This window comes from Nuphar pumila, chromosome 4 (assembly GCF_984573655.1).
Source record: "Nuphar pumila chromosome 4, dmNupPumi1.hap1.1, whole genome shotgun sequence".
NCBI lineage: Eukaryota > Viridiplantae > Streptophyta > Magnoliopsida > Nymphaeales > Nymphaeaceae > Nuphar > Nuphar pumila.
The window spans coordinates 142,157,662-142,301,840 of NC_143252.1; the positions used below are offsets into that span (position 1 = coordinate 142,157,662).

At 36.8% G+C, this 144,179-nt stretch overlaps 7 protein-coding genes across 9 annotated transcripts; 2 read left to right on the forward strand and 5 right to left on the reverse strand.

Moving 5' to 3' along the window:
* The first annotated feature begins 1,321 nt into the window (after window positions 1-1,321).
* On the forward strand, window positions 1,322-26,679 carry LOC149841395 (protein FLX-like 3). The gene is made up of 4 exons (XM_090004785.1): window positions 1,322-1,531; window positions 25,321-25,869; window positions 25,953-26,098; window positions 26,246-26,679. Exons 2-4 carry the CDS (start codon window positions 25,328-25,330, stop codon window positions 26,389-26,391), a joined length of 834 nt encoding a protein of 277 aa, XP_089860911.1. The 5' UTR covers window positions 1,322-1,531; window positions 25,321-25,327; the 3' UTR covers window positions 26,392-26,679.
* A 2,488-nt stretch (window positions 26,680-29,167) lies between these two features.
* Window positions 29,168-29,993, forward strand: LOC149841396 (cytochrome P450 94B1-like). Its single transcript, XM_090005256.1, has 2 exons — window positions 29,168-29,330; window positions 29,401-29,993. The coding sequence occupies exons 1-2, from the start codon at window positions 29,168-29,170 to the stop codon at window positions 29,991-29,993; spliced, it is 756 nt and encodes a 251-aa protein (XP_089861382.1).
* An 8,490-nt stretch (window positions 29,994-38,483) lies between these two features.
* Window positions 38,484-47,609, reverse strand: LOC149841397 (uncharacterized). The gene is made up of 5 exons (XM_090004786.1): window positions 47,319-47,609; window positions 40,907-41,000; window positions 39,770-39,807; window positions 39,510-39,645; window positions 38,484-39,412 (listed from the first exon to the last, which is right to left on the reverse strand). Exons 1-5 carry the CDS (start codon window positions 47,607-47,609, stop codon window positions 38,991-38,993), a joined length of 981 nt encoding a protein of 326 aa, XP_089860912.1. The 3' UTR covers window positions 38,484-38,990.
* Window positions 47,610-63,391: 15,782 nt separating this feature from the next.
* Window positions 63,392-64,132, reverse strand: LOC149841398 (uncharacterized). The gene has a single exon (XM_090004787.1). It carries the CDS (start codon window positions 64,110-64,112, stop codon window positions 63,489-63,491), a length of 624 nt encoding a protein of 207 aa, XP_089860913.1. The 5' UTR covers window positions 64,113-64,132; the 3' UTR covers window positions 63,392-63,488.
* Window positions 64,133-75,520: 11,388 nt separating this feature from the next.
* LOC149841399 (myosin-11-like) lies at window positions 75,521-108,262 on the reverse strand. 2 transcript variants are annotated; one of them, XM_090003811.1, is made up of 39 exons: window positions 108,248-108,262; window positions 100,605-100,730; window positions 99,644-99,787; window positions 99,348-99,493; window positions 99,093-99,249; window positions 98,856-98,914; window positions 98,359-98,518; window positions 97,672-97,821; window positions 97,425-97,561; window positions 97,172-97,318; window positions 96,932-97,033; window positions 96,785-96,842; window positions 96,610-96,711; window positions 95,728-95,765; window positions 95,404-95,530; window positions 95,150-95,320; window positions 94,909-95,040; window positions 94,687-94,796; window positions 94,393-94,450; window positions 91,743-91,920; window positions 91,347-91,552; window positions 90,886-91,005; window positions 90,538-90,636; window positions 90,145-90,366; window positions 88,606-88,745; window positions 78,940-79,051; window positions 78,812-78,862; window positions 78,615-78,698; window positions 78,336-78,506; window positions 78,108-78,263; window positions 77,785-77,991; window positions 77,559-77,702; window positions 77,303-77,373; window positions 77,104-77,203; window positions 76,972-77,028; window positions 76,597-76,653; window positions 76,406-76,486; window positions 76,199-76,281; window positions 75,521-75,851 (listed from the first exon to the last, which is right to left on the reverse strand). In XM_090003811.1, exons 1-39 carry the CDS (start codon window positions 108,260-108,262, stop codon window positions 75,725-75,727), a joined length of 4,605 nt encoding a protein of 1,534 aa, XP_089859937.1. In that variant the 3' UTR covers window positions 75,521-75,724. The 2 variants fall into 2 exon arrangements, with proteins under 2 accessions (XP_089859937.1, XP_089859938.1); XM_090003812.1 differs by lacking the exons at window positions 78,812-78,862; window positions 99,644-99,787; window positions 100,605-100,730; window positions 108,248-108,262 and having other exon boundaries at window positions 78,919-79,051; window positions 99,348-99,439.
* Window positions 108,263-116,113: 7,851 nt separating this feature from the next.
* Window positions 116,114-120,789, reverse strand: LOC149841400 (14-3-3-like protein). Of its 2 annotated transcripts, none has more exons than XM_090003814.1 (5): window positions 120,711-120,789; window positions 119,533-120,035; window positions 119,290-119,412; window positions 116,522-116,638; window positions 116,114-116,422 (listed from the first exon to the last, which is right to left on the reverse strand). In XM_090003814.1, the coding sequence occupies exons 2-5, from the start codon at window positions 120,016-120,018 to the stop codon at window positions 116,357-116,359; spliced, it is 792 nt and encodes a 263-aa protein (XP_089859940.1). In that variant the 5' UTR covers window positions 120,019-120,035; window positions 120,711-120,789; the 3' UTR covers window positions 116,114-116,356. The 2 variants fall into 2 exon arrangements, with proteins under 2 accessions (XP_089859940.1, XP_089859941.1); XM_090003815.1 differs by lacking the exon at window positions 120,711-120,789 and adding an exon at window positions 120,272-120,345.
* A 12,937-nt stretch (window positions 120,790-133,726) lies between these two features.
* On the reverse strand, window positions 133,727-137,590 carry LOC149841401 (protein CURVATURE THYLAKOID 1A, chloroplastic-like). The gene is made up of 5 exons (XM_090003813.1): window positions 137,349-137,590; window positions 134,363-134,463; window positions 134,168-134,275; window positions 134,015-134,086; window positions 133,727-133,911 (listed from the first exon to the last, which is right to left on the reverse strand). The coding sequence occupies exons 1-5, from the start codon at window positions 137,491-137,493 to the stop codon at window positions 133,846-133,848; spliced, it is 492 nt and encodes a 163-aa protein (XP_089859939.1). The 5' UTR covers window positions 137,494-137,590; the 3' UTR covers window positions 133,727-133,845.
* Between the last annotated feature and the right edge of the window lie 6,589 nt (window positions 137,591-144,179).

Here is a 144,179-nt window from a genome sequence, read left to right on the forward strand (position 1 = left end):
GAAGTAAAATTAGAGTTTTATTTTTCTATAAATATTTGTTCTGCATGGAGGGATGGGCAGAGTTGATGAATGAAAGTATTATTATTTTCTTGAAGTTATGCATTACTTTTTCTTATTTTTCTATTGTTCCTTTTGTAGCGTAAATTCTGTAAGATTAACATAACTTAGAGTTTTCTCACGAATAGAGGTTTCGATTTTCATGAATATGTCAAAAAAGAGTCATGTTGTCTAATGACATATCTTGACCCAATTTTTACTTGAACTACCAAAATAGAGGCATGAAGTTAATTTCATGGTTAAGATCCATATAAAGTATCACTTTTTAACCCTTGGCTTGAGAAGGTGTATTTCACTTATTTTATAGTAAACCCAAAGTGTGTGTCATAACCAGCAAAAAAGACTCATCAAGCTTGGGTAGGATGGAATTCCACTGCCTTTTCAGCCACCTGCCTAGGAACAAGGGTCACTTGAGAGTCCTTAGCTAGAAAACTTTGGGTAGGTTCCTTAGCCCAAAAAGACAGTAATTAGGTCAGCAATAGGGATGCAAACAGACTGGATCCAGTATGGAACTTTTATGAGAATTTTGGTTGTTTTGATCCAATTGGATCTGACTTTCCGATGTATTTAGCTGATCTAGATCCGATCGATTTGCATCCTAGTCACCCAGCAGTTTCATCTAAAAGAAAATGAATCTGAGCAAGATGAAAGTTTCACCCGAGACCCCCCTAATCCACAAGCAAAATCCCTCTTTTCTTTTTCTACCATCATGTGGCAAGGACACACCATTTTGGCTGTGTATCCCTGATTACATGCAGTGGAGGAGCCAGAAATCCAAATTAGGGTAAGCACATGTGTGTGTTTGTGTCATGAACCGGCTGGCAAAAAGAGAGAGAGAGGTAAGTGGGTTTAAGGGGGGCACAACATTCAAGTTAGGGTGGGCACTGCCTACCCTGACCCAAACCCTCTTATTAAGGATTTTCTGATATAGCTCTGCCCCGGTTACACCGTGGACACACTGGTTTGGAAATAACTTCTTACTTCTTACGATCACTATCTTAGTATATTATTCATAATATTTCAATATAAATGTGTTTTTAATTATTAAAATATCAAAAAACAAATTTTATTGATTAAAAAACTAAAAATTCCATGTCCGGTTTAAACAAAGACTTTTCGGACTTGTGGCACACGCAAGAATCAACCTCTTTGAGAAAAAAAATGGTCCAAATATTAAAATCTGATCGGGTCGGGTTCGGGTTGGATACCTCGACCCAGTTTCTCCCGCAATTTCCCTAACTCTACCTTTAGCGAGGCTCTCAATATTGTTGTTTCAGCGCTCTGCTTCGCGCCCCTGCTCTGGTTCTGTGGAAACCCGCTTCGATCCTCTTCTTTAGTTCGAGAGATCTCTCTCTCGCCTCAAGAGCTGCGTCCCTGTCCTCTCTCCTAATTAGGTTTCTTCTTTTCTTTTTGGGGTTTTTCTTTGCTTGCTTTGGATTTTAGTTCGAGATCTCTGTCTCTCTCGCCTCAAGAGGTGCGTCCCTGTCCTCTCTCCTAATTAGGTTTCTTCTTTTCTTGTTGGGGTTTTTCTTTGCTTGCTTTGGATTTTTTTTTTCTGTTTTTTTTATATGAAGTTGGCATCGTTTCTTTTTTTGATTCGGTTCGGCAATTTAGATTTCTCTTCTTCTCGTATTGGCTTTTTATTGGGGTTTTGGTCCTCTGTTGGGTTGTTTCCGAAATGGTGTAGTTGCTGATCCTTGTTTGGGAATCTCGTATCCTTGCTTGTCTGGTTTTTGCTTTTTTCCTTTTTTATGGGTTATTTTTTAGGCAAATTTAATCTTCCGCTCCATGAGTTTGAGGATTTAGCGCCTTTACGGTGAAATATGTTGTTTAAGTGGTGTTTTGATTTGCCCGTTTATTGGAAGAGCTGCAATAAGCTGGGATATTGCATTGTGGAGCACAATGTGTGCTGGTTCTCAGCATAGATGAACGGATTTAAGGAATTAGTTTCTTTTTCTTGTGAAATGTAAGGTTTGAGGGGTATTTAGATCCACCCATTTATCCAGAAAACTGGGATAGGTCTGGATATGCATTGTGGAGCACAATGTGTGCTGTTTCTCAGCATAGATGAACGGATTTAAGGAATTAGTTTCTTTTTCTTGTGAAATGTAAGGTTTGAGGGGTATTTAGATCCACCCATTTATCCAGAAAACTGGGATAGGTCTGGATATTGCATCGTGGAACACAACGTGTCGCCAACATGTGAGGATTTTATGGGTACTTGGACTGCTTAGGTGTTAATTTTTGTTGCTTTTTTTTAAGACAGAAGTTGAAATGGTTGGTTCACACACACATTATATGGTTTTTGTTTTGGTGTAATGATGATGACATCTGTTACTTGATTATCAAAATCGAAAAGGTTGAACGAAAACTGAGGAAATATTTGTGTGTATCAAAATGGTTTCTAGTATGGGCACTCATCCTTCAATATGTATGCTGATTACGCATTCAGACATCTTTTTTCGTAGCATTTGGTCTTCACAAATTCAAAGTAACTGATTGCTGCCTCGTCTCAGGGCCGTACCTGTGTTTTATGGGGCCTGAGGCGGAGGGAAAAAATGGGCCCCCTATTAACAGTAGGAGTTCGCGGGCAGGACCTCAAAATTTTTTGAGCCCCTATTAAAAATTGACTCCCTAAAAATAGGCCCCCTATTAATAGTAGGTGTTCGGGGGCAACGCCTAGGAATTTTTTGAGCCCCCTATTAATAGTAGGAGTTCGAGGGCAGCGCTTCCAATTTTATTTGGGCCCCTATTAAAAATGGAATCCCTATTAAAAATGAGCCCCTAAATTTTTTTTTTGGCCCAGGGGCCCTGAGGCCCAAGTCTCATTGGCCTCTTGACAGGTCCGGCTCTGCCTCGTCTTATATCAACTTAGCTAAAAGTAGGAGTGTTATGCATGGTGTGTCTTTACCAATGAATACGAGGCATGGCTATGGTATATTGGGAATTATTGGTAAATTGGTTTAGCTTCTGAAAATGGATGGCTCTACATTTTTTTACTCCGCATAATGCATATATGTACACATTGATTTAATAGAGGCACTCCTCAGCTGATTTGGTCATGAGTTATGACCCAATGGTTGACTAAGTTTGAAATAGTACATTTTAGGAAAGGGACAGGTATTGTCCTTCTCTCTTTCTGTACAAATGGAGCTGTGCTTCGCTGGGGCATTCTCTTGTCATGATGAACCAATACTTGATTGCTGTTGGATGAAGAAATAAAAAGTATTCTAATACGGAAATAATTGGAAAGTGGCAATCTCAATGCCTTTTCTGTTGCATAGTGGGTGTTCAATATATTGCTATAACTATCTATTGTGAGGGCCATGGAGGGAAAGTGATCACTGGCTGTCCTCCGTTTGTACTATCTTCCTAAATCAGGAGTACCAGATGCACATTAAGAATGTTGTGTTGAAAGAAAAGCTTTGCTTTTATGCTGATGGAATTATTGGAAGAAATAAAGGATGGGAATAAGAGTTTTCAAATGTAAACATGAGTTATTGCATGTTCACGCCACAGCTGGCCTATGTAAGAACACGAGCTCCTTCAAAGATGTTCACTAAATCACCAACAATGGAATTGGACACTCAAAGTGTTTCACTAAAAATACCGAAATGAACACTCAAAAAGAACCACAAAAAGGGTTCATACACAAATATCCATTAAATGAGTTTAAGAACAAGCGGAAAAATTATGAGTTAATTGATTGTAATTCACACTAAAAGCTTACATTGAGTGGGGGGCAATGCCTTATATTTATACACAAAAGAAAGGGGAAATAGAGAGTCATTGGGCTCTATTTAGAGCCGTTGGGAGTCTTAAAAAAGGGTTCATACACAGCTCTATTTATGCTGATGGAATTATTGGAAGAAATAAAGGATGGGAATAAGAGTTTTCAAATGTAAACATGAGTTATTGCATGTTCACGCCACAGCTAGCCTGCGTAAGAACACGAGCTCCTTCAAAGATGTTCACTAAATCACCAACAATGGACACTCAAAAGAGTTTCACTAAAAATACCGAAATGAACACTCAAAAGAACCACAAAAAAGGGTTCATACACAAATATCCATTAAATGGGTTTAAGAACAGGAGGAAAAATAATGAGTTAATTGATTGTAATTCACACTAAAAGCTTACATTGAGTGGGGGGCAATGCCCCATATTTATACACAAAAGAAAGGGAAGATAGAGAGTCGTTGGGCTCTAATTAGAGCCGTTGGGAGTCCAACGACTCTCTTTGTATTGACTAGTCAATACTTTGACTAGTCCAATACAAACTAAACAAAACTGAAAAAGTTAAAAAATAAAAAAACCTAGTTACTATACATGTTTTAGATTTTTATTTTTAACATTCTCCCTCAAACCTACGGTTGGATAACCGAAAGTTTATCCAAGAGAAAGTAAAATCTAGGAGTTGCGAGAGGTTTGGTGAAGAAATCTGCCAATTGATATTCTGAAGTAACATAGGGAAGATCAATAGTGTTGTGTAAGAATTCCTCTCGTACATTGTGACAATCCATCTCAATGTATTTGGTGCATTCGTGGAAGGTTTGGTTGTTGGCAATGTAAATTGATGTTTTGTTGTCACAACATAGTTGTGATGCTCCTTTACTTTGAACATCCATGTCAACCAACAATCTCCTTAGTCAGACCACTTCTATAGTGGTTGTAGCCATGATTCTGTACCATGGTTGCCAGTTGAGGAAGCAGGAGCGGGAAGCGAGGCACTTTCAAAATTTTAGGAAGTGGGAAGTGTGGGATAACTTAGAAGCGAATCACGAACCGTCTCGGAAGCGACCTAGGAAGTGAGGGGAAGCGAAAAAAAGAAGAAAAAAATAAAAAAAGAAAAAAAAGGAAAAAAAGAGGGAAGCAAGGGGGAAGCATGTTTCCCATAAAAGGGAAGCACACTTCCCAAAAAAAAAAGGGACGCTTCCCCATGCATTTCAGAAGCGCGGCATTTTGCGCTTCTGAAACGCGTATCGGGGAAGCATGCTTCCCCTACTACATAGGCGCTTCTGGTAACTCTGTTTTGTACTCTCTTCAGTTGATGAGAGAGACTTTCTGATGCTTCTTGTACCTCCAAGAAATTAACGATTCGCCTAAAAATACACAGAAACCAGTAGTTGAGTGTTGGTTATTTGGATCTCCTCCCCAGTCAGCATTAGTATAAACAATTAAATCTAAGGAGGAAGAAGCAGACAAGAAGTCCCTGAAAAACAGAAGTTTTAATATATCTAATAATGCGCAAAACAACTCCCATATGAACAGTGGTAGGAGCATGCTCGGTATTATCAAAAAACGCGCCTTGAGGCACAAAAGGCGCGCCTTGCCTTGAGGCGCAACCCTCTGTGCCTCAAGGCACATTTTGTTTACAACAAGATTTTTGAGACATAACCAATAAAGTTTTTGTAGGTTAATCTCATATATTTTTCAGCTATTTCAATTATGTAATAAGTTTATTAGTATATTACTATATTTTAACTTTTGTTGGTTAATCTCGTATATTTTTCAGTTATTTCAGTCATGTAATTAGTTTCTTAATATATTTTAACTTTTGTTGGTTAATCTCATATATTTTTCAGTTATGTAATCAGTTTTTTAGTTAATTTTATATGTTAATCTCATATTGTTTATAAGAATCTCTTATATTTTAACTTTTGTAGGTTAATCTCATATATTTTTCAGTTATTTCAGTTATGTAATAAGTTTCTTAGTATATTTTAACTTTTGTTGGTTAATCTCAGATATTTTCCAGTTATGTAATCAGTTTTTAGTTACTTTTATATGTTAATCTCACATTTTTTAGAATAATCTTATATATTTTAACTTTTGTAGGTTAATCTTATATATTTGTCAGTTATTTCAGTTATGTAATCAGTTTCTTAGTATATTTTAACTTTTTTTGATTAATCTCATATATTTTCCAGTTATGTAATCAGTTTTTAGTTACTTTTATATGTTAATCTCATATTTTTTAGAATAATCTCATATATTTTAACTTTTGTTGGTTAATCTCATATATTTTCCAGTTATGTAATCGGTTTCTTAGTATATTTTATCTTTTGTTGTTTAATCTCATATATTTTCCAGTTATGTAATCATTTTTTAGTTACTTTTATATGTTAATCTCATATTTTTTAGAATAATCTCATATATTTTAACTTTTGTAGGTTAATCTCATATATTTTCCAGTTATTTCAGTTATGTAATCAGTTTCTTAGTAAATTTTAACTTTTTTTGGTTAATCTCATATATTTTCCAGTTATATAATCAGTTTTTAGTTACTTTTAATTGTTAATCTCATATTTTTAGTACTTATTTGAGATTTTCTATTTCTTGTTGGTTGTTATTTCATCAATAAAGCATTTCTTTATTTATTTGTATTTTTAGATTTTTTTTTTTTATAATTTTTTTAAAGTTTTCAAAATCTTTTTTTGAGGCTTATGCTTTACGCCTCGCCTTGGTTTTTGGTGGAGCGCCTCGTTACGCCTCAACCCTTTTCACAATACTGAGCATGATGAAATTGCCTTGTTGTGTGAATTGCATGCACAATGTTAGGTCTCGTAATTGAGAGATATGACAGTGTCCCGACAAGTTGTCTGTAAGGTGTTGGATTTTCAAGTGGTTCTCCATCATCAATTTGTATTTTGACATTGACAACTTCGAGAGTGTCGACCTTCTTCTCATCTGAGATACCAGACCTGTCAACAATATCTAGAGCAAACTTAGATTGAGTCAGCAAATAACCTTTAGAAGAATAAGCATTTTCTATATCAAGAAAGAATTTAAAAAAACCCAAATCAATCATTTCAAAATGTGTTTTGAGAAACCTTTTAATATTTTCAACTACCTGTTTATCACTTATAGTGATAATCATATCGTCCATGTAGAAGAGAAAGATAAAAATACCTGCATTGAAAATCTTAATAAACAAAGTCGTGTCAGTCAGACAAGATTGAAAATCAAATTCAAGCATAACTTGACTAAATTTGTCATACCAAGCCTTTGGGTCTTATTTAAGATCATACATGACATTATCTAAACGAAGAGCTTTTCCCTTAAGAATAATTATGCTAGGTGGCGGTTCCATATAGACTTCTTCAACCAAGCTTCCATTGAAAAACACATTTTCGACATCTATTTGTTTCTTATAGAGGCAAGAGCTACTAAGGTCCTAACTGTGGTCATTCTAGTAACTGGATCCAAGGTTTCCTCATAGTCTATTCCATACTCTTGGGAATATCTCTTGGCAACTAATCTGACTTTATACCTTTAAAGAGTTCCGTCCCTCTTGGTTTTAACTTTATGCACCCATTGACAACCTATAGGCTTCTTTCCTGGCGGAATGTCTTGAATAGTCCAAGTATTTGCCTTTTCTAAGGCATTTAATTTTACTCTCATAGCTTTTACCCACTCAGGATGTTCCTTTGCTTCAGCATAGTTAGAAGGTTCTACGTAGGAATGCATTAATGCAATGTAGGCTTGATACTTGGGTGAAAAAGACTCATAAAACACAAATTTTTCAGGGATTTTTGATACTCTAGATGACCTTGTTTGTATTTGTTCCTGTTTTTTATTACTGCTATATTTTTGGAGAGCACATGGATGTTCTAAATTACCACGCCTAGAATATTAAATACAATCTTGATCTTTATGGGATGATTCTTCACTTATCATATCATTTTTAACATCTTGGTCTTCATCAATATCATACTCACCAATCTTTGAAACTAAATCTAACAAAAACAAATACTCATTTATTTCCTTAATTTTCTTAGTTTAAAAAAAACTTTCTTTTTTCAAAAAAGATACATTCCTTGACACATATAACCTTTTAGTTTTAAAGTCAAAACATCTATAACCTTTTTTATTATTCGCATATCCAAGAAAAACACAAGAAATTACACGAGGAGCGAGTTTGTCAGTAAAACAAAACACTTGCATCAAAAAACCCTTAACCTAGAGTAATCTGAAATTTGCTTGGAAAGTTTTTCAATAGGAGATACGTTTTTCAAGAAAGAGAATGACATTCTCTTAATAAGATAAACTTCAGTTAGAGTGACTTCAACTAAAAAAACTTTAGGTACTTGATTTGTAATAAGTAAAGTCCTTGTTTCTATAATATGCTTATGCTTCCTTTCAGCTAAACCATTTTGTTGAGGGGTATAAGGTCATGATTTTTGATGTGTGATATCGTATAAATTTAGGTAATCTTTAAATTCTTTTGATAAGAATTTTCTCCCTGAATTAGTGCGAAAAATGAAAATATCATTCTTAAATTGATTTTTAACTAGATTATGAAATATCTGGAAGTGTGAGAAAACTTCAAACTTATGTTTAAGAAAATAAATCCAAGTGTGTCTCATAAAATCACATAATACATAAAACTATCCTTTGATATAGCAGGTGCAGGTCTCCACACATCCGAATGTATTAACTCAAGTGACCGAGAAGAAATAAATGTTCTTTCTTGAAAAGGTAATCTCTTTATTTTACTAAGAATATAATTTTCACATTTAAAATTTTTAAAATTACAAAAATTTGTCATCTTTGAAAAAAATTGGATCTTGGATATACAAGGAATGCTAAGTCTCTTATGCCATAGATCCAAATCTACTTTCGGGACATTACAACAAAATGTATTATTGGGTATTTCCAAAAAATTCATGCAATATAAGCCTCCTTCTCTATGGCCTTCCCTAATCAGCTTCCCTGACTGACGATCCTGCACTCGACAACCACGAGAGGAGAAGGAAACTTTACATCCATGGTCAAATAATTGAGAAACATATAAAAGATTTAGGTTAAGTTTAGGAATATATCTAATTTGTTGAATATAATATCTTTTTGAGTTTTGAGAGATGTTTTCAAAATTTTATATTCTTTTTATCTCAAGAGATGTTCCATCGACAATGAAAACATTTGACCCACTTGAATTATGACATTTGGATAACATATCACTATTTGACCTCACATGAAAAGAGCACCTGAGTCAAGAAGCCAAAGAGATTTACCGGGATCGGAGATGCTGAAGGAAGAGACTGCAGTTCCAGTGGATGAAGATGCTCCTTTGAGTAGAGGCCGAAGCGCATCAACTAATTGCGTTAAGGACATGTTTTCAATGGATGATTCATTTGATTCCTATGGAGGTCCAACAAAGACAACCTTCTTCTCATAGGGTTTCTTCAATTTAGGATAATATATTTTTACATGTCCCGGTTTACGATAATAGTGGCAAATAACTTTCTTTCATTCATACTCATTGCCTTGCTTCTCATCATTTGACCTTCCATAGTGTGGGGGTTTGGAGGTACGAACATAGTTTTTTGGTCTAGATACGGCTACAACCGAGTCATAATCACAATTTGAGATTCTCTTTTTAAGACTATTTTCCTCAATACTTAATTCTTCTATCGTATCTTTTATTGAAGGGACTTTCACTCGATGAAGAATAGCGGATTTGGTAGATTCACACTCCGATCTCAATTCATTAATAAATTAGAAAAAATGCTCCGTATCTATTTGATTTTGACGGAGTTCTATGTCTTTCAAACAATGCCACTTTGGTTCAAGAAGAACCAACTTTTCCCATAATTTGGATAAATTATTATAGTATTCTTTAATGCTTTTGTTTCATTGAACCATATTCTGTACTTTATCTTGTAAGTTGCACACATGTGCAAAATCTTTAAGAGAGTACATTCTCTTAACATAATCCCATGCATTGCTTGCATGTTCAAATTTTGCAAAACTTGAACATTTCTTGATGTCGATGCCACTAATGAGCCAAGACATAATCTTGGCATGTCTCATTATTCATTCCTTCCACTTTTTCTCATAAATGGTTATTGCCTTATTTTTCTCAACCTCCTTAAGAGTTAGCTCTTTCTCACCTTCTACTTTGGTAAGGATTAGTTTAGGTTCCAGATCGGTCTCATCCACTAATCCCCACAATCCTTTTCCCCATATAAGATGCTTTATAATTGAAGCACATTTTTAATAGTTGGAGTCGTTGAGATTCATGGGTTTTATGGTGACATTATCATTGCTATCCATTTTTACAAAGTTGAGAAAAAAGAATAGAAGAATAGAGAAGAGGAAGAGAAAAGAATTAGAGTATCGGTGGAAGTCACGAGCACTTTACCACTACGCAAATGCCACCAATCACGAACACTTTGAATAGAAAGTATAAAAGAGCTCCAACACTTTCAAATTTGGAGTGACACTCTTTCCAATGTTCTGAACACAATTTCAGCTTGATCACTGAGCTCTAATACCATGTAAGAACACAAGCTCCTTTAAAGATGTTCACTAAATCACCAACAATAGACACTAAAAGAGTTCCACTAAAAATACCGAAATGAACACTCAAAAGAACCACAAAAATGGTTCGTACACAAATACCCATTAAATGGGTTTAAGAACAAGAGAAAAAATAATGAGTTTATTGATTGTAATATGCACTAAAAGCTTACATTGTGTGGGGGGCAATGCCCCATATTAATACACAAAACAAAAGGAAAATAGAGAGACGTTGGGCTCTATTTAGAGCCGTTGGGAGTCCAACTACTCTTTTTGTGTTGACTAGTCAATACTTTGACTAGTCCAATAGAAACAAAACAAAACTGAAAAAGTTAAAAAATAAGAAAACCTAGTTACTATACATGTAGATTTTTATTTTTAACAGCCTATCTAAATGGATGGACCCATTTGACCCATAGTTACTGGAGCTAGAAGCGGTTGCGAGAAGCAATGCATGAAACTTGAAGCAAGTATCTAAAGGATGATTGGATGCATGAAGCATAAAGTGTTTAGAAACATAAGGAGAAACGAGTAAGAATAAAAAATGGAAACAACTAGGAAATGGCATAAAAATATGATTTCTTTTTTTAAATGAATTTAAGGTTTTAATAAATTATTTTGTGAAAAGCGTTGTGGCGTGGCGTAGCGTGTTAAAATGTACCTCCCAAAATCTTTGTTGTAAATATAAATATATATATACTTATATACATAGAGATACATATACATATATATATTATATGTATATGTATCTCTATATATATAAATATATATACAACAACAACAACAACTACGCCTTCATCCCAAAACAATTGGGGTCAGCGATATGAACCAAAAAAGAAATTCATTTATATATTTTATTTTTACTTTATTTTACCCGAAAAGGGCATTCTTGTAATTTCCTTTCTTGCGCATATTCCATTTGGAATATGTTGTAATTTTTCATCTTTATTTTTTGTATTTCCTTTTTTTTATTTTTATTCTTTTTTCTTTTTCATAAAAAGGTGCATTGGGGGGCCCCCAACGGTCACAAATGTGACCGTTGGGGGCTCCCCAACGACTCCTTTGGGAGCCCCTTTGCACCTTTTCCTTCTTGTATAAATAGGGGTGTTCCCCCTTGTTTTTCCTAAGCTTGAGAGTCTCAAGCATTTACTCTTTTTCTATAAAATACATGCCTTAAGTGCATGTTTGCTACTTTTACGCTTTTTGCGTATTTTGTTCAAGTGTTGTGAGAGTGCCTTCGTGCACATCTTTTATAAAGTATTATGCTTGTATGCGTATTGTCTCTTCATAGACATTTTCACATGGTATCGGAGCTCGGTTGGTGATAAGAGGATCGTGGGATTCTTCTCTTTTCGAGTGCCTCGAAAAGCGTGCCTTCAGACCTTTGGAGGTTGAAGTGGTGGATCTTGCTTCTCAAATATTTTAGAAGAATCTTGCGCAAGGAAGGATTTAAAATATTGTGTTGGTACGCCCTTTCTCCCTTTCTCTTTACCTCATAATGGGCGAAAAAGAGTCTCATTTTGCGCTTGGCTTCAAATTAAATGAGTCCAACTATCATATTTGGGCCGGAAACATGGAGGCTCACATAAAAGGGAAGGGGCTATGGGGTTATGTGCAAGGCACAATTCCGGAACCGGAACCCAAAATAACTGAGGTAAATGGAAGTGAAATCAAGATTCTTGAAGGAGAAGAAAGGGTCAAAGCTCTTGAAGAATATTCTAAGAAGCACGATGAATGAGAAATGACGAATTTCAAGATTCTTTCTTGGTTCTTTTCATCCGTTGAAACTAAGATCAATGCCAACATTATTAAGTTCAAAAAGGCATCGGAAGCTTGGCACTATCTTGAGAAGATGTATACATCGAGGGATCTATCTCATAAGTATTATCTTCAGAAGAAGGCTCTCTATCTTACTCAAGGAGAAATGACTATTAGGGAATATTTTGCCGATCTTTCCTCCATTTGGGATGAGCTTGCCATGCTTGAAACAAAATGGGGTGGAGAGGCAATTGAACTTCGTCACAAGCAACTTGAAGAAGATCGGTTCTTCGATTTTTTGAATGGGCTCAGGCCCGAATTTGAGCAAATAAAGTCTTCTCTTCTATCCTCATTTACTCCTCTCTCTCTTGAAGATGTACTCACCAAATTAAGTGGTGAGGAGACTCGTATGAGGTTGTGTAAACAAAGATCAAGTGCTCTTGTGGCTCCTTGTAATCATGAAGAAAACAATGAGGTCAATGCCGTATCAAGACCCGGGAACAATGTAAAAACCTATCGTCCCCCTCATTTTAAACCACAAAATCAAGGTGAAAATGGTGGGCAAAGAGGAAAAAGGGACTATAGCAAAATTATTTGTCATTTTTGTAAAAAACCCGGACATATCAAACCCATATGTCCCAAATGGAAAAAGCTTCTCGCAATGGCTACCACCGGTATACCATAAAAGGAGGATGAATCATCAAGTGGGTCACTCTCTTTAAATCAAATAGTGGAAGCCCTTCAACCTCTCCTCAAGGGAGCTACTTTCGGTGCCGCCGTGTCTACTTCATCGTCTCCAGGTAAAGTCTCTTGGCTTTTGGACTCCGGTGCATCTTTTCATATGTCCCCAAACATGTTTTCACTTTCCGATTACTCAAAAAATATTTCTCCCTCTGCGGATGGAACATCTCTTAAAATTAAAGGAATAGGTAATTTTGAAACTCAAGATTTTTTTATTCCAAAAAATAGATTTATACCTAAACTAAACTTAAACCTTCTCTCTGTTTCTCAACTCTCGGACCATGGTTGCGATATTAAATTCTCTTGTGATAAATGTTTAATACAGGATCGCCGGTCCGGGAAATTGATTGGGGAAAGCTTTAGAAAAGGAGACTTGTACTATATGGAATCTCTTCAAGTTCCAAAATCTTTTTGTAATGTTGCCCAAAACAAAGATATAAATGTGTGGCACAAAAGACTTGGTCATCCTAATATCACCAAGTTGTCTTATTTACATTTTGCAAAAGACCTATGTAAAAGTTCATTTTCTTGTAATGATTGTATTCTCGGAAAAATGCAAAGTTTATCCTTTGAGCAAAGAACCATGTTCTCTCCTAAAACTTTCGAAATTGTTCATTCGGATGTTTGGGGACCCACACCTGTTACTTCAAAAGGAGGCTTTTCTTATTATGTCATTTTTGTGGATGATTTTTCCAGATATTCGTGGATCTATTTTCCAGACTTCAAACATGAAGTCTTTTCGTGTTTTAAAACTTTCCATTCAATGATCAAGAATCAATTCAACTGTAACATAAAGATTTTTAGAAGTGATTCTGGAGGAGAATATCTCTCCAATCAATTTAAAGTATATCTTGAGGATCACAGAATTGTCCACCAAAGGTCTTATCCTAAAACACCTCAACAGAATGGGTTGGCCGAAAGAAAACATAGGCACATCATAGAGACCACTAGGACCCTTGTTATTTCCCAAAACATTCCTAAAAACTTTTGGGCAGAAGCAGCTCTTGCTTCTGTTTATTTGATAAATCACTTACCATCTAGGATATTAGGGAAAATATCCCCCTTTGAGATATTATATAAGCTTGAACCTGATTATAATAGGTTACGACTTTTTGGGTGTAAGTGTTTTATACTTACGGATAAGAACGACAAACTCTCTCCTAAGGCTATCCCTTGCGCCTTTCTTGGATATTCCGAAACTCAAAAAGGGTTTCGTTGTTATGATCTTCGAGATGATAAGTTATATGTCTCTAGAAATGTAACTTTTTTAGAAAAATTGAAAGTGGCTTTGAAAAAAATGTTTCTCAACAAGAAAATTTTGATTATTCCTTCCTATTTGACTTATTGTCTAGTAATGATGATATATCTAGTGATGATGATGTATCATCAAACCATGATGAAGAAAATGATGATGATGTTGGTGAACATGACTCACTCAATGAACAAGATAGTAGATTTTCAAGCGACCCAATAACCTACTCTCGTATAAACCAAGACACCTTTAGAAGTGCTATTGACCAATATAGTGAGCTTGGTCCTACCCTCGATCACCGAAGATCTGAGAGGAATAGGAGACCTCCAACTCGTTTTGTTTCTTTTGATTCTTTCTCACCCCGATATAGGGCTTGTCTTAGTGCCATTCACTCTTATTTTGAACCAAGGAATTTTGAAGAAGCTGAAAAATGTATAGAATGACAAGAAACTATGCAAAATGAACTTAATGCCCTTAAAAAGGCTGGAACTTGGGATTTCCAAACTCTACCCATAGGAAAAAAATCTATAGGATGTCGATGGGTTTTTAAGGTTAAAACTAAGAGCGACGGATCTCTGAAAAGGTATAAAGCTCGCTTAGTTGCTAAAGGATATGGGCAAGAGTATGAAATTGATTATGAAGAAACCTTTGCTCCTGTAGCCCGAATGGTGACAGTTAGATGTCTTATTACTATTGCATCTATTAAAAATTGGAACATTTTTCAAATGGATGTGAAAAATGCTTTTTTAAATGGTGATCTTAACGAAGAAGTGTATATGGATGCTCCACCAGGCATAAAGATTCCTAAAGATAAAGTTCTTCGTCTTTGAAAGACCCTTTATGGTTTGAAACAGGCCCCCAAAGCATGGTATGACAGGTTTACCAATGTAATGTTGGAAAATGGTTTTTCCTCATGTTATACTGACACTGCTCTATTTACTAGAAAATCAAATACAGGGATTATGATATTACTACTATATGTTGATGACATGTTAATTACAGGTGATGATGTTCAAGGAGTCAAGGGTATTAAGTCCGTCTTGACTTCAAAATTTGAGATGTCAGACTTGGGTTTTCTGACATATTTTCTTGGAATTGAGGTTGCCTATTCGCAACGTGGTTATTTCCTATCTCAGTCTAAACTTGCTTGTGAGATTATTGACAAATCAAGAATTTCTGATGACAAAGTATGCGAAACTCCTGAAGTCGTGGGATAAAAAATGAAGATTGACGACGGTGTTCCTCTAACCGATCCTACTCCTTACCGGCAGTTGGTAGGTTCTTTAATGTACCTCAGCATTACTCGACCCGATTTGTCACATGCTATACGCATTGCCAGTCAGTTCCAGCACGCTCCTACAACCGTTCATATGAGTGTTGTCCTTCGCATCATCAGATATTTAAAGGGGACAATAAATAAGGGAGTATTTCTATCTTCTTCTTCAGAATTAAAATTACTTGCTTATACTGACTCAGATTGGGGAGGTGACCCTAGTAACCGTCATTCTACCATTGGTTTCTGTATTTTCTTAGGTGAGTCCTTAATCTCATGGCGATGTAAAAAGCAACAGAAGGTCTCTCTGTCATCCACTGAAGCCGAATATAGAGCCATGGCATCTACCACCATGAAAATTGTATGGATTTGACGCCTTTTGGAAGATATGTGAGTGTTTATCAGAGAACCAACAAAGCTGTGTTGTGACAATAAAAGTGCAATTTATATTGCCAAGAATCACACCTTTCACGAGCGAACAAAGCATATAGAGATGGACTGCCATTATGTCAGAGAAGAATACTTGAAGAAGGTCATTGATCTATCATACGTGACGTCTGAGTATCAACTTGCAGACTTCTTCACAAAAGCTCTATGTTCGCCCAGATTTCATTTCCTTCTTGGCAAACTTGTGGTTATCGCACCGTAAGTTTGAGGGGGGTGTTAAAGTGTACCTCTCAAAATCTTTGTTGTAAATATAAATATATATACTTATATACATAGAGATACATATACATATATATATATATTATATGTATATGTATCTCTATATATATAAATATATATTTATATATTTTATTTTTACTTTATTTTACCCGAAAAGCGCATTCTTGTAATTTCCTTTCTTGCATATATTCCATTTGGAATATGTTGTAATTTTTCATCTTTATTTTTTGTATTTCCTTTTTTTTTTCTTTTTTTTTCTTTTTCATAAAAAGGTGCATTGGGGGTCCCCCAATAGAGTCGTTGGGGGGCCCCCAACGGTCACAAATGTGACCGTTGGGGGCTCCCCAACGACTCCTTTGGGAGCCCCTTTGCACCTCTTCCTTCTTGTATAAATAGGGGTGTTCCCCCTTGTTTTTCCTAAGCTTGAGAGTCTCAAGCATTTACTATTTTTCTATAAAATACATGCCTTAAGTGCATGTTTGCTACTTTTACGCTTTTTGCGTATTTTGTTCAAGTGTTGTGAGAGTGCCTTCGTGCACATCTTTTATAAAGTATTATGCTTGTATGCGTATTGTCTCTTCATGGACATTTTCACATAGCGCTCCACCAAAAACTGAAGCGAGGCGTAAGCCTTAGAATTTTTTTCTTTAACATTAAAAAAACCTTTAAAAATATTTACAAATACAAATAAATAATAGAAATGCTTTATTGATAAAGTAACAATCAATAAGAAACAGAAAATTGTAAATAAATACAAAATTAACTTTTTTTCTTCTTCTTCTAAAAAAAATTGCAAATATAAATAGTTTTCTTTCTCTCTCTCTCTCTCTCCCACTCTCTTTCTTTTTTCTTTCTTCGGTTCTTCCCTTCCTTTTTCTCTTTTTCTTTCTTTTTTCCTTTCTTCCTTCCTTTTCTTTCTTTCTTTCTTTCCTTCCTTCCATTTCTTTCTTCCTTTCTTTCTTTTCCTTTTTTTCTTTATTTTTTTTCTTTGTTGTGCTATTTACCTGCGCCTCAAGGCAAGGCACATTTTTGATAACTATGGATTTTATCAAATTTTTTTATCCATATAGATTTCATAATAAAGACATAAATTAAAAAAATCTTTTAACATGAAAAAGCCATTTCAAGCATACAAGTTCATTTTCATGTTGGGATAAGCAAGCTTTCCATTTTCTGGAAGCGAGAAAATGGTAGGAAAATGCAAATAGGAAAGAAGGATGGCAACTTTTCCATCCGTCCCAAACGAGAGAAAAATTTTGAAAGGAAAGTTTTTCTAAAAACTCAGATTTTTTATAGGAAAAATTCCTCCACCCCACTAGGTGGAGGAATTTTTTATATCAAAAGTTTTCTTTTTGCATTAGAGCAACCCCTCACCTACAAAGCATTTCATTCTATCAATTTCCACTCTGTTGCTTTCCAACATTGTCTTCATCCGATGCATCTCTCTCTCTGTGTGTGTGTGTGTGTGTGTGTGTGTGTGATCCATCCCCTTCTCCCAGTCTTCTTCCAATAAAGATAAGCGAGTTTTCAACCCTAATTTTCTTATTACACACAAACAATTGAAAAATTTTCAGTTGAAAAATTTCTCATACCAAAACTTCTCATAGGCAAAATTTTATTTTCTTATAAGATTTTTTCTTGCCTCCAAACTTCACTGTAAAGCTTTGGAAACATGAAAGAAATTTATAGTTTCATGATTATGAAGTGAGCTTTCTAGGAAGTGAACTTCTGTGGTTTTAAAAAGCTTTGAGTAACTATGTTTTGACCCGGCTACAGCCCCTTGCCACCCCCTAAAATACACCTTTTTGAAGCTCCCTCAAATTGTGTGCATCTAATAGGAGATGGTAAACTGAGACCTTGGAAGGGCAGAGAAATGGAAAAAGGGATGACATTGATATTGAATTTATCCTATAACTTAGTGCAATCTCTTCAATTGTTTGTGAGGTTTCAATATTGGAATATCTGCTTGGCAAACTTTCTAGTACAGCCACTATGTAACTTGAAATTGATTTGATCAGGATTCTTGATCTCATCCATCACTGGACCTTTTAAATTGTTTGATAGCATGATCAATAATAGGGTGTGAAAACTTTGTAGTGAGAGGATCAGTTCCTGCTCATTTTAGATTAATGGTACTCAAACCAGAGTTACCGGAAGCGCCTAGGCGCATGGGGAAGCGTGCTTCCCCGAAGCACGTTTTGGAAGCGCGAAATGTCGCGCTTCCGAAACGTGCAGGGAAGCACATTTTTTGGACCCCACGCTTCTCCCTTGCTTCCCCATTTTTTTCATTTTTTTTAATTTTTTTTTCTTTTCCCCCTCGCTTCCGGTTCGCTTCCTAGGTTGCTTCCGAGACGGTTCGTAATTTTCTTCTAAGTCATCCCACGCTTTCCGCTTCCTAAATTTTTGAAAGTGCCACGCTTCCCGCTCCTGCTTCTCGCTCCTGCTTCTCGCTCCTGCTTCCCGCTCCTGCTTCCCGCTCCCGCTTCCCCAACTGGTAACTCTGACTCAAACCATCCTAACAAATATACTGTAGCTAATCTAAATTTAGTCAAATGTAAAGTACTGAGAAAACATAAATCAGAGCAAAACTATAGATATGAGTATTAGAATTGCTCATCAATCTTTTTCCAGTGTCTTGAACTATTCCTTTTGATCATATTTATTGAGAAAAAGCCTAATTTCTTAAGATTGGGATATGGACCCAAAACTTTTCAAATCCACTACAAAACTTCCTCAAGTTTTGCTCTCAGTTGAATGCCGGAAGGAACTTTAGCTAAATTGCATGCGCCTATGGGATATGCTTAACATTAAACTGTTCACCAGGTATGGAACTATGGACGGCCTAAATTTCAGCCACTTTCCATTGATAATTGGAGAGAGTTTTAGTTGAATTCTCTTAACGGCATTCTCGCCTTAATGGTATCAAGAGTCATAACTTGGTCAAGTGTTGTTAACAACTATTTATTGTATATTTGACACTAATAAAAATGGTGGAGATGTTTTCAGAAAACTTTTAATACATTGCCCGTGGCAGTATCCTACTGTCATGATTGTTAAAAGTTGTAATCTCATAGACAATCTCATATGTAAATACTCCATCATATGTAATCTTCTATTTTTTAGTTTAGTTACAATAGGATAGCTAGTTACAATAGGTTAGTTTTATCCTTTTTCTTTTAGGACTGTTTTAAGCTTATGCTTTTTGACCAAGTCAAAAAGCAAAAGCATCTTAAGACATTTCTAGACTTATGTTTTTTGACCAAGTCAAAAAGCATAGTAAAAAGAAAGAGTCGTTGGACACTCCAACGACCCTCTCTAAGCTTCTCTCTAACTTGTATAAATATGGGGCAATACCCCATGGTATGCTTTTTTGGTGGATTTTCCCCACTTGAATGAGATATTTTTCTTTTGGTGTATATACTCTTTTGAGTATTTTTTGTGAGTATATTGAGTGAACTATTTTGTTCATTAGGAATTCTTTTTGTGAGCTTGCTTTTGGAGTTCCGTTTGAAGCTCTGTTTTCTTACATGGTATCAAAGCAAGGTTGAAGCAAGTTCTGTCAGTGCATTGGGAAACGTGCCACACGGTTTTCTTGCAAGAAAGTGATTTCCCTTGAAGTGGTGATTGTGTGGAGGCGTAAAAAGCTTGAAAAAATATTTATACTCACCGTTTGTGGTAGAGTATCCTTTTTTTTTCTCTTCTCTTTCTTCCCTTGCGTCTTTTTTCAAAGCTTGTAAAATAGATGACAACGATAATGTCACTATTAAGCCCATCAAACTAAATGTTTCCAACTATGTCACATGAGCTTTTATTATGAAGCATCTTATATGGGGGAAGGGTTTGTGGGGATTAGTAGATGGAACCGATGAAGAACCTACTCTAATTCTTACAAAGGATGAGGAAGAAAGAGAAATACCTCTCACGGAAGTAGAAAGAGTTAATGCCATATCCACTTACGAGAAAAAGTGAAAAGAATAGCGTATGAGACATGCCAAGATCATGTCTTGGCTTATCTCAAGTGTTGATATAAAGAAATGCTTAAGTTTAGCAAAATTTGAGCATGCAAATGAAGCATGAGACTATCTTGAGAGAATGTATTCCCTTAAGGATATTGCACATGTGTGCAATCTTCAAATTAAAGTAAGAAACATGGTTCAAGGAGACAAGAGCATTAGGTAGTATTATAATGGCTTGTCGGAGTTGTGGGAAGAATTAGCTCTTCTTGAACCAAAGTGACATTGTCTGCAAGATATTGAACTCTGCCAAAACCAAATCAATACAGAGCATTTTTTTCATTTTATTAGTGGATTAAGATCGGAATTTAAATCCACTAAGTCTATTCTTCTCCATCATGAAAAAGTACCTTCAATTGAAGATACAATAGAGGAATTAAGTATGGAAGAGATTAGACTAAAAAGTAGAATTGCTAAAGGCGATGACGGCTTAGTTTTAGCCATCTCGAAACCTGAAAACTTTGTCAGGACTTACAAACCTCCCAACTATGGAAGAGGAAACGATGATTTTGATAAAAAGAAAATCATTTGCTACTATTGTCACGAACCTCGACATGTGAAAACTCACTGTCCAAAACTAAAGAGGCCTTATGAGAAAAAAGTTGCCTCCGTCGGACTACCACAAGAATCTAGTGAAACCTCCATTGGAAGTATGTCTCTCGCTCAATTGGTGGAAGCACTTGGACCTCTACTCAAGGGAGCATCTTCATCTACAGGAGCCACAGTCTCTTCCGTGAGCACCTCCGATCCAGGTAAAACTCTATGGCTTATTGACTCAGGCGCTTTTTTTCACATGACTCCAAATGTTGAAATATTATCTGAATGTCATAACTCAAAAGGATCCAATGTTTTTAGTGCTGATGGAACATCACTAGAAATCGAAGCAATAGGAAATTTTGAAAAAGTTTCTCAAAACTTAAAAGGATTTCATATTCCACAAATTAGATATATTCCCAAATTAAATCTCAATCTTTTGTCTGTTTCTCAACTATTTGACCATGGATATAACGTTTCTTTCTCCTCTCGTGGTTGTCGAGTGCAGGATCACCAGTCAGGGAAGCTGGTTGGGGAAGGCCATAGAGAAAGAGGCTTATACTACATGGATTTTTTGGAAATTTCCAAGAATACATTTTGTTGTAATGTTCAAAAAATGAACTTGAATATATAGCATAGGAGACTTAGTCATCCTAGCATATCCAAGCTTCATTTGTTTCCAAATATGATTTTTTTTTGTAAATCTGAAACATTTAAGTGTGAAGAATGTATTTTGAGAAAAATGAAGAGATTACCTTTTCAAGGAAAAAATTTTGTTTTATCTCGGCCTTTTGAGTTAGTGCATTCAGATGTACGGGGTCCTGCACCAGTTATGTCTGAAGGGTTTTTTTTCGTATTATGTCATTTTTGGAGATGATTTTACAAGGCATACCTGGATTTACTTTTTCAAAAGTAAATCCAAAGTATTTTTTCACTTTCAAATATTTCATAAGTTTGTTAAAAATCAATTCAAGAATGATATCTCTATCTTTCACACTGATTCAGGGGGAGAGTTTTTGTGAAAAGAATTTAGTGATTATTTAAATCTACATGGTATTTTACATCAAAAGTCATGTCCATGTACTCCACATCAAAATGGTTTAGCAAAACGAAAACATACACATTATAGAAACAACAAGAACTCTGCTCATTACTCATCAAGTTTCTAAATTTTTTTGGGCCGAAACTACGCTAACCGCAATATATCTCATTAATAGAATGCCATCATCTTTGTTGAAAAATGTATCACCTGTTGAAAAACTTTTCAATCAAATCCCAGATTATTCACGATTAAGAGTATTTGGTTGTAAATGTTTTGTTTTCTCCAACAAAAATGACAAGCTTTCCCCACGGGCCATTCCTTGTTCATTCCTTGGTTATGCAAGCAATCAAAAAGGCTATAGATGCCTTGATCTCAGAACTATGAAGTTATATGTGTCACGAAATGTATCATTTTTAGAAAATGAAAGTTTCTTTCAAACTAAAAACCCTAGAGAGGCTGATGAATACTCCTTGTTGTACTTAGTTCCAGAAATTCATGAAGAAGTTGATCAAGAAGATCAAAATAGTATAATCAATGATGAAACATCTCATCCAAGTTACATTCAATACTTTAGGCGATGAAATCTAGAGCAACCTTGTGCTCTAGAAAAATATATTAAAGCACAGGATCAAATAGAAACCAGAAAATCATCTAGGGTGTCAAGAGTGCCCAAAAAATTTGTATCCTACAAATCTTTTTCACCAAAACATCAAGCATATATTGCCCTATTGCACTCCTATATAGAACCTTCAAACTATAATACAACAAAAGAACATTCAGAATGGGTCAAAGCTATGACAGTTGAGTTAAATGCCTTGAAAAAGTCCAACACTTGGACTATTCAAGATATTTCACCTGGGAAAAAACCCATAAAATGTCGATGGGTATACAAAGTTAAAACTAAGAGTGATGACACTCTTGAACACTTTAAAGTTCGACTAGTCATCAAAGGCTATTCTCAAGAATATGAAATAGACTACGAAGAAATTTTTGCACCAGTTGCTAGAATGACCACCGTAAGAACTCTAATAGCCTTTGCCTCCATAAAGAAATGACATATCTTTCAAATGGATATCAAGAATGCATTTCTCAATGGAAGGCTAACCGAAGAAGTTTATATGGAACCACCTCCTAATATAGAAGTTTCCCAAGGAAAAGCTCTTCGATTACATAAAGCCTTATATGGTCTTAAGCAAGCCCCTAAGGCTTGGTATGATAAATTCAGTAAGGTTATGCTTGATTTTGGCTTTCAATTTTGTCTTACTGACACAACTTTGTTTACTAAGAAATCTAATGCAGGGATCATCATTCTTCTTCTCTATGTGAACGACATGATCATCACAGGAAATGATAAATAGGGAGTTGACAATATTAAAAAATTTCTCAAAATCAACTTTGAAATGAGTGATTTAGGTTTTTTAAAAAAATTTTTGGTATTGAAGTAGCTTATTCTCCTAGAGGTTACTTACTAACTCAATCTAAATTTGCTCTTAATATTATTGACAGGTCAGGAATCACAGATGACAAACATGTTGATACTCCTGAAGTTGTGAACATCAAAATGAAAATTGACGATGAGGAACCCTTTGAGAACCCAATACCTTATAGACAACTTGTTGAGGCATTGTCTTACCTCTCTACATTGCACATGTTCTTCACACAACAAGCCAATTTCAGCATGCTCTCACTTCTGTTCATATGGGAGCTGTGTTACATATTATTAAATATATTAAAACTTTCATTTTTAGAGGACTGTTTTTGTTTGCTTCTTCCTCATTAGAACTAACTGCTTATACTGATGCAAATTGGGGAGGTGATCCAAATGATCGACACTCAACTACCGGGCTTTTGTGTTTTTAGGAGAATCATTGATTTCCTGGAGATGTAAAAAGCGACAAAAAGTCTCTCTTTCGTCAACTGAAGCCGAGTACAGAGTCATGGATACAACCACCATGAAAGTAGTCTAGTTGAGGCGACTGCTTTAAGAAATGGGTGTTGGGAGCACCAAAGCATCACGACTATGCTGTGATAATAAAAGTTCCATTTACATTGCCATCAATTAGACATTTCATGAACGAACCAAGCATATCGAAATGGACTGCCATTACGTACGTGAAGAATTTCTACAAGGCACCATTGAGCTTCCATATGTCTCCTCAGTATATCAACTGGCAGACTTCTTTACCAAACCTCTTGCTGTTCATCGGTTCCGTTTTCTGTTAGACAAACTTTCGGTTGTTCAACCGTGAGTGTTAAAAATTATAACCTCATAGACAATCTCATATATAAATACTCCATCACATGTAATCTTCTATTTTTTAGTTTAGTTACTATTGGATAGCTAGTTACAATAGGTTAGTTTTATCCCTTTTCTTTTAGGACTATTTTAAGCTTATGCTTTTGACCAAGTCAAAAAGCAAAAGCTTAAGACATTTCTAGACTTATGCTTTTTGACCAAGTCAAAAAGCATAGTCAAAAGAAAGAGTCATTGGCCACTCCAACGGCTCTATTAGAGCCGTTGGAGAGTCCAAAGACTCTCTCTAAGCTTCTCTCTAACTTGTATAAATATAGGACAATACCCCATGTATTAGTACCCTTTTTTGGTGTGGATTTTCCCCACTTGAATGAGATATTTTTCTTTTGGTGTATATACTCTTTTGAGTATTTTTTGTGAGTATATTGAGTGAACTATTGTGTTCATTAAGAAATCTTTTTGTGAGCTTGCTTTTGGAGTTCCGTTTGAAGCTCTATTTTCTTACAATGATCTGGTTTTTAAAACCAATATCTGTGTTGAGAAAACATTACTGTATATGCATATGTGCACGTATGTATGATTACACACATAAACAGATGCTCACGACTGGCATCTGGCTCTATTTGGCTCTCTTAAATAAGCTTGTGACTCAAGGGAGATGACGAGCTTAAACATTTTTATCAAATGAGGTGAAGTTGGTGTTTCTCACTAGGTGAGCCCTGAGGAATAGTGAACTGTAAATTTGTTGGATGTGTGAAGGAATGAGCAGCACGTGTAAAAAACACTCTTTAAGCTTTGGTAAAGGCAAAATAGATTTGTTATTATCCTTTGAACATTTTGCATCTAGAAATGGGGATTAATCCATGATGATAGTCTCAGCCTGTTAGTTGATACAACATGCTGTGTAGATCTTTTTCAAGTGTTGGATTTGTTTTATCCAGCAGTAGATAAACATGTTCTAAGTAGGATTCTATGAAAAACTGCGTGGATTGTTTTGATTGATTATTTTGATTTCTTATGTAGAGCAACAATAGGTGCTGTGCAACCCCATGGAAGTGAGAGTATCGTTTCTTTCTGCCTTTCAATTATATTCCTAGGTCACTACAAATTTGGAATAATTTTCCTTGTGGTTGTTGACTCTCTAGGAGATTAAAATGGACAAACAGTTAATGTTTCAGGCAATGCTTAGATGTACTGTAAACTACTGGTCCTGGTTCTATTGTGAGTTGTTGCTGTGCTTGTTTGGGCAGTGGAGTACTTGGGATGATGTCCAGTTTTTTTAATTAATTTGGATGTATTAACTCCTTGGTCTGGTTCTGCTGAAATCTGGCTTCTTACAGGCTTTTATTTGATGCCAATCGGCAGATGATCATCTTCTGCTCTTTTTCATGGTTTTACCTAGATTGTTTTATTTTCCTTCTGCAGGATCCAAATGGCAGGGAGACGAGTCCCTCGTCACCTTATGAACAATGGTCCTCGAGGTTTCCCCCCAGGCATGCGAGAAGGACCTCCGGTTCCATTGGGTCCAGTGCGAGGACCACTCCCTCCGCATCCTGCTGTACTTGAGGAGGAGCTTGAAATTCAGCATGAAGACATTTGTATGCTGCTAGCAGATAACAGGCGTCTTGCTGAAGATCGCATGGCATTACAACATGAACTTGTTGCTACAAAGGATGAATTGCACAACCTTGGTCAGATGATACCTAAACTCACTGCAGAAAAAGAGGCCCAAACAAGGGATCTGATTGAGAAGGGGCTGAAGCTTGAAGCTGACTTACGTGCAGCTGAACCTCTGAAAGCTGAAGTGCTGCAATTAAGGGCTGAAGCTCAGAAACTGGATGCAATCAGGCAGGACTTGGGTGCACAAATCCAGGTTCTCAACCAGGATTTGTCTAGGATGCAATCAGAGAACCAGCAGATACCTGCTCATAGAGCAGACATAGATGGTCTTCATCATGAGCTAATTAGGGCCAGGTTTGAGGTTTCGTGAAAACCTTTTAAACTGTAAAATTTTTGTGCTTGGAAACTTATATGCTCTCTCCTATCCCCACTTGCAGAACAGCTTTTGAGTATGAGAAGAAGGCCAATGCAGAGCATATGGAGCAGAAGCAAGCCATGGAGAAAAATCTTGTTTCCATGGCACGTGAATTAGAGAAACTCCGTGTTGAATATGCTGCCTTAGAGAAGAGACCCTGGGGGGCTGGTATGTTTTTCCTCTCACAGTTCCAATGAATGTTTCATCCAGTGTTTATATTTTTGTTGGAAAAAAGAAACGAAAATAAAGGAAAACAGCACCATTGCATCTGCTGCTGTTGCCATATCAAACTCCTGTGTTATCTACATCTTGTAGGAGCTGGTGGCTACGGGATGATGAAAGGAAGCCCAGAAGTAGGGTATTCTGGAGGTTATGGTGATGGACTTGGGAGTGAAAGGGATCATTTGTATGGGTCCAGTTCGTGGGGTGCTTACGAAAAACGTGGCCTTCCTCGCCGTTGAGGTCTCATGTCTTTGCCTTGCAGCAGCATCATTCCTCTCCAACTTACTTGAGGTATGGGGGAAAGTTTAGCTTGCAGAATTCAGTCAGGACTATCATCTCTTATGGAGGTACGACTAGGAACTATGGTGAACTTGTGTTGGACATGGTGCGATGTCTTCTGGTCCTCTTTTTAAATGTTTCTGTGCAAATGCCTCACTTCTTGAATTGTGTTTTTGGGAGGCTGTACCTGTCTTATTGTGAGAGTTATTTCACCCAACTTGTTCATAATTTTCTAAGTTCAGAACCAAGTTTGTGGACCTGTCCCCAGTATCTATGATGCCTTGTTTCTGTATTTATATTTAGGGCCGGATCTGCTTGGTGAGCCCTGATAACATGTCCTTTCCCCTGATTTTTCGGTGGATCACAGTGGGTGCAATCTGGAATATGATTACTTGGTTGTTAGCACCATGGTTCTTGCTATGCCTACGATTGTGGATACAAGGCACCCAAAACAGAAAAAGGGCAAAACAGAGGGCTGGTTGTTGGCTTTTGGTGACCTTCAAACCTGAGACCCTAGGTTTAAGATGATTAATCCAGTTCAGGCTAGATCTTGGTCTTCTGAATGCTTAATTTTAGTTGAATGGTGTTGCAATCATGAAGCATTCTACTCTTATGCTTTTGAGTTGATCAAACTATTAGTAGCATTTTCTGCTAAGATTTTTCTTCCCAATTTCACTGCCATGGAAAAATGAATTGTCTTGCATGCCAGAAGAAGATTATGCAACAATTTGTGAGGTTTATTATTTTGACTCGTGTTACGATGGCTAGCCACTGAGGTGGAGTTGTTTTTTTTTCCATGAAGGACGGGGATTGGGGAAACCACCCTCCGGATCAAAGATCTAGTCACGCTGGCTAAGCCTGTTGTGCTTAAGGTGGCTGTCACAGCGGTGTAAACCCGTGGCACACTCTTAATTAGGGGTGGCAATCGGGTCGGGTTGGCGGGTCGGGTTGGTGGGTCAGCATACCTCAACCCGAACCTGACCCGTTTATTAAACGGGTCGGCTGTGGCAAACACGAACCCGATCCGTTTAATAAACGGGTAACCCGACACGACCCGCCAACCCATTTAATAGATGGGTTGGGTCGGGTAAACAGGTTTTCAGGTTCGCGGGTCAGGTTGGCGGGTTGACGGGTCGGGTTGGCGGGTTGGGAGCCGGGTTGGCGGGTTGGCGGGTCGACCCACCCGCCTAACCCGTTTATTAAACGGGTTGGTGGGTTGGTGGGTTGGCATACCCCCAACCCGAACCCGACCTGTTTAATAAACTGGTTACACGGGTCGACCCGTTTATTAAACGGGTTGGCTTAAGCCCAACCCGAACCCGCCTAAGAGGCGGGTTGGCGGGTCGGGTTGGCGGGTCGTGTCAGAAATTGCCACCCCTACTCTTAATGCCTGGGGAGTCACTAAGCTGCTGCTGAGCAACGGCTTATCATTTGTTCTCATTAATGCAAGGGACTGATGCTCATGGGAAAGGAACCCTGATCACCCTGCCTTTTTTCTCCGTAAAAAAAAAAAACAGAGATACGATCAGGTCAGAGGTGCCTTGGATGCCGTTCATCCGTTTGATGAACAGAAGCCCAAACACCATGGTTGAATAGTTTCTCTCTCAAATGAGTCCCACAAAATTTTTGAGAGCCATTCATCTTGTAAATGAACGGCATATAAAGAACAAACAAATGAACGGCTGAAAAGACACAGACACGTCATTTTTGTGCAATTTTCTGTTAAAAATAGTATATGAAGGGAGATGACATGAGAACAAGTTGAAGAATCCATGTGACATAGCTTATGGATGAACGGCATCTCTTACGATAACTGATAAGGTCTCGAAAAAAAATGCCAGCCTTTTCTCCAATATTGTCAATATCGTATCAGACCTTGAATAATTTTTGAAACGATTTAGGTGATTTGGCTGATTTTGATTCTGAGCTGAATCGAAGAAAATGACTAGTTACAAATGATTAAAATAATACTAAAATATTTTTAGATTAAAAGAAAACAAGCCGAATCAGCCTTGTATTGTATCAATCTCTGGTCGAGACCATACGAATCGACCGATTCGCACCGATGCTATACCTATACATTGGTCTCTATCCATGTTAAATCTCCGAGGGTAGTAACATCTATGCATATTACAAAAATAATATGTTAGTAAATGTAAAAAATACTGAAAACTAATGACATTTTTAAGATATAGTGATTTATGATTTACGCAAATAGATAATAATCTTATCATAAGTCACTAGAATATGAGAACTACTGTGTAAACCGCAATTTTTATAGATTTTTTATTTTTTTCTCTTAAATCTAACCGTCTTTATAAGGACCAGCTGTTGAATCATCCGATTACGATGAATAAACAAGAATTTTAAAGGCATTAAAATCAACTGCTCATAATCTTTATAAATGTTCAAGCATCAAAAATCATATTTTTCATCGAAAATACACCAAGTTTATGCCCATCGCATCTACATGGTTGGTTTTGCAAAAAAAAAAACAAGTGTTGTAAATGCCTAGTTCACACTTTAGTTCTATTCTAGAGATTCCTTATTGTGATCAACTTTTTATACTTTTAAAAATTTTAAATACATTTATTTATTCTCCTCAAAAACTCATTTTTTTTTAAAAAGAACCCTTTACATCATGGGACCAGGAATTGACAAAAGCCACACACAAGCTCCCATTTTGCAGATTCAACAACGTTGCCCATAATCTTCAGAGCAGCAATTGACCTAACGATGGTCAACGCCAGCATGCTCTGCATCTTCTTCGTCCCTAAAACCCTCCTCCTCTTCTTCACCCTCCTCTTTTTCCACCGGCGCAGATCCATAGCCATAACCAGCACCCCCTACCCATCTTCATACCCCATCATCAGCAATCTCATCGCCTTCTTGAGGAACTGTGACCGTTTTCTCGAATAGGCAACCAAATTGATCTCTGAAACTCACTCAAACACCATCAAAGTGCACAGTGTTCACCGCAAATTACGGCATCTGCACCGCGAATCCGATAAACGTCGAGCACCTCCTCAAGACCAACTTCCACAATTATGTCAAAGGCCAGAGGTTTCATGATGTACTCACAGATTTGCATGGCAATGACATCTTCAATGCAGATGGGGAGCTCTGGGCCAGACAGAGGAAGATTGCAAGCTATGAGTTCAACACCAAGTTTGAAGATAGTACAGTGGGAGATCACAAACCGGCTCATGAAGGCTCTCTCGGATGCCAGCGAGAAGAATGCGACGATTCGATCTTGAAGGAAGTCGTGCAGAAGTTCGGGTTCAATAACATCTGCAATCTTGCATTCGAGTACGATCCCGCCTGCTTGGTGTCTGGAAAAGCGATGCCCACATATGAGCGGGCATTCGATCAGGCCACCAAGATTTGCACCGACCTGTTCTTCGCACCGATTCCACTTGTCTGGAAAATCAAAAGGTTTCTGGGTGTTGGGTCTGAAAGAAAGCTCAGGGAAGCAATTCAGACGGTTGATGAGTATGGCATGAAGATAATAATGTCCAGGAGGGAGGAACTTGGGATGAACAATGGAATCCTCTTCAAGTAAGACTTGCTATCTAGATTCATGGCAGCTTCCGAAACCCTTGAATTCGATGAGCAAGAGCTTCAAGATGATCAACTACATAATTCAATTTCGGATGATGGACAGGAACAGCAGCTAAGAAATGACAAATTCCTGAGGGACATCATCATAAGCTTCATCTTAGCCGGTAAAGATTCAACGTCCTCGGCACTAACTTGGTTCTTTTGGCTGCTCCCAGTCAATCCCCAAGCTGAATCTAAGATCCACAATGAGGTGAACCAGATGTTGGTGAATCCTGTAAAACAAACACTGACATGAAGTGTACCTGAATTCGCCATAGTGCGTGTAGGAAATTCGGCGTTCTCCTCAGCCGTCGATGCCCACAATGAGCCCAGGCCTTAGGTCGACGGTGAGCAAGACCCTGTTCCGCTGTATCCGAATGCGGAACTAAATTTAGCAGGGTAAATGCTATGAATGTCTCGTCATCCTCATAGCCCCTAACCCTTTATGTAATTGAAGATTAGGCAGTTACGTGAATGTGGTTTTTCCACATTCATGTAACTCCCACCCACTATCCCCATTACGTGGCCACTAACGTGACCCACTAATGGGTGTCAAACAAGGTCACACTTATGGGTTGGACCCATAACCGATTATATCCAACATTCTCCCACTTGACCCATTGACACCAAAAGTGTACTAAATCGAGTTGTATACCATTATCTCGATTTAATTCTTTATGTGGGTTCACATGCCACCCTTTATCACAAGGATGAATCGTATGAGTCATGGATATGAACACCCTTTTATGAAATGTCATATTTTCATGTACTACGCTACAATTCACCTTCAGTGCTTAGGCATGTAAAAAATTACCTTTATGAATAGGTTGGTCTTTCACATATTCTATTGGTCCTTTAATATTGTTATTCTGCTATTCTCTCTAACCCATATGAGAGATTTTTTATGCAAAATCAACAATAACACAAAACTTTAGAGAATCAAAATATAAACACAAATGTGATCACATAATGTATTGTCATACATCAAAAGGAATAAAAAAGACCCATCCCCTTTACATGTTGGGAATACAATCCCGGTGCTAGCCCTTTAGTAAGGGGATCCACAATCATTTCCTTTGTTCCAATTGTATCAATACACACCAGATGATTCTCAGTCCTTTATTTAACAAGAAAATATTTTAACTCCATGTGTCGACACGATGTTGAGCTCTTGTTGTCATTTGAAAAGGACACAGCTACTTCATTATCACAAAAGATCCTTAGTGGTCTCTCAATAGAGTCCACTATACCAAGACCTATAATGAAGTTTCTTATCCAAATGGCCTGTGACAATGTCTCGTATAGAGCAATAAATTCCGCCTCCATGGTATGAGCAGCAGTAGTAGACTGCTTTCTACTTCTCCATGAGACAACACCACCCGCTAGAAGAAAAATGTATTTAGTAGTGAATTTTCTACTGTCAATACACCCTCCTAAGTCCGCATCAGAGCATCCAACGACCTCTAGGTGGTCAGCTTTCCTATAGGTCAACATATAGTCTTTCGTTCCTTGTAAATAGCGCATGACCTTCTTCGCTGGTTTCCAGTGCGCAATGCCTGGATTTGACTGATATCTACCAAGCATTCTCACAACAAATGTTATATCAGGTCGAGTGCAGGTCTGCGCGTACTGTAAACTCTCAACTGCTGAAGCATATGGGACATCATCCATCTGAGCCTTCGCAATATCATCCCGAGGACAGTCCTTTAAGCTTAATTTATCCCCTTTCACTATAGGTGCCAAACAAGGAAAATAATTCTCCATCCCATATCTTTTAAGAACCTTAAAGATATAGGATTTCTGAAAGAGGCCAAGGACACCCTTAGTTCTGTTACGATGGATCTCGATTCCAAGGACATAAGTGGTCTCACCCATGTCTTTCATATCAAAATGAGAGAAAAGAAAATCTTTTGTTTCATGTATTAGACTCAAATCATTAGTTGCAAGAAGAATATCGTCAACATATAAAACCAAAATTCTGAACTTACTCTCACTAGTCTTAATGTAAATACACTGATCAACAACGTTTTCAGTGAATCCAAAGTTCATTATTACCTGATTGAACTTCTTGTACCACTGGCGGGAGGCCTGTTTAAGTCCATAAATTGACTTATTCAATTTACAAACTAAGTTATTCGAGTCATCTATACTGAACCCAGAAGGTTGTTGCATGTATACCTCCTCATCGAGATCCTTATTCAGAAAGAAAGTTTTCACATCTATCTGATGTAGCTCTAAATCAAAATGAGCTATGAGGGCCATGATTATCCTCAATGATTCCTTAGTTGAGACAGGAGAAAAAGTCTCATTATAATCAATGCCCTCTATCTGTGTGAAATCTTTTGCAACAAGCTTAGCCTTGTACCTCTCCACATGACCTTTAGAGTCTGTTTTGGTTTTATAAACCCATTTATAACCAACCGGTCTAACTCTATCAGGTTGAGGTACAAGATCCCACACTTGGTTCTTTGCTATAGAGTCAAGCTCTTCTTTCATGGCATTAATCCAATGTGTTGATCTTTTACTTTCAATAGCTTCTGCAAATGTGAAGGGATCTTCATCAATATCTATGAAATCATTTGACTCTTGTAAATACACCACATAGTCTCGATGGATAGCAGATTTTCTGATTCTGGTGGACCTCCATACAAGTGCTACAGGTGGTTCAAAATGAGCCTCTATATCCCGTTGTTGTTGTATATCCTCATCAACAACCAGATTTAGTTGAGATTGATATTCATTGACTGAACTTTCTCTTACATTACTCGAAGGAACAATGATAGAGAAAATCAAGTCATTATCTTTAGCAGGTGTGAAACCTGAATCCTGTATTTCCTCAAAATCAATATTTTGAGATGCATCTATCCCAACAGAACCATTTTCAAGAAATCTTGCTTTATCTGTTTCCACTATCTGTGGTGTATGAGATGGACAATAAAACCTAAAGCCTTTTGATCTTTCTGGATAACCAATGAAGAAACCACTAGTTGTCCTAGGATCAAAAGCTTTTATATGTGAGTTATACAATTTAGCTTCTGCTGGACATCCCCATATGTGCATATATGATAAAGAAGGTTTTCTACCTGTCTATAACTCGTAAGGAGTCTTTTGAATAACCTTCGTAGGAACCTTATTCAGAATATGCACCGCTGTCCTAAGAGCTTCACCCCACAAGGTCAAATGGAGGTTTGAGTGATTCAACATCGCTCGAACCATTTCTTTAAGCGTACGATTTCTCCTTTCAACTACACCATTCTGGTAAGCACTACCAAGCATGGTATACTGAGGTACAATGCCTTTCTCTTTTAGAAACTACGCTAATGAACCTTTCTTTTGTCCCATATCAGTGAAACGACCATAATATTCGCCACCTCTATCAAACCTGACAACCTTAATAACTTCACTCGTTCGTTTCTCTACTTCTTTCTTGAAGTCATTAAAAACCTGAAAGACCTCTTATTTTTCAGATAATAAGTAGAGATACATATACCGTGAGTAAATCGTCTATAAAGGTGACAAAATATTTTTCACCCGTATAATACGGTGGAAAAGGGTCGCAGACATCCGTATGCACTATTTCTAACTTTCCATTGCTGCATTTGACATCTTTCTTATATGTGTTAGACTGCTTAGCCTTTATGCAGTCAACACATGACTCTATATTCGTAAAATCAAGGGATCCAAGGATTCCCTCTTTCACGAGTCTTTGGACTCTCTCTTTCGAGATATGTCCTAACCTTCGATGCCAAAGCAAATAGGATTGATCATCCTTTAGGCCACGTTTATTGCCAATTATTGTGTTCTCAATGGAGTGAGATTCTCGAATTTGAAATTTGGTTCTTAATCGATATAAACCATCACACATATATGCAAAACCTATATTCATTGAATTTTTCATAATAATAAGTTCAGATTTTTCAAATTTAAATACAAAATCAAACTTATCAAGTTTTGAAATTGAAATTAGGTTCCGACTATAAGATGACACGAAAAATGTATCGACCAAATCCAATATGAATCTTGACTTCAACACAATTCTGCAGGACCCAACGCTCTTGACATGCGAGCACATCTTATTTTCTGAGAAGACGCTTCTTTCATGCTCTGTTGGTTCCCTTTTGTTCAGAAATGCCTGCAAAGAGTTGGCAATGTGCACCATGGCACCAGAATCAATCCACCAACTATACAATGGAACATGAATTAGATTGCACTCATGAGAAACAAATGACTTATTACCTTTATTTTCGAGCCACTTCTTGTACTTCAAACAATCCACCTTCTTATGCCCCTTCTTTTTACAGAAGAAACACTTCATAGAAGGGCGTCCCAACTGGGATTTAGCTTTCGCTTGAGAGTTTGAGCTCTCCCCAGTGGCTCTCTTATGATTCTTCCTTTTGAATGAGCTTTTCTTTGACCTCGACCTCTGTTTATCCTTATGAGAGGCCATATGTGCACTTGACACCCTCTCACCCTTCAATCTCTCCTCTTCCTCAACACACTTAGCCAATAGGTCATTAAAAGACCATTCATCATTATGTGTATTGTAGGAGATTTTTAAAGGGTCCATACTCAGTAGGTAACGAAGTTAAGATCAGATGGACTAAGAAGGAATCAGAGATGATGAACTTTATGTCATTCAGTTGAGTCGCAATATTCCTCATTTGTAAAATATGCTGTCGGATGTGACTGTCACCAACATATTTCATAGACACTAATTTGGACATGAGCGTACTGACCCTTGCCTTATTAGAAGTGACGAACTGAGCCTCAATGGCTCTCATAAATTCCTTCACTGTCTTACAGTGAGGAATGACACCTCGAATATGCTTAGCCACCCGAGATTGGGAAAGCAACAGACTAAGTCTATTCGAGCGCTCCCACTTCTCAGAGGCAACCTTCTGATCGGCTGTACTCTGCTCTGTAAGAGCGGGAGGTTCGTCAATTCTAAGGGCCAGATCTAAATCCATATAGCCCAAAGTGAATAATACAATTTCTTTCCAATCAGAAAAATTCGATTTGTCTAAAATGAGAATATTACTAGAACTGTCGATAAGGAAGGAACCTAATAAAACAAGGAATGAAAACAGAAATACATTACTATTATTGCTCAGACGAGACTCGTGTTGAAAAGGTAAAAATGAGACCCTTTATTTTTACCTTGCCTGAGACAAACATAGTTGATCCATTATCGTTCCACTTTGGTGAAAATGTTAATACTCATAGTTGCTCCGTCTTTTCAATTCTCAAGGAATTGACTTCAGTTGGTGAAACTAGTAGATCATATATCTAGAGGCAATTCAGCACTGTACCTTTGGGTACAAACATGCTTCATGGGCTGGAATACACATCTACTATCACACCCTGTGTAAATTTGAAACACAATGACATACCTTTGGGTATAATCGATGTTTCATAAATTCACACACAATCATAATAACGAATCTTAATGCGGTCCAAAGAATCCTTAATTAACATGACTCAGATCACTTTAGTGATTACAAGAATCAGTCAATCAAGATCTTTTACCGAATATCCTATTCGTATTATGGAGCACGCCCATGCACACATTTTAATGCATGTATATTCATGACATGATATAAGTTCATGCTTCAACTAATATACATAAACTAATTGTCATGAATTTAGTTACAATTCATGCTTAAAATCATCATGCACAACTTAACCAACGCAAAATACATGAATTAACATGCATAAGTCATGCATTATTTAAAATAAATACTTTATAAAGCATGAAAAATAACAAAAGCATGCTCATATGGATAAAACCCAAGGTTCTCAAGTAGGAACCAGTCTAAAAACACTCTGAACCGGTCATCTAAGGGTCCAAACCGGTTCTAAACCTTATAAACTGATACTTAATATGAAAAAAAGTTTATAAAACCCTATAACCGTATGCCAAAATCCCTGTATCTCTTTATATTTATGAAAATAGGGTCTCAACATCTCGGAACCGGTGAAAAACTGGAAAGAACCGGTCAAAAATGGCTCCGAACCGGTTCCGGAAGGGGCCAGATCAGGTTCCTGATCCGATTCAGTCTAAATAGTGTCTGAATCCTGCTTAACATGGATCCGACCCGGTTCAAATGGGATCTGGGTCTGACCCGACCAATACTTGATACGGGTCGGACCAGGCCCGAACAGAATCCGGGTTGGACCCGGTCCAAAACAGACTCGGGTTAGACCCAGTCCAAAACAGACCCGGATCAAACTCGACTTATAATGGATCCGGGTCAGACCCAGTCCTAAATGGATCCGGTTCTAACCCAATCTGACAGAGAGACCCGAATCTTTCTAGATCAGACCCAGACTCGGTACCATTATGGGTCCGGGTCAGATCCAAGAATAAACCACAATCCCGATCCACCCAAAATGGGTTTGGATCGGGTCTGTCATCGGGTCACCACGCTGGACCCAATCCGCTCCCCTTAAAAAAAAATGAAACAGAAATACACGATTTCGATTTGCATTTCTAGGGAAACCAAAAGGGTTTCTGCCCTTTTCGGTTCCATGGTGACCCACGTCGCCAAATGGCGACCGACGCCGGTTGCCGCCTGCCTGCGACCGACATCAACCCACCGACGAATGACGTCGCCACACAACGACGATGCAAGGCTTTGTCGTCTGGTGGTTGAAGAGGCAGAGGAAGAAAAGGCACGGCTTGTGCAGCAGCGCCGACAAGGTTGCCAGCGACCGACGGTCGATCCAGACGGCACATCGCCCCACGACGATTGTCCAATCCGGCGACAGCCCCGACACCAGCTGATCTTGATGCTGTTTACGGATGCCCAAATTTCCTCCGGCGACCCACGTCGCCCTCCCATCGGCGAACGACGTCGCCCCCCCATCGGCGAACGACGTCGCCCCCCCATCGGTGAACGACGTCGCCCCACGGCGGCGTGCGATTGCCAGCACCGGCTACCGGTTGAAATCGCCCGTAGACGCCCTGACGACGACGACTCCACTGGAAGCTTGATGGAACGCTGGGCAGAGAAAAGGGGGTTTTCAAACCCCAGACGTCGACCATCTGGCGTTCTCAACCCCGGCAACACCTTCAGTGACCTCGGCATAGGCCGACCACCCTGCAACCCGACGGTGCAGGGGATCTCAGGCGACGGCTCCAGCGACGATCTCGGCAACGACAGATCCTCCCTGCAGCCCGACGGCCACAGGTATACATCAATCCAATTTTTTTTAATGAGGGTCGCCTGAGCCGACCGCTGCTGGGAAATTGTTGTCGCCCCCATGGCGACAGTTGCCGATGAAGGCTGTCGCCCCACGACGACAGTCTGCCGAAAAAAAAAAGATTTTCATCCTCTGTCGCAAACAGTGATGTTTGCGACAGTCTGCTAGGATGTCACCCCACGGTGACATGCTGTCGCAGAAACCAGAATTTAGACAACACCGAGGTGAAATGCCGAAAGGGCCTATACGGCCACGCGCAGTGAAAATGCGTGGCAGTGCGCCCATAACCCAATGTTGGCGAATCCTGTAAAACAAACACTAACAAAAAGCGTACCTGAATTCGCCATAGTGCGTGTAGGAAATTCGACGTTCTCCTTAGCCGGTCGACGCCTACAATGAGCCCGGGCCTTAGGTCGATGGTGAGCAGGACCCTGTTCCGCTGTATCCGAATGCAGAACTGAATTTGGCAGGGTAAATGCTATGAATGTCTCATCATCCTCATAGCCCCTAACCCTTTATGTAATGGGAGATTAGGCAGTTACGTGAATGTGGTTTCTCCACATTCACGTAACTCCCACCCACTATCCCCATTATGTGGCCACTAACGTGACCCACTAATGGGTGTCAAACAGGGTCACACTTTTGGGTTAGACCCATAACCGATTATGTCCAACACCAGATTGCAAAATCACCAGAGTTTAAGAAAGACTCTTCAGGATCCGAAGCCCTTCGACTGTTCCCGCCCGTCCCCATCAATTCCAGATTGTCTCTGAAGAATGATGTTTTGCCGGATGGAATATATGTTGGTGCTGGCTGGTTCGCTGATTACTCTGCCTATTCAATGGGTAGATCAAAGGAGTTGTGGGGAGCAAATTGCCATGAATTCGTGCCGGAAAGATGGTTAGAGGACGGCATATTTGTGCCTGCAAATCAGATTAAGTTTCCTGTTTGTCATGCTGGCCCACGAACTTGTTTAGGTTAAGATATGGCTTATACTCAAATGAAATCAGTTGTTGCTTCCATCCTCTATAGCTTTGAGATTCATGTGGTGAATGGTGGCATACATCCGCCTCCCTACGCTTTCACCCTTACCATGAAGATGAAAGAAGGATTAGTAGTCAGAGTGAAGAGGTGAAGCTAAATCTTTTTAAGGATTAGGAGGCATGTGTTTCGCTATAGCTGCAATGTAAGAAGGTTATCACGAATATGTACATGTGCCTATAGAAAATAAAAGACGCTATTTAGATGTGGACAAATCAATTTGCATATATCATAACTTTACATGTTTGTTTGAGCTCAATAGGTAGGCAACCAAGCCAAAGTAAGGAATAAATCTGAGAAATTTCACTATTTTAATCCTGTTTTCAACAACATTTTGAATGTTGCCACCAATTAACCATGGCTGAAATATCGTATAAAGACAGATGTCCCATATGAAAGCATAGGCTGGCCGATCAGATTCCAAATACCCAACAAAGAAGCTCCAGCGATCAGCCAAAGTTCCGAACCCTTCATCCCCTCGGCCAAAAAGAGCCCAGAGGATGGAGGTGACACCCACAAATGCGCCAACCAGTCCTACTACAGGTACACCTCCTGTCATTGCTTGGGCCAACCAAGAAGGCTTCTCCTCGGCCTTCATTTCAGTGCTTTGCTCGACATCACCCAGTCGAATTGCCATGTAAGGTATTAACATAGCTGCTAGAAACACGAACTAGAACAGTGAGTTAAACAGGCAGAAATCAATTTGCATATATCATCACTTTACATGTTTGTTTGAGCTCAATAGGTAGGCAACCAAGCCAAAGTAAGGAATAAATCTGAGAAATTTCACTATTTTAATCCTGTTTTCAACAACATTTTGAATGTTGTCACCAATTAACCATGGCTGAAATATCGTATAAAGACAGATGTCCCATATGAAAGCATAGGCTGGCCGATCAGATTCCAAATACCCAACAAAGAAGCTCCAGCGATCAGCCAAAGTTCCGAACCCTTCATCCCCTCGGCCAAAAAGAGCCCAGAGGATGGAGGTGACACCCACAAATGCACCAACCAGTCCTACTGCAGGTACACCTCCTGTCATTGCTTGGGCCAACCAAGAAGGCTTCTCCTCGGCCTTCATTTCAGTGCTTTGCTCGACATCACCCAGTCGAATTGCCATGTAAGGTATTAACAGAGCTGTTAGAAACACGAACTAGAACAGTGAGTTAAACAGGCAGATTTGCCTCTACAGGGAGAAGAAAACTACATACATTCTGAGAGATGATTCACTTACTGTTGGTAAGGAACATCTGAAGCACCCATAGAATCTCCAGTGATCCACTGAAGTTCTCTTTTCTACGGTCCTTGAAAAGCAGTGGAGCAAACATGAGTGTCCAGCCAATGGCAAAATTGAACAGGGCTTCACTGGTCTGAGGAAAAAAAAAGAAGGAATTAAGTGGGGGGACTTGCATCATCAAGTGATTTTAGCAGATGAACAGATCAATATTTAAAAGATAAAGAGACATTCATTATAACTTCTTAAATAATTCATACAGGATGAACTATTGGCGCCTCCATTATATGAACACCAACTGCTCTGCCATGAAACATGGAATACATGTCACATAAGTATATTCAAAAGTGAAAGCAAAGCTGGTAATTCTGTCAAATCTGTCAGCATGGATATCTGATGGATGCAAAAAAAAAAAAAATCAAGCTAGGGGTGCGCAAAAAGCTCAGATTTTTGCAAGAATCCCAGGATCCGCTCTCAGTTTCACTCAGCCTTGTTCGTATAATAAATGAGCCCAGCTGGAGCTCACTTTTAGGAATGTTTAGTTAAATGGAGTGAGTTCAAACCCAAGCTTCAGATTCATCTCATATATTATAAAACTTTTAGACAAAACGGAACTCGTACAAAACAAAAGGGTTGCTAAGTGTTTCTCTCAAATATGAGGTCGACACATTCAAATCCTGTTGCCTCTGCCTTCAACAAAGTTTACATATAAGATTTTTCCCATCAAATATAGCTAAGATCAAGCTTGACAGAGCTGATCTGGAAAAGAATTGTCAAAACTTGTCTGGGCTTAATCCTGGCCCACTATGTACTGAGCCAAGCTCGAAAAGCCCAGTCTTAGACTTAGCTTGGCAAGTGTACAATCCTAGGCAATTCAAACTGCTGCACTAATGATAGCAACACAGTTGAACAGTTTAGACAGCAGACTTCGAATGAAACTTTATTTTAAGATAGAAGCTTGGTTATAAAATCTTAGCTTGAAAATCATCCCATAAAGCAATCCTTAAAAAAATGACATGAGAAAATTTCCTACATAATAGAACTACTTGATTTTTCCCACATCTATGCATTATATGTGCATTTAGTTAAAAACATTTCAAGGAATTAGTGTGGCAGCTAATGGAGTATGCAGAGATCAGTGATAAAAACTAACACAGACAAGGGTACTCTTCGAAGAAAGGATTGAATTCAGGAACACCATAAGTTTGCTTTTCTAAAGTATCCATAGAATGTACTGCAAACTTCAATATCCGAGCAGCATGTTTTCCAGCTAATCAGTGCATGCGATACGCTAGCAAAAAAAACAAGCCCTAGTTTTCTCTGTATCTTTTACCAATCTACAGAGAAGGCAATCAAACTTTTTTACAGGGGTTAATTTAGGGATAAACATGAAATACCTGAATTAGTTAGGGGAAGAATAAAGAAGAAGTTGAGGGATAGATCCAGGAGAAGCTTGATTGTTTCAGGCTTGATTGCCCATGCAGGGTCACCCTGTAAATAAGATCATATTATAATCAAGCCAAGTATGTCGAATGTAAGACAGCCATGCCATAATACTTTCTCACATCCATGCATGGTCAAACAGAAATGAGATAAGGATACTGTTGAATATACGCTTTCACGGTTGCTATGCAAATCAACTGTGAATAGATTACAGAAAAATCCAGATAACACTGCTGCATTCTAAAGTAAGAAATGTCATATAGTACATTTACTGGAAAGAACTTTTGATCATATTTATCACCACAAAAGATGATATCTGAGCTCACTCACTCCTTAATTTGACATATTTGACAATATGCCATAGTGTCCTACACAACCTCTATTAAGAGAACTTACAAAATTCTGGAATAATGATCTAGAGAACAATGCAGAAGAATTTTCAATCTCCAACAGTTTATAAATAAATTGCACGTTAAATTGCCTAAGCCATGAACGCTGCAACTAAAGGCGATGAATTAATTAACACAATCAAAAGTTGATGAGCATATCTAATATGAGTAAGAATCAACCTGCCATATTATACCAAGAAAACTGCCAAAGGAACAGATTTTTTTGTTTGAAAAGGCCAAATCACCAACACGATTTCATTCTTTCTAAAGACACAAGGCAATGGAATTATTGGGATGTAACAAGTAATATCTAATGAAAACCATGATGCAGATGATATGAAGTACTTTGGTTCATGAACTGTTGGGACACTAACTAGAGTTATTATCATGGTATTTTATGGATTATTGAACTTTCTAACATGTCCATTTCTTAATTGCTACTCCATTGCATTCTTCCATTGTGGTTTTCAAAACCATCCATATGGTGAACAATACCATCACACTTTTTTAGGCTGCTGAACAGAACCTCAGTGACCTAAAGGAACTAAAGCGTCAGGAAAAGAAGGAAATTTTGAAAGAATATTATGTAATGTTTAGATCAGTATTAATAGCAGAAAATGTTCCAAATGAGGTTAAGGTTGTAGTCTTCAACATGCTATCTCTTTCCCATGGAATTTGCCACCATATATCAAGCTTATCCTAAATATCCCAACATCATACAATTGGTCAACTCGTGTCACTCACCTTCTACAGGATATCATGGAAGTTACTCATTAGCTTGCTTATGAAGGTCTCTAATTCGTTGACATTATGTCAGGCAGACACTTCACTTAGCTCGCACTTCCTAAAGTCAACATCACATGACACTAATATGGATGTTTGATGCACAATGAGTCCATGACACATCATGGGCACAATCAAACCAATGTCAGGTATGGTCAACGGTTAACACTGTGTCCTTTCATCAATATTTTTCAATGACCTAAATCCTTTAATGGTAATATCGTCCATAAGCCCCAGTTTCAGAAAAGCTTCATCCTATCAACCATGTCCATGTCATAACCCCCACCTGTATTCATGTTTATATGTCACATAACTTGCACATCTCATTTCTATGAGTGAGATTCCTATCAATACTAGATATTTTCTGTCCATATCTCATGTGGACCTATGCATCAGCAATTCTGGCGCAATGTAATTATTAGAACAAGCCACTACTATCACACAAAAGAGAAAAACAACCAGCATAATGATTGTAATTTATTAACCCAGATTGTATCTGTATATAGACGTGGTGAACTCTTTGGCATTTTTACCAGTTAGCAAGATAGGGAAACTTGAGTAGTGCCTTTTAAAATATATTATATATACATCTAAATATGTATATATATATAATATATTCTTAATATTTGGCTATATGTAAATCAAAATACCCTTCAAGGGTATTTTGGTCATTTCATTATGATGCATAGTTAATACCCAATAAGGGCATGCTTACAATTGTCATTTTGGTCTTTTTTACTTTTTATTATTGTTGTAATATGTACACTTGTCATAGGCTTTATTGGAAAGACAAATATAGCTGTTGGGACCTCCCCAACAGCTATATTTCTAGCTGTTGAGGAGGCCCAACAACTATATTGGCCTCTCCACTTCATTATAAATAGGGCATTCTAGCTCGTGTAAATCATCCTTGTTGAAAGGATTCTTAATAAAAGCCTATATTTTTTACATGTTGCTCTTTGTAGCTCTTGTATTAGCACTTCAAGTGCATTTTGTATATTGTTTCTTTGTCCCTTTGTAGACTTAAAGGTTGTATTTACTTTATTGCTCTTGTAACCTATTGTTTGTAATACCTATCACCTTCACCACAGGTTAATGACATGGTATCAAAGCAATAAAATAAATGCAACTTTTAAGTCCACAAAAGGGACAAAGAAACAATATACAAAATGCACTTCAAGTGCTAATACAAGAGCCACAAAGAGCAACAAATAAAAAATATAGGCTTTTATTAAGAAGAATCCTTTCAACAAGGATGATTTAAAGTTGGTCTAGAATGCCCTATTTATAATGAAGTGGGGAGGCTAATATAGCTGTTGGGCCTCCCCAACAGTTAGAAATATAACAACTATATTTGTCTTCCTAACAAAGCCTCAACAACTATATTGTCTTCTCAATAAAGCTCATGACAGGTATACATATTACAACAATAATAAAAAAATAAAAAAAGACCAAAATGACAATTACAAGTATGCCCTTATTGAGCACAAACTATGCATCAGAATGAAATAACCAAAATACCCTTGAAGGATATTTTGATTTACATAGAGACAAACATCAAGAATATATATATACACATATTTAGATGTATATATAATATATTTTAACATCCTGGTATCAGAGCGAGGTTAGATTGAAGGCATACGGTGACTCGTGAGAGCTTTGGTTTGTGCATTGAGAAACGTGTCATCACTCATCTTCAAATTCTTCCTTCTCTTGTCTTCTTGACAACTTGATCATGCATTTGGGTTACTTAAAAGGTATAAGGTTAGATTAGTTGCTAAGGGTTACTCTTAGGAATATGGAATAGATTATGAGCAAACATTTGCTTCAGTAGCTCGTATGACAACTGTTAGAACCCTTATTGCCCTAGCATCAATTAGAAAATGGCTAATATAACAGCTTGATGTCAAAAATGATTTTCTAAATGAAAATTTAAATGAAGTGTATATGGAGCCTCCTCCTGATATTGATATTGAATTATGTTAAAATATTATATATATATATAATATATATATTCTTGATATTGAACAAGAAAAAGTTCTTCGATTAAAGAAAGTTGTCTATGAGCTTAAACAAGCTCCAAAAGCATGGTATGACAGGTTTAGTAATGTTATGATAAATCTTTGTTACAAATCTTGTTATTCTGACACAACTCTTTTTGTTAAAGTTATAGGTACTTACATTGTTGTACTCTTATTATATGTTGATGATATAATTATTATAGAAAGCGACACAAAGAGAATTGGTGAAATAAAAATTATTCTTAAAGAACATTTTGATATGTTTGACCTTGGTTTTTTGAGATACTTTTTAGGTATTGAAGTTGTTTTTTCTCCAAGGGTTTATATATTGTCTTAGATGAAGCTGGCTGCGAAAATCATTGTGAGGTCTGGAATATCTGATGAAAAGAAAATTGATAAACCAGAAGTTATAAACGCAAAGCTACGATTAGAAGATGGTGTTCCTCTTCAATATCATACTGCATATCGCCAACTTATCGGACCTCTAACATACTTATTCATTATCAAACCAAACATTGCACATTGAGTCAATTCAGCAAGTCAATTCCAACATGCCCCTACAATAGTACATATGAGTGTTGTTTTGCGTATTGTCAGATATATTAAAAATACAATATCCAAAGGGCTATTTCTATCATCCTCTTCCTCTTTAAATTTAATTGCTTATACTGATACTAATTGGGGAGGTAATCCAATTGATAGTGTTAAATACTGGATTTTGTGTATTTTTAGGAGATTCATTTATATCGTTGAATGGATTTTGTGTATTTTTAGGAGATTCACTTATATCGTGGAGATGCAAAAAACAACAGAAGATCTCTCTATCATCTACAAAAGTGAAATATAAAGCAATGGTGACAACCACTATGAAGATCATTTGGTTGCAGAGTCTTATAAAAGACATGGGACTAACCATCTCTAGTCCTACGAATATGTGTTGCGGCAATAAAAGCTCAATCTACATTGCAAGCAACCACACCTTCCACGAGCGAACCAAGCACATAGAAATGGACGGTCACTATGTCAGAGAAGAGTACCTTCGAGGAGTTATTGAGATGCCCTATATTACCTCCGAGTGTCAACTAGCGGACTTCTTTACGAAGGCGCTTTCAACTCCGCATTTTATGTCACTTCTCAACAAACTTTCGGTGATCTCACTACAAGTTTGAGGGGGGGTGTTAAAATATATATATATATATATATATATATATATATATATATATATATATATATATATATATATATATATATATATATTCTTGATGTTTGGCTCTATGTAAATCAAAATAACCTTCAAGGGTATTTTGGTCATTTCATTCTAATAAGAACATATTTATAATTGTTATTTTGGTCTTTTTTATTATTTTTATTATTGTTGTAATATGTACACTTGTCATGGGCTTTATTGGGAAGGCAATATAGCTCTTGGGGCTTTATTGGGAAGACAAATATAGTTGTTGGGACCTCCCCAACAACTATATTTCTAGTTGTTGGGAAGGCCCAACAACTATATTGGCCTCCCCACTTCATTATAAATAGGGCATTCTAACCCAAGTGTAAATCATCCTTGTTGAAAGGATTCTTCTTAATAAAATCCTATATTTTTTATGTGTTGTTGCCCTTTGTGGCTCTTGTATTAGCACTTTAAGTGCATTTTGTATATTGTTTCTTTGTCCATTTGTGGGCTTGAAGGTTGTATTTACTTTATTGCTCTTGTAACCCATTGTTTGCAATACCTATCACCTTCTCCACTGGTTCGTGACAGCGCCTTCTTAAGCTTGTGTAATCGTTGTTATTCTTCCCTCCTTTTTGGTTGATATTTCCAGTATTTGCAGTTTTTCCAGCACATCATCAACGGTCAGCTTAAAAGACCTTAAGAATTAAGATATTGTACCAATTTTGGTATTTTTTTTCTTTTCTTTTGATGACGAGGATCCTGGCTAGGAATGGGGGTCACTTAATGCCCCCACCCCCTCCTAGATAGTAAACCCCAGGTGAGTGCCCCAGCTCGAAAAGGACTCTCACTGGGCAAACCACCAGTATGATCCAGGGGGATAATCGATCCTGGGAAAGGGCAGGCTAATTTTGGTCTGTTATTCTGAAAGCACTACAGCAAATACATGCTTTTCCAAATCAAGTTGTACTAAGTACCCATTTTAGGAATAAACACTAAGTGATGATTCAGAAAATATTGTTTTTTGTTGCATGGGAAATGCATTTTACCTTATCATTCAAGAACATAAAGTGTCCTTCACATTAGTCAACAAACAAGATAGCATGTTCAACTACATTTTTGCTTGACAAAAGTACTATTTAATTTTAGCCTCTTGAGGATGACCTTGTGGCATCTACCTTACTGCTAACAGTTATGCCAATGCCCAGCATACAGGGATCACTACACTCTATAGCTCATATATTCCTATCCCACTTGACCCATTGGACTAAGCATTTCGACGGTGGATTCCCTTTGGTTCCTTTGTCATGTCTGTGGGCATGGTGTTCAGAAAATCCCTCATTTACCAGTCTCAACAAGGAACGATTACAGTTTCACATGTTATTTCAGTTTGCAATCAAATGTTGAACCCAAAAGCAGATCAATACTGTTTCACAATGGATACCAAACCCATGAGCTTCTATATGAATCGAATTGTGCAGACACTAAAAATTGGTTCTGTCTAAGCACCAAGTCTCCAAAGGAATCCATTTCAGTGCGGTGAGCCTCCATCAGTAACATTCATACCAAAGACCAGATATGTATGAAATATTTTTCTGTCACATTCCTTTTGCCAGTTTCTTGCATAAAACAGACATACCCAACAAGTACTCAAATTATATGACAATGGCCTATTTTTTGTCGACATTTTAGAAATCTCAACCGAAAAATGTTCTCATTTTCACTTAATTGTGCAAAGGCAAAGATCGTGAACTCTACACCAGAAAGCCAATTACTCCAAGAATTCAAACTCAGTTAATCCCTTATACATTTTACTCAGAAGGGAGATCTCAAACAATAAATGAATAAACAAACGAACCAAATAAATGCACAAAAAAATGAAGTAACAAAAAATCAAGAAAAAACTTGGAAACACCAAAGAAAAAACAACCCCCAAAACTCAATCATCCATAACACTAGATGGGAGCAAGTAATAAGTTGGAATGAAGTCACATACAGGAGCATAAGGTAAAAGAAAGAGCCAACCGATGTATACTCCTTCCATAACCCACAAGGCCACCTGCTGTATCCTTCTCTTTGGTCCATCACCATCCAAAACGAGCGGCCTTTGGGGAGTGCTTCTACCCTTCTGGGCACCACAGAGACGAAGGGTACCTCTCGCGTGCAACCTCCCCCACCGCACCCAATTGGATCCTTTCGGATCTGCTGCATTGAAGAGGGAGGATGCTATCGGGCTACTCTTTGCAGGTTTGAGAGACCAACATGCGGAAACGGCCGAAGCAATCATCTCTCTCTCTCTCTCTCTCTCTCACTTCCGGTTTTTGGTGTGTTGGTCACTCGGTTCGCACCTAAGCAACGTGGCTCTCGTTTAACCTTTTCCAGAATTCACATCACAAGTTTGAAACCCACGGGTGGCGTCCTTTGCAACAAAGTTGAAGCTGGCTGTATTCTCCTACCAACCGGAAGCCAGCCAATGTGCGGGGCGAGTTTGGTGAGGGATTTTTCTCTTGGACTATCTAAAAGAAAGTGAAATCTGGTGGATCTAGACAAACCTTTAACTCTAATCCGAATCATATGACGCATTTGATCGTTTGGACTTTCTATCATAGACAAGTTCGGGTGCCTAAACTACAGGATATGCCTTTGCAAAATGAGAGTTACTTTCTAATTTGCTTGAAAGCATATTAGAAAGTGATCCTGAATCATGCTTGAAATCTCACGGGTTGCCGTAAGGCTGCCTGAAATCTCATGTTCGGTTTCCTTGAAAAAGCTATTCTGTGGGAACGAACCGAACGTCCCCTCAGATTTGAGATACGTTGTAATTCTGGCTTTTTGGTGCTAATCCGAATCATAAGATGCATTTGACCTTGTCCGACTTTCGAACGTAAACTCAGATTTGAGATACGATGATTAGATGCGTGCTTGGTTTGTTGGAACTCGTAAAATATGCTCGGCAAGCCAAACATGAATAACGGGGGTGTTTAGTTTGGTTCTGCAACCATCGCTATGCATATCATAACCATTGTAACACCCATCCACGTCACACTTCTCATCCATCCACGATACCCACCACATTTCCTGTTTTAATCCCGTAATTTTTTGAAACCCGTAATTTTCATATTTTAATATAATCATATGAGTTTTTACATGTAATTCATGTTTAATATTAAAAAATATTAAATTATTTGGAGGGGTGGTCCTTGAAATCGTCAAAATCAGGTTTCGATCAAACCCTATTTGATCCAAAGATAAAACCATAATTTTGGGCAAGGGATGTGCCCAAAAATTCTAGAATAGGTGAAGGGTGACTTTGTCAAGGAAAGGTTAGGAATTTGTTTAAAAAACTCTTTGTTTTATGGGGAATGACAGCTTGATAAATAGATTTGTAACTAAGGGTAGTTTTGATATAAAAAAAGGTTATGTTGAGAAATTAAAGCAGCCTACAGGGGGCAGCTGTCGTTAAAATAAACCCCCACTGATTTACTTAGCTTTGACATGTGTTAAAAGGTAATAATTTGGGTTAATTGGTTTTTACTTAAAAACTAATCTCTCTCCTTTGTTATGCATTCTGTCTCATCTTCTCTTTCTCCTCACTCTCTCATTCCCTCACTCTTTCTCTCATCTCCCTCACTGGCCTACACATTCTCTCTTATCCCCATTTCTTCTCCTTCTTGGCGTTGGACCCCTCCCCTTTCACAAGCCTAAGTGAAAGGTGCAGGGTGTGGAGCTGATTTTTGGTCGAGGGTGTTTCTACAAATAAAGGAATAATATGAACATGATATTGACTGAACTTTGAAGATTTGCGGTCTGATTTGGGGCTGAATCCAATTTGTTGGGTGGATTCTTTGGTTTTCTTACGTTAATCCAAGTGTGATCCCATTACTCCGTGAACCTCTAGGGGCATGTTAGTATATAAATGAATTTGTGTTGAAAATCATGCTAGTTTCCTTGATTTTTGGCATATTGATAGGTGATTTATGTGCAGTTCATGGATATTTTTATGTTGAGAAAAAACTGTGGTATACTAACTGATTTAAGAAGTACTTGTAAGTAACAAACTATGTTGAGATTTAAACTTTGTGAAAATCTAGCATGCTCATGACCGTTAAATGTTTAGAAAATGGTGTTCTTAAAGCATACATGTGAGTGTAAGTGGGTAAGAGTTTTGAATGCAATTTTGAACATGTTTCTCTTATAAATTAATTCTAGAATTGTTCATCTCATGTTTTATGATGAAAATTCATTAAATTCTTGTCAAAAATGTTGTTTTGAAGCTTGAATTTTTTGTTCAGTCTTGTCTGTGGTAGACTCCTGTAGATCAGGAGTCGACTCCCTCATGTTTTTTATTTCTGCACTATCCTCGAGGGTCTACTTTTGCAGATCAGGAATCAAGTCCCTCATGTTTCTAGTTTCTATCATATGTTTTTCGGAGATAGAGGGTCGACCCTTGTATCAGGAGAGTCGATTGTTGAACTCAGAAGGGTCAACTACTGAGAGATTTATGAGGTTTATATTGTGGATTTTTGTGTAAGGGTTGTTCAACATGGGATTAACAGGAGCCAGCCCGAAGCAATTATGTAGGGCTCGATGGGACCAGTGTTTGTTGATTTTTTTATGAATCTTTGTGCAATGAGGCACTAACTTGATTTTAGTTGTCAAAGAGTGACCCATTTTGTGCATTGATGCATTTTTCATATTGTATGAGGTGGGATTGCATGTGGATGTGGAATCCCACTAATTTCAATAATGAGTATTACGATGATGATAATACTAATCAGTAGAAAGAGGCATGTATACGTACAACTAATTTTTTTTAGGATGATGACCCTATATGTATCTTATTACAAGAGCATGTTTTGAGTGTTGACCCATAATACCAAGAGGCTATGTTGAGAGATTATTTAATGCATAAGAAACATTAATTAAAAACAAGATGCACTAAATATTGTCATGAAGGGTGACATGAGTGGCTTGAGTTAGCTTGTCAGACGTTACTGAGCATCAGTGAGACTAACAAGCTCCCTACACTCCATCCATCCATCACCCATCCCCCCTACTCGTGTGAGAACAAGTATGCACCAACCCCATGAAAGTTGCTAAAAAATTGATTGAGTTCCTGTCTTTTGGATCATAGAGATCTTTTTCCCACCATGATGGCTTAGGAAACACTGGACTCTAATACTTGAGGCAGAGGTGAAGCTACTACAGTAAGCTTTAGGAGTGGATTATGATGACACAAGGAGAGAAACAAAGAGTGTCCTGAACTCTGTTGTCCTAGGGAGAGGGATGCCTTGATGAAGGGTTCTGGACTCTGGTTCAAGCGTCACGATAACCACCTAAGGATTTAAAGATGAAAATGAAAATGAAAATGAAATGAATGAATGAAAACCACTTGAATGGCCCAATGATGCCCATAGTGTCAAGGAGTAATGCCCTCATGGTTGTAAACACAAGCATAACAAAATTTGTGCATGAGCATAACATGTAATGTAAAAGCAACTAAATAAAGGGATGAATCAAACATCCATGTATATAGGTAAGCACAATGATCTATGACTGGAGTCAATTTCTAAGTAGGAGAGGGTCGACTTATAGTGAAATTCAATTTATCTGAGAGTCAACACCTGAATTAGGTGGGTCGACGCCTTGTGAATCAGTTTTGATTAAGTTTGTATGAAGGTCAATGCTTAGAAGTGTAGGGTTGACTCCTCTTTGTTATCAAGTTGTTAGTGTATAGTTGAATGTCAACCCATGAATTGGGTAATTAAGTCGACTTCTCTTTGATCTAGTTTGGTTTTGAGGGTCAACCCCTGAGTTGTGTGGGTCCACTCTTCTTTGATTCAGTTGGGTCTAGGGTCGACTCCTAAGTTGGTGTAACGCTTCAAAATCTTAACCCAAAAATTTACTAAAAAATTATTTGTTTTTTAACTTTAAACAACAAAAACAAGATTCTTTCTTTTGGGGTTAAACAACTTTGGGCGGATTATAGGTGTAGATCAACAACGTAAGATCAAAGAATTTATTTACGAAAACCAAGCCATGATATTACTTACAGAATTCATTCACGAAATATATTAAATAGGAAGAGTGAAATTTGATGTTAAACAAGTACTTAGAATCAAAACAAACATTTTAAACAAAATCCTAAGTCTAGCTCTGAATCCTTAGAAGTTCTAGTTCTTGACGTCGCCACTGCATCTCGCCATTCATTTTTCATCATATCATTCATCTAAAATCCTTTTAAAGGGCCAGACTCATGAAAGCCTGACAAGTACTTATATATCAGTTTCAAGTAATAACATAACATTAAAACATTAATCATACCGACCACAATCTTGCATACAACTTACTTAAAGCTCGTAAATGCTAAGCAACATTATCTAGAGACATGCTCATAATTATATTTTATTCATTAGGATTAACAAACTTATTTTCATTTTAAGATGTGTGAATTAGAAAGTATTTGCTTTTCTTAGTTATTGTTTATGTCAAGTACATGGGGAACAACATCGTAACAAAAAAACCACAACGGGTGTTTATTATGCAATGTCTTCTTATTGCCCTAGGTGTCTATCTGCTCAGGGTCCAAAACGGGCGACTGTTAACCGAGAGATAATTCTTGTAAAGGCGTTGTGCAATAGGATGCATCCATGAACTAGTTGCAATAGTTGGAGATTTATCACCTAAGATACATGGATATCCTCGATCTCCTAAACCTTCGAGTGATTAGAGACTATTTGGAACGCCTTGCTCTCATAAAAAATCAAGAACATAGATGAACCTATTATTTGTCACTCGAGGTTGTATCACCAACCCTCTTCAAGGTAGCGTAGAGTCATGATGGGTTACAAGCGTTTTTAGATTTTATAACTCACCAGATTACTCTAGTGCTTTGAACCATTCAAACACATTGCTCGTGAAAGTAGATCAAACATTCATTAGGTGTGCATATTATCATCTAATAGGGTGCATCTTTTGCACCCACATGGGTTCTCAACGACTCGAGCTTGTTCCGGAGCTTACACATGTGCATGTATGACTTGCATGCCTTATAGTACAATTACACATATGTTACACCTCATAAATATATGTTTGGATCCTTGAACCACCAGCTCCATCAGGAGCCATTATCATTTTATGCATGCATATCAATATATAATCACTTGTTTATCATAACTCCATCATGAGCTTAAAACATTCATCGCAATTCATCATGCATTACATACAAGTATTTAGGATTTCCAAAAGAACACATTAATATTTGAAAATCAACAAAGGTATTTTGAAAATTTAATATAAGCATACACCATAAACAATGTTCGAACTTCAAGTTAGCATAATCCAGATTTTCTATATGCATATCAAAGAGCTAGATATACATGCGAGTGTAGTTTACATAATCGCAATTTCATGATTTCACAGTCAAAACATTTCAATCGTGAAATTCAAAATCATATATGCATAAAAATCCATTTTTAAACAACTTTAGAGTTTGAAACATGCATAGTTAATGTTTTGTAACAATTGAATAAGCATTGTTCAACATTTAGAATTCAATTATATGTACATTGAATTCGAAGCATGTGTAACATAATCTAAGTTCATGCATGCATAGTAAGTATTCATAATTCAAAACCTTAAGCATATTTCATAATAAGAAACATTTCAAACTCATGCATGTGTATTTCGTGCAGGCAGTATATGTATTTAGCAAGTATATGAAATTCAAATCATGCAACTTGCGATTTTAATATATATATATATATATATATTATTTACGTACATATTATATATAAAATATATATTTTTTAAATATTATATAATTTTCATATAAGTTTGTGTAAATCCCTTTAAGGATTTTTTCTTTCGAGATGTGCAATGTGAATTACACTCATCATCGGTCCGAATGCAGGCGAGGCTTAGCGAGTATCAAGTGTTCCATATCAAAAGTATGTAAATGCATGCGATCTCACACTTCTAAGCGAGTTCACAAAACCAGATGGCGGTAATGGCCACAAAACTTCAACAAAAATGATAGTGGAGCAAGCAGTTGCAATGGTCACAAGCAGAGGATGAGGCTCCTTCGGCGCTCTGCTTGGCTGAGTGTGGCTCCGTTTGGCTGGGCTGAGCCTTGCACAGTTTAGCTGGGAGGAAGGTGGTGCTACACTGAGCAGGAAACCAACAAGAAGAGGAAAGAATCTAGGAGGATGTCATAGGTGAGGTGGCACCTGGCTGAGCAGTGAGGCGCCGAGAGGTGGCACGACAGGGAAGGGGCTGGTGGTCCTCCCCTGTGGCTGGTGTAGTCACTGGAAAGAACAAAAAATAGGAGGCTGGTGGCTCTGATATTTTGGCAAAAACCAGGAATGAGTGGTGTTGCAGTGGATGGCACAACTGGGAGGGTCCAACTACTCGACTGAAAACCGAGAAAAAGATGGCGGCTGTCGATCAATTCGACAGGAAGAAGAACAAGACGAGGAAGATGGTGCATGTACAGGCGAATGGTCGTCCGGTAGGAAGGAGGTGGTGCGGCTGAGGTTGCTCAGGGAGGAAGAGGATGTTGTGGGGTGATGTGGCACCCGACTGAGCAGGGTGGAGCTGGGCGACCTCAGGCGGGTGCTGGCGCAAGGGTGGTGGTTCGGCTGCTAGGGGCGGTAGTGAGGAGATGGGGTTTTTCTGCAAGGAGATGGTGGCGTGGCTCACTGGAAGAGTGGAGGAGGGTGGGTCAACCCTCTCCTCAAGTCAAGGGAAGAGCAAGACGACAGTGAAAGAGTGAAACGGGAGAGAAGAAGGGTGGGTGAGGAGAGAGAAACGTGTGAGTGTGCGAGAGAGTGAATAAAACATAAATGAGAGCGCATGGAGAGGGATATTTATAGGAAAATTTAGCAGGGAAAATTTAAAAACTAAAAAAGGGGGAAATTAGTTTTGAAATTTTGAGAGGGGAGATTGAGTTTGAAATTTGAGTAGGAAATGCATTTATTTGCATTTTAAATTTAGGAGGAAATTGCAGTAGAGTTTTAAATTTGATTTTGATGGGGATGATGTGATGTTTTGGGAGGATAGGTTTGGATGGGATTTGATGAAGCCTATTTGGCTTTCATTGGATCCAAATCCAATGTACTTTATAATGAGGTCCAATTGGGTCTTCAAATGGATCTAAAATCAAGTTTACTTTATATTATATATTTATTAAGATCCAATTAGCTCTCTATGTATCTAGATTCAATTTCATATTCGATTTGAATCTCAATATGGATCTAAACCCAATTTAGTTCTAGTTTGGATTGGGTCAACCAAATAGATCCAATCCCAATTGATGAGGTTGGATCCTTACCTAAATCCAAACCTAATTTAGTTTTAGTTTGGATTGGATTCATCAAATGGATTCAATCTCAGTCATGTGGGTTAATCAATTTGGATCTCTTCCTAGATCAAAACTCAAATAGTTTAAAGATCCAATGGATCCTATGTATTTAAATAAGATATTTCTAACTTACATTCATATGAGTTGTCCCTTTTGGATCCCTTATTGAGATCCAAACCCAAATATAATTTTAAACCTCATAAATCCCAATTTTAATTTATCAATTAATAATTAATTATTATAAATAACAATAACTTGCTAAATATTTAAATTCGCCTGTGTAGACCAAATATCGAACAAGTAAATTCCTTAATATTTTATTAAAATATTCACTAATTTTTTTGGATATTATAGTTTGGATGGTTGACACCTCTTGTGTTATATTCTATTCTGAAGATCGATACTTAAGAATAAAGGGTCGCTTCCTCCTTATTCATTTAGAGAGACTTAACCCTATTTGAGGGTCGACCCCTGGTTCAATAGAGTCGACTCTTTTTGAGTTTCTTTCTCAATGTAAGTTTTACTTGGAGGTTAACACTTGATGAGTTGATGATCGACTCTTCTTGTTTGAGAAATGATATTTTTGGCCAAGTAGTTTTTCAACTGATTTAATCTCGTACTACTACCTTGTGATGCTCGTGTTGTGTAATTGGATCACATTGAGGTGTTTGTTGTCTCACCTCTTCGATTGATATTGTTTTCAGGCACCCAATGGTACACAGATGTGGTAGCGGACACATGAACATTCATGGATGTTGACTTTTGTACATTAATGTATATGTTGATAAACATTTTGTACAAGATACATTTTGTAAAATGAATGATCTTTATGTTTTGCATAAGTGTGTAATTGTTTTGTGATTTTGAGTATTGGTTTGGAATTCTGCATTCAAAAATGAGTTTTTAAAGAAAGAATAGTCTTGTGTTATGTTTTCAAAAAGCGAATTTAAGGAAAAATAAAGAACAATCTTATATTATTTTACCTTAATAAACAATAGGATTTTACCTCAATAAATCTTAAATTTTTATGTTACATGTACATTATATATATATATATATATATATATATATATATATATATATATATATATATGCATACATATTATATATATATATACATACATACACATCGAGCTAATGCCTAATTTATAGGCCCTAGTCCAACCCAAATACCATGGTACAGGTTCTCAAACATGGTAAGAAATCAATAGTTACCAGCCTGAATCCTTGAAGGAGTTATTTATGCTTCAAAAACAAAAGAGGGAGTCCACAACTCCTCTCAAATCCATTTCCCTTGAATTTTGATAGTTCTACTCTCCCCAACTCCTTGCAACTCCCTCCTACACTGGTTCCCAAATAGAGGGTTAGGCTTCCAAACACAGATTCACACACACCAGAGGCTTCTTGACTCCAAAGTCAGCTACTGTGTTGTTTTTATTATATATTTATTTGCAGCATAAAGACACTTTGGTTGCATAAGGTTCAGGGCAACAGAGTTGGCACCAACCACCATTCAAGGTCTTGTAAGTGAACTAGTGGGGTTTCTAAATTCATGAATATTTTGTTTGCTGAATCAGATTCATCCATCCACACACGTCTAGGAGGCCAATGAAAGATATTATTATGTTAGGCTACAAAGGCCAGTACTTTTGCAGATGTGGAGCCCTTGACTATGTCTCATGGAATCAACACGTTCTAGATTAAGTTTGTTTACAAATGAAACAAGAAATTTCTTTAAGGCTATGTTTGGGATCTTTGAATTGGAGGTTGTGTTGTGGTTTTTGCCATGCTCTCATAGTCACTTGCTGTTTGGAAGCAGTGGCTATGCTGAAACAATGGTGTTGGCAGGTCCAACATCACATTTCAACACCTTCCATGAGAAGATGTTTTTGGCAACTCTATCTCTTAACATCACACATTGATAGAACAATATTTTGACAACACTGAAACCGTGTTTTCATCCCATTCTGATGCTCCTGTTTGCCAGCAAGTTGGGGAAGCTTTAGCTTGTTAGGAATTTGACAGTATGAAGTCTCTTCACTTGCAAGTGGGGACGTCATTCCTTTCTTGATAAAGAAAAGGGATAAGATAACTTTAACTTTTGTTGTTGGTCCACTCAAGACTTGATTGAGACTGCTCAATGATGTTGAGACCCCTGGATGTAAGAAGAGAAGAATATATAATTCAAAGAAGAAAGCAATTTGGAGATCACTTCCTTTATGAAGTACTTTTTGAACTTTGATGATGTGGAATAGTTCCATATTAAAGAATCACAAAATGGTGGTGGGGTTTATACCTCACTTGGTGATTCAATCACTTGTTCCAAAGAACCAGGGGATGGGATGGTTACCACATACACGTGCGCGTGCGCACCCGCCGTGTCATGCCGAGTCGGGCCGAGTTAGGGTTCGGGTTTGGGTAATTGGCCCTTTAGGGCCATATCAATTATCTAAGTCCAATGGTCTTAGTAACAGGTAACAGATCTCTTCCATGTTTTTAGTATCCGTTCAGGGATTATAAAACGTTGTTAGAGGGCTACGGTTATGCAGACGCTAGTGATTCTCGAGATCTTTTGGTTTTTCTCTCTCCCTGTTCTCTCTTGCTTCCCTATAAGTGTTTCCCAGAAAGGGGAGTTCTGCAGCAGTCGTTCACATAGATTATTTTCGAAGGGTGATCTACCATCGGAGTGCACCAATCCAGATCGCCGAGGCTATTGTATCCTGGAGGAATGACACCTGACCATTTTTGCACCATATGTGGAGGTGAATTTTCTCTAAGGAGAGTATTTTTATAAGCCTTAGCCTATTATAGAATATTAACATATTTTTATTGTTGTTCTTATTCTGTTCTATGCATCTATTTGATTTATTGCCTTCGTCTAGATTTTGGTTTAAAATGAAACATGTCATGCGTGAACCCTGTTACAGTTTGAATCAATTATTTTATATGCATATCATGTTGTATTGTAATCTGATTTGCATTATGATAATGTATTTGATTGTAGCAGACTTAGAGAAGATTCTAAGCATGTCAATCTCATCTAGTTTTATACCGAAAGTAGACATGTCCGATATGCCTGAAAAGTTTGTCGATCAAAATTTTAAGCACTGGCAACAACACATGAAAATCTGGTTCACGACTATAGGCTTGATTTATGTTTTGGAGTTCGAATGCCCTATAATTTTTTATATTAATCCTGATCCCGTCACTGTTATTGCGGTTGTAGAGTGAAAAGAGAAAGATGATATATGTTGTGGTTGCATTCTGTTGGCTCTGTCCAACACTTTATTCGACGTATACAGTTCCTCATCTACCACTGTTAAAGCCCTATGGGATCAACTTAACAAAAAGTACAATACCGAAGACCAAGGTTTTGAGAAATACTTTGTTGCCAAGTTTCTGAAGTATCAAATGGTTGAGGGCAAGTCGATCACTGAACAAGCACATGAGTTTCTGCTATTGTTTCATAGTTTGGTTGAGGCTGATATGAAACTTTATGAAATCAAGTCATGACTATCGTAAAAAAAATTTATAAGTCTTGGGTAGACTTTGACATATCTCTCAAGCACTGTAGAGAAAAGATTTTCCTGGATGATCTTATGGTAGCCATAGCCATTAAGGAAGAGCATAGGAGTCAGAAACAAGTTGTGATGCCAACTGAACAACCTAAAGTGAATATGATGACCGGACCATTTAAAGGCAAGAGACAAAAGGTTAAACCTACAATGAAAAATCAATTCAAACCCAAGGACAAAATTCAGAAAAAGACAAAGAACAAACCTTGCTGAAATTGTGGACAGGTTGGGCATTGAGCCAAAGAATGTCCTTCTAAGAAGGCCAAGGCTCATGGGACCACAGATGGTACTCCTCAAGTCAATATGGTGACTGAGGTCATTGGGACCAATGATGGGTATGTTTCTGTTAACCCTCAAATCTATCATGTTTATGAGCCAATTGAGTGGTTGGTTGACACAGAGGCTAATGTGAATATTTGTGTTGATAAGTCTATCTTTGTCTCTTATCAGGCTTTTGCAGGCAGATCCATGACTATGGGCAACTCCACGACTGTAAAGGTGTTGGAGATTGGATGCGTAGACCTGAAGTTTCCTTCAGGACGGGTTCTATTTCTACACGGAGTGCACCATGTGCCTGTAGTTAGAAGAAATATTTTAAGTGGTTCATGTCTAGTTAGAGAGGGTTATGAATTTAACTTTAAATATAATAAAGTTATTACATTACATTTTGAAACATTTATTGGCAATGGGTATTTAGATGATGGTTTGTTTAAACATCGTGTTGAACATGTTTGCAATAATAAATTAGAGAACGATATTTTTTTTGATTCATTGTCTAATGTTGCTTACAATATAAAATCATCTTATTTGTGGCATAATAAATTGGGTCATGCGAATTTTAATTATGTAAAACGCATGATGAACTTGAAGATGATTCCTAAACATTCCATAGATAAAACTAAAAATGTGAAATTTATGTGTAAGCAAAACAATGTAGGAAACCATTTCATGCGATTGTTAGAGATTCTGAAATATTTGATTTGGTGCACAAAGATATATGTGAGTTTAATGGAGTGTTAACTAGAAATTATAAAAAGTACTTTATCACTTTTATAGATGATGACACTAAATACTGTTATGTGTATCTGCTAAAATAAAAAGATGAAGCTTTTGATAAATTTTTATTTTTAAGAATGAAGCAAAAACACAAACGGGTAGAAAACTTAAAAAATTGAGGTCTAATAAATGAGGAGAATATACGTCTAACAAACTTGATGAACATTGTCAATCCGTTGGCATAGTTCACGAGTTTACCACTCCATATTCTCCTCAATCTAATGAGATTGCAGAAAGAAAAAATAGAACCCTAACTGACATGATAAATGCTCTATTTAGGAGATCTGGATTATCTACCTATATATGAGAGGATGCTCTGAATACGGCTTGCTATATTCTGAATAGAGTTCTCCAGAAGCATAAGGATACTAGCCCATTTGAACTCTGGAGAAATAAGAAATCTAACTTAAAATACTTCAAAGTGTGGGGGTGCCTTGTGAAGGTACTTGTCCTAGAGCACAATAGGAAGAAGCTGAGTCTTAAAACCATAGATGTTGTCTTTTTAAGTTATATAGAGAACAACTATGCCTATAAGTTCTTAGTAATTAAGTCAAAAATATCTGATATATATGTAAACTCTATTATTGAGCTTCGAGAAGCTACATTTTTTGAGGAAGTATTTCCCATGAAAGTTGGTATACCTTATAATCTTTCTTCTTTAGATGTACCTTCAACTTCTGGTTTTATTCTCGAACATGTAGAAATGATGACAGATGTGAGGGTTGTGTCATCTTGTTCCCACACTTGACCAAATGAGTTCGAGGAAGTGGTTGAACCAAAAAGGAGCAAGAGACTACAAATTACCAAAGATTTGGGAAGTGATTATATCACTTACCTTATCAAGAATGATCCTCCTATTTTCCAAGATGCAATGGCCTCACCTGAAGCAAGACATTAAAAAGAAGCCATAAAGAGTGAAATGGACTCCATTGTCTCTAATGACACTTGAGAACTTGTTGACCTCCCTCGTGGTAGCTCTACTATTGGGTGAAAATGGATCTTTAAGAAGAAGTTAAAATCAGATGGATTCATTAATAAGTACAAGGCTAGACTGGTTGTCAATGAGTTCAAATAAAAAGAAGAAATATATTATTTTGACACATATTCTTCAGTTACTCGAATGACCACAATTAGGGTGCTTATTGCATTGACTTCTATTTATGATCTCTCGGTCCATCAAATGAACATGAAGATCGCTTTTTTACATGATGATCTTAAAGAAGAGATCTATATGGATCAACCTGAGGGTTTTGTGGCTCCTGGTAATGAGAATAAAGTTTGTAGACTTGTTAAGTCATTATATGGACTAAAACAAGTTCATAAACAATGGCATGAGAAATTTGATAAAGTTATTTTATCATTTAACTTTGTCGTCAATGAATCTGATAAATGTGTTTATTGCAAAGTTAAAAGTGATGCATGTATCATTTTATGCATGTATATAGATGACATCCTATTGTTTAGTTTCAATATGGGAATTGTGAATGAGACAAAGTCATTTCTTAGTAATAAATTTGATATGAAGGATATGGGTATTGCAAATGTGATCTTAGGCTTAAAACTGTTTCGTTCAATTAATGAAATAACTATTTCTCAATCTCATTATGTTGAGAACGTACTTGAGAAATTTGGCTATGACAAAGGAAGATCTGTAACCACTTCATATGACTCATCTACTCCTCTTTATAAGAATACGATTGATATTCTTGTGTCTCAATTAAGGTATTCCTAGATTATTGGAAGTTTGATGTATCTTGCAAATTGCACGAGACCGAATATTTCGTTCTATATGACAAAATTAAGTAGATACATAAGTTGTCCAAATCGCACTAATTGAAAGGCATTGGACATGGTACTTAGGTACCTGAAAGACACTATTTTCTTGAGTTTGCATTACAAGAGATTCTCTATCGTACTTGAGAGATATAGTGATGCGAGATGAATAGTCATGAACTCTGGGAGTCATGGCGTAATAGGGTATGTATTTACCTTGGGTGGCGGCGCAGTCGCTTGGAGGTCAGTAAAACAAACCATCTTCTCACGGTCTACTTTTGAAGCTGAGCTCTGTGCTTTAGATATCACATGAATGAAAGATGAATGGTTAAAAGGACTTATAGAGAAACTTCTTTTAATGTGCAAACTAATTCCTCTGATATTTGTGCATTGTGACAATATGACCACAATTGCAAAGATCAAAAGTACTAAATATAATAAAAAACAGAGAAGACACATCCAAGTCAGAATAAAATCGGTAAGGGAACTAGTGTCTCAGTTAGTGGTTGTTGTGGACTATGTTGGGTCAAAGAGAACACAACTGATCCATTAACAAATGGACTAGATAATTCATTAGTCCTGAAATCCAGAGAGGGAATGAGACTGAAACCCATCAGTAGTTCATTTACAGTGACAACCCAACCTATCTGAGTAGAAATCCCACAAAGTAGGTTCATTATGGTAATAACAAGCTATAGGGTGAACTGGATAGCACCTTCTTAATGTGATATTATGTATCTGTGTCTTTTCTCTTGATTAATCTGGAAATGTGCTATAGTTGTAAGTAAAGGAAGAGTGAAAACTCTGAATGGGTTCAAAGCCTTCTAGGCAAGATGTTAGCACTGCATCTCTTGAGAAGCCCACCTATGTGAGTGTGAGTGTGATTGTGTGGCCGTAGTTTAAGAAATTGGGTTATTCTTGAAGTCACTCATGAAACAGGATTCGGGCGCATGACCATTAATGCACTGCTCTAAATATTACAACCAGATCCTTTATCATGTTGTTACTAATGGATACTTCTACACCAAAGGTTCAAGTTCAAGACTTTAGTTCACTTCGTTTCTGTGCGAGTAAAGTTAACCAACTAAGGTAGTTGTTCAAACTAGAAGGTTCCATTACTGAAAGCATGATAGGTCCTACTTCAGATTACTCCATCTTGAATTTTTATTTTCTCCTGCTTTCATTCTTTGAATTTGTGGGAGAATGTTGGATGTAAGAAAAGAAGAGTATATAATTCAAAGAAGAAAGCAATTTGGGGATCACTTCCTTTATAGAGTACTTTTTGTACTTTGATGATATGAAATAGTACCATATTGGAGAATCACAAAATGGTGGTGGGGTTTATATCTCACTTGGTGATTCAATCACTTGTTCCAAAGAACAAAAGGATGAAATGTTTACCACACACACGCGTGCGCGCCCGTCGCGTTGTGTCGAGCGGGTCGGGCTTGAGTTCGGGTAATTGGCCCTTTAAGACCATATCTATTATCTAAGTCCAATGTTCTTTTTGTCCTGCATTAATTATTTTTATTTGGATTAAATAAAGGAAAAAAAATGAATAATGGATCATTTTGTTGACGGGTCACGTTACTTCGTAACAGGTAACATATCTCTTTCACGTTTTTAGTATCTATTCAGGGATTATAAAACATGGTTAGAAGGTTACGGTTACGCAGACGTTGGTGACTCTCGAGATCTTTTGGTTTTTCTCTCTCCATGCTCTCTCTTGGTTCTCTGTGGGTGTTTTTCAGAAAACAGTGTTTTTCAGAAAACAGCTTGAACCCTGTTACCGTTTGAATCAATTGTTTTACATTCATATCATGTAGTATTGTAATCTGCATTATGATAATGTATTTGATTCTAACCTAGACAAACCAAGTGTTTGATAGCACAGGGTCTAGTGTGGTCAATGGGCCAGCAAGGTTTTGTGTCAAGCCGAAGGTGTAGGAACGAATCCCGATAGCACACGGGGGCTATCTACAGCTTCTATCGCTATCTTGGTTGGGGCACATAAGACTGGGTGGTTATGTCCGGAGTTTTACCTTACAGTAACGTAGGAGAGCAGATCAGGTGATCCGTCAAATCACTTTAATTTGACATCTTCACCCTCCATTGATTCATCCCACGAGAACCCACGGCCTTTATGCAATTTGTGGAAGGTGAGGATGCCAAATCACTCTCCTTAAAGTGATTCGGCAGATCACCTGATCAGATCGGAAAGCAGGCCTGCTAAGTGACCCGCTTCTCAGTGAATGTTCCTTCGTCATTTCATTTACTTCTATTTACCAAATATCGTACGAGCTTTTCATATAATTAAAGACAAATTTCTTAAACATTTAATACTTCTATTTACGGTTCCTGAAACAAGTTCGTGATTTTTGCATAAAAAAAAACCCACAGATCATGTACCGCGAAAGAGACGAAAGATCCCGATATCCTCGCTCTGCCAAACGGGGTGCAGGTGCTCCGAGCCGACCTTGAGCCACCGGAACCCGGCGCGCCGGAGGCCGCCGAAGCACGCAGTCGTCCCGGCGCGCAGCTCATAGGAGAGCAGGATCAGCGTGCGGTCGTCGCTAAGCTCCTTGAGGCTCCGGCATAGGTCCGGCACGGCGGAGGCGTCGTAGAGGAGGTCGGACATGAGCACGACGTCGAAGGGCGGCGGAGCGAGGGCGGAGCAGTCGCCGCCCCACCGGAGCGGCCTCACCTCGACCGCGCCGCCAGAGAGGCCGTTCGCCTCCGCGTTCCGGTGTAGGCCCGGCAGGAGCTCTGGGAGGTCCGTGAGAACGACGCGCGACGCTCCTAGCTTCGCCGCCACCAGGCCCGGCAGGCCCGTCCCGGCGCCGAGTTCGACGACGCGCTTGCTGGCGATGGGGAGGGAAGGGAGGTAGTGCGCGAGGACGATGGCGCAGTCCCAGAGGCAGGCTCCCACCGGATCTCGGCCGGAAGCGTCTCCGGCGACGGCGTCGTGGTCGTAGATGACGAGTTGGTTCCCTCCCACCTCCAACTCTCTCCGATTCCCCTCCATTCCTTCCTTGGTCCCTGGGGTTCCTGAGAGAGAGAAAAGAAGAAGATGGTGAGGAGAATCAGAATAAAGAAAATCAATGGTTACCCAAAAGTCAAGGCCATGTGAGAGGATCTTGCCAGTTGTACAGGATTCGTTGGGTACTATTGGAGTTAATAAAGAATATCTGTAATTTTTTTTTTAAAGGCAAGCTGAGGTTAGGCGGACCCCTAACAACGGCTGCCTCATGTAACAGAGGGATTCGATCCTGAGTCTTCAGCTTGACACAGGACCCCGCTTACCACATGGGATACCATCTCTGTGGTACAAGAAGACTATAATTAGCAAGTTGACAACTTCCAAACTGGCAGCAGATAGCCGTTGAGGCTTCTTATACGAACTTTTTTATATTATTCGTTTAGAAAAATTTCAAATATACACCTAAAGCTATAAAAAACACATTGTTAAAAACATACCTAAACTTTTTTATGGTAAATTAAAGAAACGAAGGTTGGTTTATTTCCGTCAAAGTTGTCGTTAGATATATGCTACAGTTACCATAACTTAGGTGTGTGTTCACATTATCACTAGAACTTCAAAGTGTGCTTTTGAAAAAAAAATGTTTTTCTAAAGGTAAATCACTAATTTTATAGAAATGACACAAATATGATCCATTTTCTAACTGCTCCGAAATTTCTGTTATTCTTTCAATGTTCAAAACCGCAAATACCCAACTTCATTTTGACTTTTTTAACCCTCGCTTGAGCCAAACTGGCAAAGTTCGCATGATATGTCGCTCTGCTCGTAGGATAACACAAACTCCCACTTAAAAGGAGTTTCACATGTTTTTTTTTTTAACATTACGAAGGTCGCATAAAATTGTGCGAACTTCGTGTTAATTTCAAACTTTGGAACATCGCACATATGTCATGAAGTTCGTATAAAATTATGTATGAACCTTGTGTTACTTTCAAACTTCGAAACATCGCACATACCTGATGAAGTTCGCACATATGTCACAAAGTTTGCATAAAATTATGTGAAAAATAATTTGGTATAAAAACTGAAACACCACACCACAGGGCTCTTTTTGTATAATTTTTTAGGGTTCTTTGTGGTCTCAAACATGCTTTTCGACGATGACTTTTCTTGCGAAACTTCATCCTTAAGTATTCTGGAATCATCGACAGTGATTTTTTTTCAATAAGCATATATTTAATGGCTAAACCAGTCCTTTTTTTCTAACACTGTTTTTTTCTATTTATTTCTGTGATTCGTATGCTGCTATTCTATCTTCCAGTTTTGTTGTTTATATATTGCGAATCTTGTATAATAAACATAGTATATTAGGCACATAGTATGATTTGATGCTTTTTTTTTAAATATGATCATATATATATATATATATATATATATATATATATATATATATATTTGTGTTTGTTCGTTGTTGTGGATGTTTTTTTTTGTTTCTTATGTAACACCCCAAAATTTAATAAAAGAAATTTAAGTATTTTTTTTTACATATCTAATTGCAAAGCCAACAAAATAGTTGATTTGAAAGCAAATTAAACTTTGAGTGAGTTACAATAAACCCAAACACACACACACAACTGGATTTAAAGAACTTAATTCGTAAGATTAATTCAAACCAGTACCCAATAAATTCAGAGTCTATAAATATTAAGTAAAAATCCAGCTTAATAAAAATAATATCCAAAACAAGCTAGATCTCTCGAGAAAGAGAACGATAATAATCCGTCTGACGCCACCAAGCAACTAGCCATCATGTCAGTGCATACATTATCTGAAAAACTTTAAAGTAGGCGGCAATAAACCACAACCCCCATAGGGTACACCAAACAACATAAACATAGATAAAATCCAAACACAAGAGATAAGCATAGGTTTAGGTATAGATAAACAATTGAATCATGCAACACAATATATTGATATGACATATTTCATAAATTCATAACCACGTCATGCTTACAGGCAATGTACATGATAAGTATCCTACTTTGTCAATTTTCATAGGTAAATAAACAACCCATAAACAACCCTGCATCATGTACAGATTGTATTAATGCTAGTAAGTCTATATGCTAGTGTTTTATTTTTCTTTCCTCGTTCTGAAGGGTACATACTCAAGGATTCTAACTTCGGTTCAACCAAGACAATGGGGTATATGTTATATCATGTGATTTATTATCCTCATTGATTAGAAGAACCTGTAAACTCTCCTTGGAGTTTTTCACTGAGGTGATCTATGACCGAGAAATACTCTCAGTGGTCCGTGCAAAATTGATTTATACTTTGTAGAGGTTTAGGATATACCACATAGTCCACATTGTAGTTTGACCTCCTATGATCGACGACTGTGAACCAATGGAGACGCCTAGATCTCCAAAACAACAAACGGTTGATCGGTCGAGTGTACCTCCACTCTTTCCAGGGTGGTCATTGGGTTTGAATGAGTTACTATGTGTTATTTAAAATTAGGCTCATAACTTAAATTCAAGTGCTCTCAATACATGGGCTCTCTAGCCCAAGCTCATTTCCAGAATGCTTTCATAACACAAAATTGTTTACTAACTCATTCAAAAGTTCACGGTACAAACCCCACCTCTAGGTAACTTTGAGCTATGTTTCCTGGAGGCTAAAGTGATTATATGCATGCTTTACTATATTTTTTTCTTTCTTAGTGCCCAACAAGCACTTGCAGGTTTTGTTGAACCCAGGCTCACTCACGAGCCATGCACATGCCCCATATCACATATTTGATGCATAATGTTATAAAATCACAACTTGAGACATTAATGCATAAAAATACATCTCATGTACAAATTTTTTCTCATTAGGTTCACTGCACATGCTATACCATTCAGGTCATACATACCCCTTAACATTGTCATCATGCCTACATTAATTTACATATTCACATGCTTTCAAACACATATAGGCAACATGCATAGTTTCATTAACTATTATGCCTATTCATCAAATCCATATATGTCTGAATTATATCTTAAGGTCATGCTTAATTATATCTAATGCACATTCTCATGTAACATGATACATGACTTCTTAGCGTACATGATTAGGCATGATACACATTTATTTAACATGCATAAAAAAACATAGCATAGGTCATGACTATCACTCAATAAGAACAACAATATCAAGCATTTAGGGAAAATTCAGCTCCCTGTTGTTTCACAAAAACTTTTATGATTTTGAAAAATCTACCAACAATTGCAAATAATAGATTTGGCCATCATAATTTTACTGCAGTTTCCCTAACATGTCAGGAATCAAACTCTAAAAACACAACCCCAAAATCATTCATAATAAAATTATAAAAATTCTTCATTTGACCCCTATTATGAAAATTTACAAGCCAGATTCTGTAAACTGCAAACAATTTTCCAACTTGAGGAATTTCCTGAGATTTACTATAAACTCTTTTAACAAAATACTTTTTACAGAGACTTCTACTATGTATTGACTTCCACTCATATTTTTCACAATTTAATTTGAGTTATTTTATATTTTATAAAATGATAGGTCGAAATAATTTTGCAAGTAGGATAAAAAAATTGTGCTTTGTTGCAATGGACATTTCACCCTTAATTTTGATTCAAATGGAGTGAAACAAGATTCTAAAATCAAACTCTATATGTGTAGAACACCTGTGTTTTTTGTTTTTATTTATTGGATTCATATTCTAGGAGAAACAATTTTTTTTTGAAACTGATGAGGCTAAAAATGTAAATAGCATAACAAAACATTTCAAGATTTATGTGCATTCAAGAAATACATTCAAATTGGCTATTAACTCATAAGAAACCATAATTTCAAATACTTAAGAACATTTGGTAACACACCATAAGCATTTATTTGGCCTTTAACATGCTAAATCTGTCTTTTCCTTTCTTGGATTTTTTTCAAAATCCAAAATTTGTCCAAACACATTAATAAAACAAACAAGGCATTAACACATACATTTTATAGATATATTTTCATTATAATTGACACAACTAACATGAAATTAACTAACTAATATGTTATTACCAATTTGTTCTAACATGAACCATAAACCCCCACATCAATTTTCGCCTTAAAACATTTCTTTACGTGGTTTAAACATGAATTTATTCATAACAAAATTTTCAAAACTCATAACTCATGATTGTATTATAAAAATCCAACATTCACACATTAAATATGCTAAAAATAATTAAGATCTGCCACTTAGTCACATACCTAATCCTCTTTAAAACTGATTTTTGCTTTAAGGCTTCAAATATCATTTTTTTGTCAAACCGGTTTTCAAAAAATCCAATATGGTGACATGGATTCACCAAAAACGATTTTGAAATCCAAAAACAAATCTCTTTTTGTTGTTCTAAGGTCTAAACTACTCTTGGTTCAGATCTTGAAATAACCCCTATGCATAATCTATGCGTTTAGACTGACCCACGCCTATGCATTTGATGCACCTACTTCATAATGGTTTTCAATTCTTTTGCAAGCTTCTTTCTCCTATAGTAGCACGACTAAGAAGCTCTAATGGCTGTTGGGAGGTCTGAACCAAATGTGGAAGAAGAGAGAGAGAGAAGAAGAAGAAGAAATTTTGAGAAAGAAAGAGAGGAAGAGGGTGGGACGCCCCTCTTGGGCAGCCCAATTAGCAAATGACCCTTTCTCCTTTTAAAAAAATCCAATCAAACTAATTTTCCAACTTGCTTCTTTTTTTATAAAAAGTTTTCTTTTTTTTTCTTTATTTTGTTTTCTTTTTTCCCTAAATTTCCAAGAAGGTAGGGATGTCCCATGTGGGTCCCTCTCCTTGCCTTAGTTACCAATTGAACTCCTAATTTGACTTAAGGCTTTTCGAAAGCCTTAAATCAAATTTGGTAAGTTTTGACTTTTCTTATCTTATTTTTTCTACTTATTATTTCTAATGGATTTAAGTTTTTGAAAACAAAATTCCATCCAAGAGGTGTGGGCCCACTTAAGGGGCGGTCCCACCCTCTTGGATTGTATTTTATTAATTTAATTAATTCTAAAATTTCTAATTTGGATCTTAGAGCCATTTTAGGTTTTGGATTTCATACCTAATCTAAATTCAACTAGTTTTGAACCCTAATTTGGATCCAAACCCATATACCAAATCCAAATTTAATTGAAATTAAATCTAAATTCAAATTCATGTTAAATTCTAATTTGTATGAAATTAACCTTGAGTTAAATTCAAATTTCATTTTAACTTTAGTTAAAATTTCAATTCACTTGGGATTAAAGTTTGAATTAATATACACAATCAATTCTAACTCAAATGCATATTTAAATAAATAAAAATTTATATTTAAGACATAAAATTTATCTTTAATTATTTAAATAATTGTCAAAAATTTTATGGGTATTACCCCTGTGTTTTATTTAATAATTATCACCGAATTTACCATTTAGGGTTTACCATGTTTATGGTTTTTTTCACATATATATATATATATAATATATTGATGTCCTTTTCTCACGTGATAGTTTTTAAAGATAAGTGATAAATGTTGTGTGATTGGTATAGACACCTAACTATAATCTCTTAAAGGTTTAAAATATACTACTGTAAGATTGATCACTGTACTTGGAGATTTATATCAGTTTAAAAAAATATTAGCTGCAAGGAATTTGTAGTTTTGATGACTCTTAAAACTGGATATGCAGAAGAGCCAATTATCCTCTAGCATAGGGGAGATCCCAAATTATATGGACAACATATGTGGATAGAGGTCTTGGATGATGATGACGTAGAATGCATGTTATTTAGTGGCAACATTTACTTAGTAACTCGTAAAATTCAAGAAAATGTTGTTGCCCTGAAAGTTAAACAAGAAGCAGTTGATGAATGAAATGATGATGATCCTTTAGAGAACATGCATCTATCTCAAGTACCATCTATTGAGCTTAGTTCTTTGTTGATCATCTAACTGTTTCAAACTGTGAATGATCAAAGTATCATTGTAGAGAATGAGGAACCACATTAGCAAACCAATGATAAAGCTAGTTACAAGTTTTAATTTGTGCTTAAGATATATATACAATTATTGTATTTTTGCATATATGGTTAATCTTAAATATTGGAAATACATGAATTATGAATGCATGGATGGATTGAAGGTGATAGATACGATGAATATTGACTTCATTTGTGCAACTGAACAATCAATTAGTGGTAGCAGTGGAGAATCAGATGATATCGATGATGATGGTTATACCATGTCGATAAAAAATAACAAAGATAGTGATAACATTGGACAAATAATGATGGGTGAAAGTGATGCACGAATGGAATTTAAGAAGTTAAAGCCTTGGTATGTTGTAGAAGTTATATGAACATTTGTTGATCCTAAGAATTGTTTTATGTTTTTACACTAATGAGACATTGAATAGGTTCTTGTTCAATGGATTTTCATACAATGAAGAATAATTGAAAAGCATTGAAGCAAAGACATCTCATTTGTATGACCAATTACATAACAAACCACTTAATGATTATAAACAATTTCAGTGGCTAACAACAAGCTCAAACGATTGAGAAATTGATATCGATAAAAGGTTTAATGATCTCCAATATTGTTGCAAATTTTTGAAATATCATGTGATCAAGAATAACTATAAAACAAAATTCCTAAAAAGCTATAATTGAAAATTACATAATCATTTACAAACATACAATGAATCTTAGTTACACTTTTAAAATTTGACAGACTTAGAATTACAGAACATTGAACAAATTTACGTTTTGCAGTCATTGTTGTTTATATAAACATACATTGAACAAACATGCAACAAATTATAGAACATTGAACAAATTTACAAAACATTTAACAAATTTACATTTTACGACCCTAAAAACATACAATAAATCTCAATGTTGTTTGTATAAAAATATATAATTTACCCAAAAAAATATAAAACAATCGAAGGTTCTGCAATCACTATTGTTGTAGATGCCTTATATGCGCTCATAGCTCCTCATTGACCTTATTTGTATTTTCAAGAAGGTCAGTTGGAGTTTGTAACATCTCCTTTAGCATATGGATTTTGTCTAGTGCAAGAGTTAACTGAGTATTCACTGCTTTCTTTGTTGCTCGTCATTAATGTCGTGTACCATAGATGACAAGTTGATGTCTTCATCATCATTGCACCACTCTTCAACTTTAAAAAGGAATAAAGTGGGGTAATATTTCGTCTGATCCTTTGTTTGCAGTGAGAAAGATTTATATACAATGCAAGGAAGACAGGGTTGTTGAACAAACCCAAATTGTTGAACCTATAAGGATTAACAAGGATTAATATACGGTATAATATATCAATAATGTTAAATAATGTTTGAGTATAAATCATAACTTGTATTGTAGAATGAAGAAATAAATACCTCCAACAACACCAACATCCTGGTCATGTTTTTTTTTCTTTCACTCCTTGTGTTCCTTAAACTTGCATACAAGTGTGCAAGTGAGATTGTTCCCCATGCATATTGATCGACGCGATCTAGGTCTTGCAAAAATTGAATATACGATGCATGAATCAATTTTCCACTAGTGTCGATAAATAAGAATGTCCCAAAGAAGTAGAGCAATAATTCCCTCACTTTTTTCTACACCCTACTATCGGCCTTCCCTCCAACACACGGTAGCTTCTCCTTCTTGGTCTATCCGCTTTTGGGGTCCAAAAAGTCCCTCAAACATGATAGCTTAATGCTTTCTCCGTTGAACACATCCTCCTTTGCTTTGAAATAAAAATCACACAACTGCTTGGTAATGTACCTTCATCTGATTTAACCACAGGACCTTGGGATACATCCACTTCCTTGAGGATGATCCACATTAACCTCAACCTTAGGTTTCTCATCCTCTCCTTGGTGAGGTACTTTCATCCTTATCTCATCACTATCACTACAGTTGCTCATATTTTTAGCCTTATTTATTTGGGTATTCAAGTCCGCAACAACATCAGTTTGAGTAAATGGGCCACTCTTCTTTACCACTGAGTCACTCTCTCCTTATTTAGATACTTTCGAGATGTGAGACAACATTCAAACCATAAACCCTTCAACTTTTTCTACACATTCTTTCTTAGATATGGGCCATTGTGAAACGACTAGTTGTTGTTTGACCAACTTTCTTTGTATTTTTTGCTGAGTGATTGAGTCCAATTTTTTGAGTTTACGAAGGGTGCCTTCTCCATGAAAAATATCAGACACCTAGACTTTTGGCATTGGATGTGGCTCTCTCTCTCTCTATCCACGTGTCAAAAAAGCTCCTTGTTTTATAGTACAAAGGATGACCCAGTTCTTAAGTTTTCTTCTTTGATTTTTTTTGTTGTGCACTAACAGTAGAAAATGATCCGAATGTGGACCCCTTCGACATATACTTCTCAGTTTGCATATTATATTAAACAAATTAAAAATTTCTTACAATACTAGGACAAGGAATATAGGTAAACAGACGAGCAATAGAGACACAAGACAAAAAGCAAAATCGTTAAGGAAAAAAATCAAACATTATGCCCAATATACAATATTTATTATACAAGATCTGCAATATATAAACAACAAAACTGGAGAATAGAATAGAAGCATATGAATCGTCAAAACAAATGAAAAAAAAATTGCTTCAAAAAAAAAAAATTGGTTCAACTATTAAATATGTGCTTACCGAAAAAAAATCATTGTTGATGATTCCATAATACTCTAAAATAAAGTCTCGTAGGAATAGTTTTCAAAATAATTGCCAAAAATACTGCCAGAAAAGTCACTTTCGGGAAGCCGATTAATGACCACTGGTTGGGGAACACAAAGAACCCTAAAAAATTATGTGAAAAGAGCCATGGGTATGGTGTTTTGGTTTTTATACTAAATTGTTTTGCATATAATTTTATGCGAACTTCATGAAATATGTGTGAACTTTGACAGATATGTGCGATGTTCTGAAGTTTGAAAGTAACACGTGGTTCGTGCATAATTTTATGTAAACTTCGTCAGGTATGTGCGATGTTCTAAAGTTTGAGATTAACACAATGTTCACACAATTTTATGCGACCTTTGTGATGTTTGCAAAAAAAAATGTGAAACTTCTTTTAAGTGAGAGTTTGCATTACCTGAGGAGCAAAGCGATATATCATGCAAACTTCATCAGTTCCACACAAGTGAGGGTTAAAAAGGTCATAACGAAGTTGGGTATTTACGATTTTAAACATGAAAAAAATAGCAAAAATTTTGGGACATTTCGGAAAACGCATCATATTTGTCATACAGTATAATCTTTTTCTATAATTTTATCATATCAACACAACTTTGGATAATCCCAAATTATATTGATGAAAATGTGTTTTTCCTTAACACCTAATAGAGCATAACTTTAGAGAATAAGGTGTAGCTCTAGATCATTTATCTCCCAAACTCATTCCAAACCCTTCTAGGAAACATACTTGCAAGTATTTTTTGATTAACCTAAACTCATAGAAGTGATCTCTATGCTTTATTTAGTAGAAAATATGTATTAGTTTAGTTTAAACAATTTTTATATTTAGATGTGTTTTTAACTCAAAAAAAAAATTTAGCGGTTCATATTGCACCAAAAACTTGATTAATTAAAAATCAAGATTTCTTGTTAAATTGATTCAAGACAAAGCATGGTTTTTCATGAATAAACCAAGGTTGCCAAACTAGGGAGCGGAAGTGGAAAACGATACGAGAAGCGGAAGAGAGAAGCGATGCATTTTAAAATACATAGGAAGCGGGAAGCAAGGAATAAAAAAAAAGAAATATAAGAATTGAATGAGAATCAAAATAAAACACAAATAAAAACTAAAATAAAAGTGGCAAATATTAAATTATTTGATTTTTTAGTGTAAGAATTAAATTTTTAACAAAATCTAAAAATGTTGACTACCAATTTACCGAAAGCACATAAAAGTGAGTGAGAAGAGTCGGAGAAAACACATAAAAAGCATGAAAAATTGAGTAAGAGAACATATAATAAGAATAAATGAAGCGTGTGGAAAGCATAGGAGAAGCGTGGGGGAATCGAGGTTCTCATCAAGTTTCAGAAGTGAGGAGTATCACACTTTCGAAGCGAATTTCCGAAAAGCGAGCTTCCAACCTATCTAAGAAGCTTCCAATAACTTTGGAATAAACAATGATAACACATCTACAGGTCTGGATTTAGCAAAAAACACGTACACATGTTTTTTAAAAGGGTTTGGGAAATAAATGGTTTAGAAGCAATACATTTCTCTAACTTTAGGCATTTTTTTAACAATATAAAAAACTTAGGTGTGTTTTTTATTATCAGCCAAAGTTTACCGGTGCTTTTGAAAATTTCCCTATTCTTTTTCATTTGTTAAGATGTGAACAAAAGAAGTGAGAAAAGAGGGCGGTTAACTAGATGGAATCAGCCACATTTCCAGAAAAATGGGATAAATTGGGAATTTTCATCACGCAGTATGCTGCAATATCCCAGTTTATTTTGGGAAAGTTGGGATAAATTGAGTAAAAGTTTGGAGACTTATTTTTCAACTTTTTTCCACAATTCGACCCATTCTTCTGCTTGGTACCTATGTCACATGGGTGCGGGTGCGGGTGCGACACGGGTGCGGCGCAATTTCAAAAATTTTGGACACGGGGATTCGGCTATATATATTAAAATAAAAAATAAAAAAAAGTATATATATATATATATATATATATATATATATATAAATAAGACTCGGTCAAAGTTGTGCCCATTAGGGGACAGGTGATGAGTTGTGAAGGCATTTTGTACACTTTCTTCATACAGGAATAATTCACTTTTGGGCACTTTCTTCATACACTGTAATAATTCACTTTCTTCATACAGGAAAAAACCACAAAAACTTGAGTTGTGCCCATTCTGTACTTAAAACTTGAAAGTGTACAGGTTTTTTAGTTGTGATGGGTTTTTTTCCTTACAGTTGTAGCCCAGAAAATTTTTTAAAAAAAAATTCAAAAAAAAAAATTCCAAAAAATGGACCAAAATGACCTTGGGTGCGTTGACCACACCCAGGGTCGGGTTGACCGAGTCCGAGCCGCACCCGTGTCGGTGCGTGTCGACGCGGGTGCGGCGACCTTGGAGCCGAGTCCGTGTGACATAGCTTGGTACTTTTTTTTATTGGGATACAGTTTAGCTACTTCTCCAGAAAGGTGGGATAACACCTTCAACAAGGATTAAATATTACTCAAATTTCTTAAAACAACTTGGTTAAAACGTGTTCCTGTATTCACTAATATGTTGCTATAAAAAGTCAAAACAGAAAATTTATTACAACAGGAGGAAGAAAACTGAAGCGTATCTGCTGCAATGCATGATATACTAGGGGAGCAGGCCAAGCCCCCCCCCCCCCCCCCTTGGAGAATTCCAGCTCCTTTGGGAATTCCAGTTCCTGCTGTACAGCCCCCAGGAGAGCTAAAAAGAATAGCCTTACTCTTTCCAAGGCAACAGAATAAATGATTAAAAGAATGACGCTTGAAGAAATGTTGTGCATATATCAACTAAGAGAGCTCTTGGTGCATGTAGACTGAATGATCCACAGGTGAGGCTGAGAGAAGAAGACTACTCTGTACGTGGTGGTAACAAGAAGGTGAAACCCGAGTTCTCACGAAGCATCTGTGGTGGCTCGATATCTGAAATATCTATCTGTGCCATCGACTTTGAAATGTCGTCCACTGAGAAGGGAATGCTGCAACCATAAACAAGAGATTGCAATCTCTGGGAGTCAGGAGTTATGGCCCATGGCATAGCATAAACAATTTGCTTAAGATTTCAAGATGCCTTGAGACACCTAGGAATGACTATGAGGGATCTGCCAGCAAGAATGGCAAGGGTTGATTCTAGTTTCTTATAGACCCAGTTTGCTTCATCTAATTTTTAATGCAGCCAATGACAAAGTAGAATCATGTGCCTGGGACACAGGGCTTTCAGGCCCTTATTAGCACCCATACTTGCTGTTCAGGCTTATTAAGCATGTGAAGACTACCTAGATATTCTAGGAAAATGATTGTAACTGTTCACAATTATATCACTGACCTGGAATCGTCATCCAACAAGAAAGAATTGCTCACAGCATTGTTTGAATCCTCAGTCATCAGGACCCTCATGTTCGAAATAACCTGAGATAAGGAAACCACCAAAGCAGAAAGTCGTCCACACATAATTAGGACCATGATCACCACAAACATTACAACAATGTTGATCCTAACCTAGTTTTGAGTAATGGCATCCAATATAACTTACATCCGAGGACAAACTGTGCGTGCCATACTTGTCATCCCAGTACATTGTACTGATCCTGTATAGCTGTTGTATACTGAGCACCTGAAAGCAATGGCAAACAAACACAGACAAAGGTAACAGTTAGTGAAGTTTCTCAGAATCACTTGTGCATGCACTTTAGAGAGGAAAACCATTAGAGATGAACCACTCACGGGACAAAGATCATGACTTATTTCATCAAGTGTTTTCTTTGGCTTCTGATGTATAACCTGAATGAGGTAAACCATGTCACGAATAAGTCCCTGGGCTTGTCAGAGCACAACATGATTAATATTTTCTCTACAATTGATTATTTTTATTTACTAACGTCCACTCAGGTCAGAAAGATGGGAATATCCCAAGAGAATATGATAGTATGTGGATGCCCCACCATGCTTATCCCAGCTTAAAATGCCACAGATCAATTTGATCTCTTTACAATGTACTGGGATTAAACTTAGATCATTCCTCCCCCACCCCAATATGCATGCACATACATCTGCACACATACACACACACACACACACACACAAAAGACAAATAATTACCAGAAAACCAATTGCCTGTCTGATATGCTTCAACTCATCCCATGCTGAACCTGCATACTGCAATGAAAATCAATTCAGGCAATTGAAAAATCAAGAACTATGGAATATGATACTAAGCAGAGGTGGAGATACTTCATCAGTAGCTGTGTCGCACCAATTCTCTAGTTCAGCCAATCCTGCTTTAACATATTCTCCATTACTAAATGAGCAGCACTCACGCCTTAATAGAAGGCTGCATGAAAAACGAAAGTTAGTGGAGGAAACAACTTTGTGTAGAAACTAGGATTGATCCCTTGATCTTTCAAGCGGGACAAAGTGATCAGATTCTTGCCTGTTGAACAGCTGTACATTGATAAAGGAGAATATCTGTGTGAAAACCTTCCGCACTAAAAATGGAGGTACCTGAGTTAAACAGACAGAAGGATCCATAACGTCAAATAGATATTACCAGACAGCATTTCCAGTTTTCTACTCATAATTTCAACTAGTTGACTTGAGATCATGCTAGCTTCAGCTTCATACACATCAGAAATAATGTTAGACAAGGAATCTGGGCAAATAAAAGAAAAAAGGGTGCCCTTGCTTACATGATTGGCTTTCAATGTGTTCAAACAATTGCCAAGGGCTTTCACTATCCCTTGCCAATGAGCAATTAAAGCTTGTTGAGCAGCAGAATTTGCATGAGAACGAGAAGATCCTTTCACTAGACTTGCACGAGATGTCCTAGGTGCCTGAATGGGCCATTTTATACATAAACTCACAATTAAGGAACACAAGAAACAAGAAAGCATGTAAACCAAAATATTAGCTTACCTGAATACACAAACCAAGCAAAGGGGATATTTCTTTCTTCAGATTATCCCGTATCATGCCATATATCTTTTCTACATATGCAGTAAGTTGCTGCTTGAATAATAAAGCAGGGTATTTGGCTTCAACTTGCCGCAAGGAATCTCCTCCACTGATCACAGTCCCATTTATAAATGAAAGATTAGTTCCCTGTGGTAATCCCCGGAAACTCTGAATAATGCCATCAAAACAAGAAAATCAATAAATCCCTGACCTTTAAGAAGAGTACAGAAGCAAACTGCAGTATGGATATGTAGAATTAATAAGGCAAACAACTTGTGTCTTACTTGAGTCATCCTACCAAACAAAGTAGCTGATGATGATCGACGTCGTTGTGGAGCCATGCCAGCTGCCCCACTTGCTTTTAGTGTACGTTGAAGTAGTAACAACAAAGTGGATGCATTGGACAGCCAATAGGCTAACACATCATTGTTGTCCTGGGGCTTCAATAATTGGTAACAAATTTAGGAACAAATGCACACATCAAGATCTTTGACAGAATATACAGGACATACCTCAATTGCTTGACCAATTTTTGTAATAATACGGTCGAACACACTGGTTCGTTCAACTTCAAATGACCTCCACTGCAGAAGGGATTTGTATATAATGCAAGCAGCAACTGGCCTGCTTCCAGTGAAGCCCAAGTCTTCAGAGATACACTTAATTAACAATTCCTGATTCTCCTGAAGATGGTATGTGCAGTAAATTGCTTCAGAACAACTGATGACCAAATTCAGCCAATAGAAACATACCTGTGAAATAACTTGAATAATGGAAAATAAATTTATTACCTGTTGTCTCTCATTAAGTGATTTCTGTGGCTTGTCCTCTACTTCAGAAGCATCCAGTTGGCCTGATGCAGCACTATGTGAATCCTGAGATCATTGACATCATGAAACTAAGACACATTATGAAGAATGACTCAGAAAAGAAAGAGTTGAGGCAAGTGAACGGAAGTTATCTCCTTGGAGAAGAGAGATCAACTTACAATAGATGCCTTTGGATCACTACTCAAAATGTGACCGTTCTCAGGACTCCTCTGCAAGTGTAAATAAGGGCTTTTCAGTACAGCAAGTTGGTTGAAATTTTATCAACAAAAGCCAGTGTTTTCCTTACCTGAATAATTGATCTAGATCGCCCTGAGAGAAGCTTATTTGGTGCAATAGTCAAAGCCTGCTGACGGAAGACCTGATTTTCTGACTCCAAGTTGGATATTTTTTCCTCAAGCCTGATTTACAAAATCATAGCAAATCATCAGCGAAGAGAGCAACTCTCAAAGTAAAACATAATAAAGAGCAAGAATGCACTTTCATTTTAAACATTATAAAGTTGTAAAGTAGAATAGTAGAGATTTATATGTGGACAAAGTTTCAGAGGATAAAATCATGGCACGCCCATATTAGTGAATGAAATGTGATCAACACAAACAAGTGGCTCTTATGGGCAAGAACAACATACACAAATGGAGACCACTTATGGGTCAAGATACAATCACAAACACAAACACGATGTCACTTATGGGCATGAGAAACAACATAAAAAATATAAAGATTTTATTGAGACAATGCTTGAGATAAAGCTTAACATACAAGAGGGGTTACACCCCCTATTTAGACACAAAAAGAAGTAAAGAAGAGCCATTGGGAAGTGATCCCTATGGAGACGTGATCTATTGGATCTGGATCCAGATCTAAAGTCTGTCTGATGTCCCAAGCATATTGTAATATATTATGTTCAGCTTGGCCATATTACCCCTCTTAGTTGTATTGTTTCTTGTATATTAATTAGAGGTACTTTTTTCATATAAAATACATAATGTTTTAAAGTAACCCACAACCCTAATGAAAGGTGTGGAGAATCATTTTGTTGCAGCTTCTTTCTTCCTCCTCTCTCTCTTCTTCTCTAAAAACTGATTTCTGGTGCAGATCTTATTGTGAAGAATCCTTGCAAACAATCAAGTTTTCAAATAAGCTTTACACCAAAGAAAGTGCAATAAATGCACAGTGTTTATAAGCTTAAGGAGACAACTCCTTACTCTAATACATACATACAATGTGCTCACATAGCCCTTATTTATAAGCAAACTTAAGAGACGTTGGGCTATTCCCAACAGCTCTTATTAGAGACGTTGAGAATCAGCCCAACGTCTATATTTTTAAAACTGTGTACACAATCAATGCAGCCACTGACTGTGTACAAAAACATTATATAAAAAAACAAAAATAAGAAATGAAAAAAATTACAAAAATAAAAAAATAAAAAGGAGGAATTACAATCATATTCAAAAACATGAATATGCGTAAAATGTAGAAATGACTAAATTACCCCTACAGCCAATACAATAAAAAAAAATATATTTTATATATACAAGTAGATGAATACATATCATATATGAAATATATATATGTATATGTATCTTCTTTTATATATATATAAAATATATATAAAAAATACATTGTCTTATAAATTACAATTTAACACCCCCCCTCAAACTTAGGGCAAGATGACCGAAAGTTTGCAAAGGAGAAAATTGAACCGTGGAGCACACAAAGCTTTGGTGAAGAAATCTGCCAACTGATATTCTGAAGTTACATATGGAAGATCTATAACTCCTTTCAGATACGCTTCCCGAACATAGTGACAGTTCATCTCAAAGCTTATAAACACTGTGCATTTATTGCACTTCTTTTGTGGTGTAAAGCTTATAAACACTGTGCATTTATTTTGTGTATTGAGTATTTGAAGTATCAAGTTATTTGAAAACTTGATTGTTTGCAAGGATTCTTCACACTTATATGGTATCAGAGCAGGGTTTTGATTCCTCCATCCAGGTGAGTTAAGAAAGTATTGACTTCTCCTATTCTTTGATTCCCTCTATTCTCTTCCCTCCTTTTCTCTTTCTTCCTCTTCCTGATGTTCTTCTTGCTTCTTCCATTCCTTTCGAGAAAATAAGAAATATATATATAGATTAAATATACCGATCTAAGTATGCTCTTATTTTCATCTTGTTGCTGATTGATTGTTTTGTTTGAAACTGGACAAAAACAAAAAATCTATGTTCCTTTTAATAAAAAAAAAATAGATCGATTTTGGATTTTTTTTCCTTTTTCTTATTTGGAACATTGGGATTCCTTTTCTTGACTGTTTTCTCAAACCAGATTTCATCTAGCAAAATTTTCAATTAGATATGTATTGAATCTTATATCCTTTGAAATGTCTCTATATATTTATTGTGATAATTAATTTTTTAATATCACATATCTTAAAATAATCATTTATTTATAATTATTGACCACTCATGTCTTATTGCTGCATTCATCTGATATTTATGTGAGTTATCCTCTATGTCACAGGGATTCGGCTAGCAGGGTGCCGCACCCGCGTCGACGCGACTCGACGCGGGTGCGGGTGTGGGTGCGGCACCGGGTGCGGTCAACCCGATCCTGGGTGCGTTGACCGCACCCAGGATCATTTAGGTCCTTTTTTTTGGATTTTTTTTTTTAAAAATTTGCCCTCTAAAATGGGCTGCGAATTTTTTTAAAAAAAAAATCAGCTGACAGCTGTTGATGGGCTGCGAATTTAAAAAAAAAAAAATCTGCTGACAGCTCCTGTCAGCAGAGAAAATCGGATTTGAAAAGGCAGCTCCTGACAGCTCCTGCGATTTTTTTTAAAAAAAAAAAATCGGCTGACAGCTCCTGTCAGCTGCTGACAGGAGCTGTCAGCAGAGAAAATCGGATTTGAAAAGGCAGCTCCTGGCAGCTCCTGTCAGTCCTGGCAGGAGTTGTCAGCAGCTGACAGCTCCTGTCAGCTGCTGCCAGTCCTGGCAGGAGCTGTCAGCAGCTGACAGCTCCTGGCAGGAGCTTTTCAAATCCTTTTTTGCGTAAAGGATTTTCTCTCTCCCCTTTATATATATATATATATATATATATATATATATATATATATATATATATATATATATATATATATATATATATATATATATATATATTACATTTTTGCCCCTGCCGCACCCCCGCACCCGGGTTTTTTGGAAGTGCCGAATCCCCGCACCCGCACCCGCACCCGCACCCGCGCCCGCACCCGCACCCGCACCCGCACCCATGTGACATAGGTTATCCTTGATCTGCAAAAAAATGCAAACAAATTATGTTATTGTAGTGTTTCTTTTTTGTTTCTTTTTATTCCTTCTTTACCTACCATGGATTCTTCTTCTTCCTCTTCAGTTCTTTCAGCAAGCTTTCTCAATCAACTAGTTTCGAAAAAATTAAATACCTCAAATTATTTCTTTTATTTAGAGCCAAGACCTTTCTGGTTACTTGGATGAATCGATTCAGACCCCACCAGAATTCATATTAAAGGAAGAAAAGGATGAAAAAGGGGTTGTTCTTAAATCTTTACAGGTTCAGAATCCATAATATATTTCCTGGATGAAACATGATCAAGCGTTGGTGGCATATATCACATCTCAATACTCCCAACACCTAGAAATATAGTTGTTGGGAGCACTCCCAACAACTCTATTTCAAGAGCATTATAAGGACTATAATACCATTGATAAAAAAATAAATTATAAAAATAATAAAAACCTAAAGTGCCCCTAATGAACACAACTAATTACACAAGGAGAAATGACTAAAATACCCCTAATGGGTTTTACTTATTGCATCAAGAAATATATTAATGTATATATATGTACATATGCAAAACAATATGTATATATATGTTAGCATATATATACTTTAACACTCCCTCTAAAACTTAACTGACATTCCGATGCTACATAAGGCAAGATAATGGTCTTCTTCAGGTACTCTTCACGAACATAGTGGCAATCAATTTCAATATGTTTGGTGCACTCATGAAACATGTGATTGTCGACTATGTAGATGGCGCTTTTATTGTCACAGCATAACCGTGCAAGTGATTGCATATGCACCCCCATGTCTAATCTTCTCAACCACACAATTTGAGATATTGTGGTGGCCACGACATGATACTCAACTTCGGTATACGACAACACTTTTTGTTGCTTCTTACATTTTCAAGACACTAATGTTTCACCTGCAAACACATAAAAACCGGTAGTTGAGCGTCTATCATTAGGATCTCCTCCTCAATCAGAGTTAGTATAAAAATTAATTCGAGTGGGAAAGAGGAAGAAAAAGCAATCCCTTTAGAAACAAAATTTTGTAAATATCTAATGATACACATAACAATACTCATGTGCACAATGGTATGGGAATGCTGGAATTGACTGCATATGAGATATCAGGTCTGATAATGGTCAAAGTACGTGAGGGCCCCAATCATTTGGCGATAAGGAGTATGATCATCCAGAGGTGTGCCATCATCTATCTTCATTTTTGCATTTATCAATTCAGGAGTGTCCACCCTTTTTCATTTGTAATTTCAGACTTGTCTAGCAAACTTAGATTGAGTTACAAAATAACCATAAGCGAAATATACAACCTTAATCCCTAAAAAATATCTAAGAAAGCCTAAATCAGTCATTTCAAAACTTTGTTTTAAAACATTCTTAATAAAACTAACTCCTTGTCTTTTCTCCTCCAGTGATGATCATGTCGTCAACATAGAGAAGAATAACAATACTACATCAGATTTCTTAATAAACATAGCAGTGTCAGTATAGCAGGAAGTAAAACCCAATTTTACCATAACAAAACTAAAATGATCATACCAGGCATTAGGTGCCCGTTTTAAACCATAAAAGGCTTTTCTTAAATGAAGCACCTTTCCAACAGGAGCCTCATATCTAGGTGGTGGGTCCATATAAATTTCTTTCTTTAATTCACCATTGAGAAAGGCATTCTTGACATCCATTTGATAAATAGGCAAACATCTGATGGCAACTACAACTATAAGAGTTTGAACGGAAGTCATCCTAGCAACTAGGGCAAAAGTTTCATCATAAACTATATCATGCTCCTGAAAATAACCCTTGACCACCAATCTAACCTTATATCTCTCTAAAGTTTCATCACTCTTGATTTTAATTTATTTACAACCTATTATCTTCTTTCCATGAGAAAGACTTCTTATATCTCAGGTTTTTTATTTTTTTAAGGCTTGTATTACATCATTCATAACACTCATTCATTCAGGACAATTTTTTGCTTGATTATATGAGGAAGATTCAAAATAAGAAAAAATCTTGGCTAGACATGCTCTATATTGAGGAACAAAATTTTCATAGGATACAAATCTATCTGGAGGCCTATGTATTCTAGTGGATTTTCTAAGAGAGCTTGGTTCTATGCTAGAATATTGTTCTAAGGCATTTGGATGTCTATCACCAAATCTTCCATATTGGATAACTGGAGGTTCATCATTAATGTCATTAGACTCACCATACTGGATGTCAGATCGAGGTTCATCATTATCATTGTTGTTTAATATATCATCATTACATGTAGGAAGTAACTCAAGAAAAGAGTAATCATTTTTTCTTTAATAAGCACATTTAAATCAAAGAATCTTTCTTGCTCTATAAAGATAACATTATTTGATATATAGAGTTTATCATGTTTTAAGTTATGACATCTAAATCCTTTTGGGGTTTCTTCGTAACCAAGAAAAACACAAGGAATAGCTTTAGGTGAAAGTTTATCATTTTTATTTGTAAGGACAAAACATTTACATCCAAAAGTCCTTAGTCTGAAATAGTAAAGGGTAGTTTTATAAAGTTTCTCATAGAGAAAAATATTTTGAAGTTGATTAAAGGAAGTTTGTTTATGAGGTAAACCGAAGCAAGCGCAACTTTAGGCCAAAAGTGTTTTAGAACATGTTAGACATAAGTAGGGTTCTAGTGGTTTCCACTATATGCCTGTGTTTCCTTTCGGCTAAACCATTTTGTTGAGGCGTTTTTGCACAAGATTTTTTATGTAAAATGCCGTGATTCAAAAAATAATTTTTAAAGTCTTTTGACATATACTCTTTGTGAAAAGTTTTGAAAGTTTCAAAAAGTTTATATTTGTGCCTAAGAAAGAAAATCCAAGTGAAACGACATTCATCATCCATAAATATCACATAATAAGTAAATCCTCCTTTAGAGGCAACAAGAGCAAGACCCCAAACATCTGAGTGTATTAATTCAAGTGGTTTAGAGGCAACAAAGGTTATCTCTTAATAAGAAATGACTTTCATTTTCCCAAGAATACGGTCGGTATATTGGATTTTTCATTATAAAATTTTCTCAAATGAGATACATTGGATAATTTAGAAATACTAGGATGACCTAGTCTTTGATGCCAAAGAAAAATATCTAATTTTTATACATTGAAGCAAAAAAAATCTTTGGGAATGAGCAACTGGTCCATGTAGTAGAGATCTCTTTCTCTATGTCATTTCCCCAATCTTGCTTGCCAGACTGGAGATCCTGTATTAAACAATGGTCAGATGTGAAGGAGACCTTACAACCATAGTCGATTATTTGGGAAACTAAAAGAAGATTTAAGTTAAGTTTTGAAACAATTCTGATTTTTGGAATAGAAAATTTTAAAGAGTTTGAAAAAATTCCAATTCTTTTAATTCCAAGAGGATCCATCCTCGATAAAAACATTAAATCTACTTGAATTAACAACACAATAAAAGAGGATAGTACTGTTATGGGTCATATGAAATGAGACACTGGAATCTAAGAGCCAAGAAATCTTACCGAGAGGTGAGGAAGAGAAGACCGTGACACCCGTTAAGGAGGATGAGCCTTTGAGAAGAGGTTGTAGAGCTTCTGCAAGTTGAGACAAGGGCATGACTTGAAAACCAGAATTGGAGGCTTTCTTGTTTTCTTGAGGAGCTTCTAGGGTAGCTACTCTTTTCTCATCCTTTTTTAATTTTGGGCAAAAATGTTTGATGTGCCCCGGTTCTCCACAGTTACAACAAGTAATTCTTTTTTTTGTATCATTTCTCCCATCATACCTCCTCTATTTCTCGTTGACTTCCAAGAATTATTATTATTCTTGTAGAAGTGAGGAGACTTGTAAGAATAAGTATTGACACCGGTTCTAGAAACCACCAATACATTGTCCTTAGACTCTTTAGATTCGGTCATGGATTTTAGCCTTTTTTCTTCCATGCAAACTTGGGCTAGAATCTCATGCAAAAGAAGAAGCTCCTCTTGATTTTTTTTTCTGGTGGATGATAGAAATACAAACATGTTCAAATTCGGGCCTAAGCCCTCTCATAAATTGAAAAATTTGTTCACCAAGGATTTAATTTTTCCTACAATGAGCATCATCAAGGGTATCCCAAATAGGCTCCATTTTAGCCATTTAGTCCCAAAGTCTTTTGAGAGTACCATAGTACTCTCTAACACTTCTTTCTCCTTGTTTACAATTATGAATCTCATCTTGTAAGTCCCATTTATGGGCACCATCATGTTGGGTATGGTTTTCTTTGATATAAACTCATGCTTCGTTGGCCCTCTCAAACTCCAACATATTTTTGCATGACATACTCCCCATAAATAGGGATAAAACCTTGGCATGCCCAATATCTCATGCTTTAATAGCCTTTTTGTAGTCTAAAAGAGCCTTTTCTCTCTCTTTATCTTTAAGAGGTTCCTCTTTGGTAATACCATTTTCCCCATAAATAGATTTTGTGAGAATAGGTTGAGGTTCCGATATGGAGTCATTAACATAGTCCCATAAATCTTTGCCATCCAAAATTCTTTTCATAGCGGTGACCCACATATTATAATTTTTCCCATCAAATTTGACGGGAACAACTGTAACCACTTCTTTTTCATCCATTGTACCAAGAAAAGAAAGAGTAGGAGAAGAGAAAAAATAGAGAAAAGAAAAGAAGATTTCAAGAAATGTGTTGAAGTTTGATGGTGCTCTTTCTGAGGCAACAAACCAACGAACCAATGCTCCACCAATCTCACGATCCACCTCTTGATCTTCACATACAAGTTACAACCCAAGAGCAACAATGCTCTGATACCATGTAATGAAATGTGGTCAACACAAACAAGTGTCTCTTATGGGCAAGAACAACATACACAAATGGAGACCACTTATGGGTCAAAATACAATTCACAAACACAATGCCACTTATGGGCATGAGAAACAACATAAAAACATTTAAGGATTTTATTGAGACAATGCTTGAGAACAAGCTTAACATACAAAACGGGTTACACCCCTTATTTATATACAAAAGGAAGCAAAGAAGAGCCATCGGGATAGTTGTTGGGAGCACTCCCAACAGCTAGAAATACAGATGTTGGGAGCACTCCCAACAACTCTATTTCAAGAGCATTATAAGGACCATAATACCCTTGAAAAAAAATAAATTACAAAAATAATAAAAACCTAAAGTGCCCTTAATGAACACAACTAATTACATAAGGAGAAATAACTAAAATACCCATAATGGGTTTTACTTATTACATAAAGAAATATATATACATATTAATGTATATATATATACTTTAACAGGATTGTTTAACTGAATAACATTATCCCTTAAAATTTCTGCTTTCCAAAATAGAGAAAGTTATTTCCTTTGACAAATTAAAACTATTTGGGTGTTTGGAGAGAGAGAGAGAGAGAGAGAGAGAGAGAGAGAGAGAGAGAGAGAGAGAGAGAGAGAGAGAGAGAGAGTCTCCTTACTGGTGTATCACAAGCACATCATTTTACTATACAAATATATTTGAGACCGGAAAACTTGCTCATGTTTGGTAATTCAATTTATACTAAATATTTCAGGTAGAGATGCATTTGAAGAATGATGAGTTAATCTGCAACAACTCCACACTTGTTCATGTGAGTTTCACTGAAACTTTAACTGTGAAGCAGGATTTAGCAATAAATGAATCGGCTGAAACAAAAAGAATTGGTTTGTTTTTTCTTATAACTGGTGCCAAAATAAAACCAATAAGAGGAAATGAAGTGGGAAGAATAGAAAAAACAAACAAACACTACCAACAGGACATTAACATAGAAAAAAAAAATCAATGAAGTCTGAGAGGAAAGAAACAGAATAAGAGATCTTGAAAAAGGAAGATAGGATTAAGGATCTGAGAGCAAAGGGAAAGAATTTCCCTAGTGAGTGCTAGCTGCTCTTATACCATGAGATGTGAATAAGCAAAAGCGGGCATCCTAAATACAGCACATTTCTAGTCACGATTCATTATAGTAAGCAAGAGTTTGAGGGTGAAAAGTACAAAACACATGTGCAAGTCTTTTTACCAGAATACATTTGGAATGTAAATGGCCTACAAAACCTAAATTAAAACTGTGCTGCCACTCATATTTATACAACAAAATACTCAATTACATTATGGAACATGAGAGATGAAACCACAAACTAAATCATGATGGTTCATTGCCTGACTCAATATGCATATTAGATATTGTCATCATATGGACTTTTTTCACTCTACCATATAGAAACCATCAAACATTCCCTGATGAAAGCTTGACCTGTTTTCAGAAAAAAATAAATTTAACTTCTTTTATATTTTGGATGCTTTCTAGTGTTGGTTTGCATGAAGAACTTAGGTATTGATGGAAAACTAAAAATCCAACAAGCCCAGAATATGCATAGAAACCCGTGATGCCAGAGCGGGTTTAGAGTTTCTCCATTATTTTAAGTTTGCCACTATGCAAGCAAGCTAGATGCAAAGACAGAGGGATAAAGTCAATAAAAGAATGGAGATTGCGTAAAAATTGCCAGAGAAATGAATTTAGAAGGCAAGTATAGAAAGAAGCTTCAAATGCTATTAGCATGACTAACTTCTCAAGAAATTACAAGAACCTGTGCAAAGATTCCTGAAGCTGATGAATTTTTACTTCACTTTCTTCTAATTTCTTTTGTCTTTTTTCACTAATTTCTTGTGCTTCAGCATATCTCTTCTCAGCATCATCAGCCCTTTCTTTCTCAGATTGCAGTGATGCCTGTCAAAGTCATAATAATGCTTGTGTACTTTAGGACCTTTTCAAATACAAGTAATCTTTCAATGAACATGTTCAGCAAGCAGAAAAGTTTCAAATGGCCATCATTTATGCAAGAATGCACCATTTACATGCAAACATATATATGTTTCCCAATGGCTAATTTGGGCTCATTCATGCCCAAAATATGAACATGACCTGACTTAAAACAGAAAAGCAGAAGCAGCTTCAAATTTTCAAACCTATAAAACACAAAATATATAAGACGCCCTATGTCACAGGGATTCGGCTAGCAGGGTGCCGCACCCGCGTCAACGCGATGCGACGCGGGTGCGGTCAACGCATTTAGGGTCATTTTAGTCCAATTTTTGGACTTCAAAAAAAAAATTTGCCAAGAAATTTTTTTTGCCCTATATGTCACAGGGATTCTCCAACTAGGTGCCACACCCGCACCCGCACCTGCACCCGATGCGGTCAACCTGACCCTGGGTGCAGTCAACGCACCCAGGGTCATTTATGTCCAACTTTTGGACTTTATATATATATATATATATATATATATATATATATATATATATATATATATATATATAATTTTTATATTTTTGCCGCACCCCCGCACCCGCACCCATGTGACATAGAAGACGCCCTACCAATGCATGGATGTAAATGCATGACACAAAAAAGAAAAGGTGAAAAAGATCTATCCTATGCATTGCAAAAGGTTTCATGCACTAAAACTTATTTCTTAGAATACATAAGCTAGGTGCATAGATTGTGACAAAATTTAGAACCTAGGGATGTAAATGGTTCATCTCGGGTCGGACGTAGGCATTACCGAGTCTGACCTAATTGAATTTGGAGTCGGATGGATAAGATAAAATGGAATCCGGATCCGCTAGCTTAAAACATGATATTTACACTTAATCTGGTTCGGGTTTTAGTCGGGTTCAGGGATATGGTTTCAACTAGCTTAAAACCCGATATTTACACTTAATGGAGTTCGGGTTTTAGTCAGATTCTGATTCGGGTTCAAATGCAAAACTCAATACAGAACATAATCCAATTATTAATCAGATCCGAATTTGGCTACAGAATCCGTCTAATCGGATTCTGATTGGGGTCATTCCTATTTGCACCTTTGGCATTCATCAGATGTAAAACTGCATCTTATTGTGCAGATCCAAATAATTAGATAGGCAACTGAAAATACACGAAAAGTCTTCTGAGACAATATGAATGACACATCTTAACTAGTTGAAATATAAATTTGTTCTGCTATTCAGATTTCCATGAATCGGGGATATAGGATGCATTCTCATCATCCTGGAAAAAGATAATCTTAATAAACCAAACAGCAATATACTAAGAAATAATGATCCAACTTGGAGTCAGCATGTACCTTCAGGTCATCCACTTCAGCTGTCAGGGATTCAATCTTTTTAGTGTCCTCAACAAGAACTTGTGTTTCTTTAATTACTGGGGGTGCCTCTTCAATAGCCTTGTGTGCAGCTTCCCGTTCTTTCACAAGCATAGCATTGGCCTCATCTATTTTAGTTTGCATGGCCTGCAAAGAGGCCTGAAGTTTGGATATATCCTGTGCCTTTGATTCCTCCAAATCAGCCTGAAAGCAAGAATTTTCTAATCCATGAAATGAATATGTTGTACATTTCAGCTAATAAAATTCTATACAATCAACTTCCAAAAAAAACTGAATAGAAGACAGAAAAAGAAACATGATGGACCAGTGATACAACATTGGAGTTTCTATGATACAGAGATTCAATCGTGTTACCCTCAAGCGTTTTTCCAATTGCAAACGCCATGTAAGCTCTTCCACTTGTTTTTCAAGCTTGTCCTTGGCTTCTCTAAGTGCACCAGTTTCTCTCGAGGCCTGGATAAAATTCAGAAACATGGCATTTGAAATTACTATATGGGATAAATTTAGATAAGAAACTGCTGAAGCTGGTCTTCAATAATTAGAAAGTCTAAATTTTTAAGCAACAGTTTCATTACATGAGAATATTCCTAAATTATCATCAGAATATAGGCATGACCTTAATGCTAGTAAAATAGACATTCCTGCCCTATTTTGATATGATCAAAATTATATTAACATAGATGGAATATCACTGGCACTGACCATTCTGAGCTTTCGAAGTTCTCTTCTTGCAACTCTTCCTCTCCAACCACATTGGGAAACGATCACTGCCCTCTTAAGCCTTCTATAATATGAGTAATCCCTATGACAACGCCATTGTGCCTGGAACCATATCGTGTAAGTAAAGCACTTTCCAGTGTATAAAGGCCATTATTGATGGTGGTATCAGCCTGAATCACTCGATACAATATCATATCGGGAGAAAATCAATACGAAACTGACTTGAACCGGCTAGTTTAAAAAAAAATCTGAAAATGGTAAAAAATAGCTTTTAAAATTTTTAATATTTTTTGACACTAGTATTTCTGTGGTTGAAAGTTGGGTGATTCAAAATGATTCATCCCTGAATCGGAATCGCCTGATTCCCTGAATAGTTTTGAAAATTGATTTAGGGTTCAAGATGATTCTTACAACATTGGTGGAAACAATGATCAGGTTAGAACCTGTATAATTCTCGTAGCTTTGGTTCTCTTCCTGAGTCGATATTCATCACGAGCAGCCATTGCCCTCAAACCAGTTTGCAGAACAACTGCAGAAAATTGCTGTCGCATGTAAGCTGACCTAGCTAAGTGCCTCCTTATGTTCTTCTGAATTTTCATAGCAGCAGCTTCCTTGCGCATGTGTTCATACAATTTGCAAGCCAATTTTGCTGTAGTACATTTCAGTATGTAAAAATAAAATTCAGTACATGAAACAATGAACATGCACTGACAACCAACAAATGCTATGTGAAGATTTAGTACAGTAACCACAGAGAATCCAAAAATATATTAAATCACTGGATATAGAAATGGTGAAAACAAGTATAATGCATGTTTCATGCAGTCAACAGAACTAACCTCTCCAAATGGACTGAATAGTGATGGTGGCTTTCCGCAGTGCAATAAACTGCTTCCGAGCAATATGTGTCCGTATTTGGCGTTGAATAATTTTTGCTGCATTATTAAGGACCTCAGCCCTACGTGCATCTAACTCAGCCATTTGGCCAGCCCTCAAGAATACCTTTGTTTTACCTATCTACAAAAGGCATTAACAGAAGCCAAATGGTAAATAAAAGATCTTCAGAGTGACCATTTTAAACAAATGACTCACAACACAATGCAGTAATGGATCTTCCAAAAAAAACTGGTTACAGAAAAGTATGTAAAGATAAGCCAAAAATAGAAGTGGATTGCAACAAGGTTGTAAACAGCATATCCTAACCCGTATAGGCCAAACCCAAAATAAGATACGTATCATATTGTAAAAAGTCACATTTTTTGATAAAAAATTCATAACACAATAAACAATGATGAATTGTACAGGATAAAACCATAATATCAAACAATTATGAGTTGCATAAGACATCAAACACCCAATAATCATCATTTTATGCTATGAATGACATGCATATCTCACAAGAAAAATGTAAACTATGAAATAATATGCATATTAAACAACTAAACAAAGCTAATCACAAGATTCATAATAGTGTGTGTTTACATAAACAAAAAAAAATCACAAAGTGTTTTTCAATACTTAAAAATTTTACATAAATAAGTTTTTTAAAATTCAAATAAAAACGAACTAGATAATGTCAATCATGATTATCATCATCATTTTATTCTTTTTCTTGCAAAAAATCACACGCATTCTCATATCACTCTCAAGGTCTTTAGGAATACGTATGAATTGGCCCTAAGGGCTTTATATTTTTTCGATTTATGACCCAAAGAAACTGCACCCCGTGTGAAGACCTGGTTGTGCTGGCTCAGCCTGCTATACCTAGATCATTGTGCCAGCAGAATAAAACTTTGAGGCCAGGACCCCCACCCTTGGGGCCTATGTTTGGGCATCGGCTTGCGCAGAGAAGAGACGCCCATGGAAATCGAACCTTGACCACCCGTCTAGTGGCTAAGGCCCCACCCCACTACGCCAAACCCCCTTAGAGCTAAGGGGCCTTATATGTTAAAAAAAGAAAAAAGAAAAATTGGAATCAGTGCAACTTAAATTACACTGACTGCATATCATAAGATATGCCCTGTATCAAGGCATATAGTAAGATACAGGGGTGTATCGTAAGATACACACCATATATCGTACACTGATTTGAAAACAAGCTAATTTAACACCAAGAACTAAATACAGAAATGACACTATTGAACTATGCTACAGCAGTCAACTGGTCAGATCCAAATAAGACACCCAGTCTTCATGGATAAATCTGACCCCTATCATTCACTCTGGATATCAATTTAATAAAGACAACCAATTAGAAACTGTGACTGACTTGGATATGCCTACACAAAATTGAGTTAGTGTTTCTCCATGAATCATGTCGAACTCCTGATCCAAGCAAATTGGACTGAGAATCGCTTCCTAAATGATTCCCATAACACTTCCTACTTTCTTCTCCCGTTTCCACTTCTCGCTTCCCAAATGCTCTAAAAATTTGAATGACCGCTTCCTTCCGATTTCTGTACTGCTTCACAATTCTCATTCCTGATCTAGCAACTAGGATTATCATACAGTTTCAGATCATTTTCTAGCCAGAAAGGCATCAATATAATACACCCACTAATGCAACTTAATTTCTCAACAACTTCATAATATTTATCATTATGGTTACTTTTGATCCCTCGAGAATTTAATGTTCAAAGTGGTAGTTTTCTAGGTACATATTGTCAGCAACATGTCATATAGATACTTGTTTCCTGCCCAGGCTTACATCTTCATGCATCAAGAACCCAGAAAATAAAAGAGGGAAAAGGAAGAAAATAAGAGAGGAGAATCAAAGGATAGGAAATGAAGAGAATGAAGAGAAAGAAGAGGGATTAGGGGTTATGATCTGGCCCCTTCCTTTTCTATTACTTTTAAGCTATGTCACATAGGTGCAGGTGCGGATGCGGGTGAGGATGCCGCGATGCGGCACTTTAAAAAACTTGGGTGCGGGGGTGTAGGGAGTATATATAATTTTTTTAACAGTTTTAAGTTAACACTAAGTGTATTTGTGTGCATTTATGTATTTATATATATAATATAGATAAAAATGGACTTGATTAGGGTTAACTGAATCTACTTTTGGATAGAAATGGACCTCAGTGTGGTTGACTTCACCTAACACAAAGGAAGTTGTGTTCAAGTGTCGCACCCACACGGGTGCGACGCGGGTGTGGTGCCCTGTTAGAAGAGTCCGTGTGATATAGCTTTTAAGAATGGGTACAAAGACAAAAGTAGCCTCTATACAATGAACATATGCAGCTTGTGTAGATTAGCAGTCAAAACATGAGAGAAACCAAAGAAAGGACAAAAATAAACCCTTATTTTCTAGCAACATTTAATTTGAAATTAGGTAATTTGGCTATTATTGACATTCCATACTGCAGGCTTATGTCCATGTTCACGAATACAATACAGATATTCTCCCATAGTTATAGTTTCATGAATGTCATGAAAAAATGTGCAATTGTTTGCAAGCACAGACTTGAAAATGAACAGCTAAAAGAATACCTGAAACCCTTTTAACCCCTTCTGCAGAAGCTTCTGACAAGCAATTTTTTCATCATAGCTGTATGAAACTGCAGACATTAGAACAGAGTATGTATGTATGTATGTATGTATGTATGTATGCATGTATGTATGTATGTATGTATGTATGTATGTATGTATGTATGTATGTATGTATGTATGTATGTATGTATGTATGTATGTATGCATGTATGCATGTATGCATGCATGCATGCATGTATGCATGTATGCATGGTGAGAGAGACTGTCAAATGCAACCTGATATGGAATACTTACTTTCCTTCCAAAACTTCTGGAGCAAGAAGTCCAAACCGGTGAAGAAATTCATAGAATGTTCGGCGAGTAGGATATCCAGCACAACTGATTCTAATTGCTTCTAGAACACCCTGCACAGACACTCAGATGAGTATTGATGTACTAGTTCCCATAATGAAGGAAAACATGATGTTGTTACACTTAAATCATGAATAAGGTAAAATTAGTTCCAAAAGTACTCACCCCACAACGTAATTGTTGGATGACGTTAGAATTTTCAAAGATAGTAGGTTTCAGAAGATTGTTTGGCTTTACACAGCGGATGTAATGTGGTTCTGTTGAGTTTAGAGTCTCCATCAGAGACTGCAATTGCAACTGCACAAAAAATACAACAGCTATATGCTTTCAAATGTTCACAAATGAAAAGATGAAGGACAGAGTTTTTCAAATCCTCCAAAATGTAGCATATAAGGAAATGTGGAACCTTGAATCTTGAACCAATAGATGAAAATTTTGAAGTTTTGCTTGATTCCTGACGGACTGGAGGAAAAAGTGCTGCAACAAAAGGACATTTGGAAGCACTCAATAGGTCTTGATGCTCAGCTACCACATAATCTTTGTTTTTGTCAAGAAACTGGTCAGCTTGATATGTAACCTGAAAAAACATAAAAACAGTTGCATCCCTTGACATGCAGTCACAGCTTTGATTATGAGGGTCTAAAGACAACAGAATCTCACCTCACCAGCATAGTGAGAAATTGTAAAATCAGTTTGTGATAGCTTTGGTTTGGCAAAGCGTTTGTTGGTTTTAAATGTCTGATAGAGCTTTTGAGCAAATGTCTCATGTGTAGACTTTGGAAACATGCTGAAACATGAAAAACAAAGTGTAAGGGAATCATGAAAATTTTAATGTACGACCAACCATAAAACCAACTAACTTGGGACCAGATAACAGGCTACAGTTTTGTACCAAAAGAATTGTACAGGAAAAGTTTAATACTAATTCTACTATAAATGACAGGGAAAATGAGGTGGAACTTTGTGGAGAAAGAGTAAAAATACCATGCTTCATCCAGAAGGGCTACAACACCGCCAGGTTTCTGCAAAAGATAAATTGAAGTCAAAAGTATATCTAGGGAAGAGGGAAATGCCTAGTTTAAGAGATACATATACAAACTTGATCCTATAAATTGCAGTATAAAACAAGTCTACAGGGTTATTCATTCATCAACCAGCTTTGCAACAAGAGGTCAAAAACAGGATCAAGAAATTGAAGAAGCTCCCTCATTAGTTTTTAAGAAACATAACAGCGGACATCAGAAGATTATACATAAGGTCCAAGATTCAGTTTGTTTGTGTTCATATACTATGCCTATTTAGACCTACTCCATATCCAACTTCCAGTTCAAAAATAATAATATAGAAAAGGTAAATAAAATTGATTGTGCAGTTGTCATAAATCCATCATCCAGTGGCATAAATTTGGCCTCCTTTATTTTCTTTTGAATTGTTCAGGTAAGCAGTCTCTTCTGATGTGTTGTTTCTTTTTCTTCTAAAGCATGTTTACAATATTAAGATTGGAATTTCAGCATTTTAATCTACATCAGCTATTTGAGATAAGAATGACGAGATAATTAAAATGAAATGTAAAGAGCAAATTATAAGAGACCTGGAATGGCAAAGGTTACGCCTTTGGTGCTTTTGTTCTGTCTATGATGCATCATATGAGTGTGTTAAGACTATTAAACTTTGAAATAATTAAAACCATTAAGATACATTTATTCCAAAAGCTTTTAACATCCAAATATATGAACATATATCACATGGAAGACATTTAGAGAAATGAAAAGTAAATGTAATTGCAAATTACATCCTCCTGCAGTAAATCCCACATTAAAACAGTCAATAATTCTATATGGAAGGAAAATTGAAACAAAAAAAAACCTTCTCAATTAGGTCAAGGACATCTTGATTATCAACAAACTCTATGTAACTCCAATTAATTTCTTCCTTTTTGTATTCCTCCTGCTCCATCTTGAATACATGCTGAATAGTTCATAGTCAAGTCAGTTCAAGTGTAAAGCCAATTTAATAGCATACAAAGAAAAACCCTGTTCACCTGGTTGAAATGTTGCTGCAGCTTCTCATTTGTAAAATTAATACAGAACTGCTCAAAACTGTGGAACATGGAATAACAAGGTTTCAATATATTAACAAAAAGCAATTTTTCAACACATAAAATAGCATATCTGATGACTTAAGTTACCTGTTGAATTTAAAGCTTTCAAAACCATAGATATCAAGGACTCCGATCAGGTGCTTGGAATTTGGATCTTGCCCGATTGAAAAATTAATCTTGTCCACCAGCCTGAAGTTTCATCTATTACACAATTATCCTAATGCCTAAATTACTACAACTTGCATGATTGCAAGTGATTTTTAGCATCTTAAAAATAAGAGCAGATAACAATCAGTTAAAAAGTTTTGAAGTCATGGTAGAACATACCAGTCAAACAAGCGAGAATATATTGTCTTGGCTAAACCATCTCTGCTAGTAGCTGCTCCAAGAGGGTCAAGAGTCCTCGTGATAACTTCTTCTGGAGTTACCATCACACGTTTACACAATGCATTTTCCAGGGCCTGGGGATCACACCTGAAAGTGAAATAAACAAAAATGAAGCAAATGGTTGTGTTATAGACAGACAACACAAACCAAGAGACAATCAAAACAAACAAGGTTTGATAAATAAGAGGCATACATCAGTAGTTCAGCTGTCATATTGAGATGAAACCTAGCATTGTCATCTTTCAGGACTGAAGAGTCAATTTCCTTTCCTTTAGCAAAAACAATATTACCAAGATGGAGGATGGCCGCAATTACTCTGAAAATTGCATCCTGGAGAAAACTTGCATCAGAAGATTTTCAGAAAGCTGTTTTTCTAAGTTTATCTCCGTGCAAACTTTCACATAAAACAACAGATTGTTCTTCATTGGAAGCACCAATACCTGGTCTTTCTCACTGATCCCAACAATATCCATAGCTCTCCTTGTGGCGAGGTAATCAAGTGCATCACTTACACCAGCAAGTTCATAGCAGTTAGATTGGTTAAGATAATGAAAAGATTTAGGATTCCCCAACTTATACTTCTCAATGACCTGTAATGTTTACAAAAGTATTTTTAAATCAATTACCAAAGATATTAATCACTTATAAAGTTATAATCATAGAGTTCAATCTTACATCAGTATATCTGAAATTCTAGAGATACCATCAGTTACAATTCATAGAGTGCAATCTTACATAAGTATATCTGAAATTTAAAGGGCAAAAGTTCATGTGTGAAATTTAAATGTTTGTAATTGGATTTTTCAATGTAAATATTCATTTATGGAAATTTAAGAAAATCAACTTTCCAAAAAATATCAGGAAAACTTTACGTTAATGCAACATGATGGAGAAAAAAACCAAGAACTTATTAAAATTTTGGTTTGAGCACAGCTCACATGTTTGCATGCACCAGTCACACAACCACACACACACACACATACCACAAAAGCTGGATAGATTCAAAATATCTCCATTTAAAGATGATGCAGAAAACTTATGTCATGAAAACCAATAATCCTAGCACCTTATGAGGCAACAATGCAAAGTCTTATAACTGATCATTACCATAGATGATATATTCTAACCTCTGAGGGTGCAGCACAAAGTCGGTAAAAGCAATGATAGTTCCGTTCAGGGTCTGAAATTTGGCAAACACGAGACCTTTCAAGAAGGTAAGTTCTGATAGCAGCTCCAGAAATCCTTCCACTCTTGTCAAATTGTATCTCAACAAATTTACCAAATCGACTGCAACAAAAAATAAAATGTTGTATGTTGATAAATACACTGGATTCCCCATGCATGACTTGTGTAACTAAACATGAACTTTGAGACCAAGATTTGCTTCACTGATATATTAAACCATTGGTTTGAAGTCCTTATGGACCATTCATTTGTTCATATTGATTGTCCAAATGAATGGCATTGCCATGTTCAGTCAACAATACGTTCCAAATGGATGGTCCAAAAGGACTTCTAATGAATGAACTTCTAATCACTGTGGCAAGGACCTCTTAATCCACAGGAAGCTGCAAGTCAGCATTCAATAAACAGACTTCAAACTAAAGGCCAGATAGCACCTAACCTGGAATTGTTATTTCTAACAGTTTTGGCATTGCCAAATGCTTCAAGCACTGGATTTGACTGCAACCATATTAGTTAGAATGAAATCACAGATAAGCTCAAGAAATAGCTGCTTTAAGCTTCAATTAAATTTTTATGGAAAGAACAGTGAAGGAAAGAATCTATTTTCTTTTCTATTTGTGGTTAAAACAAGCATTCATTTTCCAAATATCAACAGATTCATTTTTGCTCATCTTACCTCTAGAACTTGTTGTTCTACTGTGCTTCCTTCTGTGGCAGCTCGTCCGCCCAAAAATGCAAGATAACGCATGAGCATTTTTGTGGTTTCAGTTTTACCAGCGCCACTTTCTCCACTAACCAAAATAGAATTGTTTTTCCCTTCATTCATCATTGCCCTAAACTTAAAATACATCTATCATCAGAGATATTGAATCTAACATGAAAAGAAACAAAAAACGTACACCAATGCATCAATGAAAGAAACTGAGATCACCTGTATGCAGCATCTGCAACAGCAAAAACATGAGGACTCAAGTCTCCAAGAGGTGCCCCTCTATACTGTTCCATCATGTGGGTGTCATACAAATGAGGTAGCCTTTGAAATGGATTAATTGCAATCAGAATACTTCCAGTATAAGTCTGCCATGGCAGCATAATGTCAGAAACTCTTTGGGTGATTCAGTCAAGCATGTAATTAACTGAACTTTGAGCTATAACTTGTAAGTGTTCATGACAATTAAAAAAAAAGAAGCATAACCAATATATAAATCTAAACTGGTGATAGCTCACATAGATTTCATTAAGTTCATATCTAGCAGCTAAATTTTGCAAAACTCCAGGCTCATGCAAATAAGAGAGCTTTGTCATGTCATCAACTCCACCAGGTGGAGCTTCCATGTCCTTTGGGAATGCCTTCGACAAATGTGTAACCACCTGTACAATTTAGACATGAAATCAACACGTAATAAAAATGTCAAATAGATATCATAGTGTAATCTGCAGTAATTACTCTAACTTGAAACTCAAGGCAACTTAAATGCATTACTAGTCACAATGTTTGCCAACATTATATAGTTTGAATACGAGAATGAAACTCAGAGTTGAAAAAGCTAATGCATGCAAAATAAAAGGATCCCATGAATGTAATTAGCAACCAATGTGTATACCGTGCAGGGATTTTTTGTCATTTATGTCCCTTGACAACTTTCATTACTCTTTTTGTTATAGGGCTATATTTGGAACCACAACCGTCATTCAGTTTTTTTGTTTTTAAACAACCAAACTGGAAATTGTTGAGTCAAAATTGAAATCTACTACAAAAGTTTGGCGTGTTCCGATTCTTTGCTATTGCAACCATCCGCTCCCTATTTTCTCTCGAACTGCATTTATGACAAACTAACAGAGTACAATCATTGGCAGGAAAGATGTCAATATGAAGATGAGTTATATACTTGCTTATCTTTGCTTTTCATTTCCACCAGTTTTTTTCTTTATCATTTGCTTGTCATCCACCAAATCATCCTTCAAACTTAATCCCCTTAATTTGTGAAAAATGAAAAAAATTGAATTTCTTCAACATTTTTTTAATTATCAGAACTAGTTCTATCTTATTTCGTGAGTGTGTGTATGTCTATATATATATATATATATATATATATATATATATATATATATATATATATATATATATATAGAGAGAGAGAGAGAGAGAGAGAGAGAGAGAGAGAGAGAGAGAGAGTAAATTACGTACCGTTGCCCCATTAGAGGCCTGAACAGTTATATTGTCACCGTTTATTTGAACAACTTGACCATTAATCCAAGCTTCCTTTGGGTCTTCAATCCACACTTGAGAACCAACAATGATATTCACTGGAGTCTCCTGAAGTATAAAAGGTTTCAAAGAAACCAATAAGAAAACTTATCCTTGTAAATCTCAAACGACCTTCAGGGAAAAAAAGAAAAACAACTTGTGTGTTTCTGTATGTATGCTATAAGACAAAGGGACAAACATTATATATATATATATATATATATATATATATATATATATATATTGTTTTCTCTTATTTTGCAAGGATTTCCTATTTAGCTAGTCTATGCCTCAAAATTTCTAAAGTTTCAGCAATAATAGGGTGGGCACGAAGCTACTGCAGCCAATCCTGATCCAGAAGCTCTAGAGTACGTAAACCCGTCCTAATTGCCAGCTGCATTTGATACTCAAGCCCAAACCAGAAGGTTTCTCCATTAAAATCAGGGAAAGGGAAATCCCTTAAAATTATGACCACTATAAAAAAAACTACGCAAATTAGTAGCCATGTATGAATCCAAACACAGCTGCATCCGGAAAAAAAAGAAAAGAAAAACTGGCATTCTATTTCTCGACATGATCTACACATCGGTAATCCTCACGTAATAAGTTAGAAAAACTAAATGTAATTAAAACTGCTCCTTATAGTTTCATCATCAATGCAAAAATATAAAATGTGATTACAACTATCAAAGAAAGCCAAAAAAAAAAAACCGAACAGTACATTAAATAAAATAACCAAGCTTACAGTGGTACGTGCCTTGTCCATGTTGCCCCTTCACCCTGTACCCAAAGGAACCATAACAAATTGAAACTATGTCAATGCAAACGCTGAATTAAGGAGAAAAAAAAACGATTAATGGGGTGTTTGGATGCATCCATTTATCTTGAAATTCTGGATAAGTTGGAAATTTGAATTGTAATCGGCATTGCCAATTTCCCAGCTTATCTCACTTTTCTGAATAAGTAGGGACATCCAAACACCTCCTAAGAGAGAGAGAGAGAGAGAGAGAGAGAGAGAGAGAGAGAGAGAGATGACCTTGGTATGTATCTGTATCTGTCTACGTTGAGGGCACCTCAATCCTAATCAAACATCAAAGAAACTAACAAATGAATTCTAAAAAAAAAAAGGAAGGGCTAAAAAATATAAATGGGAACCGCCCCATCTTGTGAATTGGAATCTGAAAGAAGCGGAATCAACGTCGCGATTCCGCGCGTCGGTTTCTCCGGCGGAATTGCGTAAATTCCGGCAACCCTGTGGGGATTCCCGTTGTGGGTATTGCGGCATTACCCCGTTTGGTCTCCGTACGATGCAGGCACAGCTGTTACGTCCCATACGCGACGCGCATTTGTCCTCCAGTGACAATAAACCGTACAAAATAAGAGAGAGAGAGAGATGGTTGCCTTTGTGTCTGGGTGGAGTTGAAACACAATGGGAATGGAGGGAGGAGAGAGGGAGATAGACACAGAGGAGAGAGAAGAGAGCATTCTGGTGGTGGGGAGAGAGAGTCGGCGGGTTTTTTTCTCCTTCTTTCCTTCTTTCTTTCGCAAGAATATTTAGGAAGGCCGATGATGCTCAGAGAGAGAGAGAGACCAACGTTAACGGTTGTTGGTTTTCGCGGCAAACGAACGGGCGGGCGGGCGGGCCGCTCGCTTCTTGGCTACGCCGTTTGCATCACGCCACGTGCAATGAAAAAAAATATTAAATTTTTGTTAACTTTTCATTTAATCCTTTTGTTTCATGTATTCATTTGTGTTTCGCAAATGTTGTTGAAATTGATCCAGAAATTGAATCGGTCTCTCATGCACTCTGACGAATCGGGCTCCTGTTTCATTACGAGTCATTTTTGCAATAGAAATTTGAAAAAATAAATGATGTGCTTAATGGAGTAACTAGGATATGTCTTCTATAAATAATACGTGATTTGAAGTATAAATAATACGTTATTTTCAGATATGAGAGAAGGGCATGAATTGATATGGTACAAATACAACAACAACAACTAGGCCTTCATCCCAAAACAATTTATATGGTACAAATAAGCAGCTTAAACCATGATTATTGTGCTTGTTGAGTGTCGGTGCGAGTCTATTAGGACTCGAAGTTTTATGATTGATAAAATCATGTTTTTTTTACTTCGCTCCAATCAAAACTGCATTTTTTTTTTACCAACCGGAGCTCCGCTTGTCTGGCAGGAGCGGTTAGTATGGTAGAAGCAGCTAGTGCACATCACCTTGTGTTGAAACTTTGCAGGTTCAAAATTCAATGGTATAGTTGTATAACTGGTAGGTAGGTGTATGTCTAACCCCAGCTTGCCTTTCAAAGAAAAGTGCATTTCTTAGTAAATGCATCATGTTGAACACATTTGTGAGGGTGAAAATGAAATGATCAAATAAAAGCATATACACTTGATACGTGCAAGCTTCCTATTTGTTTGAGTGGAAATCAAAAGCATGCTTTCAATCGTAGTCACAGATCTTGGCGTTTTTTTTTCTCGTGAAAAAAACAGGAATTTTATTATTCTCTAAACTTTCACGTTTAAAACCCGAGTTAAAACAAAACACCTGCACTCAAAATCTCTCATTTTTTGTATAATTATCAATAAATGTGCAATAAAAAGCACCTGACACGTGCATGCTTCCCATTTGCTTGTGGGGAAACCAAAATCATGCTTTCAATCAGAGTCGCAGATCTCGAGTTTTTTTTTCTCTTGAAAAAAACAAGAATTTTATTATTCTCGAACCTTTCACATTGAAGGGGCGTTTGCATGTCACGGAAAATCTGAGTTTTTCACGGAAACGCATCGATGGGCATGCGTTTCCACGGAGCCCACAATGTCAAAACAAACATGGCATCGTGGAAACACCTTGACGGATGTGCCATTTTACACGTTGGACCCCACCTTTTCAGAAGAAACGTTTTTCGTGGGGTCCGATTCAGTTTCTGGGGCAAAGGAATCCACAGAAGGGATGCCACGACAACCTATTCCGTGATAAGTAAACGCTCCCTTAAAACCTGAGATTTTAAAAAAATATATACCTATACTTAAAATCTCACATTTTTTTCGTGCAATTATCAATAAATGTGCAATAAAAATGCCTTTCTAAATGCCTATCTACCGAAAGGCAGAGTAATAGGAGTCTCTATTGACAATGAAAGGAGAAGGGTCACCGTCTGGTAGCCCCCTCCTACCACCCTCCATCTGTGAAAAAGAAAAAAAAATGAAGAGATTAAAAGAAAAGAATAAACTAAAAAAGAAAGATATGCAAAAATTGGTTCTTTAGAGTTAATCCTTTTTTTTCTGTTTAGTGTTTTAGTATATTGACAAATTAATTGATATTACACTTTGCAGTGTTTTTTATTTTTCATATATTTATAATTTTTTTAGAAAAATAGTTGAGATCTTCCAGACATTTTTGCCAAAAAAAATGATATTTTTCAAAATCTCCTTGTTGATGGGAAAATTCACCAACCAAGATTTAAATAGATTTAAAAAAAAAAGATTTTGTAAGACTCGCCTATGTTTTCAAATGGTGATGGGATTTGCTTGATCAGAGAGATTGAGTATTTCATTTTTCAAGTGGCAAGGGATGACTCAAAGGTTGATATCTTTGCTTGGGAAAATTCTTTATTGAGCTTTCTTGAACCTTAGAAAGTGCACTTGTGAAATAAGCCTGGATGATGAACCCACCAAAGCAAAACCCAATCCAAAAAATGTGTGTTCTCAATTAAAACATATATAAACAATCTAAATTTCTTAAGAAAATTAAAGAAAGTAGGAAAATAAAGTATAAGAGAGGGGAAGAAAAGCTTACTCACGTATCTTGAAAACCCTAGCCCCTTCCTCATGACGATACAACATGGTAGCAACGTCTCTAGAGCGTTTGTGTGGTGGCCTAGTGGGAAAATAGGTTTTTCCGAGTATAGATTAAAAAATAAAATAAAAAGATGTTTCTTGGAAAAATAAATTGAAATCCTGTGAAAAAGATTCCCAAGAATGCAAGAAATTATTAATGAAAATTGAAAAGGAAATATAAAATTACCTCGGGATCCCCTCCTCGTAAGTCGAAGGTTGTGTAGGTTGGGCAGCACTTCGAGTAGAGAGAGAGAGAAATTTGGGAACAAAGGGAGTTTCCCCACCCAAGATCCAGAAATCCACTGATTTTTAAAGAAACACATTTTTTGAGGGGACAATTTCTAAAAGGGGCAACCAAAGGGACTTAGAGGAGGAGATGCGATTTTTTGAAGAATGAAAGCAAATGGGGGTGAGGGGGCTATTTATAAAGGATTTGCAATCCCCCACCTTACCACTCAGCCATGCCGCAACAAAATAAATAGGCATAAATACTCATTTTTGAGAGGGTTATTGAATCCTGAATAATTGTTTTTTATTGGATTTGCATCTTCCAATCTCATTTTCCTTATCCATCTTTTTACCCAACTTACTCTTCATTTAATTGAGATAATTTTCTTAGATTGATTCTATAGTATCTCAACATAATAAGACATAAACTTTTATTTGTATTTATTTAATTAAAAGAAAAATAATAAATAAAATTTTTTCAGTACCCCCCCATGCATTCCCGCTCTTAAAAGAATGTTGGATGACACATTGTGTTGACAAGTATCACACCTCTCGACACAAACCTGTGTCGATAGGTAATGACAAGTATCATACTTGTCGATGCACTGTGTCAGCTTGCTCACACAAGGTCGTTACCTAGTGTATTGTGGCATTTTTCCTATAATATTCAAACTGTGAATTAGATAGACAAACAGTCTAAAGTGTTAGAAAGTTGATCTTTGTTGAGTTTCTAGACTGATTTTAATGATTACAAAACTCTCCAAGAACTAATTATTGAACCTTATGTGTGCAAGGATTTAATCTTACTCACATTATTTTAAGAATCAAATTTCAATTGTATAAATTTTCTCAAAAGTGCTAAAAGATCACTCAATTGCAATGAAAATTTATTGAGATGTACACATGCTTATAATGAAGAAGAGTCGATCATTGAATAGCTTCAGAATTAATTTTCAAAGTATCATATAAAAGCATAAAAGAGTTGACACTTAAACCAAAGAGTCGACTCCTGAAGGAGTGTAAATATCAAGTCTCAATCAACCCTCCATCAAGGAAGAGTCGACCCTCAGATAACTGAATGCACACTCTCTTACTGTGCATCAAAGTGTTGACCCTTATAAAAGAAGAGTCGACCCTTAGACAACGAATGCATATATCTTGATTGGGCACTAAGAGAGTCAACCCTCAAGAAGGAAGAGTCGACTTAAAGAGTCGACCCTCGGGGAGAAAGAGTCGACCTCTGGAAGGTTCATAGTCGATTCCAAGGTGTAACATGCAGATTTTAACAATCATATAACCATTGTAAAAGGTGGTTTTTGTCCCCAATGTCTCTCCAACAGATCTATCTCATCCTCAGCTATAAAATGATAATGGAAGACAACATTAGAAAGGTTGAAATCATATCTATAACCTTAAACTCATCCAGCTTCATCTCTCAAGCATTCCAAAGCTTTCTAACAATGATCTTTTCAATTTCTCACTATTGTTTTGGAATCTTTTAGGGCTTTGTATATTGGGTTTCAATCACCCTTGACCTACATTGTGTTTAAACTTTGTATTGTGTAAAGAGTGATTTATTTCAATCATTTCTTGTAGTAGCTCTAGGGTTGAGCTACGGTGAGCCGAGAAAGCTCATGATTGATGTTTCACAAGTAGTGTGAAACAATTATAGGGGTAACTAGCATTGTTAAGCTAGTGATTTAGTGGATTGAGCTCACTGCTAAGAGGACGTAGGTCGGGGTTAGCCGAACCTTTATAAACTATGTATCGTGCTTTTAGTGTTTATTTAATTTTTCATTATTTATCTTTGTCAAAAGTAAAAAGATTTTATATCCAATTCCCTCCCCCCTCTTGGGTGTTTTGCCATATCGGGATTTAACAATTGATATTGGAGTCTCACTTTTTCATTATAAACTTCATTGTTCGAAGAAAAAGTTTTCTATGGCAAACATCATAAGAACCCTTCTTGGTGAAGGAGCCTTGTCAATACGATAGAAGGTGCCTTTCTGGTCTACTTCGAATAGTCAGGAGCCTAAACACCTTGATGATTATATTGTTTTACAAATAAACATTACCACATATGATAGAAGGTGCCTTTCTCATCAGATTGGTTCTAAACCATAAAGGAGACCATATAATAGAATGGACAGGTATATTGTTGATGATAATTTCAAGAAAACACATTTGGCTATATTTGAAATTTTAAATATTTCCTTTCCAGTGAGCAAGACAATGTCACATAATACGATGTGTAGCATGGAAGTTTCTTTAGTTGTTTTCTAATCCAAGCACTTCTTACTCTCTGAACACACTAGTATTACATTTTAGATATTCCAAATATGATTGGACTGAGGAAGAGTTGAGAATTGCATCAGGAAATTCAAAGTGTGTAGTCATAGAAAATCCGTTGAAGCTTTACAATTGTTACACCAATTTGCAGGTTATTTTACGAGACATTATTTTTTAGCCAACTTATGTAGCTTCTGTAATGAAATAAAGAAAAATGCAAAAACAATGCCACTAAGAGCTTACAAGATCATAATCACAAAAGTGCACAAGCACAAACCAATGCCACTAAGGGCTTACAATACAATAGCCAATAAAGGGCAACAACAAAAGCACTAAGTGCATATAAAACATTAAATAACTAAATAGAGAAACACAAAATATAAAAATATTTATCTTTATTGAGCATAAATGTATACGAGAAGCATTATCTATACAAGAGAGGTTCAACCCCTATTTATACAGCAAAAAACCACTAAGAGAGGCTATTGGAAGCCCCCAACGGTCATAAAAATGGCCATTGAAGATCCCCAATGACTCTTTGGGAGAATGCCCAAAGAGCACTTGGTCTTTTGAGAAATGAACCAAGAATAAAATAAATTAAAAATAAAAAATTATCCCTAGAAAAATAGTTTCTATTACAAGGATAAAAGACCAAAATACCTCAGACAATAACAAAAAATAAAAAAGAGTAAAAAATATACTATATATATTAACAACCTCTATTTCAAGTTCTGATATAAAGTGACATTAAGGGCCTGAGGACAAGGGATGCACATGGCGAACCTTTAGCCACCAGCTATCATTCAAATTTTCTTGGAACTGTTGACTATCTATGGTTGGAAACTTTCTTTTCAGGATCATATCACATTTTGTATTTTTTCCTCTTTATCTCACTCAAAACATATACAGGTATTCAAATGGTCTTGTCCCCACAAGGGTTCTTGACACTTTGCCCATTGATGTTTTGCAAGAAACTGGGGGCCTACCAAGTAAGGTATACAAGTTGTCTATTGATAAAAATCTTTGCTTGCTTCTTCCTGTGGGCTAGTTATCTCCTTATGCATTATCAGTTAAACATGTTCATTCACCCTGTTATATTGTTCTCTTTATTTTCTCCTTTTTATGCACCCAGTTGGTTGCTTATATTGCAATCCTTATTGTACCGGTAGGGCTTAAATCCTTCCTTGAGAAGAAAATGAATATGTTCTTCACACCTGAGTTTTTCATTTTTTCAAAAGCTATGATGTTATTTGAGGGCTTTGTTCAAATCCAGTCACTCTAGAGATTATTGTCATGTTTGTACTTGACAAATTGCAATCCCTTGCTCTTCAGTTGTTGTGATGGTTGGGTTATGGGCATTGTCTAGAAAATGAAAGGTCACTGATAACTATCTACTTTGCTCTTTAGAGGATGAAAGACTTCCCTGATTGCTATCCTCAATTTTCTATATTTATCTGGAACTTTTTGCTTCATGGTTGTCCTAAAGTTCAGGGCCCTACTCAGTCTACAGTGGAGACCTGTAACTCTTCTATTTAATTGGTGTCATCTTGTTTCATTAGCCTCATGTATCATCTTTATCTCATGCTTAAACTATATGAGTAAAACAATAAATTCTTTTATTTTCGAACATCCTACTTCCTTTGGTTCCAGAACTTTCATCAATGAAAGTTTTTTGGTCTACCATCATAGTATCATATCCATCTGTCATCTCATGAATGACCTTATTGCCTTTATTCAATTTGCTATATGCAGTAAACTGTTACTTTAACCGGTTCTAGATTTGTTGTTGCAGAGCTTATCCATGGTATCATTTATCTTCACAGAAAATAGGGTGTTATATAAGAAATAGGAGGATGTCTTCCTGTCCATACCACCCCCGGCCCCATCAGTCGACATACCTTTTCTCCCTTTTTTTATATGATGTATAAGTGTGGTTACAGTTGTACCAGGGTTACCGAAAATACTATAAGAGGGTGGGAAATGCATTTCCAGGGAAACCATTTCCGAAACGAGAAACATAGGGTTTCAGAAATGTTTGAGAAACACCAAAAAACCCATGGGAAATGTGTTTCCCACATTATGAGAAACACATTTCCCATACTAGGGGAAGCACGTTTCCCCCACAGGTTCCCATGTGTTACCCAAATGTTTCCCTTTTGTGGGATACTTGTTTTTCATTTTTTTTTATTAATTTGTTATATTACTTTTTCTTAAACATTTCCCATTCGTTTCTTGGTTCATTTCTCGATTCGTTGGCCATTTCCCATTTCACATGCGCTTGAAAGACCATGTTTCCTGTTTTCGTTTCCGAAGATGTTTCCTGTTTCCATTTCCCTTTCTAGCAACCTTGATCTGTATTATTACCTCGACATGGATACAGATGTTGGGTCAGGCACTAATATGGTGTGTTAGATATGTCTAGGCCTAAAAAACTAGGTGTCAAGTGTGTGTTTCTGTAGGATGTCTTTGTTGCAGATGTGTTTTTGTCTTTGATGAATCAAATAAAACCATAAAGATATGGCTTTTGAATATGAAGTGATCAAGGTGCTCATAGTTTTAGATAAAATTAATAAAACAATGAAATTCTAAAGCTAAGTTCACAAAGAAGACATGGTATCAATGTCAATGAGTGTTGAACACGAACATGACTGGCTGGTAGAGGTGTTCAGGTGTCATATCATATTTATATCTCCTACATAGTATATGTTATAATCTTGGATGAACAATGACATACTTTTGTGATATATGGATATGCTTATGTGCAATTTGGTTGGAAATTAGAATAAATATCATGCATCTTTTTTGGAGACTGGAAGAGGAGCATTCTAATCTCCGTAATGGTACCCTTTAGCAATTTTGTTGCAACAAAATTTCATCCAAGTGCTTGGGGAAATGTAAATAGGAAGTGCACAAGAAGTAGCATAATTATTCAATTACCGAACTCTGTGAGATGATTGCAGGGGTTTTATAGGTGACACCTCAGAATTACGTGTAGGATATGACTCCTCTAAAGATAAGATGCAACTTTACCATACATCCACAAAATCTTACCTTTAAGATTGGTGAGCAATGATATGCCATTCCTGATAATATAAATTTCTGTTTTAAAAGCTGCCAAAAATTGGTTTACCAAGCTATTATTCTTTCATTGTTTTCACCTCTGGGCTGGCGTATGATCACTGATGTACATGCACAGAATCACAAGTTCATCTCTTTCCTTGGATATGAACTATGAACAAGAAGGTATCCATATGATAGTCTTCATTTCACATATGTATTCACAAGTCTTTGTGGCTTATGAAGTGGAAGTCTATTCTATATCTGTAATATCATAAACAAGGTGACTTCAATGAATGTTGTGTTACATCCGGTGCAAGTTGTTTAAGTAGTGCAATTTCCACTTAATGGCATCACAGTGATGCCAGTGCACTCGAATGCTCCTGCACATCTATATGGTCAGATTGAGTCGATAAAACTTGAATCTATGATTTTCAGCTCAATAGTTATGTGCCTTCAATAGCACCATATGTATATATATTACAAAATTCTCTACATATGGAATTGCAGATTATGAATATGAATTAAAGGTCCAAAACATGTTAAGGATATATAATTAACTGACAATTAATAATGGAAAAGTATATAGTTAATCTTGTTGCCACACCCTACTGGTACAGTTAGGTTTTCTTTTGCTTCCTCATGCTAGAAGGGATTTTTTGTCTTAGCAACTTGTTTCATCTTGTATTTTTGCCTTTGAATAAGAAATGCATTTGCTTTCATAAACTTGGGAGCGATCATCTTGCCTTGGTGTCAGAGTTTGCATTTATAGAAAGATGAAAACAAAGAACAGACAAAATTGTGAGCTTGATGATTATATTAACAAAAACAACAGAATCAATAAGAGTAACATGGACAATGTCATCATCAACCGATGGCTCTAGATAGAACAAAGATGGTAGGTCACCGGCCATACAGTTTTTTTTTAAACTTCAAGCAGTGGTTGTCGGTGTTGCAATCATCTTCTGAGGGTCATGAACCACCACATCATATTCTGCACTGGAAACTTTATACCCTGTAAAGTGAGAATCAAGAGTGAAAAAAGAACAATATTTTCTAATGATCTTTACATTCTGATGTACACGACTATATATACACAACTGATAGTATAACTGATACAAGATAAATATAAGAATACAAAAGTAAATTATAACAACTTTCCAAAATGTTGCTTGATATCCCATATCTCTTGGATTCTCGGATTGACCTTATCCTTTGCTTATCGTGGTTTTCTCCTGTAGAATATTGTGCTTTTTTTTTCGTAGAATATTTGATACCTATACTTTTACATTCTTCCTCAAGTTGGTGCCTCTATGCTTAGCAGACCCAACTTGTTAACAAGATATCTGAAACTTTCTTTACTTGAATGCCTTGGTAAGTATATCTGCCCTTTGATTTTTACTTGGAACATACTCAGTAGAAATGACACCCGCCTCTATTTTTTCTCAAACGAAATAACAATCCAACTCTATATGTTTTGTTCATTCGTGGAACACCGGATTAGTCGCTATATGTATCGCAATTTGATTGTCACAATATAAAATTGCTGGACTTTCTTGTTTACAACCAAGATCTTCAAGGAGATATGTCAACCATACAACTTCATTGGTACCTGCCGCCATGCTTCTAAATTCGGCTTCTGTCGAAGATCTAGAAACAATTGTTTGTTTCTTTGTTTTTCAAGATATGATATTATCACCTAGAAATGTGCAATATCCCAATGTAGACCTTTTTGATATCGGACATCTCACCCAGTCAGAGTCCGCATAACAACTTAATTTGAGATTGTTATCTGCTTTCAACGTAATGCCTTGTCCAGGTGTTCCCTTTAGATATCTCAATAACTTGGTAGTAACTTTCCAATGTTGTTCTCATGGCTCATGCATGAATTGGCTGAGTATATGCACGATGTATGTGATATCAAGCCTTGTAATGGTCAGATAAATGAGTCAACCAATTAATATCTTAAAATTGACTGCATTTATGACTAGATTATGACTAGATTTTCGCAATGATCAAATTTTTTTGTGGTTTCATGGGTATTTCTGATGGTTTTGCTCCCAAAAAATATGTTTCTTTTAACAAATCAAGAACATATTTCCTTTGATTGAGGAATATCCCTAGTCTTGACTGTGTCACCTCTATGCTAAGGAAATATCTCAACTTTCCCAAATTTTTGATGTGAAAAGTTTTATCAAAAAATTATTTCAACTTTTCAATGGCCACATCATCACTTTCTGTTATAACAATATCATCCACATAAACCAAAATAAATATTTCATGTCCAGCATGTTTCTTGAAAAACAGTGATTAATCTGTCATAGATTGTATGAAACCAACTTGATAAGAGTTTTGAGAACTTTGCAAACCATTGTCTGGATGCTTGTTTCAACCCATATAAGGATTTATTTAGTCGACATACTCGAATTTTCCCCTGTCGATGATATTCGGATGGCAACTTTATGTAGATTCTTCATTGAGATCTCCATGCAAAAATGCATTGTTAACGTCTAATCGATGAAGAGACCAATGGTGTTTGGAGACAATGAATAACAAGCATCTCATAGTAACTAATTGGGCAACAGGAGCAAATGTGTCATGATAATCCAAACCTTCTTGTTGTGTATAGCCTTGCACTACTAAATGAGCCTTGTATCACTCTATACTCTCATCAGACTTGTATTTAATTTTATACAGCCATTTTGATCCAATAGCATGTTTCCCGAGTGGCAAGGGCATAAGAGTTCACATGTTATTTGCTTTAAAGGCCCGTAGCTCAGTGTCCATGGCAGCCTTCCACCTTTCATTCTGCATAGCAGTGAGATAGTCCTTAGGTTCTTCATTGACAGAAATGGAAGCTAAGAAAATACGATAGGAGTTGAAGAGTTTGGAAAAGTCTAGAAAAGAAGATATGGTATGAACAGTAGAATCTTTGGAGTTAGGCAATGAATGACCATCAAGAAGAGTTTGGTTACATTCATAATCCGATAGATAGGCGGGTCTGGATCGGGTCCGTGCAGACCGTCGAAGCTCCAAATCAGTGGTAAGATTTGGATGATTGTGGTCACTAGAGTTTGGGCATGAGATTGGATCTTGAAAATCATTTTCAAGGGGATAATTTGAATGGAACATGTCCTCAACTGGGTTCGGTAAAAAAATGTCATCAAATTGTTTGAAATTTTTTTCTAAAAAATGTGATTCTCTAAAAGGAAAGATAGCTTCATGAAATACTACATCTCGATTGAAAAAAATATTATTTGTTTTCAAATCAAATACCTTATACCCTTTTTTGTCCAAAAGGATATCCTATAAAAACACATTCTTGGGTCGAGTATTAAATTTATTTCTAGAACTATGACGCACAAAACATAAACAACAAATTTTTTTAGATTATCACATTTCGCCTTGGTGCCATAAAGAAGTTCATGAGGTACATGGTTATGTGATGATGTAATGCTGGGAACTTGGTTGATTAAATAGATAGTGGTGAGAATACATTTACCCCAAAATTTTGTCGGCATATTAACTTGAAATTTAATAGCTCGGGCAATTTCTAACAAGTGACGATGCTTTCTTTCTACAGTGTCATTTTGTTGGGGAGTTCCAACACAAGAATGTTGATGCAAAATCCCATTTTCATGCAAAAAAAATTGAGTTTCATATAAAAAAAAGTCTGCTATGTTGTCGAATCGGATTTGATTTAAATGCTTGTTAAATTGAACTTCCACCATTTTAATGAAATCTCTCAAAATTGTTTACATTTGATATTTGCATCTCATTAAATAAACCCATGTTGCTTTGCTAAAATCAACAACTACAGTTAAAAAAAATTGTGCTTTGAAAGATGCCACATTATAAGCTCCCCAAATATCAAAGTAGACAAGTTCAAAAATGCCTTTTGAATGACTTTCACTAATGGGAAAGGGCAGCCATGTAAATTTGGTAAGGGGGCAAATTTTGCACACATCTTGTTTATTTTGCATCAAATCACAGTCTTTAAATAAAGATTTTAAACGTAAATTGAAAACATGATCCAAACGCATGAGCCACAGGTTCATACGATCTTTATTCACTAAAGTGGCAACTACCATTCTTTCACCGTCATCAAGAATATAAAGTCCCAAGCATTCTCTACCTGATCCAATTGTTTCCTTCTTCTCCAGGTCTTGTATTTTGCATGAAAAGGAAGAAAAAACAATATTATAATGGTAAAATTGACAAAATTTAGATATGGATATGGGATTTAACTTGAAGGACGAAACAAATAGTGAATCAGGTAGAATAAAGGTTGGAAACCAAAGCATTTATATTTAAAAAGTCTTGAATTGATTTGGATTGAATACATATTTGACATGAAACATTGATCCAAATACAGGTCTGGAAAACTCCAATCATAAAAGCCTGATTCCAAACCAATCATATATCCGACCAAAATGGACATGTTGGACCCATACTATAACTTTAAAGGGATGGGTGGCAAATTGCTTGACCCAAACGAGTCAGGTTGGCTTAACGAGCAGTTTCTGGGCTTTCCCATCCTGGTTTATGACTTCGACTGATTCACAATGTTGGACATACTAAAACCAACTGGGGCTTGCTTGTCTGGTAGGAGCAGCTAGTGCACTTCACCTTGTGTTGGGACGTTTCAGGTTCAAAACCCAATGGTATAGTTGTATAACTGGTAGGGGGTCTGCCTAACCCCAGCTTGCCTTTCAAAAAAAAATTGTTGGACATACTAAAGATGCAAGTGGGTTGGAGTTTCACTCCAGGACTCACCCAGATCTGATCCCGTATAAGGGAAATATGGATAGCTCATGTCTGAAACTAGATCGCATCTTGAACATGCATGACCGGGCCAGTTTAGCAGGCTTGAATTGGACCCACAACCTATGCCTGATTTAAAGCCTACTAGTATAACAGCTCTTAAGCTCAAGCTAGACTTTATACCATACGCAGCCCCCCCCAGCACAGCCTCTTTACATGTACTGCAATCTGGAATGTGGCCACCCCTGCTGGTGCTGGTGGAAGTTTCAAGCTCTATATTTTATTGGATCAAATCCATTGTCTTTTTGGACCCAACCAGCTCTCTTACTGTAGCCATTGACTAAATGAGTGTAGCAAAAAGCCATGACATAGGATGCAACCCTGAACTCTCTTCTCCTTCTTGGATCCGAATCTGTCAAAAATATTTTGAAAATATCACGATTTTGTGTCAATATTTTAAAAATCCAGTACAATGTTGAAAGAAGTGAAACATGCAGAGTACTGGATCGTATGTCTTTATAACAATGTTGTGAAAATCGATTAACCTAATAATCGAATTGAATTGAATCTCTTGTGAATCAACTTTTACCATCAGATGACAAGTGTCATTAAATATTAAAAATATTAAATAAAATTTCTAACACTTTAAAAATATTAAAACTTTGAATTGAAATGACAAGCGAATCAGCCCCTTTTGAACCGGCTAAGGACCGATTCGATCTGAATTGGCCGATTTTGAGAACATTGCTTTATAATTAACTGATAGTGCAGTAAGGCCAAATAGTAAAACAGTCATATTCTATATGATGGAGACAACATTTCATCCTTCTTTGTAGGGCCGAGCTTATGCTTTCGCCAAGGATACTTGACATAAGATATCATGTATGAAAGTAAGATAAAGCACACTAGGCTCATATATGGGGAGTCTCAGTCCCAGACCCACCCTCCTTTTAGCAAAACCTGCAATTTGGATCATTCTAGAATTTTAAGAGCACGATCGCATCTCCATGAACAGAGTCAGGAAACCTGCAATCCTCTATGATGGACTTTCCCGCCAATACTTGTACAAAAGTCACCATGAAATTATTCTGAATTTACCCACTCGTGAATGTGGTGCCCAATGCGGTGCGCGCGTGTTTCGCACCAATGGAAACTACTGAAATGTCTCGCATACCAAATATTTCCGGCATTGTACCAGACATATAAATACAGTACAAACACGGATATGACGTAAACAAGGTTCAACAAGATATCACATTCCAGGCAAACAGCAAAGGCAGGCCAACATATTAAAAGAAAAGGATCTGTAGCATGCATCATCTAACACAGCATTCAACAATTACACCATTTTACTTGGCTGATAAAAAAATCAATCAGCAGCAAAATTCCCATGTGATTACGGGAATCACCATTCTTACCAAAGCATTAAGCATAAAATAGAAAAGTTCACGTATTGTTTTCATGGAAGCACGATACACAATTCACTGTGAAATTGATACATCAATGCCCATCAGCTCCTGCATCAGGTTTTGACGGGGCCTCTTTAATCTCATCCCCAGCATCCTCCTGGCGACAACAGGTATGGTGTTAAACCACAAGCGAGCCCGTGCACACACACACACACACACACACACACAGAGACAGAGAGAGAGAGAGAGAGAGGACCTGTATATCAGAGGTCCAGAGGGTCAAATTGTCACGGAGAAGCTGCATAATCAAGGTGCTATCCTTATAGGATTCTTCACCCAGAGTGTCCAATTCTGAGATTGCTTCATCAAAAGCCTGAAATATACACATGAAGAGCATTTTATGACTACTTGGGGCTGAAGATACTTTGTACACAGACCAATACTAGCAACATCTCAGTGCTCAGCCAGTCATTCAACGGTGAATGGTTGACCAGGCCCTATAGAACAAAGTGAAAAAAGGAAAAAGGAAATCAATAGCAACTTAGGTCGTGGACAGTCAGAACTATAGGGTCTTTGACCATTCAAATTCCACATTTTGTAGATTAAATAATTAAAGAGATTGGAAATCTTAATTACACAATTTATAACCAAATAAAAGGATTTAGTCTAACCAAATAAAGAACGAGGCCCCCAAACACACACACACGTGAAAAAAAGATGTAGCAGCAAACATGATATTAATCTTCATCATATTGCAATCTTCTTCTAACATCTAGGTGCAGATCTGAAATAAGCATCTGTTTCAGTAACAATGCTAAGCTGCACACATGTTCCATTACAAGAATCAAATATACACTAACAAAAATCACCTCTCAACCAGGTAAAAACAAACTCTACAGACTAAACAACCGAGCTACTAGTATCTTATGTTTCAAGTTTTAATTTTGCAAGACCTGCAGATAGCTGAACTGAATGGTAACCAAATTCTCAATTTAAAAAGAAACATCCTAACAGTTTCGAATGAAACAACACATTGCACCTGGATATACAATCTTACCCCTTGATCCCCAAGCACAGCAACCCTAAAACACTCCTAAAAAGGATGAGGGTGGTTGTCCTCATTCAGAGTTTCCCAATACAAACTTCTAAAAAGGAAGATCAATATGAAGGAATGGGCCAAGTTGTTGGACTAAGATAAGAAAACAACTATCACTTGGTTCACTAGAATATACAAAGAAAGAGGTTCCAAACAACAGTCATATTGCAAAATCTTCAACTGGGCTAGATGGAAGTAATAGATGATGCACATTTTCAAGCAACCATGTTACATGGCCTCACCTCGACAATGCACGAAAGTGCCCTTAGGTAATTGAAAACATAAAAAATTTGATAAAGAAAAAGGATCAAAATTTTCATATAGGCACATCTATTTCCTCTTAGCAAAACAGAACCACATTTTAAAGAATGACATTTCAAGGCCCATACATTTTGAAGAAATACACAGATGGACCTAAACTCATTAGCACAGGTTATTATAGTTTAACAATAATTTACCTGTAAATTAAGTTAGGTATAATTAATCTACAAATCTGCCTTACATAATTATAAGGCCATCTTTTTGAAAGAAAGAGCAGAATAAGCACATTTCATAAGCCTTTTAAAGTTGAAACTGATTTCAGGTCCATCATTGCCTATTTCTTCAAAAAGATGGCTTTTAAGATACAAGTAAAAAATGGGTTATCACATGGATGGAAACGTCCCCAAAAGGACTTCCATCGGTTCTCAATATTCCACATGAATTCCATCTACATTACTGCCAATCCAGGAACCCACCAATGTGTGTCAAGGATGGGACAACTTTTGGCACCAAAACCAATGGTGTTGGTAATTAGCTAATTACGAGTTTCTTAAACACACATGCTCACCAAAAGAGACTTAAAGGCGACAACTTAAAGCCCGCATATGAGATACTCCATGATTAACAAAAAGTAGCGGGGATTTCCGTTGAATTCTGCCTGATATATAATGCTTGGAAGCAAATGAAAATGCCCAAAATCAACATTTTAACCTCCAACCCAAATAGGTCAGAGATCAAACTCACTTGGTCAAAGAGTAAATGCATCCAAAACAGAAATTTAATGAAATAAGAATTTCAACTTCAACGGATTTCTGAGTCAAAGTATCCACACACACCAAAACCTCCCCAGATATTTTAGAATAGAAAATTGAACAGTTCCAAAGATCTCTGATATGACCTTGAACAAATAATCAACCAAGGATTACCTAATTCCAAACACATGAAATCCAACCTATTATACGCACAACAAGATCAAAACAGTGATAACTTCAGCTAGGTGTAAATACTATAATCAAATAGGCAAAATAATTGGAGTAACATAAATTTTAAGCATAACAAAATGATAAGGAATGACAATCAAGTCCAAGTGGGTCAAAAAGCTAAAACCAGAGTTACCGGAAGCTTCATAGATAGGTGGAAAGCACGCTTCCTGAAAACTCGCTTAGGAAGCGCAAAACTCCTCGCTTCCAAAACTTGATAGGAATCTCGATTCTCCTATGCTTCTTCTATACTTCCCACACTTTTCTTCCCTGTTTCTCTACATGATTCCTATGCACTTGTCTCATGCTTCTTTTCATGTGCGGTCAAGCTTCTCATGCACTTCGCATATACTTTTTTAAAATTGGCAACCTTTATTTTTAGATTTTGAGAAGAATTTAATTCTTGCACTACAAAATCACAAAATTTAAGAATAGTCATTTTTTATTTTAGTTTTTATTCCCTTCTCCTTTGATTGATATTTAGCTTCGCACTCTACCCCATTCACTTCTTTTTTTGTTTCCAATTTTCTTTTAAATTGATTCCTAGCTGCCTGCTTCTTGTTTCCTTTCCCGCTTCCACTTCCTAGTCTGGTAACCTGGGTTAAAACTACATGCCTGCTTAAGACCAAACCAGCATCAACAATGGAAATATAAAGATTTATAATAGCAAAAGCATGCAAAACAAACCTGCTTTGCAAGGTGGCAGGCTCTATCAGGTGAGTTCAGAATTTCATAGTAGAACACCGAAAAATTAAGGGCAAGCCCAAGCCTAATGGGATGGGTTGGAGCCAACTCAGTGATAGCAATGTCCTGTATAACAAAAAAACATCACGAGGATTTGTGCAGTACACTAGAAATGCTTGCAGAAACACTGACACCCAAAATCTAGATAAACAGAAAGAAACAAGATTGAATTTTCCCATGTTCGACCTGTGCAGATTTGTAAGCCAACAACGTGCTTTCAGCAGCTTCTTTCCTCTCAGCACCGGTCTTAAACTCAGCCAGATATCTATGGTAGTCACCTTTCATCTTGAGATAGAATACCTTCGACTCGCCTGCAGTAGCAGTTGGAACCAGGTGCGATTCAAGAAGGCGCAATATCCCATCGCATATCTTGCTAAGCTCAGACTCAATCTTTCCCCTATACTCCTTGATTGCTGCGACATGATCCTCGTTGCCACGACTCTCTTCCTTCTGCTCGATGGATGAAATGATCCTCCACGAAGCTCTCCTGGCGCCGATGACATTCTTGTAAGCAACTGACAGCAAGTTCCGTTCCTCAACCGTGATTTCTTCGACATCCACGGTTTTCGCTACATTCTCCATAAACTCGACCATTTCCTCATACCGCTCGGCCTGCTCGGCCAGTTTGGCCATGTATACATTCTCCTCCCGTGAGGATTCAACAGGTGACATGTTTCCTTACGCAAAACCTGTACGCATTAGCCCCGAAAAAAGGGAAAATAAAAACAAAGTCACAACTCTAAGAAACAAAAACAATCCACGCAAACGATTTCAAGACTAGAAACACAGAAGAAATGAACAGCATTCCGACCTGTTGATCAAAGGCAAGAAGAACGAACCAAATGAACTATCAGATCTACAAGTAATCCCTCAACCGGGGATGGAGAAAATGTAAAAAAAAACGAAGTAAAGGTAAAGCCCTTACTATCAGAAATCACGAACAGATCAGATCTCCGTATGGAATGAAACGAAAACTTAACCCCCGATCCCTAAACACAACTACAATCATATTTCCACAAAAAAGCAAATCGCCAAAGCAAGAAAGAAACGAGATCAAATCCAACAAAAAAATCAGATTTCACCAAAAAAAAAAAAACAGAAAATCGGCGAACAAGACAGAGACAGATCCACGCAAGAAAGGTATGATCCACAGATCAAAATGACCAGCGAAAAGAAAACCCTAATTTCTACCCGAAACCCTAGAATCCAAACGGGCGAAAAAAAGGTAGAGAAAAAAAGTGACAAAGAGAAGAAGATAAAATCATGACGATCAAACGAAGTAAAAAAAAAAAGAAAAAGATCCCAAAAATAAGATAGACGTTGAGAAAATAAATATAAATAAATGCATAAATAAATAAAAATACCTCAAAAATTTTCCTAGAGCAAGATCTCTCTCTCTCTCTCTCACAGACTCTCTAAGTTTCAGAAAGAACGGGAGACCCGACGACACGCGCATGCGCGGCTCTTTATAGCCGACCAGAGAAACAGGGTGAGATCCAATCACATGACGACACGTACGCGAAATACCACCTGCCATGATGTCAGAGTGTCGGCAATAGAGCGGCATTGGATGCCGTTCATCCATTTGATGAACGGCACTGTTTCTTAAATGGGTCGCACAATTATTTTTTTTAAAGCCATTTAAGTTTTAGATGAACCACACCTACAGCGCAAAAAAATGAACGGCTGAAACAAAAAGTTTTAGATGGTGTTATGGCTGCCGTTCATCAAATGGACGAACGGCATCCAAGTGACCTGATGTGCTGTCGTTCACCGTAGACGGACTTTAGTTAACGGTACTTTTTTAAAAATGAATTTAAATTACAAAACGATGCGTAACTTGTTAGCTATTTAATAAAATCTACTTAACATAACAGTTATTACTTTTAGCCGGCTGCTTTTTATAATTTATTCACGCTTGGTCCTAGAACCGTTCCGCCGAGGTTTGTTTAGTCAAACAAAGCGACTGAAATTCTGCCGTGGTTGGTTTTTTTAGTAATTTTGGCATAAAAAATGAGTTATTTCGTTAAAATGCATAAAATTGTCACTTACCCACCAAGTGAGTTTGAGATGCATTTAGATAAAAAGTAGTCTGTCGATGTGATAATGTAAAAGTTGGGGGGCTTTTCTAAATATCGGATCAATTAGTTACCTTTCTTTAATTATCAAACAATTATTATGAAATTTCGTGATTACCAAACTCTCTTTTCTAGAATATTTTGAAACTTTGGGTGCTTACTTTTGATTCTCATGTTCATGAAAAAAGTGGGATTTTTTTTTTTAAAGGAAAGCTGGGGTTAGGCAGACCCCTACCAGTTATACAATTCATTTTTTTTAATGGCAAGCTGGGTTAGTCAACATACCATTGTGTTTTGAACTTGCAACTTTTCAACACATGGTGACGCACACTAACAGCTCCTACCAAACAAACGGAGGCCCCATTGGGGAAATGAGCATCTTGTTCGTTACCAAGAACCCCACACAAAAAAACTGGGTCACTTAATGGGCCCACCTCTCTGTGAGGTAAAACTTGGGATAAGAGAGCACACCAAGGGGTGCTCCGCATGGTTGGTAGGAGCTGCGAGTGCACCTCTCCTTGTGATGGGACGTTCCAGGTTCAAAACCTAGTAGTATGTTGAATAATAACTGGCGGGGTCCGACTAACCCCAGCTAGCCTTAAAACTGTGGACACACTCGCACATCAGTAGGGTTTGATTGGATGTTAAGATCTTGTCATGCATAGAGAAGATGGAGGAGCCAAAAATTAACAGAATGAGTTTGGAACAAAGAGATAGAACTGTAACTGTTTCTATTTATGAAGACTGGTAATTTAGCAATATCAAATATCATCACTTCTCAAGTTAGGCTCGGACCTCTTAGTTTAGACTTTAGTTGTGATGAAATTAAAAAGAAAAAAATTGTCTGTAACATAGTGATGAAATTAAAAAGAAAAAAATTGACGGCTTTGAGAAAAGTTTATTGCTTTTCCAAGCACTAGAAAATTTTGTGAGGGTACTTTTAGAGAGGGTATTTTTGCAAATTGGTCCCAGCCTTTTGATTAACCTTTTGCAAATAAATGTTAGATCTTACTATATCGAACATGGACTCTTGGTTCTTACCAGATTTTGTGCCACTTTAAGATCGATGTAATCCGTGGATCATACCAATCAAGTTGCTTTTATTTTATTTTAATAAAAAAAAAGTGATTTTTATATAAATCCAAAGGTCAAATCTAATAAAAAAAAAGATCTAATCCCAATTATCATGACCTTTTTGTCCACATCTTTTTGACTCGTGCGAAAAGAAAAATTGACCGATTATTTGGGTCGTGCGGCACGTAACTTGACTTAAGCGAAGAGCTATGTAAGCTTAGTGGAAGTGAGTTCAAAATCATGTATATCTCATGCACACTTAGCATATCGAAATATAAGAAGCAATAAAGTTGAACGAATTGATAAAGCGGGGCAATGCTAGTTGTCAGCACGAAGCGAGTTCAAGCCGATGAGAGATGGGTATGTCACATTTCTTTGATGAGCGCACGAGTAGTCGATGATCGATATAACCAGCTACGCATCCGAATAAGCATCATAGACATTAGAGTGAGCATCGAGTTTCAGAAATGTACCGAACGAGAGTTATATTGCATTTTGGTACCTTCGAGCCCCACAAAACATAACATACACCTTGTAGGAAACCCCTCACTATGATGAAAAAGACCTTTTGAACTTCAGCTTAAATCAATCACTAGTGAACCTTTCTAGTTAAGAGAAATTGATGTGGCACGATATGTACTCGTCTAGCCCCTCACAAGAGTGCAAGGTTGAGCAGTAAGGCAAATGAGAAGAGTGGGTCTCGCACATACCTATTGATGCCTATGAAAAATGTACATACTCATGAGCATCCTATGCACTACTCATGAGATATAGGAGACAAAATCTAATAAAAAAAATGTCCTTAAGGTTAACAACTTAAGGGTTGAAAAATTAACAGTTTTACCATATAACAGCAATGGTCAGCTGGGGGTGAAAGCCAAAGAGAGAGGGGCCATGGTTAGTGAAAAGTTAACCATGGTCAGCATTTGACCATGATTAACCTAATAGATGTTGAGAGAGAGACTACTTTGTAATAACCGCAAAAAAGGCAGGTACCTATTTGCAAATGGCTGATAAGGTGGGGACCAATTTGCCAAAAAAACCTTTTAAAACTAGCTATCAAAGAAAAATATAATATTTCGTTGCCAAATATAATATATAAATAAAAAAAGGAAACCAAACAGGTCATATGCTAAAATCATCGATCCTTGTGATCTTGGCATCGCTCCCACAATTGATTGTTCAAGCAAGCAGGGCTCACATTTATGCCCACATGACAGCCGTTGAACTCTTAAGATCGACGATGATAATGTCATGACAATAAACATGGGTAAAGGTCTTGTTAATTATGAATAAGGACAATGGTGATGGTGGTCATCGTCAGGACTAACAATAATGGGATGATGATGGGCTGGTAGAAGCATTCTTGAATGCATTATAATGGTGGTGACGAGGAATGATAATGGATCATCGTTGTCACCACCATCAACATAGTGATCATGTAGATGATCATATGATGATGATTGATACTTTTGATGATCAATATGGTCATGAAAGCATTCATGCTGATGATGGCGCTTTTGTTCTTCATGATGATTAATCAATTAATGTCAATACTGACATTAATAAGAAAGATGTTTAAAGATGATAATGAGGAGGAGGAGGAGAATTTAATAATAAATATAACGTTTTATAAACAAATTGTCATCCGAAAATTAATTTCAGTGATCTTATTTAAAATGAGTTTTCAAAAATTTTTTTTTAACGATTGACCTTAAACTAAATTCTTAGAAAATGTCATCCGAGAAACTGGCTTGATGAAAATTATTATTTATTATTATTTTTAGGCTAAGTAAAGGAAAAAGCCCCAGACACCAATCCACACATTGACAGACTTCAAGTTGGTAAAACCCTAGAGGTCTCTCTTGAGTCCGGATCAGGTGCAATCACATGACACAAAATTTGTGCATTAAACACATGATTGCCATCCATCAAGCCTTGGGCTCTACAACTGACAGCCATGTATACTTGGTCTCTCCTGCCCATTAAGAAGTAGTACACCCAGCTTGGACCTTGCAGTTAGTGATACATATTAGAAAATTGTGTGAGCCTACATACGTTGAACCACACATCGTAAGTCTGTCTTAGGTTCAGGCCCAATTCAGGTGGTCTAAATCGGATGAACCCTGTGGTATCTCAAATGTTATGAAATACTATGTGGAGAGACCTGTCCTGCCTGAAACTCTATAATGGGTTGAGTTGAGACAGATTCCTAAATACATTAGGTTATGGTCCCCAAACCTTACATAAAGACCCTCTCTCTTCAGATTCTCCATAAGTCAGAAAGAGATTCAATCTCTCTCATCAGGTTTAGAGAAAGAAAAAGGATTAAATATATACACTACAAGAATTATGTAGATTAGCGATGAACGCTATCCGATGTTAATCCATCACAATTTCATCGTTGAACTGTTTGGCGACGACGTAACGATAGATAGCGTTCGTCGTAATTTCTTGGTCACTAATTAGCGACAGAACTAATCTGTTGCTACTTTCATCACTAATTCACGACAGATTAGTGAATGTCATGATTCGTTGCTAATCCATCGTTAAATAAGGACTGATTTGGTTTTGCGACAGATACATATCTGTCGCTAAAATTTAACGACGAATATGTATCTGTCTCTAATATTCATTGTCAATTTAAAGATGAATTACATTCCATCGCAAAATATCGGTTGATTCAGTTTTTGAGATAAATAAATATTCATCCCTAATCCATCGCTAAATTGGCGACGGATATTAGCGACAAATATTATTCGTTGCTAATCCATTGTAAATTTAAAAAAAAAATTGTTTGAAATATAAATATTAAAAAAAAAATTCTCGTTTTATAATTTATATAACCTATGTATAAAAAATAAAATACACATAAAAAATACATAGTGAAACAAATTTAACAACCCAGTATAATCCTCGCCAAGTTCTAATTAGTTACAAGTGAACATATACAAAGAGTTTTGTTTGAAACAAGTATATAAAATAAATTCAACACATGAATTTAATCCTCGCCAAGATTCAGAGCATCATCTTCTTCATTGTCTCGATTTGCCCCTTCATCCATGCCTCCATCAGCTCCTCTACGTTGATTATATCCAGCATCTTACAAGAGAACCAAAATGTTAGTATTGATAAATAAAATATAATGAAATAAATTATATGCAATACACCTAATCTAAGACAATCAAAGTAACATGATTGAATGACACATAGACTAACAATAAAGTGAAGGACATTAATAAAATTCAGAGGTTGTCAAAAAACTTTCATAGTGATTCAATCATGCATATATGTGTTATAAGGCAGTCAAAAAAAATTCATAGTGATTCAATCATGCATATATGTGTTCTAAGGTTGTCAAAAATTTTTATAGTGATTCAATCATGCATATATGTGTTCTAAGGCTATCAAAAAAATTTCATACTAATGAAATTATGCTTATATGTGTTCTAAGGTTGTAAAAAAAAATTCATAGTGATTCAATCATGCATATATGTGTTATAAGGCAGTCAAAATTTTTTATAGTGATTCAATCATGCATATATGTGTTTTAAAGTTGTGAAAAAAACTTCATAGTGATGAAATCATGCTTATATGTGTTCTAAGGTTGTCAAAAAATTTCATAGTGATGAAATCATGAATATATGTGTTATAAGGCAGTCAAAAAATTTTATAGTGACGAATTATATGTGTTCTAAGGTTGTCAAAAAATTTCATAGTGATGAAATCATGCATATATGTGTTATAAGGCAGTCAAAAAAATTAATAGTGATGAAATCATGCTTATATGTGTTCTAAGGTTGTCAAAAAACTTTCATAGTGATTCAATCATGCATATATGTATTATAAGGAAGTCAAAAAATTTCATAGTGATGAAATCATGCTTATATGTGTTCTAAGGTTGTCAAAAAAATTTCATAGTGATGAAATCATGCTTATATGTGTTCAAAGGGTGTCATAAAAAATTTATAGTGATTCAATCATACATATATGTGTTGTAAAATTGTCAAAAAAAATCATTGTGTTTCAATCATGCATATATGTGTTCTAAGGTTGTCATAAAAATTGTATAGTGATTCAATCATGCATATATGTATTCTAAGGTTGTCATAAAAATTGTATAGTGATTCAATCGTGCATATATGTGTTCTAAAGGTGTCAAAAAAATTCATAGTGATTCAATCATTCATATATGTATTCAATCATGCATATACTAGTTTGAAATCTAACGATATGAAACAAATGACATGAAACTTTATACTTGACAGGCACCAGAGCTCATGTTGAATGCATACGAAGTTTCCTTATCCCCAAAAAAGTTGCACAACTCATTATGGACAAGGTTGGCAATGACTTCATGTAAAAAGTCACGCATTGTATCCTGAAGAAGCTGGCAGACACCATCCCAAGAAATAGCAGGGTTAATCGCACGATGAGAGTTGATGTTGGCGAGAGAACTCTGAGAGCCCTGGCTGCAGGAGGCAACGACTGGTGTGATGTTCATATTACTCCCAAACCCAAACACATGACCTTTTTTGGGTTCACCGGTTGCAGTCACTCATGCTGCAGGATCAAAAGACAGATGTTGAGTGGAGTCATCGCCATATCGCTCTAACATTTACTGCTCGTATGACTCCTACAAAGTAATGATTACAGTATGAATTAATAATTAAGAATTATAATGTTTATGATAATATAATTTATGGTAACTTGTATATTACAATATTTATTAATACAATAAACACATATCATTGTCGCCCTCGCATTCTCTGATATGAACTCTTTTGTGCTTTTACGTTTATGTGTTTCAATAAACATATCCTTGTAAGGCACAATGCCTCATTTTTCGGCTTCCTGCAAGGTTAAATAATAAAAAAATCAATTAGAAAGTATGCAGAAATACTTATAAATTTGACAATATATATTGATGAGCTACCATTTTCTTCTGGTGGCTCCCAACAGTCCTACAACCACCTGTGTATAGATGGGCATCAGACATCTTTACTCGATTTTGTGTAACCTTTGCTGAGCGGTTTCAAAATTCATGGCTTGCCCACTTGTTACACATTGTATCACAATAATCTGACCTAATAGTAGAAGGTTCATAGCTCTTCCACTGTAGTGGATCATCTATCCCACCAACATTTCTCATCTTTGGCAACATACTCTTCATAATAGAGCACATACGATCAAAACATGCTTGACTCAAATTATACTCTTACTTCAAATTCAGTAGTTGAAGAACTGCAAACAAGATAGTGTGACTCTCACAACCATTCAACAGTGGCTCATCAGCATCTCTAAATAAGTCATAAAATCTACTAACTGCATTGTTTGTTGCTTCTTCCTCTACCCAGTTGGTACATCACTAAGACCCATAGCAGAACCCAGTGTTGGTCTTGCGACATCAAATATCAAATCCATATATGAATTATCGTGTATCACATCCACCCATGCGTCAAAATTGTTCCAAAATTTTTCACCATGAAACGTCCAATTCTGATAACTACTAACAAAACCCTTCCTATATAGGCGATGTCTAACGCCATGAGATTCCACAAATCGATTATTCTTACACATCATGCAAGGGCACCTGATCGATCGGTGGGATCCATTGTACTGACACTTGCCATTGCAAATTCAATAAAATTGTCAACACCATCCATATATTCAAGCGACACCTCATTATCAACTATCATACGATACATTCATTCACGGTTTGCAGCCATTTTGTTTTATAATGTTATGAATATTATCTTAACCAGTTAAGAGAGAATCATAATAATGATATGATGAAGAAAATATTTAATTTATCATGCATTAATGATGGATGTAATGATTTGATTTGATATATATATATATATATATATATATCACACATGATACATTCATTTTAAGTATGTTTTCATGATACAATTTCATATGGAATGCATAATCAAATAAAAATTAACTTCATGCAAGTATGGATAGTCATATCAAACATTGCAATACATTCAATCATTCGTATCACAACATTTATCACAACAATGTCAAACATGTATCTGCAACAAACACATTTCAATATCCTACTAACTACAACTGTGACTAGCATGGTCTCCGAACTACAAAAATAGAAGCACTTTTATTCTCATACATTCAAATCATGCTCAACATGATCTCAAAATTCCAGCAAAACAGTCCTAGATATTCACACCTAAGTGAGCAGAAAAGTGTTGCATCCAACAAAATAAATAACATGTGATGTGCTTGCATCACTTACTCACCCTGGGTATTTACTCGATTTGCATGCTTTTGCATTTACATTTTTCTTATTTATTTTCGCGTGACATTTTAAGCTGCATGCAATGCTTAGCATTAAGCATCACACATTTTGCTCTGCTATGCACCTGCAATGCACATTACTCTTACCGGCCAAAGACACAGGGAGAAGCAAAAGAAAGTAGGCTATTAGCCAAAGACAAAGACACAGGAGGGCCCCCTACCGGCCGAGCAAACATAAGGGGGGGGGGGGGGGGGGGGGAGGGGGAGGATCCCCCTACCATTGGTGCTTAAACAAGGGCAAGGGGCGGAGCACCCTGCCAGAAAGTACTAGTGGCAGAGGGGCGCCCCCCCTACCGACTGAGCAAACAAAAGGGCAGGGGGGGGATCCCCCTGCCGCTGTTGCTTAAACAAGGGCAGGGGGCAGAGCCTCCTGTAGAAAAGTACCAACGGTAGGGGGGTGGGGGCCCCTGTCGGCCGAGCAAACACAATGGTAAGGGGGGCGGATCCCCCTGTCGGAAAGTACCAATGGCAGGGAGGCGGCCCCCCTACAGGCCAAGCAAAAACAACGGTAGGGGGAGGGGGGGGATCCCTCTGCCGCTGTTGCTTAAACAAGGGCAGGGCCCCCTACCGGCCGAGCAAACACAATGGTAGGAGGGCAAAGCCCTCTGCCAGAAAGTTCTAGCGACAGGGGGCAGGCCCCCCTACTGACAGGTTGGAAAGAGGGACAAGGGAGGAGGCGCAAGGGTACGGGAGGCGAGCTCACCAGCGTGGTCACTGGTGGACTTCGGTCGAGTTGTCGGAGCTAGAGGAACATGCGGTGGATCATCGATGGGGTCGCTGAGGGAAGAAAGGGAGATGACAACGATCGAAGAGGGGGTGGTCGACGGTCGGTGGTCGTTAGTGGCAGCAGGAAAGAAGGAGACAGTGGTGGTATTAGGAGGGGTGGCCGGTGACTTCGGTCGTCGGTGTCTGCTCGAAGGATGAGAGGCGATAGAGGGGGATCGAGCGAGGGAGGAGAAAGGGTGGTGGATCGACGAAAGAGGGGAGAGAAAGAGAGAGAGCAGAGAGACAATTTCATGCCCTAGATGGGCCGTTTTACATCGAAAAGTAACAACGACTTAGTGACTGACATATTCTGTCTTAAAATCGATCGCTACTTAGCGACGAAAAAATTATGGCACTCATCTGTCGCTAAGTTACAACGGAGTTTGAGACAGAATTTTGCCATCGCTAATCCGTTGTAAATTAGCGACAGAGTTTAAGACCAAATTTATCCATCGCTAAGTCATCGTTACTTAGCAATGAATTTTGAGACAAAATTTGTCCGTCGCTAATTCTGCAACAAATTCTGATTTTAGGGACGACGAGTTTTCTTTCACTAATCCATCGCAAATTTGCGATAGATTATTTTCATCATAAATTTCCATCACAAATAAATGCTTTTCTTGTAGTGACAGGTTCTGGAATCTGATACTCGTCAACGATCAATCGAAGAGCTATGGATTCATGTATCGCTTTCGCTTTCAGTTTATTCTGTTTTCTGATTTCAACGGTTTGGCAAAAATGTGTATTTGATCCTATTTTAGTTTTTGACAAATTTATGATCCAACAATTGGTATCAGAGCTACATGTTCTCGATAAATCAAGAAACAATTCAAAACCACTATGGCAAGATCTCAGTGCTCAGCCAGTCATTCAACGGTGAATGGTTGACCAGGCCCTATAGAAAAAAGTGAAAAAAGGAAAAAGGAAAAAGGAAATCAATAGCAATAACTTAGGTCAGAACTATAGGGTCTTTGACCATTCAAATTCCAGACTGGCTCAGATTAAGTCGGTCTTAGTTAGACTCGACCCAGTCTGGGTTCACATTCACACCGGTTCGGTCAAACGAGACACAATTTTTTTTGAGCTGGTTCAGGGGTCACACTACAAGAAAACTGTTAATTAGCGACAAAAATTTGCGACGGATTTTTTCCGTCGCAAATTTGCGACAGATTAGCTAGAGAAAACTTTCTTCATGAATCTATCGCTAAGTAGCGACAGATTAGCGATGAAACAACTTTCATCGCTAATCTGTCGCTAATTAGCGACGGATTAACGACAACAATTTTTTCGTCGCTAATTCTCAATACAAGAAAACATTTTAGCGAGGGAATTTTTTCGTCGCTAATTAGCGGCAGAAAAATTCCCTCGCTAATTTTTGATTTAAACCGAGCGCGAAATTTTCCCTCTCTCCCCGTTCGAAATTTAAATTGACCGCTCTCAATTTAAACCGACTTCGATGATGCAGAGTGATCACTGTGCAAGTCAGTTCATGGTGGACGACGATGATGTAGAGTGATCACTGGAGGATGGCGACACCGGTTCACGGAGGACGACGACGCCGGTTCACGGAGGACGGCGATGCCGGTTCATGGAGGATGACGACGCCGGTTCACGAAGACCGGCGACGCCGGAGAGCATGCCGGTTCATGGAGGACGACGCCGCCGGAGAGCATGCCGGTTCACGGAGGACGGCGACGCCGATTCACGGAGGACGACAACGCCGGTTCACGGAGGACGGCGGTGCCAGTTCACGGAGGATGACAATGCCGGTTCACGGAGGATGACAATGCCAGTTCACGGAGGACGGTGACGCCGGAGAGCACCGGTTCACGGAGGACAGTTTACAGAGGACGGCGACGCCGGTTCACGGAGGACGGCGCTGCCGGAGAGCACCAGTTCATGGAGGACGATACAAGTCCGGCGACGAGGCAGAGCGATCATTCTGTGCAATGCCTGTCGGGCGCGGTATAAGTCCGGCTTATTGCTGCCGGAATACCGCCCGACAAGGATCAAATTTGTTTTTTTATTTTTTTTAAAATTTAGCGACAGATTAAGGACAGATAATGTTCGTCGCTAAGCTGTCGCAAATTAGCGATGGAATTAACGACAAATAAGTTTTTTCGCTAATTAGCGAGCAAAAATTCGCAATGACCTCTATCCATCACTAAACAGTTTAGCAAGAACTTAGCGGCGGATAAGCGATGGATATAGTCCGTCACTAATCCACGATTTTCTTGTAGTGTCACAACCAATCCGACCCAGTTGAGTCATGACAGGCCCAACTCGATCACTCAACCAAGGGTCAAAGTTGCCGACTTCCTCCTCTCTCTCTCTCTCTCTCTCTCTCTCTCTCTTAAGACGTTGACAGTCTCTTACCAGTGAAAAAAAGAAAAGAAGGGGGGAGGCATTACCACTGGTGGCGGCTCTGGCGATTCTCCTCCCACTCTCTCTGTCACTCTCCAACTCTCTCATTGCAATGGGACAAAGAGGCTCGCCACACTGTGGGTGAGGATAAACCTCACCCCATCGAAATCATGGTGGGGGGAGGGGGAGACGGTTCCGCCATTTGGGGAGCCGTCTTCCCCCACTATTATCCTTTTTTTTAATCTTTTATCTTTTCCCCCACGCAACTCCTTCGGGTGGGTTTTACACCCTCCTTTCTTTGGGGTTTGTTGTCCTAACTCAAACAACAGGGGGAAGGGTTCAGTTCTTTTTATCGGCAAGTTGGGGGTTAACCCAGTGGAACTTGAACTGGAGACCCCTTGGTTGTCCATAGTACAACCTAAACATCTAGGCCATCTCATTTTATTGTCAACCAAAGAAGGTTTTGCACCAATGTTGTCAGTACCGTATCATATTGGCCAGAAATCTAAACAAACCATGCTGATTCTTAATATTTTTAAATGATTTAAAACGTTTTTCAAATATTTTGTGACACGTGTCATCTTTTGGTTAAAAGTGACTGATTCATTTCGATTCAGTTCAGAATCGGCCAGTTACCTGAATCATTTTGAAAATCAACTCAGGGCTGATAGCAATTCTGACAACATTGCTTTGCACCCACAAGGGCTTCACTTCATTTGGTAGAGAATACTCGTGAACATCACCAAGTTGATATGTCATAAATTGGAATCCTTTGGTGATAGGCCCAAGTTCGGTATATTTCTCGGTGGGCAAGGGAGACCTGCGGGTTTTATGCCAATGAACACGGTGAGAGGCAGCTTTTCTCAATTATCCAAAAAGAAAAAGGAAAAGGCTCCACAATCTCTGCAAAGTGCATTTGCATTGGAAAGAATTAAAACCTGGTCTGATGCTGATATAAACATGCATTTGAATTTGAACCTTCAAATTTGCCAATAATGAGTGGTGCTTTAACTATTCAGCCATGGATGCTTCTCAGAGACTACATTGAATGTACATAAATGGTTATAACAAAGTTTCTGTTATTGATATCAACAGCCACAGTAATCATATTTTAAGATCTTAACCCAAGAATAAGGTGTCAGATTCAGATCTGTGGCTATCTCCAATCTAGCAAACTCTTTACCTCGATGGCACCGAGTTGCACCTATCAATGTCATAGTTAGTACACATATTGGTCGGTTGCATCATATGTGAAGTAACTATGGCTAATATTTGTTTTGTTTAGACATACAAATTTAACCAAATTTGACACTATAACTACTATTAGTCATTGTCTTTGATGGCTTCTGAGAAATGACTAAATTTTGCTATAACAAGTGAGCCCACATATCTCAAAAGGAACTTGAATAAAATCAACCAAGATTTGAAAGGAGGCAGACAGAACATCTGCATATTAAGTAGAACAAATAACTCAGGATTCTGCTATAATGCTGCTGTTAGGCGTCACACACCAACCTGACCAAATGAACAATTGAGTCCAAAGATCTCTTGGCACAGTTGGCAGGAGGAAAGCTCAATAGCATTTTGATGACAAGGCTAATTGAGTCAAGGTTAGATCTTAAAACAAAACAGCGATCTATAAGATTGTAACCAGGCTTGAATGACAATTGACTGTGACTCTAACATCTGCACCTTTTCCGTTGGCATATAGTACACAAACGCACACACACACATGAAGCATTTTTGTAGTCATGGCACTAAAAAGCAGCAGCTGAATATGTCAAAGAAAGTGCCTTTAATATATGATAGGAAGACAAACTATTAAAATATTTGAAAACAATGTTACAGGCTAGAAGATACAATTCAAAAGATGAAAATCTCTGCCTCTGATCGGCGTTTATTCTGACCCGGCAATCTTTTTCTTCAACACTTCGATGTCTGATGCTAACTCCTTTCTGCTGGACTGATAGGTACACAATTGCATCAACAGAATTGACGGTAAGGATGCCTAACCAATTTATGAACATAATCTTCATGTTTGACAATAAAAAATAAACAATTTTTACCTTAAACAAAAGATATCGGTACACAAACCATCCGGTGTAACCAAGTCCAACAAGTTCCAGGATTTTAGGAAGCTGAACAAATTCAAAAGTTTTCAGAACTCACACATGTCAATTGTAAATAGTATTTTGATAAAGCAAAAGGATTCAGATTACCAGTGGGACAGAGTTGACTGCTCCAACAACTATAGAGGACAGCCAAACAGCTACTATTGCACCTCCTCCATAAATGAACACCGTTGACTTGTTTTCAAGTGCATCCCACTGATAAAATCATTGTCAAAAATATATGTGAAAAGTATAAAATCTGAACCATCATATAACATTTTCAAGAACAAAGATGATGTGCACCTTATCCTTCAAGTCGGAGAAGAGTTCTTCCACTTGGGCAGAACTTGATGTCTCTTCTGAAGATGATGCCCTTATTGGAAGTGGAGCAAACCTGCGGGAGTCTGAAAAGAAGATTCAATGAGTTGGCATTTACAACCCCATCCTTTAATCCACAATGCTACAATTGAATCTCATGAATCACAGAATCGAAAATGAGACAATTCTTCTGATCATAAAAGTTTGAAAGACAGGTGCTACAATTGAATCTCATGAATCGCAGAATAGAAAATGAGAAAATTCTTCTGATCATAAGAGTTTGAAAGACAGGTGTTCTTTTAATGCACAAGAGAGAGAGAGAGAGAGAACAATTTTATGTAATAAATCCCATTTGAATTCAATCATCCACAACACTTTCAGAGAATACCAAAAAACTCCATGATTCAACTTCGGTGAAATGAAAACAACTCAGTAACATGGGCAAGGATACAATCATGTACAATCTTATATACCTTTCTCAAATATTTGTAGTCAAGAAGTACCAGATTAAAATGTAAAATCCATTGGGGAAGGGTAACCAAGTACCGGCAAAATGATAATAACTACAACTAAACCATGCTAACTACGTGTAGATGAAGCAATAAACACAGCTTCCAGTATATCGCGATAGAATCATGCCATGGTAGTCGCAAGCACATTGCTTAGAATAATAAAGAAACAAAATTGTCAGTCACAAAAAGCATAACAAAAAAAATATATTGATGCATAAGCAAATATAATCTCAGAGAATTTGTGTCAACATGGATCAAAAATAGGAAATCAGGAATCCTAAAACAACAGGCTACACTAGAACACCCAGATAATTAGGTAAAGAAGTAGCAATGCCAATCAATGGTGTACCGTGGAAACATTGTGGATGTCTGATCTTTCAGCAGTATATGGGAGGTTACAGTTGGTATAGTACTAATATATCCTTGACATTTGTGTCATGGAGAAGCCAAAAATTAGCTACAGAAGTATGTCTGACGTTAGAATGCTTGGGCCAACAAGATGGAATTGGAAGTTTAGGTGCCAGAAACTACAAGTGGACAAGAGAAATTGCAACTTACAAGGCAATGAAGCAGCTTAGTAATGGAAAGAAACATGAAAGAACATGATATGTCTGAAAATAAAAGCTCTGAGATTGGGCACACACTTTCAAGGCTCGGAGGAAAATCAGATGCAACAGCTATTAATTAACAAGTTGCAGCCAGAAATATTATGAAGAATAATCAACAGAAAACAACAAAACCTCCAGTGTGACCACAGCTGGTAGAAGGCACCCCCTAGAAACTTTACAGATTGATTCTGGGGGAAGATTGCTTCCTAGATGAACAACTGATTTTATATTTGGTTTTCTGTTATACAACATCACTACAGTATTTTTTTTATCAAATGCTATCCGCATACTTTTACTTTGCTTCCTGTGCAAAATCCTGAAGTTCATATGATATCTGGATAAAGCGCATAATCCTGTATAACTTCAGAAGTTCCGATCAACCAGGCAGCTACAAGTTAGAACCACAGTTTATTTTGGAAGATTACGTCATAAATTCATAAGACACTGTTCCACATGGAGTAACAGTTATGCAGCTAGCACTATGCATTTGTTCTTTTATATCAGAATCATATACAAAGATTGCCAATTTGAAGTTTGTCTTGCGGTTGATGCGAGCACTTCTATGGTGGTACTGTACAACCATAGCGTATGGTGGTACACACTTGATTTACATAGATCTAATCTAACCATTAGATCATGTTTAACATATTCTATTTATTATTTTCATGTGTTAAAGTTGACTCAAATATGATACTTTATGCCATTTTTAAACCATTCTTATTTTCATGAATTGTGAGACATTGATTTTTACAGTCTCAAAAATGGAATCTTATGATGTATTAAGTATAATAAAACCTTTTAATATAGTAAATAAATCATGCTAATCACATCTGTATGGTTAGATTTACCATTTGGTGGCTAGATCTATGCAAACAAGAGTGTGTACCACCATATGGTATCATGGTACAGAACCACCATATATATATATATAAAGGTTTTTCTTGGGATGCTATAGCTTATATTTGTTCCTTTTGCTTCTTTACCAAATTTATGGTTCCAATGCTGCATTCATGTACATGTTGGCACTCCTGGTAGCATGATAAGAGCCAAATCCATTTGACTTCTTTGCTTAACTGTGGACTGTTAAGGATCCTACTGTTATCATGAGTCAGAAAGACAGCACTGTAATTCAAGTTTTACAATGTGGGACTGAAAAAGAGAAGATCAATTTAACTTTGAATCACTGATGACAATAGCTAAAGACCTTGTGATGATTCTATCAATGTGGCTGGCCCTGCAAGACAATAATACTGGTCTGCAAGGGGAAATTTGCCATTCAGCTGCATTTGATTAGGCCAACCATACACCTGTCCGGACTCCCAACAATGAAAAAACAATAACATAGACAGAAAGGTGCAAATAAATACCACTAATTTGGACAACAAAACCAACAATAATGTACACTATACTAAAAATTGATGAAAAAAGGGGAAAAACAATATAAATATTAAGATAAAAGCAATCCCCTTCAGGAAACCCATACCAGAAAAACACCAAATTCCTTGGACTTAAGGAAAAAGAAGAGAAAAAAGATATACCATCATGTACAGAAGTCAGTTCCAGTCAATCAATCGCAAGAAAGCAGAAAAGGGCAGTCTATCTATCAAGCACTGAAGACACTACCAACAAAAAAAATGTCATTTGGATATGATAACGAATAGCGGGGATTACAAAAACGAAAAAACAAAATCTATCTCCGTAACAAAAATAAACCCATTTTAAAAGAAAACAATGCCATTCAGGAATTCATACCAAAAACACAAAAAACGCCAATATTTTGTACTCTGAGAAAGAGATAGCACTTATTAAAAAAACTCACTTCCACCCATTCAATCCAGAGAGAGAGAGCACCTGAGGTGGAAGGAATGAGGGAGATAGAGGGGCGAGGGAGGAAAGCACGGTGGTGGAGTTGAGAGCGGCCGGAGGAGGAGGAAGAGCTCGTTGGGAGGCGACTCTTGAGGAGAGCAGTGGAAGCACCCGCGTAGATGGTCGCCATTTCCGCCGCTGCTGCTGCTGGTGGTGGTGCTCGCTCGCTGCTCCTCCTCCTCGTGCCGCTGTGTGCTTAGATCTCCTCCTCAAACGCCGGCCACGTTATCAACTTATCTTTTCCTCTCTCACAATACAATACAATGATATCCACATGCTGTCTTTTTGCGACACGTGGCAAGGGGCGGCTCCTGATTGGGCGATCCTCTATCTAGAATCCATGCCCACTTTCAGGGCCCATAGTACCACCACGAGCCAAGCAAGCCCTCAGGGTTCGAACTGGGCTCGCTCGTTTACCTATAGGGTGCGTTTGAGAGATCTAGGAATGTCAACGGGTCGGATGTAATCCAACATCCGATCCAAGTAGTCGGATTTGGTAGCCAAATTCGAATCCGATTAATAATTGGATTTAAGTATGGTATTGAGTTTTGCATTTAAATCCAAACCCAAATCCGACTAAAGTCCAAATCCAATTAAGTGTAAATATTGGGTTCTAAGCTAGTTGGAACTGGATTAGGTTTTATCTGATTTCATCTGACTTTGAATCTGATTAGGTCGCACTGGGTAATGCCTAGATCAGGCCTCACTCGGTGATAGTTAGATCTGGCCAGAGTTCGGGCTGTTTACTTTCCTAGAGAGAGAGATATATCACCTCCCTAGGTTGTAACTTTGGTCTGACCTTGCCTCTTATTTGACTAGAGATCCAGGTATTTATGTGGTTTTAGGATCTTAGATTTGAGATCCTCAGTCTGTCACAAGATCCGATCCAGTGCGGGCCCCAGGCTTTGATCAATGTGCTCATGGATTTTGAGTAACATCCGTGACATCCTTACACCTTTAGGCCTTGTTTTGATGATGACAGGAAAAACCACGCTTCGCTTTGGTTTGCCAAAAAACAGGTTTTGTTGGTGTTTGGATGACCTCAAATCTCAAATAATAGATTTTGAGTTTCCAAAAGTTAAAATAAATAATAAGAAATGATTTTAGACTATCTTTAGTTTTTTTTAAATACATAAAAAATGTAAAGAAATATATAAAACATATAAAAAATAGTTAAGTTATTTTCTAGCAATAAAATAAATGAAAAATAAGTGTACTATACAATAAAAATGACGCATTTTCAAAAATATCCTACAATTTATCAAATCCACCAAATGAATAATTTCATAGGTTCTCACTTTTTTTGGATGCTTTTACCCTTCACAGTTGTGAATTTTTTATTTTGGCAGGTCATGACGCTAAAAGTGCATGGACCTACGAAACTCGTCAACAAAATTATATATGAGGTTGCGATATTCTAAAAAAGATTATGAAATTTTAAAACACTTGTGAAACTCATAACGAGTATCGCAAGGTACGTTGCGAAAATCTTTTGAGTGTTGCAGAAGTTCGTATGTTGCAAAATTCCAAAAGTGTATCGCATGAGGTATTGTAAAATTATGAAAAACTTGCGAAAGTCCTTACCTTAAGAAAATCCAAACAAGTATTGAAGGGGGTATTGCAATTTTTTTTTGTGAAATTTTGTTCTATATAAATGATGCTTTGTTTTCCAACCCCTTATTTGCATCTGGATGCTCTATTTTCACAACCCTAGAGTCCTTGTGATGCTCAACCCCTTATTTGCATCTGGTGGATGCAATTTTAAGAGAATGAATTGAAACTTAGATGTCATTTGGATGTAAAGTTGATTTATGATTGTATTTAAAAACTTTGTTGTAATTTTGCATCTAAGATTGACAAAATTTGTAGTTGTTCTGTTATGTTTGTGGATGAATTTTAGTTATAAATTTCAATTTTGTTTGTATGTATTGTTAAACAAACATATATGTTATGTGATAGTGAAATTTAAAGTAAAAATATCGTATAAGTAAAGAATTCATATATTTTGAAAGAAATTCACATATATACGTATGAATTTGTGTAGAAAATCCGCATGTATACATGCAACTTGTCTTTTCATAAAATGAAGTCACTCGTACATTGCATTCATTCTATTCTTTCACAAAATGAAGTCGCTCGTACATTGCATTCATTTTATTTTTTTACAAAATAAAGTCGCACATGCATTTTACATTCATTTCATTCTTTCACAAAATGAAACCGTTCATATATTGCATTCATTTTATTTTTTATACAAAATAAAGTCACTCATGCATTTTGCATTTATTCAATTCTTTCACAAAATAAAGTCGCTCATACATTGCATTCATTCTATTCTTTCACAAAATGAAGTTGCTCATATATTTCATTCATTTCATTATTTCACAAAATTAAGTCACTCATAGATTGCATTTATTACATTTTTTTACAAAATAAAGTTGCTCATACATTTCATTCATTCTATTATTTCATAAAATTAAGTCACTCATACATTGCATTCATTTCATTCTTTCACAAAAATGAAGTTGCTCATATATTTTGCATTCATTTTATTCTTTTACAAAATGAAGTTGATCATACGTTGCATGCATTCTATTATTTTACAAAAATGTTGCTTCTTACTGCCTTTTTTATAAAGAAAAACAAAGTATGTGCAGATGTACCTTCATATCTTCGACTTCAAGAATGTCAAATTGCACATCTTTGATAGATCAAAAACACAGTATACCATCGTTGATTCTATATTATGTGTTATTCTCTTGATTTTTCCTATCCCACCCATACCATGTGATCGAACGAACGTTGACTGTCAGATACGTTGACTCTACATCATCATTGTCAAACACATCTTTTCAGCTATTACATCTCGTTAGAGCGGATGTCTTCTGCATCATCATTCTTCACATTCTCTATGATGATAATGCAACACTCATGAACAACTCGCAGACTTTTGGTTTCCTATCTCACCTATATCATAAGATCTCACTGTTGATGCTTTTACCAAAAAAACTCATCGTCTATGAAGTGTCGACGATCTTTTCACCATTGATGCTTTTATCGAAAAACTCATGGTCGATGAAGTGTCACCGATATTCTCACCGCCGATGTTTTTAATAAAAAAACTCATCATCGGTGAAGTGTTGCCCATAAAATTCACTGTCAATGAAGTGCCACTCATACTTTTACCAAAAAAACTCACCATCGATGAAGTGTCTCCCATGCTTTTGGGATTTACCACCACCAATGAACTGTTATCGATGAACTGCCATCGATAAGAGATTTTCGCAAAGCCTAAATATTGTCAAAATGTTGTTGAAAGATCACCGAAAGGATTAAAGACCACCAATTGAAGACCAAAAGAACCCTAGAATTACACAAAAAAGGCATTCAGATGCCGATAAGGGGTTGAGAAATGAAGCGTCCTTTATATATAATAGAATTTTGCAAGAAAAAAATTTGTAATACCCCTGCAATACTCGTTTGAAATTGATCAAAGTACAGACTTCCGCAACACTTAGGATTTTCGCAACATGCCTTGCGATAGTCATCGTAAATTTTGAAGTATTTTAGAATTTCGCAAGTTTTTTTTTGGAATATCGCAAACTCAAGTATGATGAGTGTTGTGGGCCCATCTACTTTCAGTGACTCAAAAAAGTAAAAAATTCGCAGCTGACAGGGGTAAAAGCATCAAGAAAAAGTAAGAACCTGCATAATGATATCCTTCACCTATCGTTCTTGGAAGACAAAAGCAAAACTTATGTTGTAAGAGTTTTATACACCATGAAGCTACCACTAGGGATGCACAACAAACCGAGCCGGCTGAAGTTCTGATCAGTCTCGGGTTCGGCTTATCCCATAAATGAGCCGAGCTTGATCTAAGCTCTAAGGCTCCCCCGAGCAAATGACCCGAGCTTGATCAGCCTGCCAAGCTCAATAGGCTTGGCTCGTATTTAAATTTTATATAATATAAAAAATATATTAATTATACAAGATATATTAAATATCTTCCCCCTCCCCCACGCAACTGCCTCGAGCCCCCCTTCTCGACCTCCCTGCCCCTTCTCTCCCATCTCTGTCTTGAGCCCCTTCTCTCTCAAGTTCCCCGGCCCTTCTTTCCCATCTCTCTCTCTCTCTCTAGCCCCCTCCCCATCTCTCTTACTGGGAAACAAGAGCAGGGAATGGTGGTGGACCGTGGAGCTCTCTCTCTCTCTCTCTCTGAGCGAGTCCCACCTCGACTGCATCTTCCTTTCCATTGCTGCCTCAAAGCTTGCAGCCTCCCGTGATCATCCTCTAATGTGGCTGTCTCCATGGTGGGTCAAGTTTGGGTCGGTACTTCTCGTGTGGTGGGTTTGCAACTCGTCTGGTAGCCTTGGTGATCGCTTTTATGTATTTGCTCTTGTGGGTGGCTTTGGTGATGACGACAAATTTGTTTGGGTCTGCCATGACAACGAGTTTCATCAAGCCAAAGCTAGGTTTGGTAAACGAGCCGAACCAGCAGATGGATAAGCTCGATCTCCGCTCCTGTGCATCCCTAGCTACTACGAATTACCAAGTACCATCTTCATCCTGTGACTTATGCTTCCAATTAACATTTTATATCATTCTAAAAAATCTAGGTTTTGGGATTTTTTTGGTGAAGAAAAATATCATGATACAATTATTTTTTGTGTTTTTATCACAAAAAAATTTAGCAAAAATAACATAATTAAAAATAAAGAAATTATACAAGAAAAGAAAAGTGAAAGATATACAAGATTTAATATTTGTTTTTATCGCATTAAAATTACAATTTTTTCAAATTGAACTCTTTTTGAAAGTAAATATATTTTCAAAATAGGCAACCCTATTGGGACTATACTGACTTTAAAAAATCATGATAAAATCACGATACCGAGTGGAGGATACAAGAAACACTTCAATGAGAGAGAGAAAGAGAGCATCATCTATCAAAACCAGTTAAAAAATCGATAAAAAAACAAGAATAATTAAAAAAACTGAAAAAGAAACCCAAGAAAATACACCAATCATCAAGTTTTTTGTAAGCACAAGGTGAATAGAGAAACAAAGCATGAAAAAGATGTCTAGTTTTACAACCCTAAAATGCTGCAGAGTTGAGGATTGTTCACATATGCGACTAAAGATGACTTTTGCAACCCTAAAACATGAGAAATCACCTACCAAAATAACATAAAGTAAAGAAAAAAACAATTAGAAATGATATTTCTTTGTGGGGAACATATTTTCCCAAATACACGACCCAAAATCGAATCATTCCAGAAAAAATGACAGATTTCATGCAGAATCAATGATTTAGAATGATAACTAAAAAAACAAGATTTTTTATGCAATTTTCTATGATTTTTCATGATTTTCTTGCTGTTTTTAGGGAAAACATAATATATCTTGGGTGAATAGCAAGAAATCGTGATTTATCGCCGAGTTGCCGCACAGGCAATTTGGGCAAAAAATCGGTGGGTTTACCTCGATGATTGATCGCCGCTGACGCTACTATGGCAAACACAATCTTAAACTGAGATAAAGACTTGCTCAACTGATAGAGACGACTTATGAATGCCACCAAGTTGACAAGACATCACAGATTCAAAACCACCAGTGTGATTCGCTCGCTGTGCTGGGTATATTAATTGATGGGAAAGAGTTAGAAGTTTTTACAACAATGAATTTGCAAGTGAAAGGCAGTTTTCTCTGGTTATCCAAAAAAGAAAAAAAAAAACACAAACTTAAAAAAAAATATCAAACATTGCCTCAAGGATGAATCGAAAAAAAAAAGTTAATAAGGTTGCCTATTCCAAATCACCTGAAACAATGTAATATGCAAATTCGCAAAAAAAGTGTAATCCTGCACGTGTGCAACATGTTTTAACACGGATGGCACATTCTATGAAGCCCAGCAGCGTTGCATAGCCTTGTGGTGCATCCCGTTTTTATCTTCTTTGAACTTGGTGTCACTTGATCTGATAGCAAGTATAATGTTTTAGGGGATTAAAATTTAAAATTTGAAAATTTTAAATTAAAATATCAATTGCCAAACACTAGCATTTAGCAATCTCAAAGTCTATTTTTTATCCTTGGGCTAATGAAACAGCCGTTTCTCAATCTCAAGAGAGAGAGAGACTAAAGAAACATCAACATAAATAAGGCAAGGGATCAACAAACAGTTAAGCCCGCGAAAACCAAAAAACAACAACAAACCCAAAACAAAGGGCCGAAAGCACGAAGGCAAATCATAAAAATAGGATAACACAGAGATCAGCCAGGGTCTTGAGGAAGAGAAGGCGGCTAAAAAGGGTGGATAACATGGGAGGAGAGGCGCAAAATTGCGTACACATCAACCAAGATGCAATGAACAAGCTTATTGAAAGCAACCAGAATTTGACGAAAGATCGCATTGTTGCGAGTCATCCACACATTCCACCAACAAGTAAAAAGCCAAGTTTTCCAGATTAGCCACCACTGCTTGCAATTGCGAACCCGCGGTGGACCCCACAGAAGGTCGAGCGCGAAGGATTCTTGTCTCACGATTACTTCAGGCTGATTCCACGTACTTTTAAAGAGATCCACAAAGATTGGGTAGGCCCAAAACAGATAGTAGGTGAATTCTTCCGCCGCTTGGCAAAGAACGCATCTACTCGAATACTGAAAACCCACCTTCTTAAGAAAGTTGTCCGTCTGTACTCTATCGTGTAATATTAACCAGGCTAAGAACCGAGAGCAGAGAGTTGGCTCATTCGCCCATAAAAGACATTCAGGAAGCCAGTCAGCCTCAGAAGGAAGAAGAGACCGATACAGAGTTTT

What these genes read in the sequence shown, in the direction of transcription:
- LOC149841395 (XM_090004785.1), top strand. Translation starts at nt 25,328, where the DNA reads ATGGCAGGGAGACGAGTCCCTCGTCACCTTATGAACAATGGTCCTCGA. An exon ending in CATGAGCTAATTAGGGCCAG is followed by an intron (nt 25,870 to 25,952) that starts GTTTGAGGTTTC and finishes CCCCACTTGCAG; the next exon opens with AACAGCTTTTGAGTATGAGA. An exon ending in GAAGAGACCCTGGGGGGCTG is followed by an intron (nt 26,099 to 26,245) that starts GTATGTTTTTCC and finishes TACATCTTGTAG; the next exon opens with GAGCTGGTGGCTACGGGATG.
- LOC149841396 (XM_090005256.1), top strand. Translation starts at nt 29,168, where the DNA reads ATGGTCAACGCCAGCATGCTCTGCATCTTCTTCGTCCCTAAAACCCTC. An exon ending in CATCGCCTTCTTGAGGAACT is followed by an intron (nt 29,331 to 29,400) that starts GTGACCGTTTTC and finishes CAAAGTGCACAG; the next exon opens with TGTTCACCGCAAATTACGGC.
- LOC149841397 (XM_090004786.1), bottom strand. Translation starts at nt 47,609, where the DNA reads ATGATTGCTTCGGCCGTTTCCGCATGTTGGTCTCTCAAACCTGCAAAG. An exon ending in AGGCGCCAATAGTTCATCCT is followed by an intron (nt 39,646 to 39,769) that starts GTATGAATTATT and finishes TTTTTTCCTCAG; the next exon opens with ACCAGTGAAGCCCTGTTCAA. An exon ending in TCAGATGTTCCTTACCAACA is followed by an intron (nt 39,413 to 39,509) that starts GTAAGTGAATCA and finishes TGTTTCTAACAG; the next exon opens with CTCTGTTAATACCTTACATG.
- LOC149841398 (XM_090004787.1), bottom strand. Translation starts at nt 64,112, where the DNA reads ATGGAGGGGAATCGGAGAGAGTTGGAGGTGGGAGGGAACCAACTCGTC.
- LOC149841399 (XM_090003811.1), bottom strand. An exon ending in AGGGGTTAAAAGGGTTTCAG is followed by an intron (nt 91,921 to 94,392) that starts GTATTCTTTTAG and finishes TGCCTTTTGTAG; the next exon opens with ATAGGTAAAACAAAGGTATT. An exon ending in GCGACACAGCTACTGATGAA is followed by an intron (nt 77,029 to 77,103) that starts GTATCTCCACCT and finishes TTTTCATTGCAG; the next exon opens with TATGCAGGTTCAGCATGGGA.
- LOC149841400 (XM_090003814.1), bottom strand. Translation starts at nt 120,018, where the DNA reads ATGTCACCTGTTGAATCCTCACGGGAGGAGAATGTATACATGGCCAAA. An exon ending in CCTGCCACCTTGCAAAGCAG is followed by an intron (nt 116,639 to 119,289) that starts GTTTGTTTTGCA and finishes TGTATATTTCAG; the next exon opens with GCTTTTGATGAAGCAATCTC. An exon ending in TCTGGACCTCTGATATACAG is followed by an intron (nt 116,423 to 116,521) that starts GTCCTCTCTCTC and finishes TGTTGTCGCCAG; the next exon opens with GAGGATGCTGGGGATGAGAT.
- LOC149841401 (XM_090003813.1), bottom strand. Translation starts at nt 137,493, where the DNA reads ATGGCGACCATCTACGCGGGTGCTTCCACTGCTCTCCTCAAGAGTCGC. An exon ending in CAGTCAACTCTGTCCCACTG is followed by an intron (nt 134,087 to 134,167) that starts GTAATCTGAATC and finishes GAATTTGTTCAG; the next exon opens with CTTCCTAAAATCCTGGAACT. An exon ending in ACCGATATCTTTTGTTTAAG is followed by an intron (nt 133,912 to 134,014) that starts GTAAAAATTGTT and finishes TGTACCTATCAG; the next exon opens with TCCAGCAGAAAGGAGTTAGC.